The sequence below is a fragment of the Rhinolophus hipposideros genome, assembly GCF_964194185.1.
Source record: "Rhinolophus hipposideros genome assembly, chromosome: 10".
NCBI lineage: Eukaryota > Metazoa > Chordata > Mammalia > Chiroptera > Rhinolophidae > Rhinolophus > Rhinolophus hipposideros.
In genome coordinates, this window is record NC_138056.1 from 55,026,935 (window position 1) to 55,148,830 (window position 121,896).

General features: G+C 38.8%; 2 protein-coding genes across 13 annotated transcripts; one reads left to right on the top strand and one right to left on the bottom strand.

Annotated features, from left to right (window-relative positions):
- Window positions 1-39,578: 39,578 nt before the first annotated feature.
- Window positions 39,579-101,682, bottom strand: PRCP (prolylcarboxypeptidase). 11 transcript variants are annotated; one of them, XM_081064254.1, is made up of 11 exons: window positions 101,642-101,668; window positions 100,299-100,480; window positions 67,638-67,778; window positions 65,530-65,631; window positions 62,583-62,764; window positions 62,185-62,342; window positions 61,287-61,459; window positions 51,339-51,503; window positions 50,437-50,624; window positions 50,030-50,050; window positions 40,990-41,732 (listed from the first exon to the last, which is right to left on the bottom strand). In XM_081064254.1, the coding sequence occupies exons 2-11, from the start codon at window positions 100,458-100,460 to the stop codon at window positions 41,516-41,518; spliced, it is 1,509 nt and encodes a 502-aa protein (XP_080920380.1). In that variant the 5' UTR covers window positions 100,461-100,480; window positions 101,642-101,668; the 3' UTR covers window positions 40,990-41,515. The 11 variants fall into 11 exon arrangements, with proteins under 11 accessions (XP_080920381.1, XP_080920384.1, XP_080920382.1 ...); XM_081064249.1 differs by having other exon boundaries at window positions 101,543-101,644; XM_081064252.1 differs by lacking the exon at window positions 101,642-101,668 and adding an exon at window positions 100,926-101,063.
- A 40-nt stretch (window positions 101,683-101,722) lies between these two features.
- DDIAS (DNA damage induced apoptosis suppressor) lies at window positions 101,723-118,253 on the top strand. 2 transcript variants are annotated; one of them, XM_081063381.1, is made up of 6 exons: window positions 101,723-101,833; window positions 101,946-102,113; window positions 108,364-108,492; window positions 112,936-113,097; window positions 114,161-114,278; window positions 115,376-118,253. In XM_081063381.1, the coding sequence occupies exons 3-6, from the start codon at window positions 108,380-108,382 to the stop codon at window positions 117,962-117,964; spliced, it is 2,982 nt and encodes a 993-aa protein (XP_080919507.1). In that variant the 5' UTR covers window positions 101,723-101,833; window positions 101,946-102,113; window positions 108,364-108,379; the 3' UTR covers window positions 117,965-118,253. The 2 variants fall into 2 exon arrangements, with proteins under 2 accessions (XP_080919507.1, XP_080919508.1); XM_081063382.1 differs by lacking the exons at window positions 101,723-101,833; window positions 101,946-102,113 and adding an exon at window positions 102,928-103,469.
- Window positions 118,254-121,896: the final 3,643 nt, after the last annotated feature.

Below are 121,896 nucleotides of genomic sequence, written 5' to 3' on the forward strand. Positions count from 1 at the left end.
CCCTTTGTAATAAAATTCTTGAAAAGATTTGTCTATGTTCATTTCGTCCAGTTCTCCTCTTTCTGTTCCCTAGGGAATCCACCTCAAACAAGAATTGACTACTACCGTTTCATAGACAGGGCTCTTAAAAAGATCTTTAGTAACACACATTACCAAATCCAATGATTAATTCTTAGTCATTGTTTTATTTTGACAATCAGTATTTGATACTTCTTGTTTACTCCTTCCTTTAAACATCTTGTTTATTCGGGATCCAGGAAACTACAATCTTCTTAATCTCACTGTCTGCTACTTCTCAGTCTCCTTTTCTCTTTCTTCCTTATCTTCCTAATCTCTAAACATTGGAACACCCCGGGACTTGGTCCTTAGATCTGCTCCCTTTCCTTCATGTACAGTAGTTCCCTCTCCCCCTATCTAAGGTTTCACTGTCTATAGTTTCAGTTACCTATGGTCAACCACGGTCCAAGAACATTAAATGGAAAATTCCAGAAATAAACAATTTATGAATTTTACATTGTGCACCGTCCCGAGTAGCATGATGAAATCTTGCACCAACCAGCTGACCCACCTGAGACGTGAACCATCCCCTTGTCCAGCATATCCACGCTGTATACGCTACCCACCCATTAGTCACTCCGGAGCTGCCTTGGTTACCAGATTGACTGTCACAGTATTGAAGTGCTTGTGTTCAGGTAACCTTTATTTTACTTATTAATACCACATTCATATAACTTTTATTACAGCATATAGTTATCATTGTTCTATTCTATTATTAGTTATTGTTGTTGTTAATCTCTTACTGTGCCTAATTTATAAATTAAACTTTATCATAGGTATGTTTATATAGGAAAAAAACATAGTACATATATAGAGTTTGGTACTATTCATGGTTTCAGCATCCACTGGGGATGCGGGCGGGGGGGTCTTGGACTGTGTCCCCCAAGAATAAGGGGGGGCAGGAATACTGTACTCACATCCTTGTGATCTCAACCAATCTCAGGATTTTAAATACAATCACCAAGTCTCCTAAAAGGCATCTCAAACTTAACATGTCTAAAGCCAAACTCCAGATTTTCCCTTAAAGTCTCTGCTTCCATAATTTTCTCTGTCTCAATGAATGAAAACTCCAACCTCCTGGCTTCTCTGGTCAAAAACTCTGGAATCAACACTGACTCCTTTCTCTAAAACCAGACATCAAATCCATCAGAAAATTCTGCTGGCTTCATTCTCCAAATATCTAAAACCCACCTCTTCTCCACACCTGCATCATTACCTATGGTCCAAGACACCAAACATAGTTTATTGCAATAAACCTACTAACTAGTGTTCATGTTTTGTCCTTTGCCCCCTAACTCTATTCTCCAAACTTTTTAAAATGCGTGAGATTGTGTCACTCTTCTGCTCAAAACCCTCCAGTGGTTGCTAGCTCACTCAGAGTAAGAGCCAAGGAGTTCCATGTAAAATAAACTCCTCTATTTTCTCTGAATCCTATAGGTACTATTGTAATCACACTAGTCATGCTGAATGCTAATGACCTTGTTTACCAGTCTACTATTTCCTACCCTGTTAATTCCTTGAGGATATGGGTGGCGTGCATGTTTTTCTTTTTCATTTCACTGTTCCCAGCTCCTAGCACCAGCTCCTAGTAAGACCATTAAATAGTCATTGAGTTTTAATCTTACATGACCACAGTGGGTCCTCCTAAATACCCAAATTTCCTTTCCTAGATACATCCCCCAACTAGACTATCAGTCTAGAACTGTGCCCCATTCACAGTTCTATCCTCAGTACCCAGCATGTTGCCTACTATATACACAGTGGGTGCTAGGTAAATGGCTGTGAATGAATGAATGAACGAATGAACAAATGAGTAATGAAATAAAGGTCCCAGAGCTCAGGCAGACTACCCTTCACCCCCAAAAATGTCCCTGTCATCTCCAGAACAGCTCCCTGTACTTTTCTAAGAGAAGGCTTAGAGCCATTAACTTCTTTCAGCAGTGCCGACTTGGCACAGAGAAACTGCTAGCCTCATTTCCCGGGCCTAGCTGGCTGGGCTCCGAGCTTCGTGGCTGGCCGTGGGTTAGGGGGAGAAAGGGAAGGGCAACTATAGATCACTGTTTCAGTAAAGTGAGCAACACTTGCTTCCGCAAAAAAAAATATCTTCTTTATTCACCTTCACCTCAACTCAGAAGAGCTCCCCATCAGCCAGCTTTGTCCCCAGACTCTTTCTCCTCAATCCCAGGAAGCCAGGAGCCAGAGCCCACTCCCTCTTTTCTGGTGTGTGGTCTGAGTTTCAATTCTGTCTGGCAGACAGTATGGAGGACTCCAGGTCAGCAGGGTCATCAGAATGCTAAGAGGAAATCTGATTGATGAGCAAGTGTCAGAAGGAATGAATGGGAGCCTTAATTAATGACTTCTGCCCTGTTTCAAAGAAAGGTTCCCTTACACCCAGTTCTCTCTTTTCTCTGGAAAAAAAAATTGGGGTAGGGTAAGGAACTGAGGAAGAAAAGGAGGGAAAAACACCCCTATAATCCAAAGTTTTCTAAACAACATAAAGGAGACTTCAAAGACAGACATGGTCAGTTTTTTATGTGCGAGACTGGTTCAGTGATTCTCTCCTCTCTTTGTTTCCATGGACAGCTAGGCTCCATTCCAAAGCTAAAAAATAAAAGGCCACATTGTTCTGAGGGGAGCTAGCTTTTACAAGAAATTTCCTCCTCACCACTGGGGCAAATTAACTGCCTCAGCCCTGGGTGCTCTGGGAGCATTTCTTCCAGAGCTGGCTCACAGGCCAGCCTCCTACTCCTGCTCTGCTCACTCTTGCCAGAAGAGAAGCATAATCCACTTAGTCCACACAACAGAGTTGGAAAACTGACAGGCGGGTTGAAAGATCACAAGTCAGCACGATAAGTGTGATAACAGAGGTCCGATCAGGGTTCATGTGCAAAAGAAGCAGCATTAGGTTACAGAAGGATTTCTAGAACAGAGGGTATCTAAACTGGGGTTTACATTCAGTAATTTTAGTTTGTAACTCAGCATTCTGTGTTTGCCACGTGCCTGGTTATGGAACCAGATAATGCAACAAAATATAAAGAGGAAAAAAATTGGGGTGGGGTAAGGAACTGAGGAAGAACTGGAGGGAAAAACACCCCTATAATCCAAAGTTTTCTAAACAACATAAAGGAGACTTCAAAGAGACACAGCTCAGCAAGTCATTTCAGCTCTCTGCTCTTAGAATCTACTCCTCTAAAGGGCATTTCAAAATAACTATTTCCAGGGATGGCTGAGGAAGTGATAAAATGAGATAACATACATAAAATTCATATATCGTACTTAGCACATAGAAGTTAATCAATAAATGATGGTTTAGAAAGGGGGTAGGGAGTCAGACTATTCCTAGAGGTCCTTACAGCCTAGTTAGAATCACAAACATGAAAAACAAGTAATTACATTGTGTCTTAGTCAATTCTAGCTGCTGTAACAAAGTATCACAGACTGGGTGTCTTATAAACAACAGAAACTTATTTCTCACAGTTCTGGAGGCTGGAAGTCCAAGATCAAGGGTGCTGGCATAGGCGGATTCTGGGGAGACCCTCTTCCGAGCTGCATGCCGCTGCCTTTTCGCTGTTTACTCATTGGTGAGGGCTCCACACTCATGACCTAATTATCTGCCAAAGGCCCCACCTCCAAATACCATCACATTGGGACTGCAGACTTCAACATATAAATTGGGGGATGAGACACAGCACATTGTAATATTCCAAAGGCTACAAGAGGTGGGCACAAAATATTGGGTAAAAAAATATAAGTATAAGGATAGTGTACAAAGTATAGTCATGCTCAAGGGGCAGTTTCAGCACAGGTTCAACAGAGAAGCTAAATTGAATCAGTTGAATACTGAGGAACAATTCACCAAGTAAAGGAAGCAGGGAGGGCGATGGGAGGGGAGAACCCAGCAAAATCACATCAAGCTGCTATCATGGGCTGTATGAGTAGATTCGGTAACAGACGAGAGAGACATCAGGATGACAAAATCAACCCAAGTTGCCAGTGGATTGGACATGTGGTTAAGGGCAGAGGAAGAAGTCAAAGGTGGCTAAGGGTGGGCTTGGTGGTAGGAAGATGATAACTCTCCAAATTAATCTCACCAGGAACAGGGCAGAGTTGCTATTTCAGGGCAAATGTGGAAGAACAGATGGATCGGATCCACAAATCCAAACCAATTAAGCTCATTTAGATGCTCCTGTGCTTCTGGAAGTGATGAGCTGGAGAAAGGACACTTGATGAACTTTGGCATACCAGCCTTAAATTATAGCAATTCTGTAATTCCATCATTTTTATGAATTATTTGAAACTCATCAGATATTCCTCTAGTAACCCTGTCAAGCAGGTGAGCACACTTGCTGTCTGTTTAAAGATGAGAAAGAAGGAAAAATGAGTAGCCTTTCACTGAAAAAGTATAAATTTGTTAATTAAAGTGGCTTAACTGATTGTGTCTGAGTTAAAACCCACAGATTCACTTTGCTGAATTTTGTGAAAACACCTAAAACTAGGAAGTCAAATCATTTTCCAATGACAAATCAAGTGTATATAAAGTTAATACATATACAAAAATGACTTTTTAAGGTAGTTTTTCTACTAGGAAATACATGCAGATGATAAAAACAAAACTCTAAAGGTATGAACAGTTACAATGGAAAGTACATCTACCTGACCCCACAGCCACCCTCATTTATCCTCTCCAGAGGGTACGACTAGTTTTCTGTGTTTCTTTAAAAAGAATATATTCTCTTATAAAATATATTCTACACTAATAAAACCTTGTTTGTATAGTTCCTTTTATTTACATAAATGATATTATGCTGTATGCACAGTTCTGCCATCTGTTTTTTTCTTTGTTTGTGTGGGGACAGAGCCCCAGAGAGAGCGGTTTCCAGGCTCTTGGCCTCACATGGAAAGGTGCTGGCTCAGGTAGTAAATGGCCATCAACTGTGATCAGATGGCCATCAGCTGTGGCTAGTTGGCCGTCAGCTGTAACCAGTGAGCCACTGGCCACTAATATAACTGCCGTGGCTACGCTAGCAGAAAAATGGGGGCTAGCAAGAAGATGATGGCTGGCAAGCGTGGATTGCAGTTAGGACGGCGGGTTGCAGATTATGTGGCTCCTGCTTCCTGTGTCTCCAACCCAGCCACCAGTGAGACTACAGTGGCATGACTCCCCTACCTATGGCTCCCTGGGTGTTCCTTTTTGGCCTCACCACATCCTGCGTTCTTATGTGGGAAGCGGGAGCAGAGACCCCGCCTGACACCCTGTGTGACACATGGCACAGCGAGCAGGGTACGGTGCCGGCCAAGCCCTCCGAAGGGTAGTGGAGCAGTTTGTGCGTATGAACACTCAGTCTCAGGAAGACCAGGAGGAGCAGCTGCCTGAGAGCTGGACCCCCGTGGAGGGGTGGGAAAACGTGGACGTGGACAGTTCCCCAACCAGCATAGGCAGGAGAAAGCGAAAGTCGTTGCAGCAAGCCAAGTGGCAGGAAGTGCTTGCTGAGGCAGCCCGGATGCAGGACTTGTAGTCCCAGAGGGAAACGCTTGCTGAGTCTTCCGTGGGAGCTGAGGGTGAGGTCAAGGTCATCCCTCACCCGCAGGACAGCCCTGGTGAATGACTATGGACTATGGAGAATTGCCCTCCATCCCTAATTTAACGGACCGTTTGACTGTTTGCTTGGAACTTACCACCAAGTAGTGGAACTGGCGGATGTTTGCTTTTGTGTCTTGACCGGCCACCATTGAGAATATGTAAGCATCTTGACTGTGAGCTGCTGTTGTTCCGGCATGGTACCCTGAGAGGCCCAGAAAGAGTAGCAGTGCCCTGAGAGCTCTGGCTGTGTCTAGGAAGTCTGGCTGAGCCCAGAGGGAGTGGCAGTGCCCTGAGAAACCCTGGCTGTGTCCAGGGAAACTGGTGGTACCCTAAGAAGCCCAAGAAGTCTGGCTGTGCCCAGAAGCACTGGTGGTGCCCTGAGAAACCCTGGCTGTGTCCAGGGAAACTGGTGGTACCCTAAGAAGCCCAAGAAGTCTGGCTGTGCCCAGAAGCAGTGGTGGTGCCCTGAGAAACCCTGGCTGTGCCCAGAGAGCCTGGCTGTGTCCAGGATATTGCATTCAACTCCATGCTCCTCGCACAGGGCCCCTCACAGAAGACGCTTGTCACGTAGATTGTGAGGCGAGATCCTGTAGGGGTGGAATGTAGGGATAGAGCCCCAGAAAGCAGTTTCCAGGCTCTCGGTCTCACGTGGAAAGGTGCTGGCTTGGGTAGTAAATGGCCAACAACTGTGATTGGATGGCCATCAGCTGTAACCAATGAGCCATTGGCCACTAATATAACTGCTGTGGCTACGCTAGCAGCAAATGGGAGCTAGCAAGAAGATGGTGGCTGAGCTAGCAAGAGCGATTGCAGAGAGGCGGACGCTGCCAGCAAGAATATAGTGGTATGACTCTCCTACTTATGGCTCCGTGGGTGTTCCTTTTTGGCCTCACCATGTCCTGCATTCTTATGTGGAGAGCGGGAGCAGAGACCCCGCAGGCCGCCCCGCATGACTGTTTTTGATTTAGCAATTTATCTTGGACATTGTTCCAGATCAGTAGAGATAGGGTTGTTCTTTCTTTTTCATCATTTTGCCATTACAAAAAAAAATGCTTTATCAAGTATTCTGGTATACAAATCACTTTATAGGTTGTAGAATAAAGTCCAAGAAGTGGTATTTCATGGAAATTGGATATGTGCCTTTTTACTTTTTATAGTTACCATATTTCCCCAAAAATAAGACCAGGTCTTATATTAATTTTTGCTCCAAAAGACACATTGGGCTTATTTTCAGGGGATGTCTTATTTTTTCTTGTATAGCAATCTACATTTATTCATGTACAAAAATCTACATTTATTCAAATACAGTCATGTCATCTTCTTCTGGAACATCGTCATAACTCTCCAAGCCCCAAATTCTGGTTTGAATTTCTTGCGACTCCATTTCCTGCAGAACCATTGGCCCCAATCTCTCACATCCAGCAACAGAGCTCTCCTTCAATGAGCACTTCTTGTCCATGTCACCTGCTTGTAGTGCATTGGCAACACAGCTGTCAGTGATCTTATCCCAGGAATTCTTCACCCAAGTCACGACTTCTTGCAGGCCAGGCTTCACAAAGTTTCCACGCTGATTTCTCTCCATTCTGTTTTCAATGTAGTCATTGAGTTCCATGTGCAAATGGTTCTTGAATGGCTTGTTTATTGCAATATCAAGATTCTGGAGACAGGCAGTCATTCCTGCGGGAATCGTTATTTGGTCTATTCTTCTTTCTGCAAGGAAGTTCTTCATGTCTTTAGTGTGGTGAGTGCTGGCTGAATCCCAGACTGGCAGACCTCTTTGGCCACCTCACAAAACAAGTGGCAGCATTAAATCGACCCACTTCCTTATAACTGCTTGTGTGCACCAAGCCTTTTCTGTTTCAAGAACATAAATGCCTGAAACATGTTCAACCTTATCTCTTGCCCTTAGTGATGATTCGAGGTGGGGCTTTCTTTCCATCCAGATGAATTGCCACAATATAGGTAACACCTGCACTTTCGTAACCAGTGGAGGGAATGTAGATTGACGAAGCACCCCGCTGACCAATTGTCATTTGAGATCCTTGGCCCATAAACACTGCAGTTTCATCCATAGCAATCATGTTAGAGAGTAGGTATTTAGAAAAGTCGATGCCATCAACAAAGGACTTGAATGCAAGTGCACGTTTAATAACTTCAGTATCTTCCAGTTTGAACAGTGTTGTCGATCTTAGAGACAGTTCCTATCGCTGAAGGAAGCCATCCAGCCAGTGTTGTGATGCTTTGAATTCTTCTGGGGATATTTCTAACTGTGGTGCCACTGCAAGGGCAAATGCCTGAATATCAGCCCTGCACACAACCAAAGTCTTTGCTCTCCTGTCAGCAATCCATTCTTTGCTCTCCTGTCAGCACTCCATTCACAGATGATGTGTTCCAGCTCAGGAAACAAAGGTTGCCGACCTGATCCACACTTGCACTTCTTAGCATTTCCGTCATCCACCTGTTGACTGCGGTTATCATACTCTGCTCACCATTTTCAGACCATTCAGAGATCCAACTTTTCTTTGCAGAAAGCCATAAGATTCTTGCCCTGGGAGTCCTCCACGATTCCTTTCTTGTACTTGACAGAATAGCTCTTTCTTTTTGCATTCATCTTGTCTGGGAGTCAAAATATTATTCCCTTTAAATCTACCATTAAATCAAATGTTAATTGAAGACTTACAAGACAGGAGTGGCAACAACAATGATGACAGTTAAGAATGATGGTCCACACAAAAGTGACAAAAAATTGTGGGCACCAAAATTCAGAAAACATTTCTGTATTTCACACAACTGCACTAACTACGTCTGTTAAAACACACGACAGTATTATTAAGATTCATATTAGACAGAACAACATCCGTTCGTTATCAAGTACGCACATTATTCATGTGTTGTGTGTGTATCCCATTTGGTCATCCGGCAATAAGTCTTGAATTCATCTGTTTACATAGGCGTTTACCTCTCATCCAAAGGCACCCGCTTGGGTATTTAAAAATACCTAATTATAATTTACATTATCATTTATTTTAAGTATTAATGTCAATAATATTATTTATTTATATTTAATTATATGTTAATATTATTTTATAATTCAATATGTCCATCGTGTGTTGCAACGGACGTATTAAATGCGTCCATCTGGCTGACGATATTAACTGGGGCTTATTTTGGGGGTAGGGCTTATATTATGAGCATCCTGAAAAATCATGCTAGGGCTTATTTTCCTCTTAGGTCTTATTTTTGGAGAAATCTGGTATTGCCAGATTGCTCTCTGGTTAACATTCCTACTAGCAATTTATTAAAGTATTTAATTTCCGTCCCCCTTACCAATGCAATGTGTTATACAACCCCATTTTTGTTAATCTGGTAAGTGAAAATGATGTCTTATTATGAGTGTGGTTGATCATTTTCTCATACTAAATAACAACTTCTAACTCCTTATCTATAAATTGTATACCCTGATTGTTGATCTTAGTGAATTGTAGGTAATTTTTATATACATATTATGTGCAGGCACAGTTCTAAGCATGCTACATAAATTAACTCTCTGGGTCCTCATAATAACATCCCCAATAAGGTAAGTGTCATGCAGGGCGGCCTGCGGGGTCTCCTGTCCCGCTCCCCACATAAGAACGCAGGACATGGTAAGGCCAAAAAGGAACACCCAGGGAGCCATAGGTAGGGGAGTCATACCACAATATTCTCGCTGGCGGCTGGGTTGGAGACACAGGAAGCAGGAGCCACAGGATCCGCTACTTGCTGTCCGCTTCTCTGCAATCCGCAATCCACACTTCACTGCTTGCTAGCTCAGCCACCATCTTCTTGCTAGCCCCCATTTTCTGCTAGCGTAGCCACAGCAGTTATATTAGTGGCCAGTGGGTCACTGGTTACAGCTGACAGCCAACTAGCCACAGCTGATGGCCATCCAATCACAGTTGATGGCCATTTACTACCCGAGTGAGCACCTTTCCATGTGAGGGCGAGAGCCTGGAAACTGCACTCCTGGTTCTGTCCCCCATTTTCTTTAATGAGGAAATGTAAGCTCAGAGAGATTTAGTAATTTTCACAATGTCACACAACCACCAAGTGGCAGAGTTTGTATTTGAATGCAGGCAGTCTGGCTCTGGACCTGAGTGTTAGCTACGCATTACGCAATACTCTTATATTTACCCCATGTCTTCCACAAACTACGTGGCACTAGATGAAAGAGGCACAAACTGACATTTAACCCAGTAAGGAGATCAAAAGGGGAGGAATAGGACTACGTAGAACAAAAAAGGTGCTTCACTTTGTGCTCTGTCAAAAAGGAAGGGGAGAAGTTGGTAAATTGGTTTAGAGAAAACATCAAGTTCTTGCCATCTCACAGCCAGTGAGTCCTTAGGCCCAGGGTAATTTGCCTGCGTCCCATAAGAAGAGCTTCTGTCTTTTGGAGAATACGCCCCTATAAGCTGCTCTCACTCCAGTCTTTCCCCCTCCCCTATACTACCCAACCCACTCTCTCTAATGCAGCATATTCATTAAAAGAAGGATGAAAAAAAGGAAGGAAGGAAGAAAGGAAGGAAGGAAGGAAGGAAGGAAGGAAGGAAGGAAGGAAGGAAGGAAGGAAGGAAGGAAGGAAAGAAGGAAGGAAAGAAGGAAGGAAGGAAGGAAGGAAGGAAGGAAAGAAACAAACAAAGAAACAAACAAAGAAACAAACAAAGAAGGAAAGAAACAAAGAAGGAAAGAAACAAAGAAGGAAAGAAACAAAGAAAGATTCAGAGCTTTTATTACCATAGGACGCAGTATTTAAAGCAATAACTTGAAGCCCAATCACGAACAACCTTCTGCTTGCCCGTCAAGATTGGGAAATCAAGACCCCCAAACAAGAAGTGACTCACAAAACTCCTTTTCATAGGGGCCAGACCTCAAACCTCTGACTCTGGTGCCCATCTCCATACTTCTTACACTGTTGGGGAAATAGAATTAAAACAAAATCTCTTCCCAATTTAGAAAACTTCTCCACAAAGTTTGAAGAGAAAGAAAACAATTTTATTATCGAATCAGCATTAAACCAAAATATGAAGCACATCACAGTCCATCCCTAAGAGATTTCAAAGACAGGCTGAAAGAAATCTCACCCTTTTATGTAAACATTATGAGCTGAATTTTTCCCTTCAAAATTCATATGCTGATGTCATACCCCCCCACATCTCAGAATGTGACTATTTGGAAATAGAGCCTTTAAAGAGGTAATTAAGTTTAAATAAAGCTTTTAGGGAGGGCCGTAATCTAATCTACCTTGTCACCTTCGTAATTTAATCTACCTTGTCACCTTCTAAGAAGATAAATTTGAACACACAAAAAGCTACTACTAAAGATGCTGTACACAGAGGAAAAACCAGAGAGAAGGCAGCCATCTGTAAGCCATGGAGAGACCTCAGAAGAAACCAAACCTGCTGACATCTTGGTCTTGGATTTCTAGCCTCCAGAACAATGAAAAAATAAATTTTTGTTGCTTAAGCCACCAAATCTGTTCTTTTGTTATAGCAGCCTTAGCAAACCAATAGCTAAGCAAATATAATCCCATACATGTTCTCAAAATAAACAACAACTAATGTTCAGGGAAGAGGACTTGAAGACACCATTTATTACAAATAGTTCATCCTAGATTCACCTGGTAATTGAGGGGCCACCTGTGTTTGTTAATTGGCTTTATCTAAACGAAAAATGAACTTCTGAAATCTACATGAAAGGAGGTAGTTTTACAACTTTGAGTGAGGCACTCACTGAAGTTAGGTTCCTACCCTCCCACAGATAGGGGTGCTATCTCCCATGATGACTACATTTCAAAGAGATGGCTCACAGGATGGATGGTGGTGGTGGTGGTGTACAACAATGTGAATGTACTTGATGCCACTGAACCACACATTTTAAAATGGTTAAAATGGTAAACTTTATATATATATACATATATATATGTGTGTGTATGTATATATATATGTATATATAGAATATATGTATATATATACATATATGTATATATAATAAACTTCATATACATATAAAGTATATATATATATATCACATATGATATATATATATCACAATAAAAGAAGAAGAGAGAGATTATTCCCATGTCTTTGAGAAAGATATTCCTGGGTTGAAAAACTGGTAAGATGTTTTTTAAAACATTTACATACATCTCAAAGGTGTAGGAAAAGAATTTGTTTTCTAAAAAAATTAAAAAGGAAGGGGAGAAGTCTCATCTCTTACTCTCAATAGGGAGAATTAAGCCTCTTATTTTATTTTTTTATAGTCAATATTTTTAAACTAAAAACAAAAACAGTTCATCCATTTCTCCCACCTCTTATGCCCTCCCACTCTAGCAACCACCAATCTGTTCTCTGTATCTATGAGCTTAGTTTTATTTTATTTTTAGACTCTCTATATAAGAGAGGTCATACAATATTTGTCTTTCTCTATCTAACTTATTTCACTTTGTATAACATAATGCCCTTGAGGTTTATCCATGTCATTGCAAATAGCAAGATTCCTTTTTTATGGCTGAATAATAATCAGCTATATATGTATACATACCACAATTTCTTTATCCTTAGGTTGTTTCCATATCTTGGCTCTTGTAAATAATGCTGCAATGAACATGGAAATGCGGATACCTCTCTGAGATCCTTTTTTTTTTTTCTTCAGATAAATACCCAGAAGTGTAATTGCTGGGTAATATAGTAGTTCTATTCTTAATTTTTTTAAAATTAAATATGCTGGGGTGAAATAGTTAGTAAAATCACATAGGTTTCAAGTGTACAATTCTGTAATACATCATCTGTATATCACATTGTGTGCTCACCCCCCAGAATCAGTTTTCCTTCCATCAACCTCCGTACTGTTTTCCATAGCGGCTGCACCAATTTACATTCCCACCAACAGTGCATGAGGGTTCCACTTTCTTCACAACCTTGACAACACTTGCTATTTATAGTCTTTTCAATAATAGCCATTCTAACAGGTGTGAGATGATATCTCACTGTGGTTTTAATTAGCATTTCCCTGATGATTAATGATGTAAAGCATCTTTTCATGTACTTGTTGGCCATCTATATATGTATGTCTTATTTGGAAAAATATTCATGTCCTCTGCCCATTTTTAATTAAATTATTTCTCTCTTTTTTAATTTTTTTATTTTTTGCTATTGAGTTGTATGAGTTCTTTATATATTTTGGATATTATCCCCTTATCAGATACATGATTAGCAAATATTTTCTCCCATTCAGTAGGTTGCCTTTTCATTTTATTTTTTTTCGCTTGTTTGTTTGATGGGTTCCTTTGCTTTGCAGAGCTTTTTAGTTTGATGTAGAACCACTTGTTTATTTTTGCTTTTGTTGCTTTTGACTTTGGTGTCAGATTCAAAAAAATTAAAGCCAAGACCTATATCAAAGAGCTTACCACTTATGTTTTCTTTTAGGAGTTTTATGGTTTTAGATCAATTTTTGTGTATGGTGTAAATAGTGGTTCAGTTTCATTCTTTTGTAGATGGCTGCTCAATTTTCCCAGCATAATTTGCCGAACAAACAGTCCTTTCCCCATTGTATACTCTTGACTACTTTGTCATAAATTAGTCAACCATATATACATGGGTTTAATTTGGGAGAACCTCTTATTTTTAATGTGTATTTACCCTTAAAATCTAAACCCTAGTCCTTAATTTCACAGTAAAGAAAACTGAGGTCCAGAAATATGAAAGAGCTTGTCACACAGTTGGTGAATGGCAAAGCTTGGACTTGATTTTAGGTCTCCTGACCCCCTCACTTCCAAGATCCCTCTGGAGACAATAAAGCCCCATCACTTATCTGAAGAAGCAGGATCTTATCTTGCAATTCACTGCCTGGATACCGTGCATGTTAAGGAGGCAGCATCTGTGTGGATGGAGTCAACATGAACATCTCAGTTTGAGCCAAACACAAAAACTACCAGGAGCCTTTCCAGGGCCCTCACCTCACTCTCTGCTACGAGGAGGAGAGTGAAGAGGCAGGTATTATCCAGCGGTTGTGCTTAGGTAAGCTCCCCTGCCTCCCTTTCTAATCTGCCTTGGCATGGACAGATGGTATAAGTTCTGTCCTCCCCATCTGCTTCTAGGCCAAGGACAAACCCTGGAAAGACAGCCCAGAGGAAGCTAAGCTTGAAGGGGTGAGAGGAAAAAATCCTGGTGATTGACCCAATGAGGTACCATCTCTAAGAGCCTGTATTATATCGCTCTAGGTACTAACAGAAACTGCAACTACATTAGTATGGCACCTAAACGTTTCCGAAGTACTGTAATATCATTTGTATTATCACAACAACTCTCTGTGTAAAAAGGGAAGGTTTTCATACCTACCCACCACCTTCCCCTTTCCCTAACACAAACATGCACATGTACACACACACACACACATACACACACACACTTCACCCTCCAGACAAAATACACACGTATCTTTTCCCCAGACTCCTTACCCTCTCTCTCTCTCTCTCTCTCTCTCTCTCTCTCATTTATTTATTAGTTTCAGGTGCACAAAACAATGTAATAGTTAGACATTTATCATTTATATCCCTCACACAGTGACAACCCCTCCCCATCCACTACCCCTGTGACATCGTACACAGCCATTACAATTCCACTATCTCTATTCCTGATGCTGTACTCCACTTCTTGTATATATATGTGTGTATATATATATATATATGTATATATATATACACATATATATACATATATATACATATATATACACACATATATATATACATATATATATACACACATATATATGTATATATATATGTATATCTAAAATTATAGTTGACATTCATTATTATTCATCTTCAGCTTTAGGTGTACAGTGGAGTGATCGGGCATCTACATCATCCCTGAGGTGGTCTTCCTAATGAGACAAGTGTCCATCAGATACCCTACAAAATCTTTACAACATTATTGATTAGATTCTCTCTCTTTTTTAATTTAAAAAACACTCAGGACAGTCAGGACATGAACCAAGATGGAGACAGGGCACTGCTGACCTCCCCTCCCGCCATGGACACACTGAATATACAGCTACACATGAAGCGATTCCCTCTGATAGAAATCCAAGATGTAGCTGAGGAACTCTTATGCATTGAGCAAATGAGAAAATACCTGCATCAAACGGATAGAAAAGGCTAGAACACACTTTCACCATAAACTTCAACCCCAGCACAATGCCATGCATTCGGGAGGGAACTCCCAACTTCCAGCTTCTCTCTGAGGTACAAAGGGTTTGGACCTCACATTTAGAGCTCTAACTTTCAAGACTCCCACCTGAGGAATGAGTAGCAAAACATCCAGCTATTCACAAGTCCCACAGAATAATAGCAAACAAAGAAGCAATTCTTAATGGGTATGCAAGCACTTGATGCAACTAACACCTCCCAGGTCTCAGTACAGGGGGAGCAGAAAAAAATAAGCCCATCTCCCAATCTTTCCCTGAAATGAGTCTATCTGTGCACTTTGAAAGCTGTTGCCTGAGGGTCAGGCTTCTAATGTAACACACGCCAAGGGGCTAACTGCAATCCTCCCCAGAGACCAAAGAAGCCAGTGGACACTTCCCTAGTCATCTCTTGCTAGCCTGCTCCGAATCACCAGTATCTCCCTGGAAGGTGCTTGCACATGTGTCTGTACCTCAACATTTGCAGCCACCACTCAAGAGAAAGGTCCCTAGATTGCCTGGCTCTGACAGCCACGGAGGAGATTTCCCTTCATGAGTCCCACAGGCCTGTAGCAAACAAAGAAAGAGTTTTCAACCAACTATCCCCACCAGGGAAAAGCAGAGGGAGCAAACAAAATGATCATCTCCTAGTCTTTACCTGAACGGGGTCTATCTACATACTTTAAAAGATGCTATCTATCCCAGACAAAAGAAAACTAAAGGAGTTTATCACCACTGAACCAGTATTAAAAGAAATGTTAAAAGGACTTCTTTAGGAGGGAGAAGGAGAAGGAAGAAGAGGAGGAGGAGGGACGGGGAAAGGAAGGGGGAGAAGGGGAAGGGGAAGGGGGAAGGGGGAAGGAGAAGGAGGAGGAGGAGGAGGAGGAGGAGGAGGAGGAGGAGGAGGAGGAGGAGGAGGAGGAGGAGGAGGAGAAGGAGAAGGAGAAGGAGAAGGAGAAGGAGAAGGAGAAGGAGAAGGAGAAGGAGAAGGAGAAGGAGAAGGAGAAGGAGAAGGAGAAATAATACAATGGCAATAACTACATACATATCAAGAATTACTTTAAATGTAAATGGATTACATATTCCAAACAAAAGACACAGGGTGGCTGAATGGATAAGAAACCAAGACCCAAGTGCCCATCGATAGATGATTGGATAAAAAAGATGTGGCACATATACAAAGGAATATTACTTGGCCATGAAAAAGAATGAAATCTTACCATTTGCAACAACATGGATGGATCTAGAGAACATTATGTTAAGTGAAATAAGTCAGACAGAGAAAGACAAATACCATATGATCTGACTTATATGCGGAATCTAAAGAAAAGAATAAGTGAATGAACTAATCAGAAACAGTTTTGGGGACAAAGAAGAAAAACTGAGAGTTGTTAGATGGGCGGAAGGGTGGGGATAAGGGGGAAGGTGAAGGGATAAGGAAACAGTTGGTAACCACAAGATGGCCTCAGGGTTTTTGAAAATTAATTTGGGTAATGTAATCAATAATGTTGTAAAGATTTTGTAGGGTATCCGATGGACACGTGTCCCATTTGGGAGACCACCTCAAGGATACTGTAGATGCCTGATCATGGCACTGTACACCTGAAGCTGAACAATAATGAATGCCAACTATAATTTTATATAATAATGTGATGGCTCGGTGCGAGGTCAGAGGGGTAGTGGATGGGGGATAGTGGTCCATAGTGTAAGGGATATAAATGATGAATGTCTAAGTAGTACCTTGTCTTGCACACCTGAAACTAATAAAAAAAAATTAGCTTATGATTTCTGTACAAATAAAAAACCAAAAAACAAAAAACAACCTGTGGTGAAGGACCAGTCCATCATAGACCAATATTTTTACAAAATAAAAAATGAATTATTAGAAAAATGAAATGAAAAGACGTTAAAAAAAACACATATAAGATTCCCACACATTAAAAGCTAGCAAAACCTTTGTTGTTTCTTCTGATATCCTTATTCTATCAGGCAAAAACAAAGCAAGACAAAACCAAACAACTCTGTATTTCATTGTATGTCTCTTCTGAGCATACCTTCAAGGAATTTCAGAACTAAGTTGTATGCTTTAAATGACTTGATTTAGTGCAGGATCTTAATTATAATGATTTCACTTCTACCTCAACACCAGAGTCCTATCCTTTCACGCACACATTATGAAAAAAATGTAAATAAGTGAATGAGAAAAGGCATCTGTATACCTTGTGAAGAATCTCCAAACAATCCTTAATCTGGAATAGTAAAGTGTTTTAATGAAGAGATAGAAAGAAAGTGATAACCAGTTTTATTCTGTTAACAATTATGAAAAGACTATTTAGTTCAATTTTCAAGGGAATATTTTATTGGTGTGTGGCATATAAAGTACAGAAATCACAATTATTTTACCAAGTGCTCATTTCTGTGTAAAACCACCCATCTTTCTAGAGGCCTCCTTCATGACCCCTTATTATCCTCCTAAAGGTGTTGTTTCTACCTCCATAGATGAGTTTTGAGTACTTTTGAACTTACATAAATAAAAATAAATTGTAAATAAATAAAAAAAGATGTGGCACATATACAAAGGAATATTACTTGGCCTTGAAAAAGAATGAAATTTTACTATTTGCAACAACGTGGATGGACCTAGAGGATATTATGCTAAGTGAAATAAGTCAGATAGAGAAAGACGAATACCATATTGTTTCACTTATATGTGGAATAAAAAACAAAATAAACAAATAGCAGAAACAAGCTCATAGATACAAAAAACAAACTGATGTTTGCCAGGTGGGAGAGGGGTTGAAGGTCTGGGTGAAAAACGTGAAGGGATTAAGTACAAATTGGCAATTACAAAATAGTCATGGGGATATAAAGTACAGCATAGGGAATATAGTCAATAATATTGTAATACCTATGTATGATGTCGAGGGGAGGTACTAGACTTATCAGGAGAATCACTTCATAAGTTATATAAATGTCTAACCATTATGCTGTACACCTGAAACTAATATAATATAAAATGTCAACTGTAATTGATTTTTTTTTAATTTACAAATAAAAAAATAATAAAATATGCTATCTGAATGTAAGGCTTCTAATTTAGCACACGCCTAGGGGCTGGCTGTGAAACTCCCCAGGGTCCAAGAAATCCAACAAACACCTCTCCCACCTTCTCCTTCTAGCCAGCTTAAAGTTGCCAGTATATCCCTAGAAGAATCTTATACACATATCTGGTGCTTCAGATTTTGCAAAAGCTGACCAAGGGATGAACTGCCAGACTGCCTCACTATGATAGCCAATGTGGCTTGCATTCACAAGTCTCATGGGACTATAACAAACAAAGGAGGTGCAGGAGCACACCCCTACAGCTATATATTCAGGCCAAGAAGAAGCAGGCAAAAATTCCCATCTACCAGTTTCTTCCTGGAAAGGGCTCAAATACATACTTTCTCAGCTGCTGCCTGAGGTTCTGACTTTCAATCAGCCTATATCTAAGTACTGAATGCAATCCTCCCCTTTAGGACACTGACAAGTCTTGGAACACCTATTACTAGGTAGCCAGTAAGAATAAAGAAAGTAGTCTGGACAATCACATAGGTTTGAGAGACAACCTGGAGCTAGAGGCCAGGCTGAACAATGAGGTTCACCTCCTCCAGGAGACCATTTCATCAAGACTGAGAGAGGTGACTGTTTTATCTAATGGACAAAAACCAACACAAAGAGTTAAGGAAAAAAGGAAGGAACATAAGATTGTGTTCCAAACAAAAGAATAAAATAAAACTCTAGAAATCGAACTTAATGAACTGGAAAGAAGTGATTAAACTGATAAAGAGTTCAAAATAATAGTAATAAAAATGATCAGCAAGGTTAGGAGAACCCAGCAAAATGGTCCTTTAGAACTGACAGAGAAAAAAAGTTTTCCAGAAAAGCAAAAGCTACAGGAGTAGATCAATGTAGACCAGACCTATAAGAAATGCTAAAGGAAATTCTTCAGGCTGAAATAAAAGAATTGTTACAAGGAAAACATATAAAAGCATAAAACTCATTAATAAAAGTAAATATATAGTTAAATTCAAAATACTTATGTTGTAATGGTGTTGAGTAAATCACTTACAACTCTAGTGAGAAGATTAAAACACCAAAGTATTAAAAATAACTTTAACTACAATGGTTTGTTAATGGATAAAAATGTAAAAGATGTAAATTGCGACATCAAAAACAGAAAATGTGGGAGGGGAGTATAAAAATGTAGAGTTTTTGTATACATTTGAAGTTAATATCAGCTTAAACTAGACTATTATAGATCTATGACGTTTTACATAAGCCTCATGGAAACCACAAAGTGAAAACCTATAATAGATACACAAATGATAAAGAGAAAAAATATCAAAGCATACAATTATAGTAAATCATCACACCATAAAAGAAGACAACAAAGAAGGAAAAAGAAACAAAGGAATTATAAAACAGCCAGAAAATAATTAACAATAGTAAGTCCACACCTATCAATAATTATTTTAAATGTAAAGGGACTAAATTCTCCAATCAAAAGACATACAGTGGCTGAATGGATAAAAAATAAAATTAAAGAAATAAAACAAGACTCAACTATATGCTGCCTACAAAAGACTAATTTCGTTTTTAAGGAAGCACATAGAGTGTAAGTAAAGGTGTGTAAAAACATATTCCAGACAAATGAAAATCAAAAGAAATCAAGGGTAGCTATACTTATATCATCAAACAGACTTTAAGGCAAGGACAGTAACAAGAGTCAAAGGTTATATACAGATGGTGCCACTAAAATATGTACACACTTTAAGAAAGGAAAAAAACTATATTAAAATTGTAATACTTAATATATATCGATAACAAAAGATGAATACAAGTCATGTTTGACTTCTGCAATTATAAGAGGTTCTCAAAGTGGTTGCCATCGGCATAATTTTAATACAGTTTTTTTTCCTTTCTTAAAATGTGTATATATTTTTGGCACCTTCTATATAATGATAAAGTAGTCAATTCATCAAGAGGATATAATGATTGTAAATGTATATGTAACTCAACATCAGAACAACTAAATACATAAAGCAAACATTAACAGATCTGTAGGAAGAAATAGACAGCAAAACGATAGTAGTAGGAGACTTCAGTACTCCTCCTCCTCTTTCAATAACGGATAGATGACCCAGACAGAAAATCAACAAAATATTGGGCTTATACTACATGTTATACTAGATGGACCTAACAGTCTTTTACAGAACATTCCAGTCAACAGCAACAGAATATACATTCTTCTCACATGCACATGGAAACATTCTCCAGGATAGATCATATGTTAGGTCACAAAACAAGTCTTAATAAACTTATATCAATTGAATTCATATCAAGCATCTTTTCCTACTACAATGATATGAAATTAGAAATCAATTACAAGAAGGAAACTGGAAAATTAACAAATATGTGGAGATTAAACAACATGTTACTGAACAACCAATGGGTCAAAAAAGAAACAAGAGAAATCAAAATACATCTTGAGACAAATGAAAATGGACACAATATATGTTTCCAAACCTTACGGGATGTAGCAAAAGCAGTTCTAAGAGGAAAATTTATAGCAATAAAAGTCTACATTAAGAAAAAAGATTTCAAATACACTAACTTTAACCTCAAGGAATTAGAAAAATACAACAAACTCGCCCAAACTTAGTAGAAGAAGCAAATAACCAAACAAGAGGGCAGAAAGAAGTGAAACAGACTAAAAAGACAATAGAAAAGATCAATGAAAGTGTTTTTTTTGAAAAGGTAAACAAAGTTGAAACCCTTTAGTTTGAATTACAAAAGAGAGAAAGAGAAGACTTTTAATACCAATCCTATTCAAACTCTTCTAAAAATGGAAGAGGAATAAACAATTCCAAATTAATTTTATGAGGCCAGCATTACCCTGATACCACAAACAAACAAGGACACTACAAGAAAAGGAAATTACAGTCCAATATTGCTGATAAACTTAGATGCAAAATTCCTCAGCAAATAGTAGCAAGTCAAATTCAACAATACATTAAAAGGATCATTACCCATGATCAAGTGGGATTTATCCTTGTGATATAAGAATGATTCAACATATGCAAATAAATCAATGTGATATACCACATTATTAAAATGAAGAATAAAATCATATAATTATCTCAAAAGATGCATAAAAAGCATTTGACAAAATTCAACATTCATTCATGACACAAATTTATATCAACAAAATGGGTATGGAGGGAACATGCCTCAACATACTGAAGGCCATATATAATAATACCACAGCTAACATCCTACTCAACGGTGAAAAGCTGAAAGCTTTTGCTCTAAGGTCAGAAACAACACAAGAATACTCACTCTCGCAACTTTTATTCAACATAGTTTTGGAAGTCCTAGCCAGAGCAATTAGGCAAGACAAAATAAAAGGCATCCAAATTGGAAAGGAAAAAGTCAGCTGCCTCTGTTTGCAGATGACATGATATTATATATAGAAAACCCTAAAAACACCAAAAGACTATTAGAACTAATCATCAAATTCAGTAAATTTGAAGGATACAAACTCAGCATACAAAAATCAGTTTGCTTCTTTCTATACACTAACAATGAACTAGCAGAAAGAGACATTAAGAAAACAATCCCATTTACTATAGCATCAAACACAATAAAGTATTTAAGAATAAATTTAATCATGGAAGTCAAAGACCTATACACTGAAAACTATAAGAGATTGATTAAAGAAACAGAAGATGACAAAAATAAATGGAAAGATATCACATGCTCATGAACTAGAAGAATTAAATTGTTAGAATGTCCATACTATTCAAAGAAATCTACAGATTCAGTGTAATCCCTATGAAAACTTGAATGGCATTTGTCACAGAAATAGAATAAAAAATCCTAAATTGTATAAGGAACCACAAAAGACTTCAAATAACCAAAGCAATCTTGAAAAAGAACAATGTGAAGGCATCACACTTCCTGATTTCAAAATATATTACAAAGTTATAGTAATCAAAATAGTATGGAACTGACATAAAAACAAATATACTGTCCAGTGGAACAGAATAAAGAGCCCAGAAATAGACCCACACATTTATGGTAAATAGATTTTTGATAAGCATGTCAAGAATACACAATGGGGAAAGGATTGTCTTTTCAATAAATGATGCTGAGAAAACTGGATATCCACATGCAAAAGAATAAAATTAGACCCCTATTTTACACCGTACACTAAAATCATCTCAAAATAGATTAGAGACTTAAAAGTAAGACCTGAAACTGTAGAACTTCTAGAAGAAAACATAGGGGAAAATATTACTTGACATTGGCCTTGACAATGATTTCTTGGATATGACACCAAAAACAAAAGTGACAAAAGCAAACATAAACAAGTGGGACTACATCAAGCTAAAAGGAAACAATCAACAAAGCGAAAAGACAACCTATGGAACTAGAGAAAATGTATGCAACTCATAGAACCAATAAAGAATTAATATTGAAAATATATAAGAAACTCCTACAACTCAATAGCAAAAAACAAATAACCCAGTTAAAAAAATAAAAACTGCATAGACATTTCTATAAAGGATAAAATATTTAAAGGTCGTATTAAGACTTCAATTAAAACAAAGCAATGCTTGACAACTTTTCTCAATGAGAGTCCCCTGATAAAGTAAGTCCTATAGAAAAATATTTTGAGTGACTTTTTTTAAAAAAATTTCTTAGGAATGGTGCATAACTAGGATCATTTCTAGGTGCCATGGAGAAAAGCTAATTCATTACACAAATAGATACTTTAAGCATTGGGACATACTGGCTTCCAGAAATACACAAGAAAGACATGAATAGAGCCTCAGGAAAAGGGAAGGGTCAAGAAGGAAACATGAGTTTCAGACCTCCAAGGGGAGAGGCCAGGAGTTCTATTTACTGAAACATACAACACAATGCTGCACACACACACCTCTGGGGATAGGAAGTTCTGCAGCATCTAGACTGCTATTTCTTGTCCTTTGTGCTCTATCTGCTTGGATGTACAACAGCAGATTTGCTCCTCGTGTCCCAAAACCAAGTTCTCCTTTTTCATTCCCCTAGATTTCCTTTCTACCCTCAGTTGATTGGACTTTACCCTGGAGATGACAGAAAGTCAGTATTTTTAATCATCAATTCGAGAGCAAGTTTATGCTGGTGTATCTCTGCAATGTCACACAGTGCCTGTTACAGAACAGGTGAACACATACCGAGTGATAGTTAGAACTGGATGTATGATGATGATGACTAAACCATTTGGACTATTTCAAGCAAGAAAGTGACCTGAGATTTATGTCTGAAAGGATTACTCTGGCTGCAGTGTGCAAAATCTCTTACAGTGGGTTTTCTCAATCTCAACACTCTTGATATTTGGACTGGTTAATTCTTTACTGTGGGGGCTACCCTGTGCCTGTATGATGTGTAGCCACAGCCTTGGCCTGGACCCACTAAGTTCCAGTAGCACTCCCTTCCCCAAATATCACATCCAAAGATGTCTCTCCAGACATCGGCAATGTTCTCTGGGAAGCAAAATTGGCCCTGTTCTGGAGGGAAAAGAAAATGAAGGCTCAGTGAGGTCATTCACTAGATCATGTTATAGAAGGAAGAAAAAGGAAGTACACTCACATTGATTGAAAATGTCTACTGCGTGCTGGGACTTGACGTATGTTATATTTTAAAGAGGGATATGGGATAAGAGAGCCCCACTTCCACACCAATCACATTACCTGAGGTCAAGCTCCCAAATGATTAAACCCTAGAACAGACACCATCACATTCCCTGGCCCCATTTGAGTGCAGTGAAGTCTAATTCCCACACCATGTCAAAGAGGAGTGTTTGACACTGCTTCACGGATATTAAGTTATTCTAGGGAGGCCTCAACCTCACTCTCCAGGCAGCTCCAACGGGGAACAGGGCAGAGAGATTCTGTGACATAAGCGAGTATGACATAAACTCCAGGACTTGGGTGTCTTCTTCCTTTGTCCAAGCCCTCAGCGATTCTCGAGGAGCCTCTCCCTGGGGACTATGCAACAGCGGGGCTAAAAGCTGAATGCTGGAACCAGTTGCTTTTCCTGGTGAGGTCCAGCTCAGAGGGCCCTGGCAGGTGTCTCCACATTCACTAGCAGCCTGGGGACTTGGTTTGCTCTTCTCTGCTCCCACCAACGCCCGCTGGTTGCTGCCAGTATTAATAACATGAACAGCAGGAGGGTTTGCACCAGAATGGGGGCTGTCTGGATAATTATCTAGTGGCCCAGGACCAGTCAGTAAATTACTCTGTGACCTGGGAATTCAGCAGGTTACCACCATCATTCAGGCCTGCTTACTTGATTGCTCTCCCCTCCTGCTGCACTGACATTGATGTGTCTAGTTTACATTCAGAGCATTGATTTCATGGCTTTTTGTTTTTCGTCTTAGAGGTAAGAAGTAGCTCCTTTGGGGAGACTGGTTCTCAGGTCAGAGAGATAGTTGGAGTGACATGAGGGGGAAAATTGGAGATGCTGTTTTGTGCAATCATTTAGTGTGACCCCAGCACATCAGCGCCTGCTCTGTGGCACTCCCAAACATATTTCAATCTTTTCTGTCTGAGTTGTAACTCTCTAGTAAACTGCCTAAATATGTATTCTTGCATGTTGAGGGAAGGGTGGTGAAAGGAGAAAAAAAGTCTCATGTCACTCCCAACTGTGCACACACTACACTTCATCCATAGCAAGTGGGACTAGCACATTCAAGTTAATTTTCCCAAATGCAGCCATCTCTGTCCTTGGTACATATGCATAAATTATTTTCTTTATAAGGTGTGATCAAACAATACAGTGAATGTTTAAATTTAAAAAAAAATTTTGCAATAAAAGACACATTGCCATTAATCCTCCTCAAAATACTCCTCCTCATTTTAAACACACTTATCCCATCATTCTTACCACTTTCTAAAGCAGTTCTGTAAGTCCTCTTTCGTGAGTGTCTTTAGTTGTGCTGTTGTGGCTGCCTTGATGTCCTGAATCCATTCAAAATGTTTATCTTTCATGGTCATTTTGACTTTGAAGTTGCATGGTGCCAGATCCAGTGAATAAGATGGGTGAGCACACATTGCAATGTTTTTATTTGACAGACATTGCCATACCAGAAGTGATGTGTGACTCGGAGCCTTTCTGTTGTGATCACAAAATATGGTGAATGCTGCTGCCGAGTGCCATCCAATGGAAAGGCAGAGATCTTCAATACAGGAATCGGTGTGTCAAACCTTAGTATCAGTGTTGGACAAGTTTCAGCTTGTTCTGTGCAGTCAGTTGGGTGTGAGCTACGGTTGAGAGAAGGTGTTTTTGAAGTGTGCCATAAATCATCCTCCATCATGGCAATGCTCCATGTTACACATCGCTTCTTATGTACGGCAATTTCTGTCAAATAAAAACATTACAGGTGTGCCCTCATCCACCTTATTCACCAGATCTGGCACCATGTGACTTTTGGCTCTTCCCCAAAGTCAAAATGATTCAGGATATCGAGGCAGCCATGACAGCAAAACTAAAGACACTCACGAAAGAGGACTTCGAGAACTGCTTCAGAAAGTGGCAAGAATGATGGGATAAGTATGCTGGAAGTGAGTGGGACTATTTTGAGGGGGATTAATGGCCATGTGTCTTTTATTGTAATGAAATTTTTTTATTGAAACATTCACTGTATTGTTTGATCACCTCATATCTAGAGCACTCTTTGCCCTCCTATTCATCATACTTAGTCATCTTTCAGGCCTATCTTAGATGGCACTCTCTTCCCAGGAACCTTTTCCTCAATCATCCAGAACAGAGATTACTTCTGTCCCTTCTGAGCTACCTTAGCTTTCTTATTCCTTATTACATGACTAATTTCAGTTTGTTGCAATTACCTGTTTTCTTGCTAGTTCTATGTTTCAGATTGTGAACTCAGTGAGAGGAAGACCGGCCCACATGTGTCCCAGGTCCCCATTTAAAGCAACCAATGAAAATCAACAGACATAGGAAGATAACCCCTTCTTCTACCTCCAGGAGAACCTGATTCCCAGCTTCAGCTCAGCCAAGATACTCATGTACATATCCAACACCATTCTCCAAACAGAGCTGTCACACAAGTTCCCAGTGGGCACCTACAGCTTCAGCTAAGGACTTTATTCCAATTCCCTAGAATTATTCACTCCATATCTCCCTCTTTTCAATTCTCCAATTTTATAAGTGCACCTAAAGATAATCCTGTAACTCTCATTTAATGTTTACTTTAACTCCATAATTTATCTAAAAACCAACCAACCAACCAAACAAACAAACAAATATTGCTGGTTTGGCTGATTAAACTGCTTTATAACCTTGATTATATATATATATATATATATATATATATATATATATATATATATATATTCAGCGTTGATGTGCCTTGCATAGAATGAGTTCATTTTCTATGCTTTCCATCCTGACAGTTTTCCGATTCTAAAATTTGAAGTATATTTTGTGATTCTGCATGACAAGGATGACAACAGTTCCCACTTTGCTACAAAAACCTTTTGGACAAATAGGATATAAACAGAGCAATTAATTAAATAATTTACCGACTTTTTTCACAAGCGTACAGTGTGAGATCATAATCTGACCCCTACTTATGCCTCCAACCTGTCCTACTCTATCACTAATCACAAATTAGTTCCTCTCTACACATTTTCCAGTGGTGCTTTGACCTATGTATGCAATTCCATTTGTCTGGAATGCTTTTTCTCCTCTGTACACTAGTTCTGTCTTGAAACCCAGCTATAGCCAACTCTTCTGGGAAGTCTTCCTTGACTTGAGATGCAGCACCCACAATGACTAAAAGTTTAGACTGGAACATCCGACAGACCTGGGATTCTAATGGGCCCACCACTTACCAGCTGCGATTCTGTGGAAAAAGAACTTAATTGATCTGGCTGAGCCTCAGCCTTCTCACCGGTGAAACAGGCATGATACCTCTAGGGCTGTAAGGATTGAATGAGGCAATACAAGTAAAGCATTTGGCTCAGCTCCTGGCAAACAATAAGCACTGTATGAGGTGAAACCATTATTATCAATGACCCCAGGTTAGAATTAATCACTTCTAAGATACATTTAACAAGCTGGGTTTTACATGCCTGTCTCCCCTAGAAGGTTGTGACCTCCTTAAAGGTCAGAGACTTAATTCAGAGCTGTACATAGAGCTCTGTATATAGTAAATAATCGACAAATGTGTTTGTTGAGTGAAAGTGAATTATACATGTAGAAAACAAGAGCATTTTTAAAAGATCAAAAATTAAAAATAATACTTTAAATAAAGTAACATCAAATATAAATAAAAGTGTACAACATGTTCTCTGATAATATCCTAGATTGGCTGTGACACTTTCACATCCACGTTCACATGTTTGCTTTTGTTCTCTCAGTGAATTTGTGTGACAGACATTGTTATCCTGAGTTCACAAATGAGAGAACATACTCAGACGGATTTCATTTTGGCTCAAAGTCACAGAGCAAGTTGCAGAACTTAAATTTGTATTACTTTTCTCCCTTTTTATGCTTCCCTGGACCACCACCCACCAACCTACAAAAAGGAAAAGAGAAAGTAGTAGCTAGGCCACTTGTAAAACTCAGGTGTTAGATTTTAAGCTTTCCACAACGATCCCTCACCCAGCACCCAATGAAATCAAGCACTGGGAATGGGGTCGGGGAGCCTTCTCCAAGGTGCCGTTGCTGGTGGTGGCCGCTGCCCTGGCCTGTGCTCGTGCTGTGGAGAAAGCATGCGTGTGCTGTACATTTTGTCCTCAGCATTCAGAGGAGACACTGTTTTCTGTGAGTGCATTGGGCTCCTCCAGGCTTTTCCTGTGCTTTTGTGCAGCTGAGAAGATGAAGCGTAAGGGTATCAAAAGCTGCAAACAGTCCCTACCTCTGGAGACAGGCATTTACTAGAAGAAAGAACGAACCAATGGTTTTCCAGAGCATTGTTCAGGCACATTAGAGAAAGGATTAAGCAGTTACATTCAGCTATTCTAACAGATTCTCTTTAAGCCTTGAATACGCCGCTCACACTCACTCAGATAATCACATTAGTTTTGTCATTAAAAGATCCCTTTTATAGAAAGTACCTAAACCGCTTAAACCACCCAGAGAGGTCGCATACATTATCAAACACCAAGACAAACAAAAGGAATTTTCTGTTCCACATCTCAGTTTTTCTTCCTCCTCAAAATTGTGGGGAAATCAAGGAAGAAATGAGTTTGCAAATGGACAGTCTCAGGACATCAATTCTCACTCCTTCCTTCCCTAAGCAGCCCTCAGTAATCGGAACTGGGAAGATTGAAAAACTCCTTCAGCCGTGAGGCCAGCCGAAAACAAAAGTGAAGACCGAGATGAAGACAGCAGTGCAAGGAGAGGGTAAAAAAAAGTGAGCTTGTCTCCTGCTACAGGAAATTGCATTTGGAACCAAGGAAGAGTAGAAAAGCATAGGATTTGGGATCAGACAACTGCCACTTACTAGATTTGTGTCCATAGCTGTGGATGGAAGAGAGTTACTTCATTTCTCTCTTGGCCTCATGCTCCTACGTTATAAAATGGAACAATAATGAATGTCAACTACAATTATATACATATATGTATATATGTATATATACATATATATAGTTACAAGAAACGGAGTACAGTATTAGAAATAGAGACAGCGGAAATGTAATGGCTCTGTGCAATGTCAGAGGAGTAGTGGATGGGGAGAGGGGGATTGTCACTGTGTGAGGGATATAAATGATAAATGTCTAACTATTACATTGTTTTGTACACCTGAAACTAATTTAATAAATAAATAAATAATAGAATAAAAAAAGTAAAATGGAGGTATTATCTGCGTTGCCTCCCACCCAGGGTTATTGAGAGGCTCAAATTAGAAGAGGTCAGCAGCAGAGTTCTGAGATCTATAAAGCATGATATAAGCATTAGAGGGGAGGTGTCCTTTCGCCCCTTTTATGACCCTCATAATGATAGGAGCTGTGTCTGTTTCATTCACAGTAACATGAGTGGTGCCTTACCCTTGGTTCATAATGGATGCTTACTTTTTTTTTTTTTATAAATAGTGTTTTTATTGTCTTTCTCACTAAGCCCCATCCACATCCTTCAAGTCTCAGTTTAAATGTTACTTCTTTAAAGCTTTCCTCAGACCTTCAGGATGAATTCATCACTTCTACTTTCATGCTCCCACAGCATCCTGAATGCAACACAAAATCTTAGCCCAATGTATTTAATCTGACATTGTGATCACCTCTCATTAACACTGAGTTTCTGGAAAACTGGATTTTGCGTTTTATTCTTACATTGTTTTGTACACTTGAAACTAACTTAAAAAATAAAAAAATAAAAGCAGAATAAATAAAGTAAAATGGAGGTATTATCTGCCTTGCCTCCCACCCAGGGTTATCGAGGAGCTCAAATTAGAAGAGGTCAGCAGCTCATTGTACCTACCTCGAGTTGCCATTCAATAAATATCTGAATGAACAAAAGATAAATGAACAAACAATCCAAAGAATTGGGGTTACTTGGCCCAAGGAAGAAAAATTCAAGGAATAACTAACTTAACCAGTCTCCAAAATAAAAACTATTAAATTTTAGATAACAGGGTATCTGTACTACAATGTTTAGACTGTACATTCTAAACATTGTACTACTGTGTTGTTTAGAGCGTAAGACTATCAAGATGAACTGAATTAACAAATCAAATTTTCATCTCTTTTGCAAGGTAAAACTTGAGGAAAGGGCCTTAAGTTATGATACAGATTTAGGTTAGACATCAACAGTATCGCCATTTTGGGCCACATAATTCTTTGTTGTGGTAAGCTGTCCTTTGCACTGTAGATTGCTTAGCAGAATCCCTGGTGTCTACTCAGTAGATGCCAGCAGCAACTTCCCCGAACGAGTTGTGACAAACAACATCTCCTGATATTGCCAACTGTCTTCTGGAGGACAAAAGTGCTGCCGGTTGAAAATCACTGGCTTAGACTTAAAGAGTAAATTCCTGCAGGTGAATGTTTTGTGACATCAGAAAAGGTGACAAAAGAAATGGTGGAACTCTGACCATGAGTTCCTTGATTATAAAGCAGATCGATATTTTACCGGTTTATATTGTAACATCCATTCTAAAGGTAGGTGGATTGACCAAATGAACTGACATCATGGTAACATGAAATGTCCTCTGTCGACTGTAATAAAGATTTCTGAAACAGGAATCATTCAATGGCTTTTGTTGATGAGAGAAGGAAGCCTTTTATCAAATCAGCGGGCTACTTGCACTTATTCACGGGTACTTCCTGTACACCCTCAGTGTCATCGCGCTCTACATCCAACCTGAGCAAAAAGTTTCATTTAGAGTTTAATATCTTGGAGTTAGTGATTGCTGGTTTTCTGTAAACCTTTCTTTTGCTATTTACCTCACATTTCAGGAGTTACAAAACAAAACTGGTTAAAAGCACTCTCCCAAAGCCGCAGATGTTTGGTAACAGACGCAAACACCTTCATGGTAGAAGCACCTTATTGTTTCCGCTCTGGCTCCACATGGCTGGTGAGCTACAACTGGTCCGGTAGTTCACCCATGAGCCAAGTAGGATGATATGAAATTCAAGTGTCTGAGCTTATTTTTTTCAAACTATTTTATTTATATTATATCCTTCCTTCCCCCTGTTCTACTACCTACTATAGCATGTGCACTATCTACCTGGAAAAATGTTGGTTGAGAGTCTTCCTCCAAACACTGTGAAATCTATTTCTAGATTAAGCCAAATCAGCATATATAGTATATACACCAGTGGTGTGTTTCATTAGTTCATTATAGAATAATTGTTATGCTTTGGTATTATGACTTTCCTCTGTACTGAAGGGTCACATGGGATGAATACAGCACAATGTAGCAGTAGGTATAGAGAAGGTGAAGATCTCATTTATTATATTACACTTTTCTCCGTTCTGAGGCTCTTTCAGGAAGTTCCTGCCTAGGTTTCTCCAGATTGTCCTGGTTTTATCTTATACACAGTGTGAACTGTTTAACCAACTTTTCTTTCCCCTTTGCAGATGGCTGCTAGAAAGCTCGGAGCCAAATTGTCTTGGCCCCTATCTTCAGAAAGTATATAGAATTCCATGGCAACATTTCCCAGTGGGGGTTTGGCAGAGCAGTAGTTCCTCAAATGTTGTTGGAAAACCAGTTCTAGATCAAGTAAGTTTGGAAAATGTCACATTCTTATTGATTCACAATGCACATGCATGTCAAAGTTTTGAGAGATTCTGAAATAAAGATAACCTATTTAAATTTATTTTGACCACGTTCAGACATTTTGATCTTGTACCTCTTTTTTATGTGACACCCACTAACATCTGGTCTTACCAGAATTCTACAGAACCTATTTGATAAATGTCCCTTTATGGTTTGCATTCCTAGATACATTTTACATCTCTGTTTCTTTTAAATCTCTTCTGTCCCACTTATGCTGTGTTTAATGTATATCTTTAGATCACCTGAAATCCTTTCAGAACAAGGTATGACAAAAATTTAAAAATTAATAAACATGTTAGCTGTATGAACCCAGTTACTTGGCCAAGTAACTTTCACTCTCCAGGCCTATTTCTTATTAAAGATGGCAGCCATGTTAAACACATGTGTAAAACTAAATGATCTCAAGATTGCTTTCCAGCTCTGCTATTGTAAGCTTCTATCCTCCTATCTCATTAGGCAATAAAATCTTGGAAGCAGCCTCTTTTCTGACCCCTTGCCTTGAAGAGTGTCTCCAGAGAAATGCATCCTCTTGCATAACTATTTCTAGTCAGTGTTCCGTTCCCGCCTAACATAAGGCAGAGCTACATTCAGCCCCTTTGACAAAGAATTCCAGGCTGATGGAGTGAGAGAAGGAGACAGGGGCACATGCAGTTGAAGTGAAGGGAAATCAGTTAAGTCCACATACTAGTAGATACCCTTTCTGAAATCCAGGGGAAGAGGTCATGTGAGCACAGAGAGAGATGGATAGAAAGGTTGGCCTTCCCACCCTGAAACATATCCATTCATATAAATTTACAAAGGCCTATGGAGACCTGGCTGCTGGGCCCCATGCTAGATGCTGATTGCTAGAAGGAATAAGACAAGAGTCCCCCCTCTCAGAGAGCTTGGTCTTCCTGAACAAAGGGTAAGAACATTTAGCAAAAACTACAATTTAGGGCATGTGTGCTAAATTAGAGGTGGTCAGGCACCATTTAAGGTACTGGAGATGCAGAGATGAACAAAATAGACAATCCCTACCTTGATGGAGTTTATATTCTAGCTGACACACTAGGTATGAACCTTATTCTGTGAGAGCATAGATAAGAAACCCCTCCCTTTAGGAAAGCTGAGAAAGACTTCACAAAGGAAATAATTGAGTTGATGTGGGCTTTGAAAGATGCACAGCAGTTTGCCAGTGAAAGCATGTTGGAGGACAGTGCTGAGAAGGGAATTTTAGACAGAGAAAGGGTTTATTTTAGAATGACAGCAAGTTTGGTGTGGCTGAATTGCAAGGTGTTAGGAAAGTGAAAGGTGGCAGTAAGAATGGGAAATGAGTGCAGAAAAGTAGATCCCAATTTAAGCAAAGGCTTTACCAGCAATCAAGTGGTGGGGGGCTCAGTGGAGTCAGACGTACTACAACTCTAGGACAATTAGGATGTTTGGGGATTGCTAGGAATGTATCATGGTGGGTACAGTATGATAAAAGCTCCTGAAGTATGTATCATGCAGGGTGGCCTGTGGGGTCTCTAGTCCCGCTCCCCACATAAGAAGCCAGGACATGGTGAGGCCAAAAAGGAACACCCACGGAGCCATAGGTAGGGGAGTCATACCTCTGTATTCTCGCTGGCGACTGGGTTGGAGACACAGTTGCAATCCGTGCTTGCCAGCCACCATCTTCTTGCTAGCCCCCCATTTTTTCTGCTAACATAGCCATGGCAGTTATATTAGTGGCCAATGGCTCACTGGTTACAGCTGACAGCCAACTAGCTACAGCTGATGGCCATCCAATCACAGTTGATGGCCATTTACTACCCGAGTGAGTACCTTTCCACGTGAGGCCGAAAGCCTGGAAACTGCATTCCTGGCTCTGTCCCCACAGTATGTTTCCTGAACACAAGTTCCTTGAGCTCACTTCCATGCTTTGATTACCATCTATTCACTATATCTCCAGTCCAAACTGGGTTCCAGATCTTTACATCCAACAGCCCTACTTGACAGCTAGCTCCACGTATTTCTTTTTTTTTAAATAGAAATTTCTTCTGATTTAATAATTTATTTAGTTTATTTATTTATTTACTTATTTATTTCCCCCGTTTTTCTGCCTTCCCCCCACCACACACACACTCTGGTTCAAGCCATTGTTTTACAGTCTAGTTGTGTAGGACACAGCTCCCTGGCCCATGCTGGTGTTATGAGCCTTGCACTCCCTAGTTGGTCGCCAGTCGTCGGTAGGCTGCTCACAGCAGCTTACAGCAGCTCTCAACGGCTGCCGACCACTCACGTTGGCCACTGGCCACTCATGGCAGCACACAGTAGCCCACAGCAGCCCACAGCAGCTCAAGCTGACCTCCGGCTGCTCATGGCAGCCCAGCTCTAGGGAGAGCCGTTGTTCACAATCTTAGCTGTAGAGGGTGCAGCTCACTGGCCCATGACCTCGGCATTAGGAGCATGGCGCTCCAACCACCTGAGCCACCGGGCTGGCCCATGTGTTTATTTCAAAAGTGCATCATAAAACCGGACAACCAAGATGGTGCAGGAGGTAAACGCTGTTTACCTTCACGACCACATCAAAATTACAACTAATCTACAAAACAACCATTATTTAGAATTGCCTAAAATCAAGCTGAACTGAAGCCTTTCAACTAAGCACTTGCAGAAGAAGCCACCTCCAGACTGATAGGAAGGTCAGATGCGGCACAGGCTGGTCCCACACCTGCATATGACTCTTAAAGATCAGGAGGGCTATTTTGGCTGTGGGAGTCTTCCCATCCCTTAAAGGAGTGAGAGATACCAGCCCATCCCAGCCCAGTGTTCCAGTGCCAGGAAGAGAAGTCCCCATAATTTTTGGAGGTGAAAAACAGAGGAGATTGTTACTGAGACAGTGTGGCTGCACTCACAGGTCCTCCTCCTAAAGAGACTGCATGCAGACTTACCCACCAGTGGAATCACTCGCTCTGAGCTCCAGTGCTGGGGCAGCAGCTGGAAAGGCGGCAGGGACTAATGGTATAAATTGAGTTGTCTGGCTGGGGATGGGGGCTGGAGAGACATCTTTCTCCTAGACGGAGGAGGTGAGATGGCAGAGACCATTGTTTCTTTGTTGAGCCCTTCCCCTTCCTGGTAGGTGAACACAGGTGGCCACCATTTCTGAATCTCCACCGTTCATTCACTCTGCCCTGGTGATTTGAGACCTGGCCCCGCCCAACTTTCGGGCCCAGCCAGGCTGCTTTCAGCGGCTTTTTCATGCAGAAAACTTGCCGTGGCTCAAGCTGTACTTTCCTAGGGTCTCTCAAAGGTTCACAGAACCCAGACAAGCAGCCTCTGGCTTGAGCATGCCCTGTACTTCTGGCTGAACAGCCTTAAGCCAGCACTAGTGGCAGCAGACTTAGCCTCACGGCTTAGCCTCTCAAGGCACTTCCAAGCACAGCACAGATGGGCGGCAGACATCTGCGGATTTCTTTCTGGCTCCTGCTACGTGGCCCTGGGTGAGGGACGAGCTGTGGCTGAAATAGACCTACAGTGGATCCCCTCCAAGGTGGTCCTGGGGCTGAAGCCCCCAGTGGCCAGCTTCAAAATGAGCTGGAGCATCACCTGGCCAGCTCCAAGTACAGCACACCCAAGGGATGATTGGGCAGGCACCAGAATCTTGCTGAGGCAAATCCTGCTCTGTAGGATCAGCCCCTGCACAACAACTTTTCCACTGTAGTCAAGGCCAGTCCTCACAACTAGTGAGCCCAAGGGTCAGTCCCTCACATTGATGTGCAATTATCAACCGAAGCTTAACATACAAGAGGAGGGCACACACAACCCACACAAGGGATGCATCTGGAGCACGTGGCTCAGGTGACCAGAAAGACTGCGCCACTGAACCCCACAGCACACCTACTACATAAGGTCACTCTACTAAGACTGGGAGACATAGCAGCTCTACCTAATACATAGAAACAAACACAGGGAGGTGGCCACAATGAGGAGACAAAGAAATATGTCCTAAATGAAAGAACAGGACAAAGCTCCAGAAAAAGACTAAGTGAAATGGAGATAAGCAATCCATCAGATGCCGAGTTCCAAACACTGGTTATAAGAATGCTCAATGATCTCATAAAAGTGGAGATGGAAACCATTAAAAAAAAGTCAGAAATAAAGGACACAACAATGGAAATGAAGAATATATTGCAGGGAATCAATGGTAGGTCAGATGAAGCAGAGGATCCAACCAGCAATATAGAAGATAAGATAGCAGAAAACACCCAACCAGAACAGCAAAAAGAAAAAGAGAATCCAAAAAATTGAAGAAACTCTAATGGGCCTCCAGGACAATATCAAGCATACCAACATTTACATTATAGGGGTACCAGAAGGAAAAGAGAGAGAACAAGGAATTGAAAACCTATTTTTAGAAATAAAGACAGAAAACTTCTCTAACGTGGTGAAGAAAATGGACATGCAAGCCCAGGAAGCACAGAGAGTCCCAAACAAGATAGATCAAGAGGTCCACACCAAGACATTAAAATGGCAAAGGTTAAAGACAAAGAAAGAATCTTAAAAGCAGCAAAAGAAAAGCAGTTAGTTACCTACAAAAGAGCCCCCATAAGACTATCAGCTGATTTCTCAACTGAAACTTTGCAGGCAAGAAGGGAGTGGCAGGAAATATTCCAAGTGATGAAAAGCAATGACATACAACCAAGTTTGCTCTAGCCAACAAGGCTGTCATTTAGAATTGAAGGACAGATAAGGAGCTTCCCAGACAAACAAAGCTGAAGGAGTCATCACCACCAAACCAGTATTACAAGGACTCTTAGAGGGACTTCTTTAAGATGGGAGGCGGGGTTAAGGATGGGTGAAAGGGGAAGGGATTAAGAAGTACAATTTGTAACAACACAGTAGTCATGAGGATGTAGGATATAGCATAAGGAATATAGTTAATAATATTGCAATAACCAGGTATGGTGCCAGATAGGTACTTGATCTATCAGGGTGATAGATGGGAATGGAGTTGGGGTCACGGTGAAAAAGGTGAAGGCATTAAGAAGTATAAATTGATAGTTAATACAGTGTGGGGAATATGATCAACAATGTTGTAAAGATCATGTAAGGTGCCAGATGGGCACCGGACTTATCAGGGGCATCATGTCACAGACTGTGTAGATGCCTGACTAATGCACTATACACCTGTAGAGCTGAAGTAGAATAATATTGAGAGTCAACTATAATTAAATATATAGATATATATAGTCGCGGGACGTGGAATACAACATACGGACGATAGTCCATGGTATTGTAACAGCTATATAACATGTCAGAGGGGTAGTAGCTTGGGGGGTGGGTTATCACTTTATGAGGGGTTTAAATGTCTAACTATTATGTTGCTTTGTATACCTGAAACTAACTAAATAAAGTGCATAAAACTCAGATAACAAAACAAAACTGAACTCATAATCTTCTCACCAAACCTGGTTACCCTCTGGTGCTCCCTCTACAACCTTAGTCAAAGTTATCTATTCTCTTACCTAAACACCAGCAACAGTGGTCTCCTACATCATATGCTTGCACCCTACAATGAACACTCCTCTCTACAGCCAGAGTAATCTTTTTTAATGTTACTATATTATTGACTATATTCCGTATGTTGTACATTACATTCCCATGACTTATTTACTTCATAATGAAATTTGTACCTCTTATTCCCCTTCACCTTTTCATTCTTATTCTCACCCCCATAAGACCAGAAATCATAAAACTCCTACAAGAAAAAAACATAGGCAGTAAACTCTTTAATAAAGGTCTTAGAAATATTTTTTTGGATACGTCTCCCCAGGCAAGGGCAACAAAAGCAAAAATAAACAAGTGGGATTACATCAAACTAAAACACTTTTGCACAGCAAACAAAACCATCAACAAAACAAAAAGGCAACCCACTCAATGGGAGAAGATATTTGCAAATTATATATCCAATAAGGGGTTAATATCCAAAATACATAAAGAACTCACACAACTAACAAAAAAGTGAACAACCCAATTAAAAACTACTTTGCATTTCCCTAATAGCTAGTGAAGTTGAGCAGTTTTTTATATGTGTTGGTAATTTGTATGTCTGTTTGGGAGAAGTGTCTGTTCAGGTCCTCTGCCCATTTTTTAATTGGATTGTTTGTTTTTCGTTGTTGTTGAGTTGTAAGAGTTCTTTATATAGTTTGGATATTAGCCTCTTATTGGAGGTGTTGTTTGCAAATATCTTCTCCATTCAGTTGGTTGCCTTTGTTTTATTGATAAGTCTGACAGAAAAAGTTAAGAACCATATGACTTCACTCATATGTGGTATATAAAACTGAAAGCAACAAACGAACAAGACAAAAATAAGAAACGAAAACTCACACAGACAACAGTTTAGTGGTTACCAGAGGGTAAGAGGGGAGGGGAGTGGTAGAAGAGGGAAAAGGGGGTCAAATATATAGTGATAGGAGAACTGACTCCGGGTGGTGAATGCACAATGCGATATACAGATGATGTATTATTAAAATGTACACCTGAAACCCATGTAATTTTACTAACCAATGTCACCCCAATAAATTTAATAAATATTTTAAAAACGGGCTGAGGATCTGAATAGACGTTTTTCCAGATGGATCTTTTTAAATGAAAATCTGTTCATGTCACTGCCCCGATTAAGGAACATTGATGAATTCTCATTCTTTGTGACTCCTTGTCACGGTCGACTGGAATAAGCTTTCTCCCTGCCCATGTCTCCAAATTCATCTTATATCACTTCCTCTGTGGTCATTGTTGCCCAATTATGATGGCCTTCTTTCAGTTCCTTGAATATGCTACACTCAGGGCTTTTGCACGTGCCATTTTCTCCACTCCTCTTCCTAGTATAGCTTCCATTTATCATTTAGGTGACAGCTAAAATGTCACATTTCAAAAAAGCATTCGTATTCCCACACACTATCTCAGATTCCCTGCTAGAGCCCCCACTCTTCATAGCACTTATGCTTGTACCAGCTCACTGTATAATATGACATTTCATCTTTCCCTCACAAGAATGTAAACCTTATTAGAACAGATACTGTCTTCTTTTTCACAGCTGTATTCTCCAGGTTCCTGAATGCTTTATGCCTTGTAGCTCTGTAAGTCAGAGAAGGCAAAGTTGAATTCTCAATTACCATTTTGAAGAGTTACAATGTATATTTATAGATTTAAAATATATATATATATATTTAACTTTGTTTAAACCATTATTTTCCAACCTTGCTTAACTGGATTTCTACTATGTAAGTCACTGGCATTTTGTTGGACAGCTGCTTTTTAAGAAACATTGTGTGATTATCTACTGAGTTGTGAACTGCCCCCACCCCCCATCTAAAACAGAGTATCTCTGAAGCCATGTTTTCATGACCTTGCGTCCCTCTGTAACCACCTGAGGGTTGTCGTGGGTTTGTGAAGTAATGCAGTCTTGGGGGTCTGAGGACAGCACTCTAGAAATCATCACGGGTCCTCTGCAAGCAAAGAACAGGAAGCTGGTCTACAGAGAGGACACAGCCATGGGAAGAGAAATGTTAAGCGGGGCTCCCAAACTCAAATGGGATCATGCAAGACAATAGGAGTGACATGAACTGAAGGGACCTACCCGGTGTGAAGACACTGAAATTCAGAAGTCTTTCTACTAATGGTTCTCAAAGTGTGATCCCCAGCATCACCTGGGAACTTGTTACAAATGCAACTTCCCAGGATCCACCCTAAGACATATTACAAATGCTTGGGTGGGGCTCAGCAAACAATGTTTTCACCAGCCCTTCAGGTAATCTTATGCACATGCACACTCTAGACTGCTAGCCAAACTATAAACATCTGAGGAACAAATCTGACCTACAGGCTGACAATTGGTGATTGCTGTTCAATTTGTGAAAAAGAGAAATACCAGTCTTGACTTTTAATGACTTTCCAGACCCCAGTTCCATTCTCTCAACGATTCCTAGTTACCTGAGTCTTGGAGCTATTCCTATAGCTCAATAAATTCCCTCTTTTGCTTAAATGGGTTTCGTGAGGTTTTGTTTCTTGAATCCAAAGATCAAGCTACACCAATAAAATGAAAACAACAAATAAACCAGGATTCAAGGTCTGGTTCTTCCAAAAATGAGCTGTGAGGCTTTACGCAAGTCCTTTCTCTCTGTGCAGCGATGCTACCGCCTACAAATGATGGGCTGGGCTAGATATCTGAGGAGCCTTCACTGTCTAATATGCTAGACTAGGTATTGACTCCTCTGGATAATCTCGACTCTAGAACTCTTAAGAAAGATCCCTAATTTTCTTTAGTTCCATCCATTGACTCCAGGTAAAGTAACAAAAACAGAAAATAAAACCCACCCCAATTTTCTGTCTCTCTACCCCAGTCTTTCAAAAGCATCATCTAATAAATTAGAGGGATGCTTTAAGCAATGTTTATTTGACGTTCCAATTGTTTTGCAATTTAAAATTAAATGTCAGCATATTATAATTAGACTAACTTTAGTTAAGATTGTTGTCTGTCATGAAATGCACATTAAAAAACATGTACATAGGATCAAATTATACTTACCAAAAAAGTCACTTTGTGGCAATTTTTCCCTTTACAAAATTGCAACTCATCCAAAGAACACCAAATGAAGTGCTAAAGTATTTTAAAGATTTTAAACAAGTAAAAAGTTTTCAAGGAAAATATTTAAAAATCAATAGTATCTTAAAACAAATATTAATATCCTCTATGAAGTCCATATACCCTGCATTATATAATTTCTTAGTTGACAAAGAATAAAAACTAGTATTGTTTTGACCCTTAAATTCCCACCCTAGCAGACTTTTCTCTGATGCTGAAATGAAAATAGTGCCCAAATGCTTTGATGGATAACTCATTACAATGAGAGCTGAAGGCTTCCGAAACCAGACAAAGATTTTTCTGTATCTCCCAGATGCCAGGGGAAATAAGGGAAATATTTCACTCTTTCATCCAAGAATTAACTTTATATCTGCACTTAAAATGAAAAAAATGAGTGCTTTAGAATTATCGAGATCAGGGTAGTTTTTAAAAAGCAGAAAATGTTCCCAAGGCAGGGCGAAGAAAAAAAATTTTTGAGAGAAAATGAAAATAAATAAGGGGGAAGAAATCTTTTAACAGAGTAGAAACTGTTAGTCTCTCTGTGCCCCTGAAAGGTTTTGATCCAACCCTATTTGTTATCCTAGAAAAGCTCTTCTGAAGAAAGGTTTCAGTGTAAGAACTGCTTGAAAGGCAACCCTTTGGAAATAGGACCGGCTCGGCCATTTATTAATGTCAAATATGCTGCCTGCATGAATTAGTCAGCTTGTCTTTTGGAAACCATACAGAAAAGTTCTCATGCACCTGCCTCTTGGTGTCCTGACACTTCTGGTTTTAATGACAGCAGCAACCACCACCAGAAAACAAAATTCAAAAACACAAAATGCTAAACATAACTACATTCCACCTTCTGAATAGTTGATTCAACAATTTTTAAAGGCTTCTTACTAAAGTATCATCAGTGACCATAGCATATAAAAGCTTACTCTGATATAAAAGGAAAAGCAAAACACAGTCATTTTCCTAAACTGGCAAAATGTACCCAAATTACCAGAAAACTGACCTTAGAAACAAAGAGAAACGAGCAGAAAAAGGCCAGATTTCTTACTGGCAGTATCACAGTGGCAAATATCCCAGAACTAAGAGAAGCTACCAAGTGGAGGAGAGAAAATTAAAGGACTTGCCAAAAACAGCCAACAACCCCCGTGCACATAGCATTCCCATCAGCTGGAGTGAGCTTCAGAAACAACACATAGGTATAAGGTCCAGCCTTATTCTTTATTTACAGCACAGTTCAAAGACATTAAATCAAGTACAAAAGAAACGGCTATTTCCTGGATTGGCATCGTACATCCTTTTTACCAGCCCCAATTACATCATTTTTATCTGTCTTCTGCTTTTCCTTTTGGGAGGGCAAGGGTGAGGAATGAGAAATGGGCCAAAAAGACTTCAGTCTCAAAACCAAGAGAAATCCCTGCCTGCAGAGAAACAAAAGAATTGACTCTCCATCTTGTGAAAGGCAGTCAGGAACTCTGCTCGTTAGGAGGCCACTGATAGTGCGGGAAAGCTGTCACGAAGAGACACTTCTTGGGAGTAGCACAAAAATGGCGAGAGCCTGGGTGTGGGATGGCTGCTGTCATCATCACCCTCTTCTATCTAGCTCAACCTTTGCCCCGCCAAACCTAATGATACACAAGGGAAAGTAATTATATGTAGAAAAGCAAGGTGAATGGGAATGTGGGTGGACTGAACACAAAAGAAGAAACTGAAAATGGTCCAAAATTGCTCAGTGCTTCCCTTTCAGGCTGGCATAGAAATCTCTGATCCACTGCTTCATGTATTTAACTTCCAAGGAGCGGGCTAATAGCACAGTCTTGGGATCAAAGGCATTGTTGGCTCGGAGATCCAGATGATGAGCTCCATCGGGGATAGTGATGGCAACCAAGGTGTCTGTAATGTCCTTGGTTACGCCACCTCCGGACCAGGGGTCTAGGTCACCATTGCTAAGTGAGGGAGAGAAGAAAAAATAACATTGTCAGTTTTTCATAGCTACACGCAGGTCAGATAGGAGAAACCTCTTATATATATAATATCTAAAATTACAAGCTTATAACCTGGGGGATTTGATCTGAGGATCTAATCTGTCATATAGAAAGGTGCTTCATACTGGAGTTTTACAATATTTCTGCAACCAAGTGCAAGAAATAGGACCAGAGAGAAGAGTGAAAGTGGTACCCCATGTATCACTCCAGATGGTATCAGGACTTGGAAGTTAGGAAATAGAGAGCACAGGCCTACCCCATGAGGCTGTTGTAAGGGTCAAACCAGACGACATATGTGGATGTGTTTGGTAAACACACGTGTCAGGCGCATAGGAGGCCCTCAATCAATGCTGCTTTCTTTCTTTCCCAGGACCTAACTACCAAAGTGATAAAAAAAAAAAACCTCCCATTTTCGAAATGCTAATTATCTCTTAGCTCTTTAAAAACAAACAAACAAACAAACAAAAAAAACCTTCCTTTTTTTAAATAATACTCCTCTTGTAATACAGTACTTTGGGAAATAGGGTGGTACAACTGAAAAAATTCCTCTGAAACTGAAAAAATTCCTCTGAAACTAAATCAGAAAATGTGGTCATTACTCAAAGATCCCCACTGTACATCAGCTTTTAAAGTTAAGGAAATGCTATTAGGTTACCAGTCTTGGCTGGTTCACACAACACCTTTCAGAATGATGTAAACAGGATCAGTCACCGAGGTAGGCTATTTAGCCGAATAAGAATCCATTAGAACCACAGACAGCATCCCTAATACTTAACAGCTTTGCTGAAATATAATTCACCTACCACAAAATTCACCCATTTAAAATGTACAATCCAATAATTTTTAGTGTATTTAGAGTTTTGCAACCATTACAATTTTAAACATTTTCATCACTCCAGAAAGAAATCCATACTCACTGGTAGTTAATAATCCCCATTCCCTTATCCCAGATTTCCTCACTCTCTGCCACAGGCAACCATTAATCTACTTTCTGTCTCTACAGATTTGCCTATTCTGGACATCTCACATAAATGGAGACATACAATAGGTAGTCTTTTTTGATTGGCTTCTTTCACATTGGCATAATGTTTTCAGGTTTCATCCATATTGTAACACATATTAGTATATTATTTCTTTTTATTGCCAAATAAAATTCTATTGTATGAATGTGCCACATTTTATTTATCCATTCAGCAGATGTACATTTGTGTTGTTTCCATTTTTGGCTATTATGAATATTGCTCCTATGAACATTTATATACAAGTTTTTGCATGGATGCATGTTTTCATTTCTCTTGGGTATATAACTAAAAATGAAATTTCTGGTATATATGGTGATGTAACCTTTTGATGAACAGCCAAACTGTTTCCCAAAGTGGCTGCACCATTTTACGTTTCCCACTAGCAACATATGAGAGTTCCAATTTCTCTATATCTTCTCTAACACTTACCTCTCTTTTTTTTCACTTTTAAAAAAAATTTAAGTATAATTGGTATACAATGTTACATTAGTTATATTACTTTCAGGTGATTAACATAGTAATTCAACATTTTTATACCTTACAATGTGATCACTCCACTCTTTCTAGTAAACATCTGTCACTATGAAAATTTATCACAATATTATTGACTATATTCCTCTTCACTTTTTTCACCCATATTCCCCATTTCCTGATTTTAGCCATTCCATGTAGGATGTCAAATGAACCTTACTGTGGTTCTGATTTGCATTTCCCAAATGACTGATGGTATTGAGCATTTTTTCATGTGCTGATTAGATATTTCACAGCTTCTTAGAAAAAAATGTCTATTCAGATCCTTGCCCATTTTAAAATTATCAATTAAATCATTTGATCCATTTTGAGTTTGTTTTTTTTGTATGGTATGAAATAGGGATCCAACTTCATTCTTTTTCAAGTGAATATCGTTTTCCCAGCATCATTTCTTAAAAAAGCTATTATTTCCCTAGTTAAGTATCTTGGCACTCTTGTCTGGGAATCAATGGACCACACATGTAAAGGTTGATCTGGACTGTCAATTCTCTTCCACTGATGTTTATATCTATTTGTATGCCAGTATTGCACTGTATTGATTACAGAAGCTTTATAAGTTTGAAACTACGAAGTATGAATTTGAAACCAGGAAGTATGAGTTCTTCAAATTTGTTCTTCTTTTTCAGGACTATTTTGGCTACATACATTTTAAAATGAGCTTGTCAATTTCTGTAAAAAGCCAGCTGGGGTTTTGATTGGGACCGCACTGAACCTGTAGATCAATTTGTGGCATATTGACATGTTAACAATATTAGCATTTCCACAAGTACATAAGACGTTTTTCCATTTGTTTAGATCTTTAATTTTTCCCAACAATGTTTTGTAACTTCTTTTGTGAAGCTTATTCCTGAGTACTTTCTTCTTGATGCTATTGCCAATTGAATTGTTCCTTGGTACCATTAACTCCACACATGCATAGAGTTTACAAAGCTTTTTACATTTGACCATTATATTATAATAATCCTGTGAGGTAGGTTTAATTACAATTCTAAAAGAATTTCATTTATAAAAAAGATGAAAAAAACTAATGTCCAGAGAAGTTAAAAGGCTTGCCCCAATCATTCAGCTAGAAATGGCAAATCTGAGATACAAACTCAGGTCTTATAACGCTAGCCCAATGCTCGATTTTATACTACATTGTATTTCATGGACAAGTGATTGTTGCTGGAAACCAACAGCACATACTCTCCTGAATTGAGTGGTGCAGAGTAAGAAGAGCACAAGCTTTGGGGTCAGACATACCTGGGTTCTAGTCCCAGGTCTCCCTCTCAGCTTCCTAATCTCACGGAAACTTGGATTCCTCAGGATAAAATAGGGACTGAAATTTAAGTGCCTGACCTATGGCGGGTATTAGATCACTTTCCCCTTGCATGGCACCTTTACACCTTGGTATATCTTCATTTACATATCACTTGAAATCATTTATAGAACACTTTTATGTATGTTCTGACATTTGTTAATGCACATTCCATTTTGCTGATATTGTCACAAAGCCTGAAATAACAAATCTTCAAGGTCACAGTATCAGATACATGAGATTATTCCCATAATTTGCATAATCATTAAAAAACTTAACATACAAGTATAATCTATACAGATGACTATCAAATAATGTCTCTAGCCAGGATCTTTCTCCTAAACTTCAGAACCAGAATCAACTGCTTACTTTACATTTTTTCACAAAACTTCTCAAACTTACCAGGTCTAAAAGAGAGCTCTTGCTTCTCCCCAACTCCCAACCTGCTCCTCCCTCTATCTTCCCAATCTCTGTTAATAGCAACGCTATCCCAGTTGCTCAGGCCAGAAAGTTTAGTGTCACTCTTTAATCTCCTCTTTCTGTGTCATCCAGTTTGTCAACAAATTCGATCAGTTATATATTCAAATATATCCAGAATTAGAACACCTCTCACCACATCCACTGACACCACTCTGGTCCAAGTCACCAGTATCTCTAGCCTGCGTAGACTTTTACTGACCTTCGTGTTTCTACTCTTGTCTCCCTGCTATCCATACAGGGCACTTTGATTCTATTAAAATCTGAATCAGATTATGTCATTCCTCTGCTCAGAACTCTCCAAGTTTTCCCACTTTATTCAGAGTAAAAAACCAAAGTTCTTATTAGGTTCTACAAGTTTCTATCTACATGATCTGAGCTCTCTGCTGCCTCTCTGATTTCAACTCCTGTTACTCTCTCCCTCATTAACTCTACTCCCACCATACTCACCTCCTTACTGTACCTGGAAGAGAACACGCAGGGGACATTTACCTCTCAAGGCCTTTGTTCTTGCTTACTCCTCTGTTTGGAGTGTTCTGACACCACCAAACTCATAGCTAGAGATCATTTTCCAAAAGTCACCCCTTGGTGAGGTCTTCTTAATCACTCTTATTGAAAATTTCACACCTTCCCTCACCACCCAACATTTTATAGATAGCCCAGGTTTCTTTTTTCCTCCTTAGCACTTATCTCCTAATGTATTTTTAGGTGCTATCTGTTTATTATCTATTTCTCAAACAAGAACTCCCCAAGGGCAGGGACTTTTGTCTGTTTTGTCTATTACTATAGCACATGGTAGGAGTCATGAAAATATTTACTGAGTAAAAAGGGAATGTAAATTTCTAGTTTGTCTTTGGCCTTATACAACAGGGCCTACCTAAGAGAGATCTATAAAAACATACATACATGCAAGTTCCAGAACATGTAAATGACTTCAGTACTTTTTGCATGAGAAAAAAGAGTTGATATAAGTGATTAATATAAAGTTGTAGAGACTGACCTTCAGCTGTGGACAGAAGTGGCAAGAACAATGAACTAAATCAGCAGATCTAAGTTTCATAACCTTACTAGCCACATGGCACTGGGTAAGTCACCTGACCTCTCTGACTTTCAAATCACACAATTATTACCTCCCCACCAAAATTTCTTAAAGATAATGCACCTCCCTCACAGAGATATTATAAGGTACAAGTTAAATAATACATATGGAATTAAGGTATAAACTATAAAATACCATATGAATGTGCAGTATTATTACAGTTATTATATTCTGTAAGCATGAGAAGTGTTATTTCTGAGAGCTAAAGGAATCATGAAAAGGGATGTGAAAGCATTTCTGCTAGAAATTCACTCAGAAAAGCTAATGTAATCTTTTCTAATGTACAAATTAAAAGAGAAAATATGCATTCAGGTACATTAAATATATGTGTTTGAAATGCAAGTTTAAATTCCCAACACAAATTCTCACCATACTTTTCTTTTTTTAAAAAAGTAATTCAATTGCAACTTAATAACATTATTATTGAAAAAAACAGTTACTCTAAAAATGTATTTTTTTGGTTTTATTAAAAACAAAAGGGAAAACTCACAAATAGGATCTTTACTTTTTAACTACTAGATAAATTTTTAAAGTAAACTACACAAGCGGTTAGATTCTCTTAAGTGAACAAATTGCCTTTATCATTATTCCAATTTGACAGGACCAACCCAGATAGGAAACTCCATTATTTGCAAAACAAAAAAGCTATCCTAACAGCCACATAATAAGCAAACTGCATTTGATTTAAAAGGTCATCTGAATCAACTTAGTGACTTAGCAACAGTGTTTGGAGTTGCTGAGAAACCTAAGATGCACACGGACTTGAATTTCTTGGTCCTAAACACATGAAAGCTAAACCAGTCACTAGGAAATTTATGAAAACAAAACAAAACAAACATAATAATGGCTTTCACAGGAGAATGCAGATGCCTGGATAAAATCCCAAAAGTGAGCTTCACTTAATTGCTAGCAACAATTAATTTGCCTGAGAAATGATGCTAAATTAACCAGCTTCTCAGGAATTTCCTTTTGAACTTATATTTAAATAACTGAGAATGACCATTGGTAAGATAATTTCTTACCAGTTGGGTTTAAAGGGGAAAATTAATCTTTCCAACAAAATCACTGTTGAAATGGAACTATTAATAGTTACTATTTATTAAGTTCTCATTCATTCAGCAAATATTTACTAAGTGCCTACTATGTGCTAGGCACTGATTGGGCACAGGGGTTTCTGCAGTGAACAGACAAAATCTCTGTCCCCATAGTGTTCACTTCCATAATAGTTTCTCTACTCCCCGAAATAACCCCGCTCGGTAGTCATTATTTCTAACTCATACAAACTGGCCATCTGCCTGAGGCCACGCAGTTAACTGGGTGAAGAAACAGAACAGCACCCAGGTCTCTCTGACTTCAAAACCCAAGCTCTTAACTGGCAAACCTCCAATCCAACCATTACAGATTGAACTTTCCATTCAGAGAAGCAGTCACGCTTGGATTTGTGTGAGGCAACCTAAGGAGAGAAGCATGAATATAAAGACATTTTTACCTGGTTTCTTGGACATTTTCTTATTCATCAACCAGAAATGTTTCCTACCTAGGAGCCACTAAGTACACAGAACAGAGACACCTGAGGTGTCTGCTTTACTTTGGGAAAGTGCTTTCTTCAGAAAAGCAGGAGAATTTTGAATTTTTAAAATAACTTTTAAAATTTTTACATTGGTTTTTTCACACCTAGCAGCATATGGGAAATAATTTCTTTTTTTTTTTTTAAATTAAATTTATTGGGGTGACAATTGTTAGTAAATTTACATAGATTTCAGGTGTACAATTCTGTATTACATCATCTATAAATCCCATTGTGTGTTCACCACCCAGAGTCAGTTCTCCTTCCATCACCATATATTTGATCCCCCTTACCCTTTTTAAAAGTAGACTTGCCACTGCAGAAAGATAAACCAGCGTCTTCACACAGTCCTGCCTTTAAACTTTCACAAAGCCTCTGAAGCCCTCCTGAGCTCTGTGTTTCACTCCTCATCCTTATCAATACACTCCCTTATCAGGAATCCATTATGTGCCAGTCACTGCAGCAGGTGCTCAAGGCACAGAGATGATTACGACAGTCTCTGTCAATAAGAAGTCAACAATCTCACAGGGCAGACTGAAACACAGATAATCTGCACACAGAACGCTAGTGACAGTCACAGGCACTAGGGAGTGGGGGAAACCTAACCCCCCCGGGAGGAGTCAGGGAAGGTATCGTGGAGGATGCCTCAGTTACAAGAAAAGGAGAGAAAGGGGGAGGGAAAGGACATTCACGGACAAATAAACAGTTCCCTGTGGCTTCAATGCAAAGTGCAAGGTAGAGAGTGTACTTCCATTTATTCATTCAACAAATATTTTTTGAGCATATATAATTGCCAGTTCAGGGCCAAGTACTTCACTGGGTTAACTCTTTTAAGCATCACAACTTGATGAGGTGAGTGGTATTATTATCCTCATTTTACAGAAGAGAAAACTGAGCATCAAGGAGCTTGAGTAATTTTACTTAAGACAGCTCATTCTACCTTTGCACAGATCTATTAGAAAGTCCTGTCTTAACCCTGAACTAAAAGTTTTTAACACTCAGCTATAATTTCCACCTATGGCCTTCAGTTCTATTATCCAAACTTTTCTCACAAAATCTGTACACCTCCCAGTGATGATGATAATGATGATTATTGTTATTTCAATGGACTGAGGAAAATAATATAAGAGGACAAATGGATACCTAAAATACTTATCTGCAATGGTTGAATCCAATAAAAAAAAAAAAAAAAAGGACAATGTATTTGACCAAAACTCATGTTGAAACCTTCATATTAGGATTTAAAGACTGTACCGAACTGCAGCTCTATAAGGTCAAAGCAAGGAAGGATGAGCTTAAAGTGTCAGCCTGCTAGAGAATCTATATAAATACTACACGGAGATAAGCTCCTAAAGAAAATCAAGAAATTAACAAAGTACTTCCTCGTCTGAGGAACAAAGATGAGCTTGGAGACCCAAGGCTTGTATTGGTCTTTTTCAGCCCTCTCAGTCCTTTCATGTTTCCCTGCTGTCAAACACCCTAGTTTGGCACAGTTTCCTGAAAGACCCTAAATAGATTTAGTTGTTCAACTGTCACATTTATAAGCCTGAGCTGAAAAGTATACTTTTGAAGAATCTTATTGAGAACAAGGAACATAATTTAAGGAAATCAAACAAAAAGAATCTTTAAGTTTTCCATTAAAGTGTTTCACCTTTTATTTTGGGTTGGTACCCTGCTGGGTGAAAAAGTGGCAAGAAAGCAATAAAATAGATTGCAAAGTGGGCAGTGCTACCTGCCTGAACGCAGAGAGTGATCCTTCATTCAGAACAGCACTTCTCTCTCCTAAAAGCTGGGGAGCATCATGAAGACCAAATCTGACTCTTGTGTAGAAGAGCTTGTAAAAGAATGACATTTACAATTTAAACAATAGCTCCAGGTTAAGAGGTATGTATGAGTATCTCTCTACTATTTCCATAGAGATTTGGGGAAATTTTTTGATTAACTGGTTGCTGTTCTTAATAGCTGACAACCTAATATACAAGCGCAAACAACGAAATTTTAAAGTCACAATCAGGCCCACATAGAGTCTACTCAATTGGTTCTGATATGAACCAATACCAAGTATGTCACTACAGGAGCAGTGTAATGTAGTCAAACAGGCCAAGGCTGAAATCTGGCTTTATCACTTAGTAACTAAAACAAACCTGGATGAACTCGGGCAAGTGAATGAACACAGTGACCTTCACTTTCCCCTCAGTGAAGAGCGACTATAACCATTACTTCACAGAGTTGTTGTAAGGATTCAATTTTAGGTAATTTACTTACAGTGTCTCATATAGTGAGTACCTGGAACAGAACACATGGGGCACTTTAAAAGTGTTTGTTGATTGAATACTGAAAATTTTTTATTACCATTACTAACAACAATAACAATAGTAAGACCAATTGAGAAAAACAGATGATGCTTTATTTTTGTGCTGGGGAAAGTTTTTTAATATTTTAATTTTGTTGCCATGTTGTTTTTAAGCCTTTTAAAAGCACACTGGTAAAGAGTATAAAATCCTACCTCTTCTCAGCATCTTCTGTCTTTCAAGGAGTAGGACAACATGACGGATACCACTATTGTATTCTATATTATTTTACTGTCCAACACTTTCCTGGTTCTATGTCCTCAGCTACTCTACAAATGTCTCCATCAACCCAAGTTTTTCTTTGAACCAGCAAAAACTTACCTGAAAATGATGTTTGTGTGGGAACTGATGTTTTTGCCTCCATAAATAGTGGTGATCCAGGAGGGCCTTGGTCTCACACCCCACTGTCTAAAACAACCATCAGAAAATTCCTGCAAGTCCCACGAGCTAGGTTCGAACATGTCATCAACACCATTCGTACAGAAGGGCATGACCATTTCTGTGCAGGCCTGGAAAAGCAAACCAGAAGAATCCAGTGAAAAAATGAGGCACAAAGAGGTTAAATAAGTTGTCCAAGGTCATACAGCCAATAAGCAGCCACACCAGGGTTTGAACTCAGGCAGTCTGGCTTCAGAGCCCATGTTCTTTATACCTCTACGCCAATCACCTCTCATTATTCCTGGAAAGGCATAGTTGAGAAGTCACAGAAGTTAGGGCTACATGTTCCTTCTTTATAAACTGCTTTCTTTCACATCTATTTTCATATTTAATCCTCAAAACAACTCTGGAGGGAAAGTACTATTATTATTATTTATTATTATTATTCTCATTGTATAGATTAATAAACAGAGGCTCAGAGAGTCAAGTTAGACTCCTCTTCTTTTATTTATTCATAAAATGCTTCCTTTATAGGACTTATCAAGACCTACTGTAATATTAGTTTAGTTACTCTTCTTTTTCAACAAGCTACATTTCGTGGTAAGATGGTGTCTTATTTATCTTTCTAACTTTGGAGTCTAGATGGGTGCCTGACACAAGGTAAGTACTCACAATGATGATTGAATGAATGAATGAATGAAAAAATTTATCCATGGTCTCAGAGTGTAAGGTTACAGAGCCCACATCAAGATCCAATTTAAGTGACAACATCTCGTGAACTCTGTGACAGCACAACCATATCAGTGAAAAGTTAAGTTCCACTTGGGAAAATTATATACACTTACCTGATAGCTCCAACCCAGGGATCCCAGACTTCTAGTTGATGTCTCTGAAATATTCAGACATCTCGCCTGGCCTGAATAATTGTAATATACATTCAGAGCTTGGAAAATATTCTGCAGCAATTGTGCATCAGATACATTGGGATTTTTGAAATACTGGCACACTACCTGTCATTTTAGAGAGATAAGAGTCAGAATATGACTATAAAATTACAGTGCAATAAAACAAAGAAGACATGACTTTGATTTGACCGCAAAACTCGTAAGCATTTAACCTCATTGCTTAACGGCATTGATTACCTTTTGAGTATAATCCCTTCACTAATGAATAAACCTCTTAAATTACTTCCCAAGCTAAAGAAATAAACCAAAGTCATTTGCATGGCATGCAAAGTCTTCCCCACCTACTACTCAAGTTTCACCTCCTGTAGCCTTTGCTCCCGCCTAGCAAAACCATTTCCAGATCATAAGCTCCTTCTTTCCTTCCTCTTCGCCTTGGCTCACCCAGAAATGCCCTTTTCCCACCCTCTCACTCTACTAACGCCTGGCAAACACCAACTCCTCTTCCACAATACTCAGCTCAAGTAGTATCACCTCCCCTATGAGTCATCAGTGCCCATGCCCTCAAGGCAGGAAATCACTCCCTTCTTTATGCCTCCACTATGCCCTGTGCTTGTTTCTAGCAGAGCCCCTGTAATGCCGTACAGCACTCATTTGATGCCAGAATGTCTCCATCACTTAGCAAGGTTACCTAGCAACTAAATGTTTTCTGAATGAATGACTACATTTTTATAAAACTACAAAATTTATAAAATTTCTTATGGAAAAACTACACCAAGCTCCAATGCCTATGGTGTGATAAGCAGGTCGGGCAGCCCCCCAGCTCCAAAATACTCCCCATCACTAGGCTATAATCAGTGCCTGAAATTTTAGTACTAAAAATCATAGACGATACTCAAAATTGGGGGTGAAGAAAGGGACTTGAATAGAGAATGGCATGGAGAACTTTCGGGGGTACGGAAATACCATAATCCATATCTTCACAGGAATCTGGGTTACACAACAAACATTACACTTACAATTTTTATATTTTACTGTATGTAAATTGAACCTCAAAAAAACCATAAATATTGACCTCTAGTTAATGATGTTAAAGCTGAAGCATTTAGGAAGTGTATTGATGTCTGCAACTTACTTCGAAATGCATTTAACAATAAGATGGAATGAAGGATAGACAGAAAGATGGACAGGTGAATGTATATGCGATAAATCAAATATAGCAAAATATGATTTATAGCATTTAGGTGGTAGGTTTATGGGTGTTCACTGTCCAATTTCAACTTTTCTGTATTTGAAAATTTTCACAATAAACTATTGGGGGAAAATCACAAGCAATGCAATCATAGCTGAATAATAACAACCACACTAATTACTGAGCCGTGGGTTTACTACCATTATATCTTTTAATCCTCAAACAATCCTATCAGATAGATATATAATCATCGACTATTTTACATGAAGAAACCGATTCTTAGGTTAAATCAGCTTATTCAAGGTCATCTAGCCGGTAAATGTAGGGCCTAAATTCAACCCCAGGTCTTGCTGGTCGTGAAATATACATCTTACCCATTACGCTAAAAAGTTTAGGTAGTATCCCTTTGTAAAACTGCAAATAGCCACAATGGCAAGGAAACCACATTAAGTTTCCATCCTCTATTAACACCTTCATATGAATTCAGTGATCTGGTCCCTGCTCATTTCATATGGGAAGATATACACAACAGGCAAGTTCTGACCAAAAAAGAGAGAGAGAAATCCAGAGGAGGAGCCAGGAAAGAAAGGGCCCATTAACCCCACTTCGGAGAGAGATTTGGGCATCAGGAGCTGTAAGGCCTGGGGCCTGAGCTAGGGATATACTCCCGGTCAGGAAAGCAGGACACTGAGAAAGGAGGTAAGTGGCCACAAGCAAACCCAGTCTCTCATCACAGTTCTGCCTAGGACCAGCTTCCAGCAACACTTTCCTGAACAAAAGGGAAACTTGAAAAGACAAACGAAATGAATCACAGAAAAAATTGAATGCCTCTCCCCAAATGTATTCAGCACAACAATATTTCTAAGGAATGTTAAATGATACTTTGTGGAAATAAAAAAGGTTTCATATCAATTTTAAGAAATGCCTTAGAAAATGTGAACATTTTTCTTGACTGTAAGATTTCTCAGAGGCTTTAATATGCTCAATTACAATGTGACTTTCCAAAAGGGAGATTTGGAGTATGCATTATTCCCAATAAGTTTTTGGAAATGTTGGGTTTGAAAAAAGTCAGAAATTAAGATGTCCAAATAACAGAATATACTGTACCTTAAAAAAGTAACTGTGAGCTCACATACCAGAGTTTATGGTGTTTATAAAGAAACAGAATTGAGCTAAACTGAGAGCTTCTGAAGCCTAAAGTAATAAGAAAATACAAGTTGAAGGAAAAAGACAAAACAGTGCTTTACTATTCTGACAACTCTCAATTATTCATGGTAAGTCAAAAAATACCTAAAGTACATCACTTTTTTCAGAAAATGTTCCAAAGAAATACGCCAATCAGAAATACCCAAGAAAATACGGAAATCAAAACCAATCACAGAATTTATTAAACTACCTATGCCAACAGTCAATCAGCATTCTTCCCTGAATGTGGACACAGATAGCAGACTGAGCTCTTTCCAAATGCAGCACAGAGCTACAGAGTGGACACAGGGAACGCAGAGAAGAGCACTATGTTCAAGTGCAGCCTGGTAGAGGAGGCAGGGCGACCATGCAAGCTGAGTGTGGGGAACAGGGGGTGCTTAAGTGCAGTGACAAGGGGCCGAAAACTCTGGAAAAGAACAGTAGCAAGTGAGTGTGACTCACATGCTGGCATCAGATCTCCTCTCAGAGATAGAACACTGGGCTTCTGTCAGGCAAAGAAAAAAAGTCCCCATGAATAGCCATCTCTGCAAACAGCAGTTACTGTCACTCCTGAAAAGACACAAGCATGGCTGGAGACCAGCACCAGTTGACAATACCTGGGTTTCTGCAGCCCCAGTTATACAAACGGAAGATCATGGTCAGAAACTTGGCCTCTAATGACAGAAATTCTATGTGCAGATTAAAGGCTACCCTGGTCCTGCCATCCTCTGTGATGTCATATCTCCCTGGTACCAGTGCTCAGCACCACACTTTAAGGACACTGAGCCAACATGAAAAAATCCTGAGGGCAGCAATCAGGATGTGGAGCTGAGGAATAATTGAAGAAACCCTACTATTGGTCATTTGTATCATGCACAATCTTTCATTATTACAAATAAGGCTAAAATAAATATCCATGGGGCTAAATCTTTACATATATCCTTAATTGTTTTCTGAGATAAATTCTTAGAGGAATTACTGGTTCAAAGGAAATAAACATTTTTAAGGCCTTTGCTACATCCTGTTAAACTGTCTTATAGAAAGAACCAATTTATAATTCTAACAATATGCTAGACAGAAGGCCAGAAAACTACCACCTAAATTTTTTTTGCTAATTTACTAAGGAAAATTTTAAATTTTAGGTGGTTCTAAAGTTCCTTTGTAACTCAAAGATTTTTGTGAGTCCAAACATCATCCTCTAGCATAAAAACATAACACATATTAATATTTCTATGCACTTTCTTAACAATTTTGGTAGCAAAGAGTGAATGAAGTTTTCCAATAAGTACTGAGGTCATAGTGGCAAAACCTCAGGACTATTCCCATACTTCCCATACATATTCAAAGACTATAGTAATTTAAAAAGAGATATTCATATACTTTTATTAAATGTCTGTAGGATGCACACAACAAGTAAATGTTAATTTGAACCCTATGAAATTGCCTTGTTTATAAGTCAAACACAGTTAAATATTGGCATGTTTCGTTCAACCTTATATAATACTTCAGCTTTTAATTTACAGATATTACTCTCATAATTTACAGGTATTACTCACTTGACGAGGGCAATCTGATGACTGTTTACATAGGGGCTATGATCTAATCAGACAACAAGGAAAGAGTCCCTGATAATCACTTCCATTCAAATACTCAACATGGAGGTAGCCCTTGTACTATACTTTCTGTTTATTTTGTGGATACTAACAAACAGTGTCTTCTAAACAATTTCTATATAAGAGACTACACTCCTACTTATGCTGTAAATTTACTGATACGGGGGCAGCCGGGGCTGAGACTGCTAGTACAACTAGTGAAAGTTCCTTGAGATCAGTGACTCTGTCTACAATGACCCAGGGAGAAACATAGAAATGACCTTTCCCATTTCACAGAGGAGGAAAAGCTCAGAGAGGTCTGGCTACAGGTACACAATTTAAAACTATGAACATAGGTTCTCAACCTACACTTTGACCACAAAGTCCTGGTGTAACAATCTGTCTCCCTGATATTATATAATAACACTTACAGTTATTGTCATTATTATATAACTAGCATCAATTTAGTGCTCACTATATACCAGGTCCTATTAAATCATCATAATGACGCTAATCAAAATTACAATTACTATCATCCCCATGTTGCATGTGAGGAAACTAAAACAGAGTGGTTAAGAAACTTGCCCAAAGCCACACAGCCAGGAAGTGGCAGAGGTGGGATTCAAATACAGACTCACTCTGAAGCTTCCATTTGTAACCAGTACACTACACACACTCAACTTTGACGTTACAGTATAAGAGCCAAAAAACAACATGAATAGTGCCTAAATATATCTGTAATCTCATGCTCAATTTTTTCAACAAATCTTTTTGTTTTTAGATTGTATTTATATTTTTCTAAGTTTATTTGTTTCAGGTAAAAACTTAGAAGGGATTCTGTCATAATACAAAATCATAAAACTTTTTTATTATGCAATAGTCAAAACTGTAAAATAGTAAGTCTCAAGAATCATATGAAATGGACAGATTTAATTCACTTTCTTTTTAATTAAAGTTTATTGGGGTGACAATTGTTTTCATTAATTCACTTTCTAATTCCTAGAACAAAGGTAAAGCATTCAGGAAAAGCTTAGAAAGAGAATTACAAGTCCATTTTAATAATTCTGGTTTTAAAGAGTATAGAAATCATAGAGATAGTAGAACATTCCAACCCTAGTACCAAACTAATCAGCTCTGCACCCAAATATCTAGGTTCTACCCTTTGAGCCCACGAGCAGTAAAGATAACGATTTGCTTAAAAGCTTTCAGTGTCCCTCTACCTATGAGGATAAGCATTTGAATAAGAGAAAGAAAAAGGGGGCAAAGGAAAATGTTTTAAAAGAAGAAGGAAAGAAGATAGGTTAAAAATAGAAAGGAAAAAAAAAAGACCAATCTCCTCTCAGAGAGTATGGTCCATCCACATTAGAGAAAGGATTAAGCAGATACATTCAGCTTTTCTAACAGATTTTCATTCTCTAAGGCTTCAATACCTCTCTCACACTCACTCAGATAATCACATTAGTTTTGTCATTAAAAGCTCCCCTTTCAGAGAATGCACCTAAACCGCTTAAACCACCCAGAGAGGTCGCATACATTATCAAACACCAAGACAAACGGAAGAGATTTTCCATTTTATGTCTTATTATTTCACAATATCTATCTGCATACTCAGAAGGCTAAGCTAAAAGATTTGGTGAATTATCAGCTGAAAAATGATTCCAAAATAAACAACTCTACAGCATCCTTTAAAACTGCTCTTGAAGCTGAGAGACCTAGTAGTTTCATGCTGACAGAGCAGTCAAATGACAGAGGGTTTTCTATTTCCCTTTTCTCTTCTTCCTTGTGTGTTATCAGCCAAGTCCATGATTATTTCTGCATGAATGTTGCAGCTTCTGTTAACAGTAAACAAAAGCAAATGGAGTCTGAGTGTGCAAAGTCCAAGACAAATTTAAAAGAATGATACTTAAGTTGACACAGAAACTGTCGCTGCCTGTGGATCCTTCAGAACCACATAAGGTCCGGACAGAATTGGAAATTACCTGCTTTTTTCCATAATGCAACTGTTACACATTATCTCACCATCCTAAGCCTGAGTTACAGACTCAGAAAAGGACGGCTGTTTGTCAGCCCTTTAAAAAGGAGGAAGTGTATCAGAGGGAGGAGGAGTCCTGGTTAAATGGAACTATCCAAGTGAAAGAGCGGTCCCCAACTGGGGTAGTGTTCCAGGGATTAGTGGGTTGGGAGAACAGAAAGGGGGGTCAAGAAAGGAGAAATAGAATGAACAGTGAAAGAAAGTGATCTGAAGCTAAAAGTTTGGGAGGGAGACATGTAGTGGAAAAATTCTGAAATCAGATAGGCTGAAACTGAAGACAGATGTAGGCAATGGAAGTTTCTCAAGCAAGAGGCAAAGAGAAAATTACTTTTGGTGGCATACAGCATACAGGCAGGACACAGTATCATAAATATAAGCAATTAAGAATTCCTTAATATGTCAAAAGGAAGGATAAAGTGGGTAACAAATAACGGAAGAAAATGACAAGAACTAGTCGTGGATAAAAGAAATATTAAACGGTGATTGTGTGGCAAAGACACAAAATTATCTTGCCTTAAAAATAAACTTTTATAATGTATGTACACAAAAGATGAAAGGATTGTGGTAAACCAAAAACAGATGACAAAGCATTTGAGATACACTCACTCATTTTGAGTGAGTATTTAGGAGAGAGAAAGGATGAAATATTTACTTACATTTAAGATTCAACAGCAAAATATCCCAAAAGGAAAATTAAAGAAGTGAGGTGAAAAACAAAGTTAGGCTGTTCACTGTTCCATTTCATAAAAAAATCTAACACTAAAAAGCTATGTTCCTCTGACTTTTTTTCTAAATCAGGGTTAGTACACTACAGCCCCTGGGTTAAATCCATTCCACTCCCTGTTTTATAAATAAAGTATTATTGGAACACAGTCACCCTCATTCATTTATATATTGTCTATGATTGCTTTCTTGCTACACCTGCAGTAACTGTCACAGAAACCCTATGACTCACAAAACCTAAAATATTTACTATCCAGTCCTTTATAGATAAAGTTTGCCAATCCCTGTTCTAAATAACAAAGGAATTCCTCATATGTTTTTATCATCTGACAATCCATTTGTTCTTCCAGTGGGCATAAAGATGCAAATATAATCCTCACTTTGTTTACAGAATACAGAGTTAAATCTGATAGTTGTCACATTGTAGCCAGCAATCCACCCAAACCTTCAGTCAAGTCTTCTCCTAATCCAATGCAATGTGGTAGATCATAGGCTCCGAAAAACGGTAGACCCAAGTTCAAATCCCACCACCTCTTAGTCGAGCTTAAATTTCCTCTCCACAAAACCGGATTACACCTTTTTCCACAGTATTTTTTGTGGGGATTAAATGAGACAGTGTGCATGAAAGTGTTTTGTAAACAGTAAAACGATATAAAAAAATAAGGCATTATTAGCACATAGACATTTATGGAGACTAACTGGTTCAGATTTAGTTTTTTCTCATTATTTTTATACAGGCTTTCTTATCAAGAGAGAGATCTGCTCTTTTAAATAACTTTGTTTGTTAGAATTCAATTTAATTCAATACACATTTACCTTTGGCCTGTTATTTGCAAGATACCCACTGGTTATTCTAATTTTTAGATAAAGAAAATATTTCTAATAGCAAATGACGTTGTTCCACCTGGGTTACAAAGTTTTAAGCAAGGTGTGCATTTAATAGTTCAAAGGGACAGTTAAATTAAAAGTGCTTTTGAAACCTGTTTTCGTATCACCAATTTTATTTCCATTTCTAGCACTCATTCAAGCTATTGAGTCAGTTATATTCTCTAAACTTAATAACCATCAAGTTGGCCAGCCTTTGTTTTTAAAACTAAGAGAAATGTTCTTTACAAAGGAATGCCTTAAAAACAGCACACAGAATAAAGAGTTCTGGTACAAAAAGAACCTTAAAATTTATGGTGTAAATGTGATATATAGAAGATGTATTATAGAATTGTACACTTGAAACCTATGTAATTTTACTAACCTTTATCACCCCAATAAGTTTAATTTAAATAAAAAGGATGGAGCATAATAAAAGCATATAGGAGCCAATCTGAAAGAGCACCCAATGGCCAAAGCTGGAATAATTTGAATAACAGAATAAATAACATAATATTAGATTATGAGTCCATACAGATATTTAAAAAATGACTGAATAAACAGGGAGAAGAAACACATCTTCCTTAGAGAAAAATTCCAAATATCTATATATCTATATCTATATCTATATATTCACATATATATCCTCCCCTCCAGGAGATGGAGCTAAATCCCCACTCTCCTTGAGTAAGGGCTGGACTTACTTTGAAAAACTAGCATATGAAAGGGAAAAAGCAGTAACTTTCCAGTGGAGAAACCTAGCAGACAGCACTTAAACAATGACGAAAGCTATCATCACCAGTGATATCAAGTGGGGATCATTAACATCCAAGATGTGATGAGGAGACCACCTCTGTGGTCTTCTTTCCGAGAACCTGTTACCCTAATCATGAGAAAAACACGACACAAATCCAAACTAAAGGATGTTCTACAACATACCTCCATATACCTAAAAACTGTCAAGGTCATGAAAAACAAAAGGAAGACTGAGAAACCATCATAGACCACAAGAGACTAAGGAGAAATGACAACTAAATGCAATGTGGCATTCTGGATTGGATCTTGGAACAGAAAAAGGACGTTAATAGACAAATGAGTTAATGGAAACATACCAATGCAGGCTTTTTAGATTTGACAGGCATACCATAGTAATGGAAGATTAGAACATTAGGAGTAAACTGAAATTGGGTAAGGGGACATGAGAACTCTCTTGGATGACCTTTACAACTTCTCTGTAGGTCTAAAAGTATTCCAAAATTAAGAGTTTATAAAAAAGAAAATTTCAGAGATTCAGATCAAATGTGTAGAAGCATTCTGTAACAAAAATCAAAAGATTTGCCATAAGTTTTCAATACTACTGGTAGCACAGACGACATCTAACTTGTAGCCAATGCTGATTTTCCTGCGTTCCTCATTAAAAGTGTTCTGTGCTAACAGGCAGTACCTCTAACCCCAACTGGACATTTTTCACCAGTCCTTTGGGTAAAAAGATCAGGAAACAAGTCTGAACAACTTGGCACAAACAATATAAAGTTTACATGAATGTCTGTGAATAAAGGTATTTCAAAGCTTAAAAAAAAATTTATGGTGTAATGTGTCTTTACCCATTCCAGAGTGTTTTCACATCCAGTATTTTATCTGATCCTCAGTGTAACCCTATCGAGAATGTGTCATTATCTCATACCGCAGAGGAAGACATGGAGGCTTGGGAAGAAGAGAGCCTTGCCTAAGATTACACAGCTGCTGAATGGTAGTTCTGGATTAAGGATCCAGAGTCAGTGCTCTTTCCACTCCACCTTGCTGCACTGGATCGCCCCTTTATGATGTATGCAGCACTTAGAATATGTAAGCAGTTGACTGAATCATAGCACTGTGATAGCAGCTGCTACTTATTAAACACTGACCACATATTAATAGCTCTATGTGTCTCACATACATTATAAAAATTACGTAAATTATATATGCAAAGTACATAGCACAGAACTTGGCACATAGTGATTATTCCACTAACAGCAAATATTGGTCTTATTTCTACTTCATGTAACTCTGTAATCTATGCATTTTATCTCCAGTATTCAAATGAGGAAACTGAGGTTCAGAAAAGCTAGGGAACACGTCCAAGGCTCTGTAACCAGAAAGTGACAGAAGCCAGGATTCCTGCCCAGGTGTGACTAACTCCAAAGCCCCTTTGTCACTGGGATTTCTTTTGATGTCGAAAGTCAGAGACTGTTTGTATATACACACACACATACACAAATGAAAAGTATGTTATTAAAAGCGATGAAAGGACATTTTCCTATTACCTTGATTGGCCAAGCAGGCAAAGGCTGTAAAAAGTTAGACTCATAAGGGTAGTCCACCATTGCCAGATTTATCCAGGTTTCAGCAATCCAGTCTTTCAAAATCTGAACATCCTGAGAATTTGTTAATGGGGTGCATAAGTGAAGTGTTTCAGAAAGCCAGTGCAAGCCAGGACCTGAGAATAGAATCACAATGTTGAAAACTAAAAAGTACTACTAAACATAAGGTTTTACAGGTCATTTTCTCCTCACTTGGTATTCTAGAAAATTCAATCTTCTACATAATTTCTCCAAGAATACTTTGTCAGCATTCACTAAGATATTTTTAGAGCAACTGGATAACCCCATGATAGGCAAGTTGCCTATCCTCACGGAGCATAACCAGAATTAGTATTCTGAATTATTCCGCTTTAAGGATACTATTGAAATAAATAAATAAGCAAAATGGAACACTATAGAGCAGTGTGAATTAATTAACTACAACAAAACAAAACAAATGGATGTATCTGACAAACATAGCATTGAGCGAAAGATAGCAGGCACAAAAAATACATACTATGCAACTCCAATTACTGAAAAATTCAAGAGCAAGCACAATTAATCTATGGTTCCATGACTAGAAGGTAGGATAGTTATTAGCCTGGAAAATGCAGAAGCAGTGACTATAAAGGGCACAAGAGGATTTCTGAGGGAATTTCTTATCCAGGTGTGATGACACTACGTATTCGCTTTGCGGAAAGTCACCAAGCTGTGTATTTTGATTTGTGTGATTTTCTGTGTGTTATATTTAAATATGTATGTTGTACTTAAATAAAAAGTAGACTGAAAAAGTGGGAAATGTTGAATTTAACAAGTGAAAGGTAAAAAAATCCAAGATTCCTTTCTCTTCATGAAAGCTTACCAGTTCTTGCGAGTCGATTAATAGCATCCCAGGACGTGCGGATGCACTCTGAACAATTTGGGCCACTTTTCCTAAAATCTGTAGTTACGATTTCCATAAATACACCACAAGGTACCAGATCCTCAAACTGCCAGATGGGGGCAGAGGCCGCAAGAGCTCTAAATGGTAAGAAAAACGAGGAAGGAGAAAAGAAAAAAAAAAAAAGTAACTCATCTAATTTAAGTTTTAAAATTGAAACTGATATTGAACAAAAATGGTGAGAAAAGTAACAGCTGTTAATGAATTAGAAACTAGAAATTTCAGTACAATAAAATGGAGCATGTTTTATCTAAAAGACATCTCAAAATTTGGCTTGACAATCATTAAGAAGTACATATGTTCAACATAAATGCATTTACCCAACCACCATATGAGGAAATTTCATCCTGAACCAGGCTGCAAGCATGCCACCGTAAGAGCCCCCTATGGCAATAACGGGTTGATTTTTAGCTCCTGGGATTGTTGTTTTCAAGTGTTGGATTAACTCTGCAAAATCAACCAGAGCTTGTTCTGATGTCAGAAAATTCAAGTGTCTTGAATCCTAAAGAAAAATAACAAATAAAATGGGTATAAATGTGCACATAATAGCAACTCAGGCATAGCATAGATCCAGAAAAAAACCTAGTCAGATAAGCTTTTCTCCAAATAGAATTTCTAGGCAATTGAGTTAAAATGCCTAGTCAAAGCAATAGCAATGCTGATTTAAAGTGATTTTAAGTTTGTGGAAAGAACATAATGTATTTCGCATTAAATATCATTTCTATTAAATGCAATTTACCAAAGACCTTGTTGAGGCTATAGAAACAGAAACACAGTAAGGAACATTTAGCAGCAAATGTGATAGAACACAATACTAAGTTTAATAGACAACTACTGTATTATAACTTTTATTTCAAATCTTCAATCATTTAAAATGGCTACCATAGAGGCAAAAGTAAACTAAATCCTGTGGAACATTGACGTAAGACTCATTAGTAAAAAACTCATCCTTCTTCATCAGAGAATTTATTATTATGTCTGATATATCAGCAACTGGAACAAATTAGCCTGCCTGTTGTAAACAACTATAAAATTGGAGTTTAAAAAAAACCCGAAAAACCTATGGAGCAACTATTTTTGGGGATTAGAAAACAGCAACATGAGACATTGATCCCTGAGAGAAGGATACTCATAAAGTAAATTCTATGACCATCTAGCTCTCTAAGGACAATTTCCTCACTGCAGTATATTTTGATTTGTGTAATTTTCTGTATGTTATATTTAAATATGTATGTCAAAAATGTGTAGGGAGGTGAAGCTCAGAGTCCTGCCAAGCTGGAAAAGCTAAAGAGGTGTCTCTCTTTAAAAGTGAAGCCTAACTCCTCTCCCTTTGAACTTGGGCTGGATTTAGTGACTTGGTGCTAACGACAGAATAAAACAAGTGATACATGACTCCCAATTACATCATAAAAAGCAGTGCAGTTTCACCTAGCTCTCTTGGATTGTCAAATTTGAGGGAAGCTAGCCGCTATGTCATGAGGCCACTCAATCAGGCCTTTTTAGAAACCCGGAGGAGACAAACTGAAGTCTCTTGCTGATACCCAGTACCAGTCTGTCACTCATGTGGATCCTCCATGTGAGTGGAGAGGAACATCCAGCCGCAGTCAATCCTTCAGATGCAAGCAGCACCAGCGGACATCTTAATCTCATGAGACCCCATGAAACAGAACGACCTAGCTGACCCACTCTTAATTCCTTACCCACAGGAACTGTGAGATAATAAACATTGTTGTTTTAAGCCATTAAGGTTTGAGGTAAACTGCTACATAGCAAGATAACTAATATAGCTACATACCTGTATTATATTACCCTATTTGGTCTTCATGCTTTGGCCTCACCACTCAAACATGTTTGACTCCTTCCCTCATTTGGCACATTTGGAATCACACAGTTCCCATATTTCCTAGGTATGTCACCTACTCCTCAGCCTCCCCCCCATCCAAGATGCATGCTTTCTGACTTATTACCTCCCCACCTCTCATTTTCTGTCACTATTCTTTACTTGGTTTTCATGATACTATGTATACTTGAGTGCAATTCCCCCCCCCCAAGTCTTTGCATAATATTTGTAATATGCCCCATGATACTAATAAATTCTGTGAACACACAAAGGGAAAAAAACATATCAAAGAGTACATTTAGCTCCATTTTGCTAACAAAGAATGAACCATAGGGAGGAGGTTACATTTCCATCTGCAGTAAGCTGAATACTTCTCAATGGTTTCAGGATCTGTCAACTTAACTAATCACATAATTATGAAAAATAATAAGCTAAAGAATAGAGTTTCCCATGCAGCCCAGTATATACCAACAAATTGTTCTGCTTTTCATTTGTAACATAAGACTTTTATTTATTTAATTTATTTATAATACGAGAGAGTAAAACCTCTGATAAAAAAAAACTTCTCTCAAAACAGGCAGCCTAGAAAATGATTGACCTTAAATTCTTCTAACTCAGAGATCCCCAAATGCATGATATGTGTATACTGGCAGTATGTACGATGATATTAGGCATTACACGAACATTTTTAATTTAATACTTTTTTATTTTAATGTAATTTAGAAAAAATAACTAGTATATAAAATCTTTGTTAAGCTAATACTAAATTTGGAGAGTTGGTTAAAGAAAAATATTAATAGCATAGATGGCAAAATCATATAGCCAGAATCACAAGTATAGTACATGAATGACTCAGTTGAAGAAAAAGTGTCCTAGTTTATTAGGGGTAGAGTCTGTGGCCAAGGCCAAAGCTCCTTGTGAGAATAAGAATGGCCAGGAGGAAATCCAAGGGCCAGTTGGCCTCATTGAATCGTAGAGATTGTTTGTCCTTATTTTACTTAAAAACACTTGATTAAACAAACACTTCAGTGCTCATTACATTTTTTCCAATGGTAGACCCAATAACTTAAGTATATAATTTATAAAGCAGAATTGTTTACTGACATTTTTGAAACAATGAAAAGTTCCCTCCCCAGTCTCTGCAGCCATAAATAAAGATTCAGCTGTGAAGACTAGCCTCATTACACTGAGTTAAATAAAAACTGATCAATATTATAAATGAAAATAATATGGTTTTAAAAAGTCTCAATCTGTTCAAATTGTATATAAAAATGAAAGATAAAACACAAATTACTGAAATTTCAGGCAATTCAAGTTAAAGCTATCATTTCTTTCTTACAATGGGACCTGTAATTAGAAAATGTTCTAAAATTTTTAAAGAAACAAAAAACAAAACTTCTAAACTTAGAAGTAAAAAGTATACTTACCTTAAATGAGTTGACGCCAAAGGGCAGAGACTTTCCATAGTACCGATGTTCAGCGAATACCAACATAGCTTTCAGTTCCTCAGCCACATCCCACATGAAACCCTAGGAAAAATTTAGATTCAGAGGATAAAATCAGGATATGAAAAAAGTCACTGAACCTTTATTTTATTTTATTTTAATTTATTCGTTTCAGGTGTACAAGACAAGGCAATACTTAGACGTTCGTCATTTATATCCCTCACACTGTGAACCCCCCTCCCCCCATCCACTACACTGAACCTTTTTTTAACTTAAATGAAACAGATGTTAAATCAGACCAAAAAGAGCTCGCTGAGAAGCCACATAATTTATATTTGTTTAACAGAGAAATTATGTAAGTGCCGTTTCACTGTCGCATATTAATCTCACACTGTATTAGAGTGAAACAATTAAAAGTAAGCCCAAATTGCTCAACCACGAGTCATTCCAACTCTCCTTATTCGAACACTCCAGCCATAGAATCAACATTATGTCAAAAATAGTCTTCAAATTGTACTGTGAGCCAAATAGTCTAAGTGCTAAATGTTTAAGTTTGATGCTTACTCATATACATTTACAACATAAAAGAGAAAACGGTACAAATAAACATACTAGACTCACTTTTATATTAACCGTATTTACTTGAAAATAAATAGTAACTAGCAATAGCTAATATTGAGTGCTTACAATGTGTCAGGCACTGTTCTAAACACTTTATGTGTATTAATTCACTTAATTTTCACAACAATCTAAGAGAGATGCATTTCGATTGTCCCCATTTAATATTCAAGGACACTGAGGCACAAGAGTTTCCTGCCAAAGTCACACAGCTAGAACATGGCAGCGCCAAAATTCAAATATAGGCTGTCTGGCTCCAGAGCACAATCATCAAGTGCTGTGAGACATCCTTACTTCCACATGTAATGCTGGTCATTAATCAAGCACTGCATTTTGTCACTTATCTCAGTTGTGCCCTCAGAATCCTTTTCAACAATGCATTCTAGGCAGCCAACATCAATCAGATTTAGATTTAGCATACATTAAAACTATTTGTCGTTCCCAGTGCAGATTTTTCCTTTTTAATGAGCTGCTGCTCCCTAACAAAAACTGAGAAAGTCTAAAATGTTTTGTTTGTTTTTCATCAATATACTAGCAATTAAAAGAGGTGTGTGCACGTGAGAATGGAGAACCCAATATCTGTGATAATTTCAAAAACCCCACCTTTTCTCTTAACATCCTGCTTACTCCCTGCTATTTATCTATAGGTCCTGTAACACCCAGTTCAAGCATGCCATCCTCTGCCTGTCACACCTTGATCTCTCTCTCCTCTCAACACCACTGATCAAGGTATAGATCTCTACTACTATGCAATATTGGCCTACATGTGTGTCTTATCCTACCAGACTATGAGCTTCTTAAGGGTAAGGACCATCCATCAAAACAGCCAAACCTCTGTGGAGTTGACCCCAGACTTTGAGAGAAAGCAATTTAATTAAACTGATTCACACTATAATAAGTGATTATTTTGCCTCTACTTCAGGGATATTTTTATTTTTCAAAAAAGGTTCATCCAATATATTAACAATTAATAACATTATGTGCCAGTATTGTTCTAAGTTCCTGATTCTATTTAGCCATCAACAACTCTATAAACGAGACATTACTATACCCATTTAACAGATGAGAAAACTGAGGCACAAAAATGAGAAATTCATCCAAAGTCACACAGCATAGTGGCCGAACCGGAATTCAAACCTGATTAGTCTGGTTGAAGTCTTCACTCTTGACCATTATGATATACTGCCCCTTAATAAAGGAATGTCCAGAATATGTGAATATGCAACTGGAATATTTTAGCATGTGTAGGACGTTTATTGGTTATCTCTATTTATTCTTTTATGAACTGCCTATTCATGTTCTTTTGCTGTTTTTCTATTATTAGTGAGTTTACCTTTTTTGTTATTTTTTTTTAAAGAACTTAACAATTAAGTACAGTAAAACTTGGTCGTAGATACTGCAAAATATTTTTCTTCCAGTTTATCATAACAAAAGGTAAATAGAGCATAGGAACTTCACAAATCTGCACGTACCGTATTATTGCAAAACCAGATAATGTCCCCTTCATTACCAGTGTAGAAAAGTATTGATCCACCATCTTTCCTCCAGTGTTCATCAGCTATTAGGTACCGCTGTTTAAAAGTTTTATCAGTATTAAATCCAAAATGATCAACCTATGGCAAAAAAACAAAAACAGACAACACATATTTCAAAGGAAAGTAATTAAATGAGTTCAACAAAAAAGTCATTAAATTTGCTCTTTCATTAAAATCAACCTATGCTACAAAAATCACAAAAAAGTTTAAACTTCATTTGATTTTATTAGTAGTGGTAATACTGATACTGTTATTTTGAAATTATTTTCTTTATATTGCAAGATAAAGCAATGTTATTGGTGATCAAGATTTCCAGTGTAAGAGAAAAGATACAATTATAAAATCAAGTAGTTACTTTAAAACACAGGAATGTTTAAATTGAGTTGCAAATAGTGATGTGAACCCATTAATTTCTAAAATATAGATATCATTACTATCTGAATTTTCATTATCCAAACTTTCAATTTCAAAATTAAAAAACCAAAAAGACCACTGAAAAGTTCTATAAACATTGTCAGCCCAGTAAAAACTGACATTGCAAGGGCCAGTATATTGGTGTCTAATACCTTTCCCCACTAAAAGGAACTAGGGCTTGTTAGTGACATGGCTGCCTGACATTTGGGACAAGGAAGCGATCAGATCAGTCTATGCATCTTACTGTTCAAGGAAGTACTCAAATAGGAATGGAGTTATGGCTAACAGACATAGGAGCCAACTACAAAAGACTATCGTTGGCTAAAGTTTTAATAAATTGAATATAAAATAAATTGACATAAAAAGAATATTTGTAGTTGATTAAAATATTCAATTCATGAAAATCCATTAGTCCAGTCTTCGATAAAAAAGAAAAATCAAGAAAAACATTCATTTCTCACCATTTAATGTGTCTATTAAACCAATTCCTTAGTTAGAAATTAGGAATAAAAAAGTAAAGAACTCATCATTTAACCAACCCTTCCAACAAAATTGTATTTCCGGGTACCAAATAGTCCCAGTTGATGAAAAAGAGCTCTGTTTAATCAAATGTCAGCTATTGGCAGTAGTAATGACCGAATCAGAAAAATAATCGTTCTGTAAACCCTAACGAAGTTACGATTCAGCATAAATTACCAAAAGGTGTTAAATTAGGAGAAAGGATGATAGAGAAAGGAATTCTTCATATTCGTGCCCAAGTAATACCACAGAGAATACTCTGTCTCATAACAAGGGGACTATGTCCTTCACAACGGAAGGATCAGGCTGTCATCACCTTGATCTAGTGATCTAGTGATCTAGTGTTAGTATCACTAATGGTGAGGTAGGCAGGGCTTATGCATCTCCTCAGGTGGGACAACACAAAGCAGATATTACCACCTATGATGAAGTCTGGCCAAACATGTTCAATTGTATCTTAATCCAGCCTTTAGGTCTAATTTCCAGTTTCCAGAAAATACACAGGGTAAACAAGCTGAAGACACTCTGATGAGGCAATGAGACAAATCCAAAAGCGGGACATTTTACAAGACAATGGCAAGGTAATGTCATTAAAAGAGGACCGTTTTAGATTAAATAAATTTTAAGGAATGTAATAAACAGATGCAATGCATGACGCCAAAGTGTATCCTGGTTTGAACACACAAGATATAAATTACAATTTGGGGACAACTAGGTTAATCTGAATACGGACTAGGTACTAGATAATAATAAGGCATTGTTAATTTTGTTAAGAGCGATTATATTATTTTGGCTACATAGAAAATGATTTTTTTATTTTTCACAACTGCACATAGAAGAATTTAGAATTAGAATGTCAAGCTGTCTGTAATTTACTTGAAATACTTCAGCATAAAAAAGTAAAATGAATTTAAAGGAAGAAAATTTAATCTATACTGAAAGAAACAAAACACACAGAATACTGAGACTTTGCAAGACAGATAACATTAAACATGTCAAAAATGATGTTAAGCTTACATTGAACTTTGAATACTATTTTTTTGAGATTTTCTTCCCTCACCTAATAAACTTACCATTTAAAAAATAATTATCAGGTCCTATAACACAATAAGATTCATAGACAACTATCTGAATTGACAATTACCCCACAGTACAGAGCCCCACTGACCCCTTAGGATCATGGGGCTGAGTGTCCCAGCGCTTTCGGGGGACAGGAGTGAGAATGCAGCGTCTGGTCTGGGGCAGACATAGGCTGATCCAGTGCTGCTCAAGCCTCCCTGGGGCAGGTGTTGGTTCTGACCTAAGACTTCCCTAAGTCATTCGAAAACAAATGGACTCCCCGCACTGAGCTAAATCTACACACACACACACTCTTCACATTCATATCAAAGGTCCCCAGATGCAAGTTTCACAAAACTGCACCTAATTACATGCTTCTTGATTTCTATGATTATTGCCACATATAGTCCTAAAATATAAGCTATCCTAAACTAACGACTGCCTACATTCAGGAAAATAAGCAGTTTGTATAGAGCAGCTATATAATGATGTCCATGTGTTAAAAACCCCTCCCATTATATATGGAAACTCACTCACTCATTCATTCAATAAGCAATTATTGAATGGCCCAAGTACTTGTTCTGGGCCAAGCAGTATGCAAAAGGATAGAGTTGGCTGAGCCACAATCCCTGCATTTAACTTAAACTAATACCCTGTTTCCCCGAAAATAAGACCTAGGCAAACAATCAGCTCTAATGTGTCTTTTGGAGCAAAAATTAATATTAGACCCGGTCTTATATTGTATCATGTCATATCATATCATATCATATCATATCATATCATACCATATCATTATAAGACCGGGTCTTATATTAATTTTTGCTCCAAAAGATGCATTAGAGCTGATTGTTTGGCTAGATCTTATTTTCAGGGAAACACGGTACCACTCAGTCTAAAAATAAAAGAGCAAGAGAGACAGACAGCAAAGGGAAGATAGACAAGTGATTCCACCTGATTCCATTCAACAAGTACAGTTGTTCTCCGTGTGAGATCCCTGGAGAAATAGCATCGCCTCAGAAGCTGTTAGAAATGTAAATCCTCTGGCTGAATCCCAGACCTACTGACTCAGAAACTGTGGGAATAGAACCTAGGGATCTGTATTTTAACAAGCCCTCCAGTGATTCTGATGCATGGCTGAAGTTTTGAGAACCACTGAGTTAGCAGAGCCCCCAAATAAGACATGAATCCACTATTCCTTGTTTTGATCTAGGTTTTAGAACACCTCTTATACTGTAAGCCTCTTACCACACGGAATGAGGCTATGATGTTTAAAGATGTAAATTATCACCCAACATTGCCAACACCCAAATACAAGTCAACTGTATCATCTGAAACTGAACAGGAAAAATCATGATCTATTTCAATAGGGGAGGAAAGCTTGGCTGTGCTGGACTTAAAGAAAGAAGTACATGGCTCTCTAACAAGATGCCTTCCTGTGGGATTTTCAAAGATAATTCTGCCATAGGGATTTTTCACCTTACCTACTGATTTTAGAACCTAACCTTCTTGTCAAATGAGACATGGCTATACCCTTAAAAGCATCCCATAAAGAAAAACATTTCAATAATACAGTCTAAAGTTTTCACATTTGAAAACATGGTATGGGTTTGTCTATATCATGTTAAACGTAAATGGCAAAAAATTCTTGCCAGAGGGAAAGCTTCCATCTAGAAAAACAAGGGTCACAAGAACTTCAAAACCAGAGAAAGTCACACTTGCTCTGTGGCCACTCTCAGGGCACACCTCTTCCTAGCCATCATTGTTTAGATTGGAGGAAAGGGGTAGGAACCCTGGTATGATAGAAAGCAAGCAGTCTGAGGAGTTAACAGACCTGAACTTGAATCTCTATTCAAGCAAGTCACTTAACCTCTCTGAGCCCTAGTGTTTTCTTATATAAAATAGGATAATAACACACAATTCAAAGGATTGTTTGCGAGGATTAGAGAAAATGCACCTGAAGTACCAGATATAGTTCGATATATAGTGCTCAATAAGTATTAGTTTTCTCCATTCAATCTGCACACTAATTCTAAGCATAGAGTACTTCGATGGGGTAAGTGAGGTGAAGAGATAATGAAGCTCTTCATAGAATTACAGGAAATACCCTTAGAAGGTCAAGATCTCTCCCTCCCTCTCCCTCTCTCTCTCTCCCTCTCTCTCTCTCTCTCTCTCTCTCTCTCTCTCTCTCTCTCTCTCTCTCTTGAGTGCTTCACCTAAACATTAAATAGCTAGAAACAGGCAGTGAAATCTCCTTTGTAAAACATGACAGAATTTTCTTGGCTCCTTCCTATCACCGTATTTATCAACGTCCTGCTACATAGTAGATGTATAGTTTCCAATACCTAATGGCCCAGCACACTGGGGCTTTGTGCCCTCTGCTGTTGAGAACGGGGACCTACACACCATTTCCAGCTCTGCACTCCTGAATAGAGATTTTATAAATCACAACACAAAAGGGGACAAGGGTCTTAGAAACCATTTGATCTGTGTTGTTCAACTGAAGAAACTGGGCTCAAAAGTCAAGTGACTTGGTCACAAGTCAGAGGCAGGGCTGGAACTTATTTTGCAATTTGGTTTATCAAAATAACTGAAATTAATAATAGTTCTGTAAAAGTGACACAGGCATGACCGACCTCAAAAAGGAAACCTCCACTCACATACAGTAGTTATTTCTAGAATGTGGTCCAAGAAACTTTAAGTGATGCTTCCCTCATTCACCTTGCAGAAGAGAAAGAGATCCACGAGAATGGATAGGCAAGAAGGCACACAGAGAACATCCTTTAAATACAGTTTATTTGGGCAATAATTATTTGGACTTTAAAATTTGAAAATGAAGTTCACATCCAGAAAAGCCTGAAGAACATTACATCTGGTAGACACAATTTTGGTGGCAATGTAGGGGCAGTGGGGTGTGGGGGTGGTAACAGAGCACCTACTACGTGCCTGGCACTCTGCTTTGCACAGATCGCTTCATCATCCTCCCAATAACCCTCACCAGTCTAACAATCAGGATGCTGAAGTTCAAAGAGGTCACATAACTTGCCCAAGGTGACATAACTAATAACTAAAAGTCAAATACAATTCTTTTTCATGTGCTTTTATCCTCTACCCAATCCTACCTCTGACAAAAGCCAGTCTGCTTTGTCAGTGTAACATACCATCACAGCCAGGGCTGACTATGAACTCAAATTTCAGCAGGAACACTAGAGTATCTTTCCCCTAAATTTGCAAAATGAAGAACATATCCCCCAGCCATTTACTAATATTTATACTGAAGAACATGTGGAATGGCAATGTTTTCACTTACCTGACTCAATAATTGCTACAATACTACTATTTTAAACACATTTCATTAGGTCACTGATAAAACAAAATCGCATTGACTCTTACTCAGTAAGAGTTTTTAAAAAAACTCGTATACAGTTGGTTTTATTTATACACCCAGACATATAATAGCTAATTGAAATTTTACTAAAGATATGAAAAGTGGACTCACAGATATACAGGACAAAAAAAAAATGGACTCACATCTCCAATAAATTAAAGTACCTTGAAGAAGGGAGCTCTGGTTTCCAATTCTAACCCAGAGGTGCTAAAATGAAATAAGACCCCTTTTCTTCCATTTGATGTGTGTGTCCTATATTAATTTTAGAATTGTGGCATTACATTTTTAGGGTTCCTAAATGAATTCTGACATCATTTCTAGGTAAGTTTGATCTCTCCTGAAATGGTGAACATCTTCACATTGGAAAGATACAAGTTGTCAGAGAAGGAACCAAAACTTGGTATTTAGGTAGGCCCTAGGTCTCCAGCTGGAGACAGTAGATGTCTACAAGTGGAGTCCTATTAAGTTAAGTTGTCCCTCACAGTGGTAGCCCCAGAGCTAGGACAAGATAGAAGAGCAAGCCATATCTTACAAGTCAGGCCACATGTGACTACCATTTATTTCTACTTCTTTGTGTCACGGCCATTTAAAAGTCCTGCTTAAATGTTCTACCTTTGTTCATCTGCACTATGAAGATATCACAAAGAACTGAAGGTTAAATTTGACTTAAAGAATTAAAACAGTATTCCTTGAGGACAGTGTGCTGGTGACAGGGGAAACGATCTCAAGTCCCTTGAAAAAGAAGGTGAGCATACCAAACAGGATTGGCCTTCCCTCCCCACAGGGATGCTCTCTTCATAGCCAATCTTAGCAGGTCTAGTTTCCATTTTGACAACGGAAGTGAAAGTTTCCTCAGATATACCCTTCAAATGAAATCATCATTCTATGTAATAAGGCACTGCTCTTCTTCATACATGGCACACACTCACGTATCCATATTAACGAGGAGACAATTATATTCACTCCTTCTATACTTTTTTAGTAACTTGCCCCCAATCTTAAAAAGGAGATTCTTAGAAATAAATTATTTATTTAAAGAGAAATACCAAAATGTGAAAGTTAGAAAAACAGTGATACAGGAGAGTCCACCATGGAAAAAGTGTGGCAATCTAGCCTCTTACACTTATAAATAGATAATTAGAAAGGCAAGGACAGAACAGCTAACACATCGCTCCTGTACAAGACAGATACTTTGTAAATAATTATTAAATAAATGTAGTTCAAATCTTCTAAATCAGTGGTTCCATTTTTCATTCATTCATTAAAGCTTATGAGTTTATTTGAGCCAAACTGACAACTGCCAGGAAGCAAAATCTCAACTGCTTGAGAAAATGCTCCAGTGAAATGGCAGTTTGCAGTTTGTTTTATATGTAGAATCAAAGGAGGAGGGTTACGTGAAATCCACTGGTGACAGATTAAGCAGGTGGGAGAAAGCAAAGCGGAGAAATATCTGGGATTGGATAAAAGTAAATTGGAGAGACAGGTACTTCTTTCGCATAGGTGGTACAGGATAGTTAATAGTTCACATAGAGATGTTAATCAAGGGACAAGAATCATAATAAGGGATTTTGTACTTTCCTGCAGTGGTCCAGAAAAAAGGGATTACTGACATTCCAAGGATGTCATTTTAGGTACAAAAAGACAATAGACAGGCACACTTGAAGGCACAGATTAACTTTATGAAGGAAGCTAAAGATATGACTTCCTGCCACAGCCCACTTAGGTATGAATTTTTTTATGCTCACGCCATCTCATGTAATTATTTTCAGTCTCCTGGGCTTGTCAGGTTTAATATGTGGCCCCTTTTCCATCCACATCAGTAACCCCCTCTTCACTGACCAAGCACTGTGGACCCCAAAGAGGGAATCACATTCTAAATTACTAAAATTCCATGAAATCAAAATACTTTCTGCTCTATTGCTAAAACAGAGGTGGAGATATCCTGTCTTCAAGAACACTGAAAACACTCCAGTAAATCAAGAAATAACATGTTTTGTCAAAAAACAGTTAAGTGTTTCATCAACGATTCAAGCATTACCTGTTGGTCAAACAACTGTGAAAGCACCACATGGCCAATGCCACCTGCCGGCTTCAGGAGGCTTGTACCACTGGAGGTCCCTGGCCACTGCTAAGATCCCAAATCAGAGAGCAAGGGCTGCTGTGATTATGAAATAAATACATTTTAAGAAATGTTACACCATCAGATGGCGCTATTGTATAAAAATTAAAGTGGGAGAGACAAGTTTTAAATACTAGATTCATAAAATTGTAGGACAGGAACAGAATTTAGATAAGTCCGAACTCTTACATGAAAAAACTGAGATCAGAGATGTCAGTTATTTTAAATCTTTCTTTTTAAAATAAAGGTATATCCACATAATTTAAATAGGGCATTCATCACCCTTTTTTTTTTTTATTATTTATTTTTTTTTATTTTAACATCACCCTTCTTTTTAAAGTCAGGGTTCAAAATTTGTGCTGTTAGAAGTCAGGATAGTGGTTACCCTTGCAGGAGAAAAGTGACTCTAAAACAGAATGAGGATTGTATTTTTCTATATGGATAATAAAATAACACATAGATTTGTAAGCATTTAAGATGCCCTTTGGGCGTGGCCCGGTGGCTCAGGTGGTTGGAGTGCAGTGCCCCTAATGCTGAGGTCTCCAGTTGGATTCCCACATGGGCCAGTGAGCCGCGCCCTCTACAGCTAAGATTGTGAACAACAGCTCTCCCTGGAGCTGGGCTGCCGAGAGCTGTAGACTGCCTCAGCTGGGAGGGAGCACAGTGTCCTACACAACTAGACTGAGAGACAACGGCTTGAAGGGGGGGTAACCTTTGAAATATAGTTTATATTTTATGATTACTTTATAATGTATTATTTCTAGTTCACTAGTTACATGTAAATTATATTGCTCTAAATCATATCTAATTTTTCCTTCATTTAAAAATGAGTATTGAGTACTAACTTATTAAATGACAGACATTAAGGAAAGAGAACTACGTAAGATACAATTCTGCCTTTCAAATTTTGAATCTCACTAAAGTGATGAACATACTACTAAACAATCACATGATGATGTGGTTCAGTTCTGTATACAAAGTGCTGTAGGAGCTCAGTAGAGGAAGTTACTACCCAGCCTAAGGAAATCACGGAAGGCTACACCAAGAAGGTGACATCTGAGCTGAACCCTGAAGAATAACAAGAATTTTTGCAGGTACAGAAGAGAACTTCAAGCAAAGGGAGCATGATGAACTATGCATAACAAACATATTCAAGAAGTGTTGTTTTATGGCAGGAGTTACATAGTTTATCAGGGTAAGAGATAGAAGATTAGATTCATCAAGCTACCACCAGATGTAGGTGTGAAAATCTTCCTATGAAGAGATACCACACTGATCTGAGATTGCCTCTCTAAACCAACAATAAATGAAATAGGTCCACTACAAGTAGAGCCTTAATGAGGCAGAGACTTTTGTCTGTTTTGTCCACTGCTAAATCCCCAGGGCCTAGAAAAATATATGGCACATAGTATAAAATCAGCGACTATGTAGAGAAGGAATGAATGCATGCATACATCCTAGCTCTGCAATTGGTACAAAAACAGACCCAACAGAGCTTCAGAGAAAAAGCCTGACTCAAAGCAATGAGAATAGAGATCAAAGTTCCCTGGATCAAGTTTGTGCAGGTTTCCTTATTGCATGGGTCTGTTACTGGCTGTCGTTGGATGTGCTTTTTGCCCACTGGCAGATCACATGCCTAAGGGAGAACCCAAGCATAAAATCTAAAACTGATTCATAATAGGTTAGCCTTATCCGGGCTGCTGAGAAAGCAGGAACTGCATGCCCTCTGCTGGAGGTAGAAACAGGAAGGTAACCAACTACAAATTACGCCAGCATCTTGGTAGAAAGGCAGGGAAGGAGGACTAATTAGCATTTTACTGACATGTATGACCTAAAATATACCTGACCTTATGACAGGGTTATAGTCACAGTTTCAGGGCTGGAAAGGATTTACAGCTATGGCTTTCAGCCAGTGCACAGTATTTAACACGAATGACAGCTTTCTGTAAAATGTACATCAGAATGGCTCATCGAGGAGCATACTAGAGTTCAGTAAACTTAAATGTAATACAAAATGTTGATTTGATCTATGTATAAAATAAATTTTTCCAACAACAGTTTTATGACGAAGGAAGAAACATGGGAAAGGTGTTATGTCCAAGGGCAAAAAGATGATTAGAGGGATTAGTTGAGACTCCAGGTGAGACGGGAGTCTGTGATGCAGGGAGGTTCCGAGGAGGCAGGAGGGAATGGGATCCACAGCACAAATGGAGGGATTTGACTTGGACATGAAAGGAACCCCTCCTCCACTGGGAAAGAGATGGGTGCAGAAGGAGTTACATTTCAAGGTGGAAAGGGAAGAAAACTGAAGGGGTTCTAACTAAAATGCCTCTCACACAACATCTTAGTTTTTTAATCAGTGAAGTAGGGGGCAAGGCTATCTATTAAAAGAGAGCAAAACAGCACACTGTGGCAATGATTTGGACATAGAGGTAAAAGTGTAGCACGGAAGAAAAAACTGATGTTTAAGTCTCCAGAGGGTCCCTGTGGTGAGAGGCTGAATTTGCAGGCACAACCACCTGCCTAGCTGTGGATTTACTTCACCAGAAATCCAGAGTAGAGAAGTTTAATGGCTGGATAAAACCAGGATGGGAATTTCATAAAGAGGCTGTGACAGAAGGACAGGCGGCAAGCGAGTTGGTCATCCCTATCTCTATGCAACCATGAATACACAGAGCAATGAGGGCCTCGCCCACCACAGACAGATGCTGCCAAAAGTTGTTGTTGTTAGTGCAGTTACCCCATTTTAAGGAATGAAAAATGTTGCCAGAACTCCTTTATACAATACATAAGCATTCAATGGCAATCTTATAAAAATTATGTAATGCTGTACATCCTCCTTCTGCATAAATGCTGTGATGTATGTAACTTATAATCCGATCATCCACACTACCCCTCCTCTGAAGAGACAGTCCTCCTGCAAAGGGCTCCAATGACTCACTAAATCTATCCTCTAACTAAGCAACCCTGGTTTTTAACCATATAACACTATTTCTAAAATCTCCATAACCCTGTTCATATCCTAGGTCAATTACATTCTCTGTCATGGATGGTGTGCCCAGAATTGAGTACAATGCATGAAATGTGCTATAACTAAGTGCTTTGCTCACCACTGGCCAGAAATAAATAACTTGTATATTTATAGATACAGCTCCACTAATACAGCCTACTTTAAACTGAGAGTCAGGGAAGGTGCACTGGGTTAAATAGTGTGTCCCCAAATTCATATCCTTCCTGGAACCTCAGAATGTGATTTCATTTGGAAATACGGTCAATGCAGATGTGATTAGTCAAGATGTGGTCATGCTGGAGTAGGGTGGATCCTTAATTCATTGTAACTGGTGTCCTTATAAGAAGAGAAGAGACATAAAGACAGATACAGAGAGGAAGGAGAGTGCCATGTCAAGTACAGATGCACAAAAGAAAGACAGTCATGTGAGGATGGAAGAAGACACTGGAATTATGTAGCCGCAAGCCAAGGAACGCCCACAACCACCAGAAGCTACGAGTGGGCCCCTGAACAGATTCTCCCTCGGAGCTCCCCAAAAGGACCTGAACCAATCTTGCCAACACCTTGATTTTGAACTTCTGGCCTTCAGAACTGTGGGAAAATAAGTTTCTGTTCTTTTAAGCCTCCCGGTTTGTGGTCCTTTGTTTATAACAGCCTTAAGAAACTAACACAGAAAGCCTCTCCATGGAGGTGGCATCGGAGGTAAAACCTGATGGAACCAGCAAGGGGAAAAACCCACAAAGAAGTCACAAAAAAATACAAAGGCTGAGAGGCCAGAAAGAGCTTGAAAGGTTGTAGAAACAGAAAGGATCCCAGAGCCTAGAGCATGGTCAACAAGGCAGCAGTGGGTATAGGATGAGGCGTGTGGTTAGGTCGGCCATGGTAGGGAGTTTCAACTTAATATTAACAGCAAGGGGAAGCCTTAAAAGAGTTTTTTGTTGTTTTTTATTAAATTTATTGGGGTGACAATTGTTAGTAAATTTACATAGATTTCAGGTGTACAATTCTGTATCACATCATCTATAAATCCCATTGTGTGTTTACCACCCAGAGTCAGTTCTCCTTCCATCACCATATATTTGATCCCCCTTACCCTCATCTCCCATCCCCCATCCCCCTTACCCTCTGGTAACCACTAAATTATTGTCTGTGTCTATGAGTTTTTCTTTCTCATTTGTTTGTCTTGTTCCTTTGTTGTTTTTGGTTTATATACCACATATCAGTGAAATCATAGGATTCTCTGCTTTTTGTCTGACTTATTTCACTTAGCATTATACTCTCAAGATCCATCCATGTTGTCACAAATGCTCCTATATCATCTTTCCTTAACGCCGAACAGTATTCCATTGTGTATATATACCACAACTTCTTTATCCATTCATCTATCGAAGGACATTTTGGTTGTTTCCATGTCTTGGCCACTGGTGCAGCCGCTATGGAAGGCAGTGTGGAGGTTCCTCAAGAAATTACGAATAGAATTACCACATGACCCAGCAATCGCTCTCCTGGGTATCTACCAAAAAAATCTTAAAACATTTCTCTATAAAGACACATGTACTCCAACGTTCATTGCAGCTTTGTTAAAAGAGTTTTAAGACTTGTTCTGATCTATATTTTAAAGAGCTCACTCTGGCTATTCTGTGGATGATGACTTGGAGAGAGATGGTAAAGAAAGGGAGAAAGAGTAAACAGAAGGCTATTGACAGGTCCATGGTAAGACTAATAAATAAGCCAGGTTTCAACACCAAGTCTCTCTTCAATTGGTACATATGTATATAATACATATAACAATGTTCACGTTCCAAAATCATGATACATCCAGGAAAGATCAGAATATAAAAGGACCCAATGTCTGACAACAGCAGCATTCAGATAACAGCAAACAAAAACAAGTCTTTTGAAAAGTTGTAACCAACACTACCGCCCTTTAATAACTGATTCTGCACTGATTCTGACTGTGGGCATTTGAAGGGTAAGAGCCCTACAAAACTGGTGACAGAGTTCCAAGGCCATCAGGTTCCTCCAGCATTGAACGGAAGTTAACAAGGTAGATTCTTTTTCCACCTTTTTTCCTCCAAATTCTATTTAAAGAAATTGTACAAAGTGAGACTCTAATAGTTCTCAAACTTTATAGTCCCTGTTTCCCTCTGGTGAGACAGAAGAAATGAGGGATCACAATTTTGACCTGGTTACCTCTGTTAAATTAATAAACCACTTTTCTAAAAAAAAGGGAGGGTGGGGGGAGAGATGAGGGTAAGGAGGATCAAATATATGGTGATGAAGGATAACTGATTCTGGGTGGTGAACACACAATGGGATTTATAGATGATGTAATACAGAATTGTTCACCTGAAATCTATGTAATTTCACTAACAATTGTCACCCCAATAAATTTAAAAAAAAAAGTCTGACATGCAAACAAGATACTGCAACATAATGCTAAAATGCATCTCCTCCTTTCGCATGGAGGATCTGTGAATCACACACTGCGAGAACCACTGCAACAAAACTTACGGCATTCTCATTTCAGAGACTGCCTTAAAATGAATTATTATTATACTGACTAATTAATACATGATTTTAAAGGCTTTCAGCATTCTGAAAAATTAAACTTTACAGAATCTCCACAAAAGGAAGCAACTGAAGAAAGTAGCTGCCTAAGCTTTTTCCTCCTGGGGAACTCCAACATCAAATTCTCAGTCATGGTTTCACTACACAAAGGCCTCTAGAGACTTTTTATCATCAACTTAAAAATATACTCTACTGACTACTCATTGTTTTCAGCATTCATCCGGTCTGAATGATAAGGGCACTATAGAAAAGATAAAGGAAGGGAAAAGGATATCCTCAGCTGAAACCAAAAAGCTCAGAACAATGACACCAAGTTCAAACAAGACCAAGTTGCTTCTTTGATTACTTTCAGGTGCTTCTGCCACTACGTCACCATCCTGCATAGCAAATGCCCAGAGCTAATACGATGTACAAAGAAATCACGGTCAGTGCTTGTAGTCATTCATTCATTTGTTCATTCATTCAACAAGTACTTCTGGAGTGCCTACTATGGGATAAATGCTAGAGATATAACAGAGAACAAGCTGAATATGGTCACTGCTCATACAGTGCTATAGTCTAATAAAAGAAACAGACAACAAACAATACACAAATAAAGAAACACTTAGAAACTGTGATTGTGCAGGTTTGATTCTGACAGAGAAAACACAGGTAGACCTAATCTGAATAGGGGAGTCACAGAGGGGGTCTCAGAGCAGGCAATAGTTAATTAAGCCGTTCATCCACAGCCTTCTAGTTAGATATGTCAACAGTGTGAAAAGGCCCTGAGGATTTTAGTCAATGCCACTTCCTACGTGAAACATACCTTGGCCTTTCTGCCTTCTTCGTGCTTCCATAGTAATTTTAGTTCTAGTATAGTGCTTTTCAAATGTAGCTTTGCACTATAGTTATTTATACATACATATTGTATACCTGCTATCCTAGTATAAACCCCAACACTAAGTAACCCCATATGAGACGTTAGAATCTATTGATCAAACCATGTGTATTTTTCCCACTGCCCTTGTGAATAACGTAAGGGCTAAATATACAGTCTTCCATTTGTTCTTCACAGGAACCCTATGAAGTGGAGAGGCTGCATTTTCCTCACCACACCATACTGCCCCTCCTTTCTTGTTCCTGCCTGAACCCCCACAGAACAAAGCACACAATGGGCACAAGACTTCTTCCATCAGACTGTTGAGCTGAACTGTGCAGAAGTGAGAAGGATAACATGACACCAGTAAGACTCTTCTCTTTCCATCAGGTGTGTTAACCTCAGGAAACATGAACAGATCCTAAATTATCAAGTTAAAATCCAACTGAAACTTGAAAGGGTAGAAGAGTGATAAACACAGAAGTGAGTCTGATTAACTGATTCTCCTTAGCGAGGGCAAGGCCCTTCTCCCCTCCCCCACTTCCCAGGCACCTGCTGCCTGTGCCTGACTACACTGGACACAAGGATAAAAGGCTCAGTCTTCGCTCTCAAAGAGGCCTGTCTACTGGAGACAAGTGAGCAAAGACACGATTTCCATGCAGAAGACGCACATTATGAATAAGGGTAAGCACGGGATGTTTGCTATGGCAGCATGAAGGAGATGCAGCCCCACCAAGTGCTTGTACAGGAAGCTGCAGTGACGGCAAACTCGGAGGAGCTGACAGTGCCCACACCAGGACCCTGCCTACCTCTTTTCCAACCTTATCTTCTACCACCTGCCCCGCTCCTATTTCACAACGCAGAAATCCCCTGGACATAGTGTGCTTTCCCAAGTCTCCAGGATGGTGCCTAGATTTTCCCCCTGCATAGAATATCTTCCTCCCTCATACCATTACAGAAAACTCCTAACTCTCCTCCATCCATCCAAGCGTCCGCTCAAGCACTGTCCCCTCCATAAAGCTTTCCAGGACAACCCCAGGTCCATAGGGGAGTGCTCCTTCTCCAGTGGAAAGAACCCACTTTGTAGCCTGACAGTCCTGCATTAAAATGCTGATTGTGCCCCTTTCCAATTGGGGGAATGCCAGCAAACTTTTTCACATCTCTGAACCTCGACTGATTCATCTGTAAAAGGAGCTACAAATATCTTCCTTACAAGGTTGCAAGGATTCAAGGTAGTACCGTATGTATACAAATCCCCGACCATGGTAAAGGCTCAAATTTGAATTACAGCAAATGCCCCCTGATGATTGATACATAATTTTATCTTGTGGTATTAAAAAACACACACAGAAGTACATTACCACTGTATGAATATTTTCATAACATTTGGCATATGACCCTAAGGAACCTAAGAAACAGTTTGATGATACATTTTCCCCAGGTACAATTCTGTCCTCATTAATGCAATAAAAATAATGTAAGGTAGCCTTTACATAAAGGATCTTCTAGAAGAGAAACAAGCTGCCACAAAGATTCTAACCAAGAAAAGCTTCACCTCAAAAGCTCATTTACTGAGAGAGACAGAGACAAAGAGAGAGAGAGACAGGGAGAGGGAGAGAGAGAAAAGAGCACATTCTGAGGAAAATTACTTGGGAATAATAATAATAATCTGCCCTAATATAATATTGTATGTCAACGGTAACTAAAAAATAAAAACATAATTAAACAATAATAATAGTCTGCCAACACTACTTACAATTGGATATTGCCTCCCTTTAAAACTATAATCCAGGCTGCCTACAATGAGAATTACAGCTATTCAGAAGTGATGATGTTTTTATCCCATAGCCTACTACCTCTTAGAGCTCCCCATTTTTAAAATATACTTTTTTGTCTGTCCCCAAAATGGATGAGTATTAAACAAGAAATAAATCTTCCTTATGGTAACCTGCTTTGTTCGTTGGTGTAGAAATATAATCAAAGTCTGGAAACCTCAATTACGAATCCTGCTATTGTGCAAATAAAAACACTGAGAAGGAAAACAAGACAGTGAATAAAGAGGAAGTGGATGTATATTATTCCCATCTTCTAGTACTAAAAAACCCCCCAAAAACAAAACAAACAAACAAAAAAAAAAACCTTAAAAGGAATGATTTAATTATCAAGGAAAAATCTATGACTGCTAATACCCAAATCCCTTCTCCCCCAAACAGTATCATCTTCCTAATATAGGAAGTAGTTTTCACATGCAATTCTCCCTCCTCTGAACTCGCATGCTATATACTTCTCTTGCAATACTTCACTGTCTCCCTATAGTAAATATTTTTGATTCCAGGCCTTACCTCTCCATTACAGGAGAAACTCTCACTTTTGTAAGGCCCATAAAGTCTAGGTTAGTGTTATATAAAATGGAGGTTGTGATCCATTAGTGGGTTATAAACTAAATTTAGTGGGTCATAGTCAGCATTTCTCTTTTAACAAAATTGCGTATTATTCAACAACCTACCTACAGAATTTAAAATGATGTTTATTGGGAAATTTTAAAAATTTAAACCTCCTAAACCATATGACCCTGTGGGTGTATTAATTCTAGGGCATATATGCTTTCTACTTAAAGGATAAATACATGTTACATCATATATGTATAATTATAGCTCAGGCAAAAAGAACCACTTCACAAAGCAGAGCACAGTTAACAGCCGCTGAATGAACGCTACAGACAATAAATACTAGGGAAGACCAGCTCACACGAGGTTCTGTCAGTGGGGAAAGGTTTCCCTGAGGAGGTGGGGTTTAAGCCGGGCCCACTAAAGCCTGGATTGGAAAAGAGGAGAGGAGGAAAAACCATGGTGCCAGCTGGACGGGCTGAGGCTGAAAGAACAAAGGCACTGAAGAGGCTGTTGTTAGCTTGGAATTACACGGGCCTATACAAGGTGGTAACCCTGGGAATGTAAAGGAAGGGACAGAAACTAAAAAGGAATCATGGAAAGGTCTTGGTGACTGATTGAATTTTGGTGTGGAGGTAAAGAGGAGGGAATCAGATGATTCCAAAGTACTCTATCCTGGGTGACAAGGAGTAGAGCAGTGGCATTAACAGCAATGTGACAAAACTCAGGAGTTTTAGAAGGGAGTGTTATACAAAAACATTAATGTTTGTTGTAAGCTGAACTTGCTTTGAACACTATACCTATCTCTGAGTCACACTTAGGTATCTACATGAGGAATCTTAAGCAGTGAAAACAGCATCTCTGCCAGTTCTTAAAATACTGAAATACTTCCACACCAGTTGGCAAACGATTACCTTAGCACGCTGAGTGATGCCCACCCCTTCTCTATGCCCACGTGTGCCACCGTCCCAATCCCTTCTCCAGACCTAAAGAATTAACCTATGGCACAGCTCTATGACCAGTTCTGTTCTGACTGGGCAGTATCTATGCCACATTGGTAGTACTAGGCAAAATATAATAAAAGCAAAGCTAAGAGCATTCAGAAGAGGGAGTAATCACTTCAGCTTAGGCCAGTTATTCAGTCAAGCAGTTGTGGATGGCATACACTGAGTATGCACTGATGGGTATGACCCCAGCACTCAGGTTGCCCACAGTCTATGGGCATACCAATATATGAATACAAACAAATCACTGAAATCCAGAAGAAGTTTCTATAAAGTGCAATGGGGGGCACAAAGGAGATAGAAGTCAATTACCCAGCCTGTGGGAGAGAAGCAAACCAGTCCCATAGTTTCCTGGAGAAGGTGATACAAGACCTGAGCAGTGAAGAATGAACAGGAGTTTGCCAGGCAGAGAAAGGAAGAAGACAAACTATTCCAAGCAGAGCAATATCAGCACTATATGAGCCATATCTCAGCATAGTGTGTACAAAACAGTGAGATAGATGACCAGTGTGTAATGCCTGTATATATTATAATAATAATACATAATAAATATTAGAGATTTTTTTTCTTGCAGATTTCCTTCTCTGATTACGTTTTTAAAGGTTGATTCATTTGCCTTGTCTAAGCCTACCCTAGCTGAGCAAGGGATGGGGCAGGCAAAGCACACTGGGAGGTATGGGGTCAGTCAGTTTGGACTTTAAAAATGAAGCACATGGAACCTGCAAATCAACTAGGCACCTGCACCTGTTAGATGCGCAGCGCGTAAGCAAAGATAAAGGAAGGACAGGGAATGGAGTGTAAAGTAGGAACAAAGGAACAACAGAACCTTGCTACTTTTCCAATTAATAAAGAGTGGGGCATTTCTTAATAGAAGGGAACAAGCCAGCACTAAATAGGCCAGACACCTTGAAAATCAAAGAAGTATTTAAAGAATAAATTTTTGCCGTTAGAACAAAAGTGAAGAGTAAATACATGTATATATTTGGCTGGGGTGTGAAGTGGAGAAAGAAGTTCATCTGGAAACAAAGACTACAGATAAATAACTAAAAATTCAAATTAATAAAAGGGTTTGGCAATGTTATAGAATTTGAACTGCAAAAAGTCCTTCTGAAAATCTTTAAAAACCATGATCCATATTTTGTGGCAAATAACTCCTGGCCTCTCAGCCAATATCCATTTTACCATGCTACACTCACATTCTTCAGAGTTGGATCAAAGCACTGGGGGTATATAAGTAACAGCAATAGGCCCTTTGCACTTAATGTCTGTGATAATACGGGACATTAACATGCAGTGTCATTCTATCAGCTCAGCTCCACACGTACACAGATTGGTGCTGTGGGCTCCCAGACCCATACGTGAGTGAGACCCAAGGTTCTGTCCTTGAGGAGATGACAGAGAGCTGCTTGGCAAATATGAATTCCCCTCTCATTTAAACTGTGGTCATCTAGAAATTACACAACATAGAAAGGCAAACAATAAGCCCGTTTTGGTTTGTATTAGCTGCACTGGTCATTGTCATTTAAAGCTAATTGTTTGAGAGAAAGGAAGCATCAGACGCCAAGGAGAAGCGAGTTACCACCGCTGCTTTCCGAAATTGTTGCATGAGCTGCTCCCTCAAAGGAAGCTCAGGAAGTGACAGAGGTTTCCGACAGTTTTAACAGACAGTGTCTGCAGTGTGACCTGTGGTTCAAACTGCATAAAAATAAAAATTCACTGACAAATGATAACAAGTACTTCCTCACTTTCCTATCAGTTGAATCAGAGCCATTGTTTGGGTTGTAGTTCCTTTTTTAAATTAGGTTATTAAATCACAATGATGCTGACCAAACATGTTAGTCATATGCCAGCACTGTCAAAGCTTGAACACACACGCACGCACACACACACACACACACACTTCTAGTACACACTTCTGTACTAATAAAATCTAATCAGTTACCAAGGGATCTTTAAAAAACCTTTTTTGCCTCCCGAAAAACACAAGTGTTCTGTGTTATAAAGAGAAGGGAATTTAACAGATCTGAGTTTGAGTGACAATTTTGCCATCTATTAGAGCTATTTAAACTTGAACAAGTTGTTTCATGTCTTTGGACTTGTTTTCTTATACATACAATGAAAAACGTAATACCTACCCTAGAGCAGTCTTGTGATGACTAAGTCAGATAATACATGTATGCAAGTGCCCAGCAAGGGCCTCTGGGAAGTAAAAGCTTCTTGCATTACTATTTTTGTAGCTTATTATTAGCATGCGCCTCCCAAGTCTGAAAACACTGCCAAACACACATATGAACATACAATAATATTAATGTATGTGTTATGTGTTTAATATTACCACTTACAAGGAAGAAATTATGATATAAAACTTTAACAATTGGTCCTAAGTGTTGTTAAAAAAACCACAAAATGGCAAAGTCAAATTAAAAAAAAAATTGCAACTATCTTGGAACTGATGTCAGCAACAGGGCACTGACTTGGTGATAGTGAGGGCCTTTTACACACAAATGTGATGCGGCCTGGTATGTGCTTTGCTTTTGCTTTTGACTTTCTGTCCAGTTTCCAGTCACCAGTGCTGTGACACTGCAACACGAGGTCGAACGCTTAAGTTGGCAAACTCATCCTAGAAAAAGTGCTACAGACCTCATTGCTAAATATCACTATGATCACATGTGAAGTACTCCCCTTGGGAAGCTATACATCGATGCCAGCGCCTAATCCACCCTTCAAAGCAATTTTGGAACTCGTTTTCTGGAATGGCCATCAGAGCTGTCATCATATTACCCTTGATGTCCTGAATGTCACCAAAATGTCTTCCTTTCAATATTTCCTTTATCTTTGGGTAAAGAAAGAAGTCACTGGGGGCCAGATCAGGTGAGTAGGGAGGGTGTTCCAATACAGTTATTTGTTTACTGGCTAAAAACTCCCTCACAGACAGTGCCGTGTGAGCTGGTGCATCGTCGTGATGCAAGAGCCATGAATTGCTGGCAAAAAGTTCATGTCGTCTGACTGTTTCACGCAGCCTTTCAGCACTTCCAAAGAGTAAACTTGGGTAACTGTTTGTCCAGTTGGTACAAACTTATAATGAATAATCCCTCTGATATCAAAAAAGGTTAGCAAGATCGCTGCAACAAGTTCATGAACTTAATTGTCAACCGCATATGACTTCACCGCTGAGCCCTTTTATTCCTCTGTAAAAAAGATGTGGTAGTACTTCCCCACAGTGAAAGACAGATATATGAAGAACTCTTACGCAGAACCTGTCACGAGACGAATGCTACTCTGGCCAACAGAGCATGCTCTGCCCCACACCAGAAAAGTCAATGAAAGCTTCAGAGAAGGAATACCCACACCACGGTGAGTAAGTGGAAAGAGTGACAAAACTGACCTCAATGCTGAAGACTCACCTCCTGCCTCATCATCTACAGCGCCCTGACCCAGTCTTACTGACCTCCTTTCAGTTGCTCCAACATGACCTGCTCTTTCCTAACTTAGGATCTTGTACCTCACACATCCTTGACCTGACAGAACTTTCAATCATCTCCTTCTCCTGGCTACCTCCTGCCTAGCTTTCTGGTCTCTGTTTTAACACCACTGCTGCCTAGAGGATTCCCTAATGCTTAGGGCTCCATTATAGATCCTACAACTACTTCCTCACAGCACATGTCACACTTGTAACTGCTTGTCACTATCCTCTTTCCCACTAAACTGTAAACTTCATGAGGTCTGTCTTTGCTTTCCACTTAACCCCAGCTATTAACACAGCGTATGGCACATAGAGTTTAATAAATATATGCTAAATAATATATAACTGTGCTGCTTTACTATATAAATGTTATAAGAGGGTTATAGTGCATTGTGCCACATAACCAAATTGCAGTACTGCTCAGAGAAAACTCCTAAATAAACCTGACTTTAATAAATCTGCCTTTTCCTAACCCATGTGGGTAGTCCTCACAATATTAGCAGCAAGAAAGAGAGGTATAAATGTCTATTACATTGTTTTGTACACCTGAAACTAATAGTAAAAAATAAATAAAGTAAAGTGACTAGTGAATATCCAAAACTTAAAAAAAAAGAAAAAAAGGAAGAAAGAGAACATCATGAGTTTGAAAGAGACACAGCAACTGTTCCTCTCCAGTCACAGGACCACAGGGCAACTTGGAACTGACACATACATAATAAAAAGTAAGGATTTACAAATATACATAGTTAATTGGCCTCTGCTTGCAAATGTAAAACCAAAATCATAGGAAGAATTGCCTTTACTTTAGCTCTCAAATCAATATGGGCAGTACACAATTACCACATGATTATTCTTTAAGGAGACATTTTCCCAATGTGTTCCTTCTTCACCCTTCCCTTAGCCCTCACTCATACACAAAACAAAGAAAAAACCAGGAACTGCTACACTCCCTCCCATGACTCTTTATAGATATGTTGAAAGAAAGGCCAGCGGACAAGAAGCCACAGCTTCCAGACCATAATAAGAGAATGAGAACAAGTAGGTCTGCTTTTATTTGCATGACATTCTACCTTGTTCCCCAAAAGGACTTTAGACAACTTTAGAATCAAGTTTCCACATTGTTCCTCCCAACACACACACACACACACACACACACACACACACACACACACACACACACACAACTTCCTTACATCAATGTGTAGATAAGCAGGAAAAGGGACAGGGAGAAAAATATAAATTCAACATGAATGAAGATATAAATTCAATAAACATTCATAAGTAAAACAATTTGCAATACGCTATGGAGGAGTATGGATATGTAGTTACAAGGCAGGGTTCCTTATTTAAAAGAGAATTAAAACAAAGGTACAAAAAATTAAACACCTGCCATAAGAGAAGCACAAAGAGAGATCTGACCAATCACACACTTTCAGGAGGTTAAGAAATGGCTCCAAAAGGAGGCAGTGTCTTAAATGGGGCTTAAAAGATGGATGGGACTGATGATAAAGGAGGGAAAGGCATGGGAGAGGCATTCCAGGCAAAGGAAAAATGTGGGCTAAAGATAAAAACAAAAAAGTAGTGGGCAAATGTAGAGAATAGATTAGAAAACTGGAAAGGTGAGTTGAGGCCATAAGGGTGAAAGGTCTTGAATGCTACAGGATTTTGTTCTTAATAAAGCGAACAATAAGGAATTATTGCAGGTTCTGAGCAGAAGAATGGCTTGAATGCAGGAGAAGTGATTAATGAGACCCATGAGGACTGCAGTGGAGGGGAAATTGCAGGTAGCAAGGAGGCCCAGTTGAAAGACTCTTCCAGCTCAGGAAGGCAGTAATAGGGGCCACAACAAAGGGTGAGGGCCATACAAATGACAACAGCATATACTCTGAGGATGGAATCAACCCAACTTGGTAATTACAAGGAGTATGGGAGAAAGAAGAGCCAAAAATAACTGGCATTTCAGGCTTTAGGGGCTTTGTACTTTCCGCTCCCTCTCTGATCCCCTGACCCTGACCCTAACCCTTTCTTAGAGAAACCTTCCTGAAATAAAGCCTTTCCCATTCGTCGTACCCCACATTTACACACACATATCACCTTGCTTATTTCCTTCAAGGCAATCATTATAATCTATAATTATTTTATCTAATGTATATTTGCTTATTATCTACTTATTTTCTAATTAGAAAATAAGCTTCACTTGATCAGTCCATCTGTTGTCTCCAGAACCAGGCCTGGCATATATGGAGACCCTCAACAAATATTTTTTTCAATGATAATAACACCACCAGGAGAAAGCTGGACCGAGTCATCATCTAACCAGACGATTCTGGTTCTGAGTCAGACCTACAAAACTTCCAAGTAGAAACATCAAGAGGCAGACTGAGGTAGTGATTAAAAAGCCTAACACTCAGTGCCTCAGTTTCTCCGTCAATAAATTCGGGATAGCAGTACCAAGAGCTCATAAGGTTACTGTGAGAATTAAGAAGCTAATATGTGTAAAGTGTTTAGAACAGTGTCTAGTACATAGTAAGAGCTCAATAAATATTTATTATCACTATTCTGATTACTTTTAGAGAAATGGGTCAAAGCATGCAAGAGAGATAGAGACAGAGAGAGAGAAATCTACAACCATGGATTTGGGAATGATCTGAAAAGCATTCCTGAGAGGAACCATGAGCTCCTATCTGTGAAAAGCAGACAGATAGGAGGGTTGGAGGCTTAGGGAAAACACATGCTGTGGTCCTACTTAGGTGGCCTAAATGCTTAATGCCTCCCCTTCTTGACATGGGTACCAGCTCCTCTGGAAACCTTTCATTTACTTCCTCTCCCACTTTTCTCTTTCATCCAGTAAAACTTAAGGGTTGAAATGGAATAGAGAAAGGGATTGTTCTTTTTTATCCCCTCCATCTCCACTCAAATGAGTTCTTCCTCCTTGCCCACAGCTGTGTATGGAAGACAAGGACGCAGAACACTTAAGGAAAGGATGGCAGAGCAGCCATGGCTAGGCAGCGAAGGAGGAACAAGGGTAATCCGAGTGTTAACTGAGAGACATGGCGTGATGTCATACAGTCTGGGGTCCGGAGGCCCGGATCTAAATGCTGCCACATACTGCCTATGTGAGCCAGGACAACTGCTTCTTTTTCTAATAACACTTTTTAAAAATGGATTATAAAATGATGTAGGTTCATTATAGATAACTTGAAAAATACAGAAAAGTATAAATAAAATGAAACATCACCCACACCTTTCCACCAGTTAATATTTTGTATTATTTTCTTCTATCCTTTCTCTGTACAGCTATAAACATACTTTTAAACATATTTGACCCTCTCAAGTGGTAGTTGATTATTCTTTCTAACCTCTCCCACCACTGGGCCTGGAAGGGGGATAGATTATTTTCCTTGTTTCTAATTCTCCCTCCCTCTTCTCCAACTTACTAGCTTTAAATATTATGGCATCAAACTATACCACTCCTCTTGCTACAATCGTCAGCTGACCTCTGGTTCACTTTCCCTCATTCATTGAAGATTTTAGCTCCTTGTTCACTGTCACACCAACATAATTCCTTTGAAAATTCTTGGTGATTTCAATATCCTAGCCTCTTAGCTCCTGTTTATCCTGTCCCCCACCTACCTCCGTCACTGACTGACTCATTGTCAAACCTTACATCTTGTCACCACTAGATCTTGTCCCTCCCAGGAACTTTAATCCAAACATACCTTCAATTTCATTCTACTCCCTCATATCTTTCGACCTCACTTCCTCTACTACTGTGATTCTCTAAATCCCTCAACGTCATATAGTCCACCTTTTCACTGTCTCTCACCCTGTTCTCGCTCCCCTCTCTACTTGGCTTAAATTCCATGGTCCATGAGGATAATCACTCTCGTGTATACACCCCTCAGTCCCCAAGTCTCTCTTTGTCTCTTTTACTCATTTGGTAAAAGGGCAATCCTGGTTCAAAAGAATTCTCCACTAACTCCACAGCCATAGCCAAGAAACTGAATGTAACTAGAAAAACATACCGGCATGTCAAGTGGCCGTACTAACCTGCATGAGACTTCAACGCTGCTCTGAAATCAAACTCTGTTTTACTCGCCCATTTAGTTTCCTTCTCTACTAGAGGAGTATTTACTTTCGCTGTCCTCCCTCGGACATGTCCCTCCAGCCTTACTAGCCTCCTTGCAGTTGTTCCTGCCTGGTACACACCTACCAGGTTTTTTTGTACTTGCTCTTCCCCATGACTTGAACGTTCTTCCCCAGTACCCATAATGCCCTGCACACAGTAGGCACTTAATATAAACTGAGTAAATGAATTTGGAAATAGATTGTATGTTCTGTTTTCTGTTCTGCTTTTTTTATTTATCATCAATTCATGGACATTTCCCCACCTTGTCAGATATACTTCAAGGCCATTTTTACAGGGCTAATAGTATTCCATTTTATGGATATATAACCATCATTTATAATTTGGCAATGAAAAACCAAGACATTTACAACTGGGAAATTTTGGATGTTTCCTCCTTCGATCGTTCTGAGCGTCACTCAGTACTTGCACCTTTAAAAATAAGGGTAACTCAATCCTAACTCAAAGGATTGTTGTAGAGACTGAATGTCAAATATAAATAGATACAGAGACATCAGTTTTATTAATATTGCTTAGAACACAGAGGCATCATAATGTCAACTGAATGAAAGATCATAGATCTTGAAAGCAACAGATTCAAATGTAACTCACAATATTGTCCCTTAATAGCTTGATCAAGACACTTAACTTCTATGAACTTCAATTGAACCTCAATTAAACCATATATTTCTAGAAGTGACTGTAATAATTAACAACATATATATAAAAAAGGTCAGCATACTATCTGGCCCAGATTAGAAAATCAATAATTGTTCTTTTATTTACTGCTCATAAATAATAACTAGGACTTTTCTTAAATTGTGAACAAGATTTTTATAAATTCCCCAATAATATACAGATTACCAGTGCAGAATTTGCCACCGTGATGAACAATTAATCAGTACTTACAAAGTATACTTTAGTTTTTTATATTAATCTCTATATCAATTTTATGTCTTTTATCATAAAAAGACAGGCAAAACAAATATTTTTTAATGACAGCATAAATAAATTCCTTTATCATATTCTAATACATAATACATAATATATATTATACATATATTCTAATACATAATACATAATATATATTATACATATATAATATTATAGTATATATAGTATATTATATATTATATATAATATATATTATGTAACATATAATATATGGCATATATTATATATGTTACATAATATACACACACACACACACATCAGGTCAGTGAATTATGATAAGAGCAACAAAATATAAAGTACACTGGCCTCACTTCAGGGATATCTTTTGAAGCAATCTGTGAGCTGTAGCAATATATAAGCTAATACATTACAAATTTATTATATCAGTGCTTTTCCATATTTTTCAGATACAAATTTCAGTATGTATGACTAAAATGGTCAACAAATACACTATAAGTTCCTCTAGGATGTAATCATCTCTGCCTCCCTAGGACCTAGCCCAGGGCCTGACATAAAAGGAATTGGATAAACCCTGAGTAGGTAGATGGGTAGTGGGTAAGTGATTAATTGAGTATGGTAGTCACTAGTGCTGTCTCTCCAAAGCCAATACTTTTTGTCTCCCCACCTGTGGTTAGATGCAGTGATCTAATCTGTTCTGGCCAATGAATTATGAAAGTAAGTGACAATGTCATTTCCAGGCTAGAGCATTTATATGCTGACACAAGTCCTTCCATGTTCTTTTTCCTCAGCTACAGTGATCATGAAAGCATATGTTGAAAGGACATTTCCATCCATCTCTAAGTGAATGTAATTTGCAGAACCCTCTGCTAAACCCAATGTAAATACAGTATGAGTCGTAAATTTTTATTGGGTTAAGTCACTAAAATTGTGGAGTTTTGTTATAGCAGCATAACCTAGCCTATCCTGACTAGTACAGTAAGTAAAGTAATGACATTTATTTTAGAACTAGAAATTTGTTAAGTTTATTTTCAGAAAAACAAAATGGTAGAAATAAGCAGTTTAACTTGAACATTTAACTTAACCTCTCTGTAAGATAGTTCTTTCATCTATAAAGTTGGACAATAATATCTACCTCATAGGACAGCTATAGGGATTAAATAAGTGAATGTTCAGTACTTAGCAGAGTACTTAGGGCATATAAAACTTTCAGTAAATGGTAGCAGATTATTATTAATGCATTAGATGCTTATACACTGCATATTTCAGTTTACGCTCCCATCTCTTACTCCAATCCTATCTTGCATTAATAAGCTGAAATCTAGAGTTAAGCATCTTGCCCAGGGTCATAACAAGAGTTAGTGGCAGGCCTGATACTAGAATCCAAACTTTGAAAACGTTTTGTTAACTGCCTAAAGAACAAAGTCCCTGCAATATACTTATAAATGTGACAGTGCAAAACCTAAAATTAATTTTTACTTAAACTACGTTTTAGCATTAACTGCTAAAACATTAAAAATTCTGCTATCAGGACAGTTAGATTTAGTATTATTGTCGAGAAGAGAAGGTACTTGCAAAAACCTAAAAGGATATGTTCATTATATTTTCCCCTCCACAATTTCCCCAAACTCAAAATAGCATAGGGGAAAAAAAAAAACAGAAATAGCTTCAAGTATTTTTCCATGCATCAGTCGTGTGAAAAAATAATATTAAGCGAGGAAAAAGTCAATTTCTCTGCCTTATTTACAACTGCATTAAGTTATATCCCACTGATAAAAAGACACATATATTTTTGTAACAGAAGAGTTCACATGGATTTTCATATTTTTCTAAATAACTATTTTATATATGGTAAAAGATGATTTAAATATTTTATTAAGAAACTGCAAGATAAAATATTATAATATTTACCATTTACTGAGTGTTTACCCAGTGATATAAACTGTGCTAAATAAGCACTTTACACATATCAGCTTATTTCATAACACATTTGTAAGATAGGTACTATAATTATTATTTGCTAATAATAAAAATGGAAGCTCAGAGTAATTTGTCTATAGTTACTCAGGTAGTGGTAGAAATAGAATTGATTCTCAATCTATATGGTATTCAAGCTCTATCAAATTCCTGACATTCCATAATTTTTTTTAGCTCAAGGTCAATTCATCATATCTAAGGGTTGGACCACATGATCTCTAAGACCTCTTCTAACAATGATTCTGTGAGCAAAAATAGAAATCAGTTCAGAATTCACATAGTATCTGTGACAGTAGATTCCAGATACAAGGGAAAGGCCATCAGTAGAAGAACCAATAATCAGAGTAGAAGAGAGTAAAGAAGAAGAAGAGTAGAAAGAGGAGGAAGAGCAATGGGCCCTTCCAAGGGGGCCCGACACACATACATTTTACTAGACATTAGGGCCACTGTAAGAAAGGGGAACCTAGAATAGGAATTGAAAGTACAATTCTAGGGATGTACATAAATAGAAATAGCTTAGCCCACTGATATGATTGCCTCAGAGCAGACCAGGAAGGAGCTGTGGAAAGGCTCTGCAGGAGTCAGTGGCCATGAGCTCAATGCTGAGCCAAGATGCAGAGTTCTAACATAAACACTGGTCAGTAGTTAAATAAGAATAGTTGAATATAGATGACTGACCACTAGGTTTTTAGAAGAGGCATTTCCACAGCTGTCATGCATTTGGATCAATCCGAAATGCATAACACTATGGAGAATGTGCTTTTAGGACAGAATGGGAAAGGAACTAGCACTTACTCTACTTAGTTCTTTAAGTTCCTACTGTGTTCCAGGCACTGTGCACGTGCTTTCACATGTTACCATACATTACCCTCATAACAACCTTGGTAGATGTGATGGTTAATTTTACATGTCAACTTGCCTGGGCCACAGTGAATCAGATATTTGGTCAAATGTTATTCTGCATGTTTCTGTGATGGTGTTTTTTGGGTGGGATTAACATTTAAATCAGTGGACTATGAGTAAAGCAAGAATGCAGCTGGGCCTCATCCAATCAGGTAAGACCTAAGTAGCACAAAGGACTGACCTGTCCCAAGCAAAAAGGAATTCTGCAAGCAGATTTGCCTTTGGACTCAAACTCCCTAGATCTCCTGTCTGTGGGCCTACCCTGCAAATTTTGGACTTACCAAGCCTCCACAATCATATGAGCCAATTCCTTAAAATAAATCAATATATCTCTGTGGAGACACACACCCACACACCCTATTGGTTCTGTTTCTCTAGAGAATCCTGACTAATAAAGTAGATATTGCTCTGTATTTCACCACTCAGGAAAATGAGAGCCTGAAAGGACCCTTTCTCTTTTTCCACTATAACACACAGTAAAAAGCCCTCAGGACTCACATTTTAGTTTGAGAGGCTAGTGTGGGAGGTGGAGGGTAGTGAGAAACATGGAAACCCTGTAACTGCAAGCCACACATCCCAAGGAGTCCTTTACAAACACTAGTGTCACATATGTACCCAGAGCCTTGAGGTGCCCAAATGATGTACTAACCTTTGGTCTTCTGAGTCAGTTATTTTGGATAAAGAAATGAAATATTCCTACTAAATCAACATTTGAAGACTTTGAAAGAAGAAAAAAAATAATTAGTAAAGATTTTGCTTACCTCGGTTCAGTCATCAATTCAAATGGAGACTGCAGCCAAGAAATCAAGAGAAGGCTGAGACTCAAAAGGGCGGCAGCAATGGAATAATTAGGCAAGAGTACCAAGGACAAAGATGGGGTGTTAGAGACCAAGATTAAGATAATCCACTTCCTCATATTCCCAATTACATGTACAGATGTGAAAATTGGATAGTGAAGAAAACAGGCTGATACAAAAAACTTGATTCATTTGAAATATGGTGCTGGAGAGCTCTATGAATATCCTGCACCACCAAAAAGACAAACAAGTGGATCCTAGAGCAAATTAAGCCTGAAACATCACTGGAGGCAAAAATGACAAAACTGAAGCTGTCCTACTTCAGGCACATCAGGAGAAGGCATGGTTCTTAGGAAAAGACAACAATGCTGGGAAAAATAGACAGCAGGAAAAGAGGAAGAGCAAATATGAGATGGAGTGACTCCATAAAAGAAGCCTTAGGTACGCGTCTACCGGAGCTGAGCAGGGCTATTGAGCACAGGACACTGGGCATCACTCATTCAGAGTTGCTAGAAGTCAGAGCAGACTCAACGGCACGTAACACACTAAGAATGGACATAACAGATAGAAAGGAAAATAAAAGATTATTTGTGTCACTTTGCTTTGTTTAGGCTTTCTTTGGTAGTCATTCATTCACTCAATAAATATTTATTTTGTACTTTATATTTTTTATGGACTCTTCTGTATATTGGAGAGTGCTATCTAGTGTGCAGAGTGAAAAAAGACAAACAAAGTTGCCCTAAAGTCAAGAAGGTTTCACAGAAGAGGTGACATTTCAGCTGGGACAATATGAGTTTAACTAGTGGAGAAGTGGGATGGTATTCCAGACAGAATTTCTAACACAGTAAAATTCACTGGAGTCTATGTTCCATGTTGCTAAAAGTGTATGTATGTGTTGAGGGGTAGAGAGGCTATGGCAGGATATGAAACTGGAAAGGCCAGCTGGGGTTATATAGTGAGGAATAATGGCAAGGAGTTTGATCTTTATCTTGCAAACAATCAGAGTTAAGAAGGATTTCTAAAATGGGGAGGGACAGGGCCATGGGCCAAGCCTTTTTACTGAGACCATTCACAGAGCTTATGTACATATAAGGACAGCTGGGAATAGCTTGGTCAGCTAGACAGATATAACCACAGATAAGAAAATCATTATAAAGTTTGATTAAAATTAAACCTTGAATAAAAACTGAGCCGTACAGTTAAAATAATAATAGTAATGTTTATTATTAAAAGGCATGAGTATTTCATGTGCTAACTAAAATATTAAAGTTGAGTTTACACACAGTCAGTTGCAACTAAAAATATATGGTCCATAAACTGGCAACTACTATAACCATTATTAATGCAATAAATACATGTGGAAATTTTTCTCAAAAAAATGAAATAAAACTCAATTGGAGTTGATGTAAGGAAAATGATTATTATGGTAATAAAGATATAAGTGAAATCTGTGTCCTAAAATATGAACTAAATTTTATATTTAGGCCAGAAGCAAGAGATGGCCGAGTAAAGCCAAACAGATTTTGCAATCACCAAAATGGAAAAAGAACTTGCCTTAAATTACATTTCTAAAGAGTGAAGTGATCAAGAAAGGAATCTACTATAAAGGAACATTAATTAAGAGCTAACAAATCATTCGGTCTCTTCTACCCTTTCATTCCCCATTTTTCTGCTGATAGTTTTCTTTTTCATCATTCCTAAAGGGATTTTAGAGTTTCTCATTCCAATAGTTCCTCTTTAATTTTACTTTAGCAATAGAACCCTGCAAATAGTTGCAAACAAAATCAGTATATGAAAAAGATGAAAGCATAAAGCTCAGGCTGAAAGAGGTCAGGGAGAGAGAGGATACTGGGACACCCTATCTTGGCCTCCACCCACCTTCCCTCTGAGATGTCTCCCCAAAGAGCTCTTAATTTTCCTCAGTGCAGTGTGAAGCATTTTGGTCCTTATCCAAGCTGCTAAATTTATAAATGAGGAAACCGTAGGCTAGAGAATTCATTTAAGTGAGTTGCCTGAGAAAAAGACCCCTCCTTCCTGGCACCTCTGCTAAAATTAAAATGGTTTCTCTTCCTCATAAACCCTAATGTAAATTTCTGGGTTAAAACCATTTCTTATAAATTATTCTACAAGTTAACGCCACCCCTCTATCCCAAAGTCATCTGCTCTCATTTAACCATTACCAAATCCCCAGGAGATCTAGAAACTGGGTTCAGAGAAGTTCTGTAACCTTCCCAAAGACACAGAGTTAGCAGAGTGGAATCCTCGTATATCTGACTCCTAAACCAAACCTCAGATTCCCGCACTCTTCCTAACCTCAACCTTTCCCAAATCTTTGCCTATCTTTACATAGGCTCCCAGAAATACAAAACTGTACGGGATCATTGTCATTCACACAATATGTACATTTCCATCCAGGCTTACCAGGAAATACCTCATGCCTCTGTCAAGTACAAAGCCATCTAGCCTATCTTAAATTTCTAAACGCAAGCTTCAAAGAACAGAGATTCTAAACCCCGTTCCCACTCCCAAAGCTTGGGACATACTCCTACAACTTGTCACGTACTCCTACAATTGATGTTCAGTCTTACAAAAAATAATGAAGGTTAAAAATTCTTAATAAAAGAGCTACCAAATCAACTTTGAGCTGAGCATGAGATGAAAGGCTGGTGCTTTAGGCTGAATATTGGGTAAAATCTAAAATTTATATTTGGGGGCAGCTTTGGGACAAAGGATGACTGTCAAAGTGGAGTAGGGGACAGAGTTGGCATAAATAATTTGAATTTGGGGAGAGAGCAAGATAATTTGGATTAGGGCATCCTCTGGGAGCAGAAAAACTTCTTGAAGTGACTATTGTGGCAAATTACAGAAGACTGTGGAACCAGGACTGACATTAAATTATTGATAATATAGGAAGAGAGATTTTAAACAGAACTGAGCCGTGGGGCCGTCCTCTGGAAAGGGTGATCCAAAGACCGGACAGTCTTAGGCAATAGGGGTGTGAAATTCCGAGTGGACTTTGTGCCTGGGGGTCCGTTGGTTGTGCGGGGGGCCGTGAAACCCCAGTGCTCCCCTCAACCCCCCCCCCCCGGGCCTTACCTTCTGTTCGATGTAGTGGGTCGTGTACTTCATGGCTATGGCGGAGTGGGATGTGAAGCTAGTTGACAAGTGAAGGTTGCTAAAGGCCCTGAGAGCCGGCGGTACCGGGATGGCAGCCCCGGGCGTCAGGAAAGCCAGGAACAGGAGGGAGAGGCGCCCCATGGCTCGGGCTCGCGGCCGCACTGCGGGTGGGGAGGCAGACCCGCCGAAGCAGGCAGTCACAGCGGGACCCCGCCTCAAACAGGCTCCTCCCGGGGGAAACCCAAAGTGCTCCCGCCCTTCCACAGCACCGCCCAAACCCAGGCCACCCAAGCCACACCTCCCTTGGCCCAGAGGACGCCGCCACCTTCCATCTCCCTCTTGCCATCCCCACTTTAGAGTCCACCTTCATGTGGGTCACGCTCCAAATCTACCCTTATCATCCCGGGGCCCCATCCTACCTGACCGCTGAATCCCACCTCCAATGATATGTGTCGCCCACCCACTCCACCTTGCCGCCTGGTCCCCCAGTATTCCCGCCTTTACCATCACCGCCAAAATCCACCCCGTCCCCTCCCTTCCATCGCCACACCCCTGGCCCTCCGCAAATCCCATATGATGGTAATAATAGCTACCAGCACGACTTACTGATCGTTCATGACATGTCACTATATCACTAGGCATAGTGGCACCCACATCATCTCCTTTAACAGCAATCTTGGGCGTCGTGGAGGATTGTTATTCCCATTTACGGAGGAGAAAACAGGCTAGGACAGGCGCGGGGACCTGCCCTGGGTCACCCAGCAAAGGCTTCACGGACTGCTCTACCTGGCGCCTTGCACCCCAGCTCCACTAGGGAAGCCTAACCACCTCCAAAGGAACTCTGTCCGTGGGTCACCCCAAACCTCCATGTTGCCCACACACCCCCTCCGTTGACGAAGGTCACCAGGGGACCACGGAGCCTCGCAATCCAGCTTGGTCCAGGTCCTTTCCTCCAGGTAACGCCCCCTCTTTTCCCAGCACCACGCAGCCCGCTCTGGGCGAGGTGAGCCCCCTCCCTCTTTCTCCCGCCGCGTCCCGGTGCTGTGCTGTCCCCCTCCCGCAGAACGCCCGTGCGTTTCCACGGCTCCGCCAACGCCCTTCACCAGCTCCCACCCCTCCTGCCTGCCACCCGGCTGATCCCCAGTCGGAGGGGCGTTCCCCCGGCTCCCACCCGTTCCCGGGATCCCGACGCTCGGCGCGCTCAGCTTCGCCTCCAAACCTACTTTACAGACTGTACTACTGCTCGACCAGTCGGGGAAGCACTTTTGTCAAACCTGTTTCTACACCCAGTTTGACGAAAAGGGTCGTTCCCAAAAGCTCACCAGATGCCGAGGTTACTCTCCACGCTCGGCGGCGCCTTCTTCTGATTGGCTCTGAGGAACCACGGCCCCTGCGTCACTTCCGGCGGAAGGGGACGCGGGAGATTCGATTGGAGGGCGCTTGTTTTGCTGCTGAGTTCTGCCGGCCTGCGTTACCGAGCGTTGTCCGGGCAGGTGCCCGGTCCTCTGCTTCAGGTGAGGAGCAGTGGGTAGAGGTTCTCGGGGAGGGAAAGGGCCGGAGACTCCTAACCAAGCCTTTAACGTCATTATGAATGAGACTCAGAGCATTCTTTGTTATTTTTTTCAGGAGTCAGTCTCTTCTGTAAAAGGGCGGTCATGAGGGTAGAGTGTGGAAAGGTCAGTCATTTTTAATTTTAGTGCCGTTGCAATCGCTCAGAGAGCGTCTATTGAGCATTTACTGTGCCACCGAGCTGGACACGGATGAGCGTCTGGAACTGGAAATCCAGCTGTTGAGGTGCGTAATCAGCTGGCTGCTCTGCCGAAAGCAATGCGTGCTCAAAGGGCACTTTTGCAAACTGCTTTGATGGGCCGGAGGGAAGAGGGATTCACTGGAGCAGTGTGCTCAAACGAGAAACTTGAGTGTGTTCTATGTTCCTTCCATTTCTCCCACATCTAGCTAGTCATACCGTACTTTTGATGTCATTGCCTTGGTTCAGCATCCTCAGTGCTGCATAACTATGAGAGCAGCCTCCCAGCTGGTTCTCCATCTTGTTACCTCCCAAGCCAGTCTCCACGTTGCCAGGCTGATAAAGCTCAAATCTGGTCGTGGCACTCCCTATTGAAAACCTTTCAGTCGCTCCCATTGTTCTGCAGATTAACACCCAATCTCCTCAACATGATTTACAGGGCCTTTCTTGTCTGGCCTTTGTCTACCTCTCCAGCTTCGTTTTTCATCAGTCTAGCCCTAGGCTCCAGCCGTGCAGAATGTCTTTTTGAGTTCCTCAAATGCACCATTGTCCCTCACCTCTAGATGTCTTCTAACCCCCTCTCCCAACTGGCTACTTTTTACTTATTTTATGATTTTTTTTTTTAACTCAGGCAGCAGTTTACTGACCCTGCAAGATTGGGTCACAAGGCACCTGGTTAGTTATTCATTCTGCAGTTAATTTTTAAGCGTTTCGTTCCTCTGTACCAAGAGCTGCTAGGTACAGGGATTACAATCGTTAACATGATAGATTCCTGGCCTGTTGGAATTTAAACCTTTTATGGGTGGATTTAAGAAGAATAACTTGAGTTAGGTTGGTCTGGAAAGGCCTCTCTGAAAAGTTGACACTTAAATTGAGGCCTACGAGATGAGAATGATCCAGGCATGCAACAGAGGAAAGGAAGAACATTCCAGAGTGAATGAGTTGTGCAAAGTCCCTGAGGCAGGAAAGAGCTTGGAATGTTGCTGGAATACATTCAGAAAGAACAGTTGTATGAGATGTCTTTGGAGAGACAGTCAGGGACCACATCGCTTAGAAAGTTAGGAGGCTACTGCAGCCACATCAGCAGGAGATTATGGTGGTTGTGGGTAAGGTGGTTGCAGAATATGATGGGGGAGGGGAGGTGGAGGATGTGAGTCATGGTTTTTAGGTATACAAATGGACTCAAGCATTTACTGATGGGTATAATGTGGGACTTGAGAGAAACAGGAATGAAGGATGACTCCTGGCTATCTCACCTGAGTTACTGGTTGGAAAGTAGTGCCGTTTACTGAAATGGAGAAAATTTCTAGTAAAGAGGTTGGAGAGGGAACTAAAAATTTAGATTTTTTTACCTATTAAACCTTGCGATGTCTATGAGTCATCCAAATACATTTGGCTCTCAGGTAAGTAAAGATATGGAAGTATGGAGCTTGCAAATACGAGTGTATGTGTACCTTTGTGTCACTTCATTGGCAATTATATATTGTCTTAGCCAATAGATTATGAATTCCTTGAACACAAGAGCCTGTGTTTTCTATCTATAACCCTGTCCCCTTCCCTATCCTTAGAATAGTGCTTTACCCATTATAAATGTAGTGGACAAACTGCGTGTTGTACTCAAAAAAGGTTTTCCTGGGTAATGTTTTAAAAATATTTTTCTCCAAACAAACTGTTGAAGAGAACAGAGAGGTTTTGTCTCTTTGTTTTCCGTTTATTTAATTATCTATCTCCTTCCTCCCTGCCTCTCTTCCTGTTCTGGAATTTTCATATTAAGGTTAGTAAATCATTTCAATGGTATTCAATGAGCTTATGTATATGGGTCCACTGACAAAACAATCTCTAGTGTGAAAAAGATGCATCAGCTATATTATCATTAAATTTTTGATTCACCTGACAACGCTTTTCAAGCAACTTTCTTTATAATTTGGCTTAACATGTAGATATACCCAAAAGAAAATATGGCCTTAAAATGTATCCCTTCCCTCTGATGGTAATTTTCTATGGCAAATTACTAAAGCATCATTGCTTTTAGTTTAGCTCTCCATATGGCTGGATTAGAAAGAGAAAAAGCAAGTATTCCATACTATTCCGTGTTAAATTAAAAATATACTGTAATGTGTCTACCTACACCCCCACAGAAGTGTAAGTATCAGAGTCTTCATTCTTGGACGTTGACTTGAGCAATCTTTGGGCCTTCAAAACAAAAGCTGAGGCCCTAATTAGTTCCCATCAACCTACGCTAACATACTTTTCTCCCTCTGTCTCCATCTCAAATCCCTTGTTTCTATTTTTATGTATGAGAGATTGAGAGGACCCAAGGTTTTCTTTATATGTTATCGCTAAGTTCCCCACCTAGTATTTTTACTATTATTTTCTTTATTTTTCTAATTATAAAAGTACTTCTTTTAGAAAATATTTTAAGTATAATATATAATGAAATAAAAATTACCTTTAATCTGATAACTCTGGCAGAAAATACTTTTCAAGAAAAGTTTATATATTTTCCTATCTTCCATAGATCAGTCCCCTTATATTTTCTCATGGTATTATGTTCATTTCCTTTATAGAATTTACCACAATTTCAGTTAAACTTTTTGTATAATTATTGGTTTAATATGTCTCTTGCATTAGACTTACAGTATGGTGACCAGGTAGGGACCTTGTTTATTATGTCCATCATCATGTTTTCCTAACTTTAGTATTTACTCATTCCTGATGCTTCATTCAGTTATCCATCAAACATGAATCCACTGTACTGCAAGTTCAAACAGTAGAGAGACAAAACAAACTATGGGACAAGTATAAAGAAAATACAATGAAAACAGCAAAGAGAATAACTAACAGTAACTGCCTGAAAGGACATCATTGCATTTTTGTGCACCAGACAATGAATAGGAAGTCTTTTTGCAATTTGCTGGGGTTTACCAGTGAAACACAAATAGTAAAAATAGTTTAATGACCTTTTTCATTTCAATTCACAAATTTGCCATTGTTGTAATTTTCTAGACATTTTTATTTGATCCACTAGAGGGCAATAAACCCTTAAATAAAGGCAATTTAAGCAACTTTCCTTTAAAAACAGAGCAATTCGTGCTTGCACAATTAATTTCGAAATTAACTCCCAAATATTTCTGCTTATCTGTTTTTCATTCATTAGTAAGTTGTCTGCCCAATTAGACAGTAAACATTTCAGAAAAGGATGTGTCTTATTTTTCAAATTTCCCCACAACACTTTGCAGTGTTTTAGTCATCTTACATGTTTAATCCATTTACTAAAGTTTGAATTTGATAAAAATTTTGAAAGAATATGCTTTGATGAATGTTGACATAATTGTGGTACAATATAAATTTTTATTTTAGAGCCCTAAATAAGATAACCTCTGCTCATATGACCACAATTTAAAAATTTGGAAATGAGGATAAAATGTAAATAAGGATTAAGTTTTAAATAAGATACTATATATGAAACTACTCTGTGTACTCTAATGTATCTACACATTGAAAGTTATTTTTTTGATTTGGTAAAATTGTGTTTTATATTAATAGTACGTGGTAGAACTGGCTTAAAAAAAGGAAAGCTGACAATCAAGAAGAAAATTAATAGCTGATGTTCAGATTGACAATTTTTTAGCTTGGCACTAGAGATATAAAAAGATGATTCACGATCTTACTCTGGTTCCAGAAAAACACATATGAAATAGATAAGTTTAACATAATATGGTAAGTGATAAATTAGAAAGTAGGATCACTTAACTTGGGAAAGCTTCCTGGAGAAGAACACCACTGAGAGGATCTTAAAGAAGAATAGGCTTTAGCCAGGAGAGAGACCATTTTAGACAGGAAAGAGTGAAAAAAGCAAAGAAATGTGAAACATATTGGTGGCAGGGGAGTGTTTGGGGGTGAAGAAGGGAAGAAGGAACACAACTCAGATTGCTTTTTTGTATTCTCTAGCATAAATTACTAGCACATAAAGAACAAGGATGAGAGAATTAAGAGAAAAGGCATTAGGGAGAGTGAAACCAAGTAGAAAATAAAATAGAGCAGACAAAACAGATGGTAAGGCTGTAGAAGTACAGTAGTATAAAATGTAGAAAAAAAAGCCATCCTTTATGTTAATAGAGAAAGGCTTTTTGAAGGGGGTTTTAAATGAAAAGGAAGGAAAGTCCTATTATATAACATATACCTACTCCATTTACAATAGTTTCTTAAATTGCAAGATTCTGCTTACAGTTTTTCATTTATTCATTGAATATTTATTGACAATTTACTATGTGCTAAGTACTAGGGATATAGTAGAGTACAAGATACACCAGATCTCATGAAACTTTCAGACTAGTGGGGGTAGAAGAAACAAAAATAAGTAAGCAAATGTATATATAGGATATATGCATTTTCATGATTGCTTATATCACAAGCATGATAAGTGCCCTGAAGGAATAAAATGAGTGATGTCATGGTAACTAAGGTCTATGTGAGATAAAATGGGGCTCTCTGAGGGGTAACATTAAAGATTGAAGGATGAGAATGAGCCTTCTATTTGATGAACTAAGAGAAGGATGTTCTCGGCAAAAAGAAAGGTAAGCACAGAATCTTGAAAAAATAAATTGTTTGGTGTGTTTGAGGAGCAGACAGAAGGTTAGCATGGCTTGCAGTGATTAAGGGGGGATTGGTACAAGGTGAGGTCAAGGAGATGGAGCTAGATGGCCGAGGGCCTCATAGGCCATTATAAGGAATTGAGGCTTCATTCAATATAGCAGGATTTTAAGCAGGTAAGAGACGACATTTTAAGGAGGGAGCTTCGCCCTATTGCCTTTATTCATTAATAATGACAGTGTTCTGTGACTCTTCTTTCTGCCTTCCACTTGTATCCTGTATCCCCTACTCTACTTTGTCCTTAGAGATTATCATATGGCCTAAGATAAAAACCAAATCTAGGAATACATAACTGCTTTTGGTAGAACCGTAACTAGTCGTGTATGTTTCAGGATCACAAAATAAGGATAACAACAAAGAATTAGGCAGAATTAATTTTTTTCTGTGCTCCCTTTAATAATGTAGATCAGTGATTTATATAAATCTGTTTATCTTTCATCTTTGCAAGTTTCCATCTTAATGCCTTAGGGGGCAAGATTTTATTTTCACAGAAATGTTATTTTGATTGATGGATAGGATTAGTAGCACTTTAAAATCTCCTTTCCATTGTCATGACATTTCTAAATTTCTGATTATCCTATGAAGAACTATACCTAAAAGATTATATTATGATTTTTAATCTGATGACTTCCAATTTGTAAAAATTTGCAGATGCCAGGCTCAGAAACAGTCCCACTCATTTTCAGAAATTGAAAGGTTTTGCCATGTATTTATAAATGAAAAATTATTGATATAACTTTATCTTGACCATGTACAGCGACATTTATTTTATGCTGTAAATAAGCTAAATCATTTTTTTAAATTTTGGTAGATAAACAAACACTTGACATTTTTTAAAAAGTATAAAAGAGTAGAACATTGCTATTTTATTGTTTTACTTCTCTGATATGCTTTATACAAGCATCTTAAAGCACTTTGAACTCGCCTTCCCCATATAACATTTTGCTTTTTCTGTTTGCAAAATAGGAATTGCCTTTTTTTCTCTTCAAGCTGTGTAAAAATGTGCACACTGAGATCTAATAGAATTATTTTTTCAGCTAAAAAGGACCATTTCCTTTTACCAATTTAGTGTTTCATGTTTTTTTTTTAATTGGGGAACTATATTTTTCCAGGACCAGTCAGCTCCATGACAAGTCGTTGTTTCCAATCTAGTTGTGGGGGACGCAGCTCAGCTCCAAGTCAAGCTGTTTTCAATCTAGTTGAGGGCACAGCTCACGGGCCCATGTGGGAATTGAACCGGCAACCTTGGTATCATGAGCACCGCGCTCTAACCACTGAACAAACTGGCCGCCCAATTTAGGTTCTTGAAAAGTCATTTAAGTTCCTGTTAATGGTAGAAAAAATTTCTGTATAGCTTTTCTTATAAAGATAAAAGAAGCTAAATGACAGCTTCCCTGAATTACTGAGATGGAGTATTTATTCACAAGCAGAAAGTTTGAACTATGTTTTAAATCTTATTTTCTTTCTATTAATACTTTTAATTAAGCAGAAAAAGAAAATTAGTTTTCCAATCCATTGACACTTACTATACAAAAGACATCTATTGGCTTTGCAAGGTAGGTTTAAGAGGTTTTCCTAAGTAACAAATTATGCATCTACAATTAAAGATGCACCATTCACCCCAGTGACTATTTTGTTTTGCAGGCCACGGTGTGAACACATGAATAAAAGAAGAAAATTTCTTCTTGCCTCAGTTCTTGCTCTCCAAAGTTCAAGTTTTATATATCCTGCATGTCAAAAATGCTACTCTCGGATAATCCTAGTCTCCAAAAGGTAAAAGTAAAGCCTGTAAGCATGAGAGGAAATATAAATCAGTTGTGAGCCAATGGAGGAATCAGAAACTCCTCACTTTCATTTCCTCACTGCTACAGCACTGCAAGTTTATGACAGGAATTCCACACTGCAGCCTTAGCAAAAGTTTAGAGACACTAAAGAGCAAAAGACTGCTACCTAAAGGTTTTCGTTGAACCCCAAATCCTTAGCGATAACAACCATAATAGGTGTTTTGTGTTTCATGGGGTTAACTTTTTTCCTTTTTTTAACCTCCAGGATTTAGAGCAATGGTAGTTTTCAAATTACATTCTGCAGAGCCTTAGGGCCCCTTGCTTCTAGAGGAAGATTCGGATTAGAGAAAGAATAGTGGACGGTGCTGACAAGTAGGATGGGCTCTGGGGCCCCAACTTTAGTTTCAGCAAGAGCTCCATTCTCGTCCTGGTATTAGGGTTCCAAGATTTCATTTGAACAGGTTCCATGATATAGATAAAGATGTAGACATAGAAATATAAAAAATACAAGTATAGAAAGTTAGTATGGTCCTTCATCTGAGAAGCTCATTGTATTCACATACATAAGTGTGAGTATGCCTATATATGTCCATGCTCATATATGTGAATATAATTTTTCATATGAAGGATGAAATTAGATATATATACACACATATATTTACACATATATACAGAGGATGCCAAAAAATGTATACACATTTTAAGAAAGGAAAAACTATTAAAATTGTAATATTCAATATATACCAGTAACAAAAGGTGAATACAAGTCATGTGTATACATTCTTTGGTACCCCTGGTGTGTGTGTGTGTGTGTGTGTGTGTGTACTCGCCCAAAAATTATGAGTAAGGGAGGGGATTTTATTTATCCAGATAAGCTATCTACGCAGCCCAAACAGATGTAAATTGCTCTTCTAGGTACTTAACGGGACCCATAGACCCTTTAGTCTACAAGTCTGTCTCCGGCACTAAGAACTTTCTTTTCCTGGCTTAAGATGTGAGTCATAGCTCAGAGACTATCTGCCTATCCTCTCCCCTGCTCACCCTTCACACCCACCCAAAGAGTTTGTCATTTACTTAAACAAGTCAAATTGAATTTCCACACATAAATCATAGTTTTCTCCTTTGAGAGAAGTTTTATGTAAAGCCTTAAAGATACATTTTTTAAAATATTTTTCATTACATTATATACATTCAGTTTAATCTGGGGCTATAAATTTGGAAGGGACATTATGTAATCATCTAGTCTATGTATTCTTAACCTGGGGTCTGTGGATAGACTAGGTGTGCATGAATCCTCCAGTTCTTAAAATACATAAATTACTGTGTTATCTGGTTATCTATGCATTTTTCAGGGAGAGGGAGAGTCTATTCCTTTCATCAGATTTTCAGAGTTTCAAGACCAAGGAAACACTAAGGATCATTAATCTCATCAATTCTACTTCTGAGATATCTATAAGTACACTAATCTAGAAAAATACGTGAATGAAACTTACTATTTTAACTGATATCAAACAAAAAAGGTAGCAAATTGCAGGTATTATTTCAAGCAGATCCATTCAGAGGCTTTTTGAGATCAAAACAATTTTCATAATAATTCCAAGGCATTTTTTACCCTTCACTCTAATTCTCTGAATGGATAGCAGAGTTCTTTGACAGACTACATACCCTGTTTCTCCGAAAATAAGACCTAGCCAGACAATCAGCTCTAATGCGTCTTTTGGAGCAAAAATTAATGTAAGACCTGGTATTATATAAGACCCGCTCTTATATTATGGTAAAATAATACCTGGTCTAATATTAATTTTTGCTCCAAAAGACACATTAGAACTGATTGTCCAGCTAGGTCTTATTTTCGGGGAAACACGATATGCAATATAACAACACATTGAACAGAAAAGGAGATATGAGAATCCAGCTGTTTTTATTAAACCAGATATTAAAGAGATTTGCAAAATGTGAAACAATGCCAGTCTCTTCTCACTAGTTTTATTTTGGAACACATGGTTATTTTTCATAAAGTTATGTTCTTTTAACCTTGCAATGTGTCTATTATTTTTAATGAATTAATACTTTTTAGATTTCTCAACTTTAATTTCTCACTTTCATTTCATTTCTCTTTCAATTTAAAATATAGATACATATTACACACATAAACAAAAGCTCTCTGGTATTCTCAATAAGTTTTGAGAATATAAAGGGTCCTGAGACCAAAAGTTTGAAAACTGCTATTCCATAACAAATGACATTTTGGAAATCGCGGTGCTTCTAGAAGTTAAATAGGGACTGTGATTTGTGTGTTTTTTCTACCCTTGGTTCCCAAAGTGTGGTCTGAGGAACAGCTACCTCTGCATCACCTGTTTGCTTACTAGAAATGCAGAATCTGGCCCAGCCTAGTGGCTCAGGTGGTTGGAGCGCAGTGCTCCTCACGCCAAGGTCGCTGGTTGCATTGCCACATGGGCCAGTGAGCTGTGCCTCTACAGCTAAGATTGTGAACAACAGCTCTCACTAGCCCTCTACAGCGAAGATTGAGAACAGTTCTCCCTGGAGCTGAGCTGCCCCTGGCTGCCGTGTCCTGCCACCAGCGGGTGGGGCCCAGCGAGAGTGGCGCAGCCAGCGAGAGATGCTGTGAGCGGCCAACCAGCGACCAACTGCCTCAGCCAGGGGGAGCGCAAGGCTCATAATACCAGTATGGGCCAGGGAGCTGTGTCCTAAAAAAAAAAAAAAGAAATGCAGAATCTTAGGCCTTGACCCAGACTTAATGAATCAGAATCTTCATTTTAACAAGATGCCCAATGACTTGTATGCATATTAAAATTCAAGCTCTGATCTGTGTTTCTCCATACTAATATTTGTTTCAACCCAACCTTATTCCCAAAGGATTAGAGGAAACTATATATATAAATATCTTCATTATATATATTATATAAAAGTATATGTAATTTAGTGTGTATTATGGATTAATATTAGATTTACCTTTTGTTAGGCTATCATTGACACTATTTACAAGGTAGTTCATTATAACTATATTGTTCTTATAGTTTCATAAGACATTATAAAGGAAAACAACTAGTAGCTAGGAATCTAAAGCCTTAGATTTGGGTCATAACATTCACTAACATGTCACTTTGAGCAAAAGTTCACTCCAGTTGCCCCACATGTAAATGGGAATAAATGGCCTTGTTTACCCATCAGAATGAAAGAACATATGTTGCAAATAGTAAACTGCAAAATACCGATGCATGTTAATTACTCTAAGATTTGCTAAGAATTTTACATGAGGCCTGAATGCATTATGAATATATAACTTTTAAAGAATATGTATTTAATAATTTAATATATATTTTAAATAATTGATTTCACTAAAGCTTGGTACTCATGAGGTTTTATCCCCTAGTAAGTCAGTTACTTTATTTTATTGCCAAACTACAGCACAAACTCTAGCAGATTTGGGTAAGGTTATATGAATGGATTGACAGATCCATCCTCAGTGTAGCAAAAAATAATAATTAGCACAGATCTAATTCTGAATCAGTAACTTTTGAAGGATTAACCTTTGTTCAAAATAGTCACCTTGGAATCTATGGAGTTTAGGCTCCCCCTAGTGGCTATCTGTCAGCAATCAAATTTATAAAACTAACATTATTTTCTATTTGCATTTTGCCACTCTTTAAAGCTAGGTTATTAGCAACAGAAAAAAAAGTCCCAAGATTAACCATTATCATAAGATGTTTTAAGTGATCAGTTTGCTAAATTAAGAATGTGAGATGGATATCAGAGTTATAAGATACTATTGCAAATAACTAGAAAGGAGGGAAATGGTAGAAGTGACAATAATCATAGTATTTAATATAATGAGAGAGAAGCAGATTAACACTATTAATTTGACAATATCTGCAATAGATTCTTGGTTTATCTTTTCATTTACTTAGTCTCTTTTTATCCTGCTTCAACCCTGGATTTTACAGATGAGGAAATCAAGGTTTAAGGGATTTGGTAATTGCTCCAAGACTAGACAGTTAGTAAATGACAGTAAAGTTATACTTGTTACACAGTTTTTGACAAGAAAGCCATTGACCATAATTATACATTACCTTAAAAACAAGTTAAATAAGATGTTTTGTTCCTAATTTTTTGTAATGTGATAAGTTCTCAGCATATTCCGGTGAATTAAAGAAAGTTATTCTTATAATGGTGAGAATGTAACTGAGTACTCTGTGTATAAATATTTATTAAATATTTCAAGATTATTCATTATTCTCTTAATAGAAGATAGACATTAATTTTCAGGCCTTCTGTTGATATGGTGCTCATTTCATTATGTTAGGAACATTTGAACACAAAATATTTTTTAATTTTTACTTTTCAGATTTGTTTTTCATCATATGAAAAAAAATTAGTGAACATTTCTATTCTCCACCCCCGACTTTTCCAGGTCTAATTGTCCAAAATGTGGCTCTACTGGTAAAGTTGAAAATGCCAGTTACAGATATAGACTTTCCATAAAAGTTGCAGAATCAAACAAATTATTTGGCATTACTGTATTTGGAAGCTGCTTAGATGCATTCTTTGGACTTACAGCCACTGATTTGCACAGGTAAGAATATTTAAAGCATTCTTTTTCCTGGTTCCTCCTTTAGTATATTAATAGAATTTGAAGATATTTTTAAGGTAATATGCATTTAGTAAAAAAAATGATCACTCAACCTCAGATCATCATTTCCTTTAAAAGATAATCAGAAAAACAAAGATGTTTATTTCCTGAATACATATTGTGATGATGTTAAACCAGGCACCTTTTATTCAGGACAGCTAAACTGTAATTAAAATATTAAATTATAAAACTCGAATCCAAATTAGAGAAATACAGAATTACAAAGTAAAATTGTTTCAAACGGAAGGATTATCCAAATTGAGGTTTAGCATTCAAGTGACTAAGGTCCCTTGAGGCAGAAGAAGCCATCTGTGGGAATATTTGCATATCAGAAGTGGAAATTTTGTCATTTTTCTCACTTGCATTGCAACTTGACCTGCATAGTTTGACGTGTGATGTTGTCCTTAGAATGCAAGGATATGTACAGAGGGTGCCAAAAAAAATGTATAGACATTTTAAGAAAGGAAAAAACTATTAAAATTGTAATGCTCAATATATACCGATAACAAAAGATGAAAAGTCATGTGAATACATTTTTTGGGGCACCCACAGTGTAAGAAATTGAAACTCTTTTCTCTCCCCCAGTCTTCTACTCTTCTCCCCTAATCACTTGACAGAAGAAATCTCTGTCAATCTCCTCACAGTTGAGAGCAAACTCATTTGAAGAAAGGGACAGCAGAGGGACAGCCAGGATTGCCAGGGAAGAGGAAAGGCTTTCCCTCAGCTTTGAGAAGAAGGTGCTAGAGATCCCACTGCTACTTTTACAATAATTGCTGGGTCTGATTACTAGACGGGCTTCTTCCTTATTCACTCTTGAGCTATTGTTTTTGTCTTTTAGGATGTGGGGAACAAAATGTCTAGCTCTTAAAGTCACTTTTTTTAAAAAAATGTAACTCAAAAAGGTTAATGTTGCATATTCAAACTAATTGTTTATATCTTCTGAGTTTATACAAGTTAAAATTTCAAAGCTTATCTCTTCATATTTTCTATTTTCTTTTCAATCAAGATACATTCAGGATCCTAATGAAATTCCAGAAACACTTGGCAGTGACGCAACTCAGAACCTACTAACTAAAGCAGTTGAAACTTGCTTTGTTGGACAGAGCTTTATTTTTGGAGTGACGGTAATTGAGACTAGCTTTCTTTTTTGTATTCTGTTAATATTTCCGTTGTAATGAAATGATTTGAATCCTCTAGTTTTTGGGAGTCATAAATGTGAGAGCCTGTAGAAGCACTTTCCACTGTACGAAAATAGGCTTTAGCTGATCTGTTAAATAATGTGTGACAACTTCCTCTTTCAAAAGTTAGAAGAGCCTAGTTCAAATGCTTTCAGAACTTTAAATGTTATAAATTCAGAAATGTTAGATATTTAGCTATTTGGTATTTATTTTACTCTCCAAACTTTGTTCAGCTTCCATAGTAAAACTTTCTTCAAATCCTTACCTTTTGAATTCTATCATCTGTAAAAGGAAAAGGAGGAAACTACCACTGAAGGCAAAGTATCTGCATATTGATAACTAAGAGTAGATTAGGAAGGATGGTTCTAAATAACTGTAAAAGTAACTGCAGAAGAAGCTTACTGATTACGTACTGATTCTGAAAGAGTAATCATTTTCTGTCTCATCTATGCAAAGGGAACAAATGGAAATTTTGTCCACATTGAAATCAGGATTTTAAAAACAGGAATAGAGCACTCACAACTGTACAGTGGGAAAAACCCAAAGGGAAGGAAAAGCCAGAAGCTATGGAGCTTTCCTTTGTTAAAATTTTGGATGGTTCTTTGTCTGCCTTTTTTTTAAAACAGATGAGACCATTCCATTAAACACTCAAAGTTTATGGAAGCTAATGAGAAATATAATAGCAGCTACCATTTATTGAGCAACTGCTATTGGCTAAGCACCACAGTTTTCCAGGTGTTATTGCAAATACAATAATATTGCATTTTTATCTTTATTTTATAAATGAGAAAACCAAGACTTACTTAATCTTAACTTGTCCAAAGTCATAACACCAGTAAGTGTTAGAACCAAGATTTGAAGACAAGTCTCTTTACTCCAAGGCTTACTTCTCATACTACTCTGCTTATAACACTATAGAGGAATTTAAATAATGGGGGTGGGGTTATAGTTGTATCTGTTTTAACCTTTTAAATCTCTGTTTCACATTCGAGTCAAAGAAAGAAAATTTTATTCTCATTTAAATTCATTTTCTTCTTTCACAGAATTTTGAAAACCAAGCTGGGCAAGGTTCAAATTCCAATAACTTACAACAGTGCCCTGGCCTCAAGAGAGAAGTTAAAGCACTAGTAGCTTGCCAGATTGTTCTACCAGACCCGGGTGTTGCAGGCCTCACTGTCATTGACTATTTCCATCAGCTCTTGCAGCTTTCTGATTTCAGGAAACTTCACGATGACTCTCAGACACCTAATAGCCACTTACCTGCTTTAGAACACTCAAGTAGTGATCTCAGCAGCATATGTTGCCCTGACAGCAGTTCTTGTTTTTTTGAGTCCCATAGCAGAGATAATTTTGTTAGATTCTGGCAGCCATCACTTGAACTCACTTCCATTGTTTCAAAACTGACAGATGATGATAATTTTTCAGCTTCAGAACAAAGCCAGGCCACTGATACTCTTCACCAGAACAGAAAGTGCATCTCCTTTGCAGAGGCCACTGGTTCCAGTAGCTGCCATGAAGTCATTCAGCATCCGTGGAGCCTCGTTTCATATGTGGAAGCAAAGAGCGCAGCACCAAAGTTGGATCAAGAGCTTGGCTTACAAGCTAATCAGCCAAATGTAGTTCCCCATGAAATTGGAGTTACTGGCTCTAATTTATTCCCTTTGAAAATGCAAGAGGTCCTTGAGCCAAGTAATACAAAATCCTTCCACAGTGCAGTGGACAATAAAAATAGGTATTCCCAGTATGAGCGAACACATCACCAGCATCACGATGGCAGTACCCCTCCAAGCCTTGAGGAGAGACCTATATATTGTCCACCTTCATCGCTCAGACTTGAAGAGGTAGCTGATGATTCCCAGGATTGTGACCCCGAGATGTGGGATGATCTGCCATTCTCTGAAAGCTTGAACAAGTTTCTGGCTGCTATGGAAAGTGAGATTGCTATAACCCAGACAGAGGCCAGCAGTACGAAATGTCATCTGGATAATAACATCGATAAATTACATGCAGACCACAGTGGGATATCTGTGATTCCCTCGAGAATTACTGGCACCTTGCATACACCACCGATAGCTTTAAGATCATCACAAAAAACAGTCAAAGCAAACTCTGGCAAAGATGACTGCCTTTCCACCTGTGAAGCAAATCCAACTCCTAGTGTTCAGAAGAAGTCCCAACCAGGTAACACAGCAGAGGCGATCTCTATAAGTAGTCATGAAAGAGATATTTCTGACTGTTTCCTGCCAAACGTGTATCTGTCTGCTCTCTTTCCATCTTCAAAAGGCTCAGGAACAAGAGCTACTCTTAGGAAGTCTACCAGAATTCTATCACATAGGGCTGAAGTTTTACGTAAGCACAGTAATCCAGAGAGTGACCATTCTTGTCTCGATATCAAATATTTTGATGGATGTGGAGTAAAATCACTTTCAGAAATGAGTAGTAAGTTGACAACTCTGGGTTCTTGGAGGTATAATGATGTTTCTGACCTTTGCAACTTAGAAAATAAACAATATAGTAGGTGGCCAAAGAACCAAGATGACAGTCTTACAATTTGCAGGAAACTTACATATCCCTTAGAAGCTCTTTGCAGTAGTCCAAATAGAAGTACAGATGCATTAAAAGAAATGCCTAATGGACATACCAATAACCATAATTTAACACAGAACTATTCTCCTGGTCATGAAGGGAGCTACAATGCTTCTGCTGATCTCTTTGATGATAGTGGTAAAGAAATGGATGTTGCAACAGAAATTACCAAAAAATCACAGGATGTTTTGTTACAATGGGGAAAGTCTTTGGCAAAAAATCATACAAAATCTGATTTTTCACCGAAATCACTTTCTGAAACCTCCAGACAATCTTCACAAAAATTATCCTTGCAAAACATGTCTGCCACTACGTACTCAAAAACATACTCTTCACCTCATTTTCAGTCAGATTTAGAAAATGATTTTGAAGATAGCCAAGATTTTGTTCCATGTTCACAGTCAACTCCAGTTGCAGGATTCCACCAAACAAGAATTCATGGGATGAAAGGAGCTTTCAAGAAACTACCTGCCTTCTATTTAGATCTTGATGTTAACTATAAAGAAACAAAGATTTCGTCTGAAAATGAGGCACAGCAAGCCACCTCCAGCTGTCCAAAAAATAAAAAAACATCCAGCCAGAAATCCAGAAGCCCTATTATATCTGATATTGCACAACCAGAGGTTTTCAACAACTGTCCTGTTGCTGAGTGCCTTGATTCTGACATTGATGAATGGGTCCCTCCTACCACAAAAAAAGTATTTCTTTCAGATATGTTCAGATTGCAAACCATGGGTGTAAGGAAATGCCCTGCTGCCTGTACTCCTGATCAAAAAGAGTTACCGAGAAAGAAACCGAAATATGTCCAACAAAGAACTGATAAACATTTAGTTCAGGAGTTAAATTTAAAGAATATGCTTTCAGCGGTAGTTACAAAACAGGAAACACCTAACTATAGTAGTACAAGTTCAGGCTGGATTTCCAATGAGTCTGTTTTGGGACTTGATTCTTGTTCAGAAGTCAAATGTTGCCTTCCATTTTCAGAAAATTGGCCACCTTCAGTGCCTGAAACTAAAAGCGCTTGGTCTCCTGAATTGTTTTCATAAAAAGTTATCAGAACCCAATTGCTGAAATTTTACAGTTAAGTCTGTGTTGAAACTTTTGCCTCCACTGGCATGGAACCCATTTTGAACATTTTGAACGAGGTTCTGTTTGTGCCTTTTTAAATGTTTGTAAAGCCATTATTCTCAGTGTTTTATCCAGAATACTCGGATACAGATCATTTGACACTTTATTCTATATTGTTGATTGTACTTTAGTAATATTGTTAATTTTCCTTGTTGAAAATGTTTGTTAAAAACACATGTACATTCAGAAATAAAGCTTTTGCAAACCAAAACTTAAAGTCTTTTTTAATTGTTCAGCTTAGCTCAGAAGATGCCTGCTGTGTATTAGGCCAACTACTGTGCTAAGTTTGTGATACCAAGCTATGGGAACACTGATGTGAAAAGATTCTAGTCTACTGGGAAGACAGGTAAGCGACAATTTCTCTACAATGCAGCAAATGCAATGGAAGAGTTTTCAAATGGGTATTACAAACATTTACGTTGCTATGGAATCATGATAGAGAAGCATTTAACCCAGGAGCATCGGGATAAGAAGAGAGGTCAATACAAATTTACTATTTAGAGTTAAATGTGAAACTCGCTTTTATTTAATATGGACTCATTGTATGCTTACTACATGCCAGGTACTGTATTAGGCGCTGGGAACTCAAAGATGAAAGCTGAGCCCCTTCCCTCAAGAAACTCATGATCTGGTAAACAATTAGTATCTGGTAAGTTCTCTGATAGGAGATAAGCTTGAAGTGCTAATAGGAGAAAAAAATGAGAATTTTCTGGACACTCAGGAGCTTAGCAGTGCTTCAGTCCCAGCCTGTGAAATCTTAGGTTTCCCTTTGCCATTCCCCATAGCAAGTATTCCAAATCTCTTCATGCCACCAACCTACTATTCTTGGCTCCTCCATGGAGAAGATTGACATTAGCTGGTATTCCCTCAGCTTCCCACACCCATACCTACCCACTTACCTGTGTCTACTCACCCATAGCTTTTTTCTTCTAATCTCAGAAAATGATGCACACCTTTCATTTAGTGCTAATCTGTCATGCGGGCTCTCTGATCTTGCTCCTCTCACAAGAACGCAGGATATGGTGAGGCCAAAAAGGAACACCAACGGAGCCAGAGATAGGGGGGTCATAGCATTATATTCTCGCTGACGGCTGGGTTGGAGACACAGGAAGCAGGAGCCAAACGATCTATAACCTGCCGTTCGCTTCTCTGTATTATTATTATATTCTCTGTATTATATTAGGTGCTAATGGGTAACCCCCATTACCCATACATACATATATATATATATATATATATATATATATATATATATATATATATATACACACACACATATATATATAGTATATTCTCTGTATTATATTAGGTGCTAATGGGTAACCCCCAAGCCAGCACCTTTCCACATGAGGCCAAGAGCCTGGAAACTGCCCTCTGGGACTCTGTCACTACACTACACTCCCCAAGGTCTCGTCTCACAATCTATGTGACAAGTGTCTTCTGCGAGGGGCCCTATGTCGTATTAGCCTATAGGCACCTATGGGGGGGAAAAACAGTAGTCATAGGAATGAGCAATGGCAAATCCCTTCCATCTGGGAGGATACATGCTAGCTTTTGGTTCTGGGAAAGGAGGGTCACTGCTACTGGCACCTTTCCCGGTTTGTGTTCTCCCCAGCTAGAGCCATCAGTATACCAGGCATCTTCAGGTACTGGGGGCTGTCCTTTGTAGGGCGAGGGCTCCAAGTCCTCCCCCCTAGGCAGAGCGCTTGGCTCAGCCTGGGCTACAAGCTCCACAGGCCCCAGGACCTGTTGTAGCTCTGCTCAAAGGGCTTGACCTAAGGATGCTATGTTGCTCCAAGTAGACACCCCACTTGGCAAGGGTGGTGGTCTGTACCACCCCCGTTTTGGGTCCCTGGGTCCCCAGACGGTCCCACCCCTGGATGGGATAGGTTCGAACCAACACTCGTGCCGTTCCTGTGATGGCTTCTGTGGCCACTAGGGCTGCGTACACAGCAGCCAGCTGTTTATTAGAAAGTAGCGGACTTCTGCTCCTTTCCAAAATTGGGACCAAAATCCCACTGGTGACCGGAGGTGGTCCTGCCGTTGCCAGATGCCCCAACCATACTCCTCTTGGGTTATATGAACATCAAGGTCAAACAGGCGACCAGGGTCTACTACTTGCAGAGCCTGTGCCTGCTGCATTGCCCATTTTGTGGCAACAAAGCCTTGCTCTATAGCCTCTGTCAAATCCCATGAATCCCCCTTTTTTATCATGTTATACAAGGGCCTTCCCATTTGTGCTAAATGGGGTATAAACACCAGCCAATACCCCAACAGACCCAAACACGTCTGCAGTTGGGAGACATTGGTCGGCCGGGGAAAGGCTTGTATTTTGTCAATAATGGCCTCAGGTATGACCTTTGTCTTACCTGACCACATAGCACCCAAAAACTTGACAGATAAGCCAGGGCGTTGGACCTTTTCCTCGTTCACTACCCAGCCATGTGTCTTCAGGTGGCGGAGAAGAGAGGGAGCTGCTTGCTCTAAATCTGAAAGAGAATCAGATGTTAGTAGAGTATCATCAACATAGTGAAACAAGGCCACAGAGTATGGGTGATCCCACTTTACCAAGTCCTGGGCTATGAGCCCGTGGCAGATGGGGCTGTGCAAGTATCCTTGCGGAAGGACTTGAAAAGTCCACTGCTGCCCATCCCAAGTAAAAGCAAACTGCTCTTGACACTCAGGTGCAATGTCAATGGAGAAAAAAAGCATTGGCCGAGTCTACTACGTAGTCAGACGATCCACCATCGTGAATTGAAGGCACTGCGGCATGCGAAGGTGGCATCACCTTATTTAACTCCCTGTAGTCCACAGTCATTCGCCAGGTCCCATCTGGCTTCTTGACAGGCCATACTGGGGAGTTAAAGGGACTGTGCGTTGGCCTCACAATATGTGCCTTCTCCAATTCCAATATTGCATGACCAATCTCCTCCTGTCCTCCTGGCAGGCGGTACTGTGGCACTGTAACCAAGCGCCAGGGCTGTGGCAACACTTAGGGAGGGTGGTGAGTATGCCCACCTCTCACCGCTTTCACCACCCGGATCCCGAGACGGAACTCTCCTACCGACGTCTGTAAGCTGAGGCCATGTAGCACGTCCACCACTAGAATATACTCTGGAACAGGGGAGACATAAACCTTGTAGGTATGAGGGGGAAGCCTTCCTATACCCAGTGGTAAGGAAACAGCTTTTACAGTCAGTCTTTCCCTCGTAGCCATCAATGCAGATAACTGGTCTGGGGAACAGTTCTGTGTTCCTATAAACAAGACTGCAGTCTGCGCCAGTGTCCACTAGGGCCAAAACCCTCTGCACATTAGGAGGGGATCAATGTATGGACAGTTCCATGTGGGGCCTCCGGTCCCTGCTCGTCCTCTCTGATCAAATACTTGACCCCACCCCTAATCAAGCTGAAAGGAGTCGGCCTCAAGCGGCCGCATGAAGTCCTGGAGGGACACAGGTCGCACTTTTCCGGACTTCTCCTTTAGGCTTTGCCGGAATTACTGTTCCAGATGCAGCTGTTTCCAAAGTTCCAACAAGAGTTCATTGGGTTATCCATCTATTTTTTCCTGATCAACCCCTGCTGCCACGACATCACACCACATCTGCATGCATGTTACTCAACGAGGCCGGCGACCTAGCCTCCTTACTTCTGACTTGGGCTTTCAGGCCTTAACTTCCCTTGCCACTGGCTTTCAACATCCCCCAGGGTGGCCATGGCGGTGGTAATTTCATGGATCCGCCACCCCACATAGAGTGTAAGAATGGCAACCAAGGATCCAAAAGCACTCGCAGGTGCAGTATCCAAAACCAGATTTCTCATGCTGGTTGTAAAACACTCACTATCCAGCCCC

Excerpts from the sequence above, each read along its gene's own strand:
- PRCP (XM_081064249.1), bottom strand. Across the intron at positions 50,625-51,338 it reads CCCTGGGTTGGAGCTATCAG|GCCTGCACAGAAATGGTCAT; the intron begins GTAAGTGTATAT and ends TTGCTTTTCCAG. Across the intron at positions 50,051-50,436 it reads CACACAAACATCATTTTCAG|GTACTCACTATATGAGACAC; the intron begins GTAAGTTTTTGC and ends GTTCTGTTCCAG.
- DDIAS (XM_081063381.1), top strand. The coding sequence starts at position 108,380 with ATGAATAAAAGAAGAAAATTTCTTCTTGCCTCAGTTCTTGCTCTCCAA. Across the intron at positions 113,098-114,160 it reads ACAGCCACTGATTTGCACAG|ATACATTCAGGATCCTAATG; the intron begins GTAAGAATATTT and ends TTTTCAATCAAG. Across the intron at positions 114,279-115,375 it reads GCTTTATTTTTGGAGTGACG|AATTTTGAAAACCAAGCTGG; the intron begins GTAATTGAGACT and ends CTTCTTTCACAG.